The sequence below is a fragment of the Mizuhopecten yessoensis genome, unplaced genomic scaffold, assembly GCF_002113885.1.
Source record: "Mizuhopecten yessoensis strain PY_sf001 unplaced genomic scaffold, ASM211388v2 scaffold1539, whole genome shotgun sequence".
Lineage (NCBI taxonomy): Eukaryota > Metazoa > Mollusca > Bivalvia > Pectinida > Pectinidae > Mizuhopecten > Mizuhopecten yessoensis.
The window spans coordinates 1,038,225-1,173,639 of NW_018404097.1; the positions used below are offsets into that span (position 1 = coordinate 1,038,225).

The 135,415-nt window shown below is 35.6% G+C and overlaps 8 protein-coding genes across 8 annotated transcripts; 5 read left to right on the plus strand and 3 right to left on the minus strand.

The window, feature by feature from the left end:
- Window positions 1–2,450: 2,450 nt before the first annotated feature.
- On the plus strand, window positions 2,451–6,416 carry LOC110464258. Its single transcript, XM_021519372.1, has 3 exons — window positions 2,451–2,601; window positions 5,299–5,525; window positions 6,292–6,416. Exons 1-3 carry the CDS (start codon window positions 2,492–2,494, stop codon window positions 6,399–6,401), a joined length of 447 nt encoding a protein of 148 aa, XP_021375047.1. The 5' UTR covers window positions 2,451–2,491; the 3' UTR covers window positions 6,402–6,416.
- Window positions 6,417–13,214: 6,798 nt separating this feature from the next.
- LOC110464717 (MMS19 nucleotide excision repair protein homolog) lies at window positions 13,215–42,986 on the minus strand. The gene is made up of 26 exons (XM_021520085.1): window positions 42,848–42,986; window positions 40,992–41,040; window positions 38,812–38,915; window positions 38,266–38,351; window positions 37,341–37,485; window positions 35,407–35,532; window positions 34,608–34,669; window positions 33,776–33,937; window positions 32,628–32,705; window positions 31,757–31,837; window positions 31,460–31,517; window positions 30,580–30,734; window positions 26,258–26,333; window positions 25,857–26,064; window positions 23,626–23,723; window positions 22,632–22,769; window positions 21,966–22,206; window positions 21,598–21,697; window positions 21,354–21,425; window positions 20,814–20,940; window positions 20,084–20,250; window positions 19,244–19,430; window positions 18,901–18,983; window positions 17,967–18,134; window positions 14,421–14,581; window positions 13,215–13,991 (listed from the first exon to the last, which is right to left on the minus strand). Exons 1-26 carry the CDS (start codon window positions 42,927–42,929, stop codon window positions 13,967–13,969), a joined length of 3,039 nt encoding a protein of 1,012 aa, XP_021375760.1. The 5' UTR covers window positions 42,930–42,986; the 3' UTR covers window positions 13,215–13,966.
- A 399-nt stretch (window positions 42,987–43,385) lies between these two features.
- LOC110464738 (ubiquitin domain-containing protein 2-like) lies at window positions 43,386–49,839 on the plus strand. The gene is made up of 3 exons (XM_021520105.1): window positions 43,386–43,544; window positions 47,658–47,894; window positions 48,637–49,839. The coding sequence occupies exons 1-3, from the start codon at window positions 43,478–43,480 to the stop codon at window positions 49,026–49,028; spliced, it is 696 nt and encodes a 231-aa protein (XP_021375780.1). The 5' UTR covers window positions 43,386–43,477; the 3' UTR covers window positions 49,029–49,839.
- A 98-nt stretch (window positions 49,840–49,937) lies between these two features.
- On the plus strand, window positions 49,938–52,830 carry LOC110464728 (putative uncharacterized protein DDB_G0282133). The gene has a single exon (XM_021520095.1). The coding sequence runs from the start codon at window positions 50,389–50,391 to the stop codon at window positions 51,496–51,498; it is 1,110 nt and encodes a 369-aa protein (XP_021375770.1). The 5' UTR covers window positions 49,938–50,388; the 3' UTR covers window positions 51,499–52,830.
- Window positions 52,831–71,904: 19,074 nt separating this feature from the next.
- Window positions 71,905–73,020, minus strand: LOC110464155 (histone-lysine N-methyltransferase, H3 lysine-79 specific-like). Its single transcript, XM_021519231.1, has one exon. The coding sequence runs from the start codon at window positions 73,018–73,020 to the stop codon at window positions 71,905–71,907; it is 1,116 nt and encodes a 371-aa protein (XP_021374906.1).
- A 20,592-nt stretch (window positions 73,021–93,612) lies between these two features.
- Window positions 93,613–102,059, minus strand: LOC110464744 (programmed cell death protein 4-like). The gene is made up of 9 exons (XM_021520118.1): window positions 101,566–102,059; window positions 99,730–99,833; window positions 99,198–99,311; window positions 98,431–98,652; window positions 97,776–97,988; window positions 97,147–97,254; window positions 96,834–96,944; window positions 96,374–96,513; window positions 93,613–95,476 (listed from the first exon to the last, which is right to left on the minus strand). Exons 1-9 carry the CDS (start codon window positions 101,858–101,860, stop codon window positions 95,416–95,418), a joined length of 1,368 nt encoding a protein of 455 aa, XP_021375793.1. The 5' UTR covers window positions 101,861–102,059; the 3' UTR covers window positions 93,613–95,415.
- Window positions 102,060–111,063: 9,004 nt separating this feature from the next.
- LOC110464754 (solute carrier family 23 member 1-like) lies at window positions 111,064–127,958 on the plus strand. The gene is made up of 12 exons (XM_021520126.1): window positions 111,064–111,285; window positions 114,781–115,002; window positions 115,499–115,656; window positions 116,420–116,520; window positions 120,388–120,467; window positions 122,189–122,370; window positions 122,804–122,924; window positions 124,351–124,507; window positions 124,961–125,214; window positions 125,765–126,038; window positions 127,029–127,124; window positions 127,694–127,958. The coding sequence occupies exons 1-12, from the start codon at window positions 111,226–111,228 to the stop codon at window positions 127,936–127,938; spliced, it is 1,950 nt and encodes a 649-aa protein (XP_021375801.1). The 5' UTR covers window positions 111,064–111,225; the 3' UTR covers window positions 127,939–127,958.
- Window positions 127,959–130,343: 2,385 nt separating this feature from the next.
- Window positions 130,344–131,387, plus strand: LOC110464166 (transcription intermediary factor 1-beta-like). Its single transcript, XM_021519240.1, has one exon. It carries the CDS (start codon window positions 130,344–130,346, stop codon window positions 131,385–131,387), a length of 1,044 nt encoding a protein of 347 aa, XP_021374915.1.
- Window positions 131,388–135,415: the final 4,028 nt, after the last annotated feature.

The following is a 135,415-nucleotide window of genomic DNA, read 5'->3' on the forward strand; positions in this document are numbered from 1 at the left end:
ATCCTGTAATTCATCTCGCTAAATTGGTGTTCCAATATTTTGGTGTATATTCAAGAATCTGTAGAAAAACGAGGAAGGAAGCAGGGACCTATGTAAATACTTAGTCTGTCGATGCAGAAATTAAAAGCGTTCCTTTATAGACTCTTCTCAATACAGTTTATAACCATTATCATTATGCTCCATCATATATTTGTGAAGCTTTGTATCATATTTGTTTACTTTGTTCACTAGCCTGGAGTCTTTTACATGTCTAGTTACATACATTGGTTTTGTCCACTTTAGAATATCTCCCTTTTCTTTACTTTACATATGATTTCCTTTTCTGTATTTATTGATATTTATGTCCATATACATGTACATGTAACACTGTAATTTGGAGGAATAAAGAAATGAATGAATGAATCAGGTAAGAAACATAGTACATATTTGTAGAGCGGAACAACTTACACAAGGTTATAAAAACAATGCACAACATCATTTTTAGGATCAACACTGGCGGTGTCAATGATTAGCAAATGAAAACGTCCGATCATGCATCACGATCTAATCACAAGATTAATTAAAAATACAAATAAAAGGATTTCGAATATTTATCACTTTTTTTTTAAACATAAATCACGAATTTCCATATACAAATATGAAGGAAGTTTTCGAAAGTATGTTACAGGTTTCAAATATGAATAGCTTGGTTTTGAATACAAAACGTAACCTTAACAATATAAGTCACAAAAATTAAAGCATATATAACAAGATTTGGAAAATAATGACACACAAATTATACAAAACAAGTCGTCACTTATAAGAACACAAATCACAAAATGTTTGAAACATGCAACGCTTGATACTTTATAAACTTACAACTAGTTGCAGATTATTATGCTGGAACACTCGATAATAGAGATCAATGCGTGTTAACCTATTTACTGATCCAGATACCATCTAATATGTACGGGGATCCAGATACCAGCTAATATGTACGGGGATCCAGATACAAGCTAATATGTACGGGGATCAAGATACCAGCTAATATGTACGGGGATCAAGATACCAGCTAATATGTACGGGGACCAGATACCAGCTAATATGTACGGGGATCCAGATACCAGCTAATATGTACGGGGATCCAGATACCAGCTAATATGTACGGGAATCCAGATACCAGCTAATATGTACGGCGATCCAGATACCATCTAATATGTACGGGAATCCAGATACCAGCTAATATGTACGGGAATCCAGATACCAGCTAATATGTACGGGGATCCAGATACCAGCTAAAATATACGGGGAACAATTTGTCATTTCAAACAAGGTTATTTACTGGTAACAAATTCACTATAAACGAAGATACCTGGATAATCTAGTGTGATGAAAGGTTTCTGAATTACATAATAAAACAAATGTAGCTGAAGTCTCTGCTGTCAACAAAAGGGCATGGCTGGATTAACTACGGGGAATAAAGTATCTGGATTATAAAACATTTTCCTGAGGGCACTGGTGTTAAGCATCATCTCTAAGAAACAAAAGAGAATGGTTTATCTATTTGGAAAAAATGGTGGTTAAATTATCTACAGAGAACAAAAGTGGTATAGGTACTAGCGAAAATATACAGTTTGGTGGATTATATGCTGGTAATGAACCTTGATATATTATACACTAGGATGGATAGATTATCTACTGTGATCAAAAGTGGTTTGATAATCTGGATCTAAAGGTCTACCCAGAAAAAAACATGGCTGGATTATCTACTTGAAACGTAAGTGGCTGGATTATTAACCCATATCGCGGGGAACTTTATTCATAATATATGAACGAACGTGTCTGGATCATCTGTTGAATCATCCGCTGAGTATAAAGGTGCCAGCAGGATCTACCGTAGCTGAATAATCTACTCGGAACAAAGACGAATGAAGTATCACCTAGAAGACAAGGTTACTATATTAACGACGGCTGAATTACCTAGGTTGTACAAAGGTGGTGATATTTTCTGCTGGGACGATCGTGTCTGCCTTGTCTACTGTGAACCGAAACCGCTTGACTATCTATCGAGACATAAGGTGGCTACAATAGAAAATTAAGCTTATTGTCACTATTTTATCGATGTAGCATTATTTGCAATATAAAAAGTACACTGTCAATGAGGGGTTCCCGAATAAGGCCTCGTTTCGTTTTGTTTGATTTCAATAGCTTTTATTCAAATATGGTACTTGAATAGAGTTAACAACATGCTAGGTCTTTGTGATTAGGTCTTTAGATCCTACATTAGGCCATATTGCAATATTATAAAGATAAAAAGGATTCTGGTCAATTATATAATTCTTCGTTTAAATACCTAAGAAACTTGACATAAATGCATGGCCTACTATGAAGTTAACTGATAACTGCTGTCCACTTAGAATGTAGCTGACCTCTAAACTTCGGCGATTACCAGTCAACAATGTAGATAAGACCAAAGGAGTGTAACCGCTATACTGTTTGGACTAAAATCAAGATGGCCTTGTTCAGAGTAGTGTTTGCCTTTGTAGTTCTGGGCGGAGTGGTGTGTCTCCCTAGAAGATTCTTGTTTCAGGATCGCTGTACACAGGACCCAGAGACTGGACAGTAAGGATTTCGCTGTTATTAACCCTATTCAAGTTAAAGAACACCGTGTTAATAGGCTTTTAGATTGGTAAAATGCCAAATCTCCCATAAGGGCTAAAATGGTAAAAATCCCATTCCTTGTTTGCATGGCCTTTTGTATATGGACGGTGATATTGGTGATAAAGGGTGATAAATGTATTGATACAAGCTAGATGAATCCAAACTTGGCATTGACGAGAATGCAAAGCAATAATAACGGTCTTCCACTTTTATTTACATGTCTTTGCACTAAATTTAAGTACATATATTTCCTAACTGTTGCCACGTTAAATCAAACCATCAAAGTACAAATCAGGTAAGTTAGGTACCAACTTGGTTCACCCCTACGGGTGGGGATCGGGAAAAGAATTCACCTGCTGTTACCCACTGCATGTATCGTAGGAGGCGACTAATGTGGGAGCCCCATGTAGAATTTGGGATTTGCTTTGGTGTCTTCTATTTGGGGACACAAAAGCGACGAAAATAAATCTGCTGCGCCCATTGCAATATTTGGAATCTTTATCTTATTTTCTACTTCTAACGACCTTTTATTTCCTGGCGCCTTGCTTGGCAACACCTCAATTTTGGCTTGAAAGTTGAGCGTTTGCCCAGGTGAGGAAGGCAATGGGTTCTGTAACCAGGCCGGAACATACCAAAGTCTTTAAATTTTCAGGGGAATGGTAACAACTGGTTCACCCGTTGTCAGTATAATGTGACCATTTCAGTGAGATAGCACTATAAACTCGGCATCAGATACGTGCTATCAAAAGGAGGCAAGTACACCAACATACCCTGTCTCCTGCATTCACACACTCAAGCATGCATACACCACACACATGGAGGCACGTCCTCAAATAACCTTAGCTGTTATTAGGACGTTTAGGGTGGTAGGTTGGTGCAGTGGATAGCGCACTTGCCTTTCACTAAGGCGACCGGGGTTCGATTCCCCGATCGGACGTGAAAAGGTTGGAGTCACCTGCCTGACCATGTGAGTTTTTCTCCGGGTACTCCGGTTTCCTCCCACACTAAGACCCCCACGCGCTAACATCATAAAAAATGAATACAACAAAATAAAAAACACATGACATTACTTCACTGCTATATACTTGTTGAGACTAATAAGATTGATGTGTTTTGAGGATTTATTTTACTTTGAAGGTCCTAACTTCCTATTGACACCAATATGAATTTTACACTAACCACCGGTTAAAGTTAACCAACCTTTGAGCAACTGGGTCCACTTTGAATAATGATAACAAAGAATAAGCCTCATGTAACGATATTAGTAATACTTGATAGTACAACAATACTGGTGAACTCATTAACTGCTTATTGCTGAATTGCTGATGTGCCCTCGATGAGAGCTAGTTCAAGCTTGTGGTGATGCATCATTGTTATTTCGTTCACTCGCGACTTACTTTTTTCCGGTTGCGCACTTATTATTTCCTTAATCATAGTAGTGTAGCAATGTCTGTAGTAATAATGTGATTTTTTTTTTTAAACAAGTCCACTCTTATGTTCCCATACATGTAGATGAAAGGGTTTAGCCCTTCCGTTGTAAAGTTTGCATAAAAACTGTAAAACCCTATATGTTTTTAGTTGAGTCACTTGGTGTTAAGTATGGTATTGGATGGTAGATCCAATCTTAATACCAAAATGAGGGGTAAAATTTCCTCGGGTGATTTTTCCAGAACTTGTTTAGTCTTTCCTTGAAGCAGTTTAGGCTCGGTGCTGAGACCACTTGCTCAGGCAACGAGTTCCACGGTTTAATAATGCGATTACTAAAGAAGTTTCCCGTGATCAGCTTTTTGTAGGGCCTTTTGAACAGCTTCTTGGAGTGCCCCCTTGAAGATCTGCATTCACAGTGTTGGAATAGTTTATCCTTATCAAGTTTGTCGATGTTATTAAGGATTCTGTACCCTTTGACCATGTCTGCTCTCTCCCTCCTGTATTCCAGGGTTGGTAGACAGAGTATTCTTAAACGTTCAGCGTATGATTTGTTAGTTAATGTTAGTACTCTTTTCGTTGCTCTTCGCTGGACTTTTTCAATTGTAATTTTGTCCTTGGTATACAGGGGTGACCATATCGTTGAAGCGTATTCGAGGTGGGGCCGTATAAGAGCTTTGTAGACTGTTACTAGTATGGTTGGGCTCATATATGTAAAACTTCTGAATACTATTCCTGCAATATGTATTTCTTGATAGGGGCGTCCTGGCTACCAATACACACATAACCAGGTTACTCTGGAGGATGTCGTTAAACTTTAATATATACCGAAGAAATATCTGATATTTAATGGTTTCGCTCACAAAATGTTTTATCATATTGATAGAAGTAGTATCTTGCTTGTAAAAATGTTGTAATTTTTCACCGCCATTATCGATTAATCATGATCTTGTCGACTTCTTACTGGGATTTATTGCGTCTACCATGATTAATATAAAGTCTTGGAACGCTGAGACCTACTTACTTTCCTAGATACCAGAAGAGACATCAGGACGGGTATCGTATAAGTTGAAGAAAATGCTTTCCTTTCAAAACACAGGATTCCGACACTTACACTGTCGATAACTTAGGTTTTAAGCACCAACTCATTAAATTGAGGTGAGTTTCGATCTACCAAATTTACTTTCTCAAAAAGTAATTATTCACATGTGCATGTTTCTGGTTTTCACCTAGTTCCCATATCAATCACCCCGACAATGGCCCCACCGATTATGACGTAGATATGACCTGCAAAAACGGCACTATATACTGGAACTACCCCACGGGCACAATAGACCTGCACTTTAAGGGGGACCACGCCTTCACCGTCTGTTTCCTGGACGATCTAGGGGCAGACTACCTTCAGTTTACCGACATCACTAGACCTGGAGCTCCAAAGATGTTCCCTGCGTTTGAAAGAGGTATAATATACACATAATTCATGGCAAAAGGCTCAGCGTATTAATAACACAGTAGTCCAGAATTCTTTGATATTATAAATCACTTATCAACTTTATAGAAGAAATAATTTTCAATATTTCACTTCTAAAAATGAAATAAAACACGATTCCTGGTTGTACCTCATGTATACTGTATATATGTATAATCGGGTCGGCGAAAAAAATCTATTTTAAACTTCTTGCCTCAGTTGACTGTAATCTAACACTGAAATACATGCATAAGATAGTTCCTCGTATTTCCCTACAAAGTGAATATTAATAAATGGCTTCCGTACCTTACGCAATTTTATTGACTAACGATTTGGTCCGTTCGGTACATTGTTAAACGTATGAGTTCGGTTCATTATTAACGTATACATTCGGAGTATTTTACACATCATAACATAATAGATGAAATTGTTTTTATTTATTTTATAATAAAACTACGATTTTGGATTATTATTTATATTATTTAGCCACGAATTCTGCCTATTTGTGATATTTTTGACCTATGAATTTGGCCTATATTTGCTACATTATCTACCTAATTTGTCCTATTGTTACATTTTTAACTTTATGTTTGTTACATTGTTGACCTATAAATTCGAACTATTTGTTATATTTTTAACCTCCGAATTTAGTCTTTTCCCAACATAATCGACCTGTGAATTTGTTCTATTTGTTATGTCACTAACCTTATCATTTTTTTTTAAACAAATTGTGTACCAAAGTATTTGGTCTTTTGTAGATGATCCAGAAAAAGAATATTGCGTGACGTCAGTGAACAACATTTTGGTCGTAAAGATGCACGCTCCCCAGCAGACATATATGGCTTCTTTGTTCTATCATTTGCGATAATTAAAGGAAGTGTTGTTAAAACATTTTTTTTTTTTATATTTTTTATATAAAGTATTCTTCTAATTCCTCTCCTCCTAGTTGTTGAGATGAATCAGAGCGTAGCAGCACGAGATATTGTATGGTATGGACAACTGTTGTCTCTTGCATCAAAATTAGGAAAGGATATAGACGCTCCTGTCATTCAAGATTTTAAAAGAAAGGAAAGTGTTCACAATAATTTGTGTTCGCCTGTATCAATGAAACTCATATTTCTTACACAGTTTTCCAGAGCTTACCTGCAACACTTTTCATGTTTTCTGCATTTCTACCTTTGTTCGAACACAATTTCTTTTCAATCTTTTAACGGAAAGTACCCCTGATGAAACCTAGATGGCTAAAATGATGCAGCAATATTGTTTACTTTGTCTTTCTGCATAGACTTTCATTTTTTTAATTGGTGCTTACCTGCTTCGTATTTCTTGTGATTAGTAAATGTCAAGATCTCACTGATAATAAACATGGAAAAGCAGTTTCCGCACGTAAGGTTAGCTCCTTTTTGGAATTCAAGCAAAAAACTGAAGTCACCTTTAACCTTAGTATAGATTTTTTTCTATAAAGTACACGAGTTTCCTGGGTCAATCAACAAACGCCATACATATAAAATAACGTCCCGTCCTCACAGCATGGCTCCCGAAAACCCGTGCTATAAGACTGATTTAAGATCGAATCAACTGCGACATGTCGACACTGGAGATTGGACATGTAGGATGTTACTATCAAAAGTTGGGGGAAAATCGAGATCGTCAGTCACACCTACCATAAAGATGATATAGTTTTAAGCCGTCTAGGACGATTCTGTTGTTGATGAAGAAGAGTCTGCAGTGTCCTTGATTTCAAGTTTAGGTATAGGTATTGATCCCAAGTATACGTGGGAACGACGACGTGGTCAATACATTTCTTGTCATTTAGAGGCAAAACACACGGCCAATGTATCTTAAAAGGACATTAATGGAAATGGTTAGATCTGTGTTACCTTTCCGATAAATTCAGTCCCATATGGAAAATACGACATGGTATTCGGAGAGATTGTAACACAGAAGCATAAGCTAGTAGTCCGTCTTCCGAGAAAATGGAAAACATATAAGTATGGATTCCTTGGTCATCAGGTAGGCTTAGTTATATTCACAGGAAGGAAATGTAATAATGCATCAATGCAAACAAGTGTAATGCTATTAAATGCTATGTTTACCGACACGGCCACTTTTTTTTAATGCGGTTATGAACCTAAAAAACATGCATTATTATCTCGAAATTCACATTGCAATTGATGGCAGGAGTCGATACTCTGGGCTTTTAATAAAATGCTCTCTTTTATTTCATAAATCTTCTGCTCCTGCGTGATCTAGACAGAGAAATCTTAACCACGGAGTAAGATGTTTTAGTTAATCACGAGGCTTGTATTCTTTCATAATGGTCCATAGATGATTCTCTGATCACCAATTAAAACGTGCCTAGCTATAGGCCATAGTTGGAGGGACAAGCAGAACAGGAAATTGCTAAATGGAGAGCTTTTTAACACCATCTAATTTCAGCTGTTGTAACATTTGCATGTAGTTGAAACGTCTGGAAGCAATTGGTTTAGAACAACTATAAAATAATTGGGTAGTACAGTTGGTAGCTTGTTGTTGTATAGAATATAACCGATATCAATGACAGCTAACCCCTTTTTGGCAAATTAAACTTTCCTAAACTATCCGTAAAGACATTGAGTGAAGATTTACCTAAATCATCACTGATTTTATGATGTCTCAAAGCTGGATTCCAAAGGTCGCTAGGAAAACTTTTAGTTGTTCCCCTTGTAATGTTCCTAATACAAATATGGGCTGCAAATACAATGTAGTTCGAACATGGTAGACACCTAATGATTCTTCTAAAGTTCCCATAAGGTCTCCAAACATGATATTTCGGTTGGGCTGTTGTAATGTCTTTGACTTTGTCCATACCTATCTTCACGTCTCGTTTGAGGGGGGAACAAAGACATAACATGAGTAAGACTTTGTAGAATTACACAATCCACTTGCTTATTACATCCATATTGAGCAGTAGTGCAATAAGCCCAATGTACTGTTTCTCTTGTAAACCATGGTACGGGGTACTACGTGTAGGGTTATTGACAGGGTGATGAATACGGACCTTATTTCACCAAAAAATTGCCTCACTAATGCACAATTGGTATTGGGATTCAACGAGCAAAATTTTCTTATTTTCATCTTCGGGTCAATTCCCTGCATAAACAGTTAAGTGTCATTTTGTCAAATCTTCTTTTAAAGATTTATTCTTTCTGTGCCTTGCCATGCATCACCTTGATTTGAATTTTAGTTCATAAATGAGAAGATGAAAGACGAACGGTCCACGACACAGAAAACCCCACATAATAAACTAACCTACAGTGATAAAAGAACGATGACATATTTACAAATTGATTTATTGAACTGATTTACGTAAACATGTACATTATAACAGTTTGATCAACGTACAATATAGGGTCGCAAGTTTATATCAAATATCAGATTTAGCATACATATTGACAATTAGATTTATATTAATAAAAAAGTGCCTTTAATTATTGCTATTCAAATTAAAAGTATCTTCACATGCGATACAAGGTGGTTGAATCTACTATCACATTTTACAACGTGTTTGATGTTGACGACTTTGTATTTTCAAAATGTCCAATGTTAAAGGAAAGTCTACTCAAGGCAGCAAGAGATATGGGTTCTCAATAAAACTCTACCATAACAACTATAGTGTATAATTTTGGTTCAGAAAAAGTCCACCTAAATCAACACAGCGATACATTTTGGGTCTCTGAAAGTTCCATTTAAGCCAGAAATTATATTTTACCTGAACTGCCACAGCCTGAAATTCAAAGCCAGGAAAAAACCTTAATTCAAACCGCTTTAGTGAGAAATTTATTCTAACCAAACCACTATTAGCAAAATGAAAATTTATCCTAAACACTATTGTAAGGAACAAAATTCCACCTTAACTGCAGTAATTCAAAATTAAATTATATTTAAACCAATACATTTGTTAACTTTACTAAGTCCATCTACAGTCACTGGATATTCTAATTTTGTCTGTGGTATCTATATGTCTATAGTGATGGACTATGTATACCAACAGATACTGTCCATGTTAAGTCTATAACACCAGTAACAACTGGCCCCTATATACATATAGTACAAACATTGATATCAACACAATAGTTCTGGGTAAGTAAAAATAATTATCAGGTATGCTGAATTCGATTTATACATACCTAATAATAAATAATTATGAGGTCCTCCACCAATCACACTATGTCAGATACACTTGACAAGACCTAGCAATACCTAGCTGACTAGAGTACACACTTTAACAACTCAGTTACTGATCTCTAACTTACATACCAATTTTAATCTATTTTACTAAGTTTGCAAAAATTAAAAATAACACTGACAGTGACAGTAACAAGATGCATTCTAAAGTGATATTTACTTTTCTCTCTGGACATTTTGGTCATCTGATATCATTAAATCTATTGTTATACTAGATCAAATACATATTCTACCAGAGGGTGTAGAATTTAGTTCAGAATCAAAGCTTTGCTGTGGTTCTGACTCCAAATTCTATCCTTGAAAGTAGAATATCAGTATCCTATTGACTTACATGATTGACTTTTTCTCCAACTTTTTACACATTATTTGGATAAAAAAACATCATAGACATTGAAAATGCACCACTAAATAAAGCACAATTTTTAAATAACGTAGATATGAACAAAGGTCATATTTAGAGAAAAGCAAAAACAATATGGTATACCGAAGGTATCCCTCTTTAAAGATCCATGCAAGACCTTCAGGGCAAGCTTGTGTAAAACTCTTATGTTCATGAGCTCTGGTGTCACTTAAGCTTGTCAATGGCATTCAGACGATATTTTGACGGTCTTTCAATTGTGATGTAGTAATCGTCACGGAGCGCAGCAATGTGGGGTACATGTATCCTACCGGAGTATTCTGTATGGGACATGTGGGGTACATGTATCCTACCCGAGTAGTCTGTATGGGACATGTGGGGTACATGTATCCTACCCGAGTAGTCTGTATGGGACATGTGGGGTACATGTATCCTACCCGAGTAGTCTGTATGGGACATGTGGGGTACATGTATCCTACCCGAGTAGTCTGTATGGGACATGTGGGGTACATGTATCCTACCCGAGTAGTCTGTATGGGACATGTGGGGTACATGTATCCTACCCGAGTAGTCTGTATGGGACATGTGGGGTACATGTATCCTACCCGAGTAGTCTGTATGGGACATGTGGGGTACATGTATCCTACCCGAGTAGTCTGTATGGGACATGTGGGGTACATGTATCCTACCCGAGTAGTCTGTATGGGACATGTGGGGTACATGTATCCTACCCGAGTAGTCTGTATGGGACATGTGGGGTACATGTATCCTACCCGAGTAGTCTGTATGGGACATGTGGGGTACATGTATCCTACCCGAGTAGTCTGTATGGGACATGTGGGGTACATGTATCCTACCCGAGTAGTCTGTATGGGACATGTGGGGTACATGTATCCTACCCGAGTAGTCTGTATGGGACATGTGGGGTACATGTATCCTACCCGAGTAGTCTGTATGGGACATGTGGGGTACATGTATCCTACCCGAGTAGTCTGTATGGGACATGTGGGGTACATGTATCCTACCCGAGTAGTCTGTATGGGACATGTGGGGTACATGTATCCTACCCGAGTAGTCTGTATGGGACATGTGGGGTACATGTATCCTACCCGAGTAGTCTGTATGGGACATGTGGGGTACATGTATCCTACCCGAGTAGTCTGTATGGGACATGTGGGGTACATGTATCCTACCCGAGTAGTCTGTATGGGACATGTGGGGTACATGTATCCTACCCGAGTAGTCTGTATGGGACATGTGGGGTACATGTATCCTACCCGAGTAGTCTGTATGGGACATGTGGGGTACATGTATCCTACCCGAGTAGTCTGTATGGGACATGTGGGGTACATGTATCCTACCCGAGTAGTCTGTATGGGACATGTGGGGTACATGTATCCTACCCGAGTAGTCTGTATGGGACATGTGGGGTACATGTATCCTACCCGAGTAGTCTGTATGGGACATGTGGGGTACATGTATCCTACCCGAGTAGTCTGTATGGGACATGTGGGGTACATGTATCCTACCCGAGTAGTCTGTATGGGACATGTGGGGTACATGTATCCTACCCGAGTAGTCTGTATGGGACATGTGGGGTACATGTATCCTACCCGAGTAGTCTGTATGGGACATGTGGGGTACATGTATCCTACCCGAGTAGTCTGTATGGGACATGTGGGGTACATGTATCCTACCCGAGTAGTCTGTATGGGACATGTGGGGTACATGTATCCTACCCGAGTAGTCTGTATGGGACATGTGGGGTACATGTATCCTACCCGAGTAGTCTGTATGGGACATGTGGGGTACATGTATCCTACCCGAGTAGTCTGTATGGGACATGTGGGGTACATGTATCCTACCCGAGTAGTCTGTATGGGACATGTGGGGTACATGTATCCTACCCGAGTAGTCTGTATGGGACATGTGGGGTACATGTATCCTACCCGAGTAGTCTGTATGGGACATGTGGGGTACATGTATCCTACCCGAGTAGTCTGTATGGGACATGTGGGGTACATGTATCCTACCCGAGTAGTCTGTATGGGACATGTGGGGTACATGTATCCTACCCGAGTAGTCTGTATGGGACATGTGGGGTACATGTATCCTACCCGAGTAGTCTGTATGGGACATGTGGGGTACATGTATCCTACCCGAGTAGTCTGTATGGGACATGTGGGGTACATGTATCCTACCCGAGTAGTCTGTATGGGACATGTGGGGTACATGTATCCTACCCGAGTAGTCTGTATGGGACATGTGGGGTACATGTATCCTACCCGAGTAGTCTGTATGGGACATGTGGGGTACATGTATCCTACCCGAGTAGTCTGTATGGGACATGTGGGGTACATGTATCCTACCCGAGTAGTCTGTATGGGACATGTGGGGTACATGTATCCTACCCGAGTAGTCTGTATGGGACATGTGGGGTACATGTATCCTACCCGAGTAGTCTGTATGGGACATGTGAATTTTACATACATAGAAGTGGGGGAATACGTATATCACGTTAAAACATATTCAATCGTCCATTCCATTGGCTACACTATTGATAAATATCATGATGCCATCAGTACAATCAGCTCCATTTTTGAGGATCTATTTCATTAACATTCATTCTTAACACACAAACAGAAATGCACACATAGTATTAGTCTATTTACGTAGACCCTTTGCAAACTGGGTACATTTTGCGGGGTGATGACTAGAGTTGGTCTTGAGAACAATTAAATCAACTGCAAAGCAGTTCATGAATTTGTTTCAAAGACAACACCAATTAATGAGTTTTGTATGGCTGCAAGGTCAGCAGATTCCTTTTCACTCTTCTCTACTGATTCTCCATCAAGACCACCATAATTGGAATTTGTACACTTTGTCAGGACCATGAGTTGATCATTCTTGTCAAGTTTCAGTTAAATTGGCGCAGCAGAACTTGACTTTAGGTTTGAAATAGTTTTTCAAAATGGCCGCCGTCGCGGCCATATTGGATTTTTGATCGACCCGAAAAATAACAACACTTTGTCAGGACCATGAGTTGATCATTCCTACCAAGTTTCAGTTAAATCCGCCCAGTAAAACTTGACTTTAAGTTTGAAATAGTTTTTCGAAATGGCAGCCTTGGTGGCCATATTGGATTTCTGATTGACCCGAAAAATAACAACGCTTGATCAGGGAGTTGTTAGTAACATTCCCATCCTATTTCATTGTTGAACTTATAGTAAAAAAAAAAATCCAATTTGAATAGATATTGAAATATATACAGTGAAACCTGCCTAATCTGATACCCTGTAGGATACAACAAACTGTTGGAACAGACAGGGTATAAGAATACACAAGCTTAATTTGGTATGTTTTTTAAGAAATGGGATTATTTCTGTATGTCATTAGGACAAGGTGCACAGAAATTGGGTGCGACATGTTTTCACTTTACAATTACATATTATATCAGTAATATAACTTGTTCTGAGTATCAGAGTTATAATTTGACGTCACAGCAACAGTAGCAGACCGTGGAAGTCAACTTTGAGTTTGCTAATGTCTTTCCCTTGAGCCAGAGGGCAAGACATTCGAAAATATCATCCCAGGGGTTGGAGATTTCTCTGTCATACCCTCAAGGTAGGTGACGAGTCTATAAGTCCACAGGATACATTTTTGACCTAACATATCTTTGATACCAGCTGTAGTTTTACAGTGCTCAGGAAAATCTTGACCTATAGACTATCAACCTAATGACTGAATGTCTACTCTTGTGAAGAAAGCATCAGTTGATTATTACAGCTTTTCTGAGATTCTGTTTGCGTATGGACAAGGTGTGATCATTAACTGCTTCCTCTGAACCACTAACTTGGATCTCCAATCAAACACCTGAAATGAAAATCAATATGAGGAATGTTTAGAAAGCACAGAAGATAAACTCACTAAATTATATGAATAAAGATATATAAGTATTAAATAATGATAGTGAAGTTTATGTTATCCGAGAACACTACTATTTTCAGTATACAATTAATACACATGACATATGAACACAACAGGAATCCCTCACCACTCGGAGCGTGCTGTGACAGCCTCCCTCCTCCTGATAGTAAAGTTTATGTTATCCGAGAACACTACTATTTTCAGTATACAATTAATACACATGACATATGAACACTACAGGAATCCCTCACCACTCGGAGCGTGCTGTGACAGCCTCCCTCCTCCTGATAGTAAAGTTTATGTTATCTGAGAACACTACTATTTTCAGTATACAATTAATACACATGACACATAAACACTACAGGAATCCCTCACCACTCGGAGCGTGCTGTGACAGCCTCCCTCCTCACCAGGCGCTTCCTATCATCAAGGACCGGCTCTAGACTTCGCACCACTCTGGTTTTGTATGGCAACAGTAGGTGGACAGGCAGAACACACAGCGCACTTATACATCGCAAGGCCTTTATCCGGATTTTCTGAGTTTGTAAAGCAAAAGGAATTGTCTGTATCTATATCATAATGTGTTGTAAGTCCAAGGATTCCGCTCTCAATATGTACATACAAATCTCTTTGTGCACTTGAAGTATGTCATGACAAAATTAAAGGCACTAAATTAGTCATTTCCAGACTTCAAAATATTGTCCAATCACTAGGCTTATCTCTGTGCTTTGGTGATTACTTGGCGACTAGTCCTAAATAAAAGTAAGCCAGTTTTACAGTTGAGCTGTCGCATCGTTCCTTTTATCTGGTATCACAGAGATCAAGGTATGCAGGAATCTGTAAAAGTGTCCAGACTAATCAACTAGTATCACCTACAAGATGACATGTACTGTACCTTTGATTCTGTCACGACATAGTCCAAGGGTGTAGAGAACATATATATATACATCCAAGGGTGTAGAGAATATATCTATATACGTCCAAGGGTGTAGAGAATATATCTATATACGTCCAAGGGTGTAGAGAATATATATATATACGTCCAAGGGTGTAGAGAATATATATATATACGTCCAAGGGTGTAGAGAATATATATATATACGTCCAAGGGTGTAGAGAATATATATATATACGTCCAAGGGTGTAGAGAATATATATATATACGTCCAAGGGTGTAGAGAATATATATATATACGTCCAAGGGTGTAGAGAATATATATATATACGTCCAAGGGTGTAGAGAATATATATATATACGTCCAAGGGTGTAGAGAATATATATATATACGTCCAAGGGTGTAGAGAATATATATATATACGTCCAAGGGTGTAGAGAATATATATATATACGTCCAAGGGTGTAGAGAATATATATATATACGTCCAAGGGTGTAGAGAATATATATATATACGTCCAAGGGTGTAGAGAATATATATATATACGTCCAAGGGTGTAGAGAATATATATATATACGTCCAAGGGTGTAGAGAATATATATATATACGTCCAAGGGTGTAGAGAATATATATATATACGTCCAAGGGTGTAGAGAATATATATATATACGTCCAAGGGTGTAGAGAATATATATATATACGTCCAAGGGTGTAGAGAATATATATATATACGTCCAAGGGTGTAGAGAATATATATATATACGTCCAAGGGTGTAGAGAATATATATATATACGTCCAAGGGTGTAGAGAATATATATATATACGTCCAAGGGTGTAGAGAATATATATATATACGTCCAAGGGTGTAGAGAATATATATATATACGTCCAAGGGTGTAGAGAATATATATATATACGTCCAAGGGTGTAGAGAATATATATATATACGTCCAAGGGTGTAGAGAATATATATATATACGTCCAAGGGTGTAGAGAATATATATATATACGTCCAAGGGTGTAGAGAATATATATATATACGTCCAAGGGTGTAGAGAATATATATATATACGTCCAAGGGTGTAGAGAATATATATATATACGTCCAAGGGTGTAGAGAATATATATATATACGTCCAAGGGTGTAGAGAATATATATATATACGTCCAAGGGTGTAGAGAATATATATATATACGTCCAAGGGTGTAGAGAATATATATATATACGTCCAAGGGTGTAGAGAATATATATATATACGTCCAAGGGTGTAGAGAATATATATATATACGTCCAAGGGTGTAGAGAATATATATATATACGTCCAAGGGTGTAGAGAATATATATATATACGTCCAAGGGTGTAGAGAATATATATATATACGTCCAAGGGTGTAGAGAATATATATATATACGTCCAAGGGTGTAGAGAATATATATATATACGTCCAAGGGTGTAGAGAATATATATATATACGTCCAAGGGTGTAGAGAATATATATATATACGTCCAAGGGTGTAGAGAATATATATATATACGTCCAAGGGTGTAGAGAATATATATATATACGTCCAAGGGTGTAGAGAATATATATATATACGTCCAAGGGTGTAGAGAATATATATATATACGTCCAAGGGTGTAGAGAATATATATATATACGTCCAAGGGTGTAGAGAATATATATATATACGTCCAAGGGTGTAGAGAATATATATATATACGTCCAAGGGTGTAGAGAATATATATATATACGTCCAAGGGTGTAGAGAATATATATATATACGTCCAAGGGTGTAGAGAATATATATATATACGTCCAAGGGTGTAGAGAATATATATATATACGTCCAAGGGTGTAGAGAATATATATATATACGTCCAAGGGTGTAGAGAATATATATATATACGTCCAAGGGTGTAGAGAATATATATATATACGTCCAAGGGTGTAGAGAATATATATATATACGTCCAAGGGTGTAGAGAATATATATATATACGTCCAAGGGTGTAGAGAATATATATATATACGTCCAAGGGTGTAGAGAATATATATATATACGTCCAAGGGTGTAGAGAATATATATATATACGTCCAAGGGTGTAGAGAATATATATATATACGTCCAAGGGTGTAGAGAATATATATATATACGTCCAAGGGTGTAGAGAATATATATATATACGTCCAAGGGTGTAGAGAATATATATATATACGTCCAAGGGTGTAGAGAATATATATATATACGTCCAAGGGTGTAGAGAATATATATATATACGTCCAAGGGTGTAGAGAATATATATATATACGTCCAAGGGTGTAGAGAATATATATATATACGTCCAAGGGTGTAGAGAATATATATATATACGTCCAAGGGTGTAGAGAATATATATATATACGTCCAAGGGTGTAGAGAATATATATATATACGTCCAAGGGTGTAGAGAATATATATATATACGTCCAAAGGTGTAGAGAATATATATATATACATCCAAGGGTGTAGAGAATATATATATATACATCCAAGGGTGTAGAGAATATGTATATATAGTCCAAGGGTGTAGAGAATATATGTATTCTGAGAGCATAATCCCTGGGATTCTATGCTGGTTTAACCGTGACACAAATCATCAACAAAGGGTGTTTTTGTGGTTTTTCCTATATAGAGTAACCTCCCCTTAACTTCGTATATAATTCCTTTTGGATAACTTTAGCACCGTTAGACTAGGACACTTTCATTGACCAGGTACCCTAGCTCAATTGGTTAGAGCCATAGTGACACAATCTAGGATGAGATTCCTGGTCTAGCCCCTATGAATTTTTACACTCAAAACTTGTTGATTGTTATTTTTTTCTCAAAAAAGTCTCGCAAGCTATGGTTTTCTTTCTAGAAATGTTTTATCAAAATTATGGTCAATCCTGAAAAAGCAGTAACACTAAGTTACAGTTTATGTCAGTGGTACAGGGATCCTTAAGAACTTTTATTATTGAAACTTAGGACAACCGTGTCTTACCATTGAGGACGGATGTGTACACAGCTGGAGTAACTGTGGTACAAGAGTGTCTACATGCTTAGATATCACATCAGGTGCATCATGGGTAAGGTCACATAATATCGTCATGGTGGACAGTTGAAGGTCAAGGTCATCACACAACAAAGAGTGTACCATCAGGGGGAATAACTGCAACAGTAAATGAAAAGCGAAACATCAGGGGGAATAACTGCAACAGTAAATGAAAAGTGAACCATAAGAATAATTTGAGGTTCATATATACCGCTTTATCACAACCTTGTACTTAGGTTGTCTCAAAGCGGTTCACAAATTATTATTGTGGAAAAGGAAGAGTAACTGCACTGATTACAGTAACGGAAGACTTAGTTCCACCAACAGGTATTACATCATAATTCTAACAATCGTGTAATATAACAATACACAAATACGTTAAAGACTAGCTATTTGACAACTTCATTATACAGTAATAATTCGAACTTTATGGGACCATCGGAAAACAATTGAAACATGGAGACTTCGACTCGCGAATGTTGAGCTGTAAACATCTTTTTGAGGTTCTGTATATACTGCATAAAATCCAATGTGATTGTTAAGATATGGGACACAAGGCAAGAAATTTAATTTGAAATCTATCAATATTGGATTTAACATTATAAGAAAAATATTGTTTGCATGTTAAGGTGTTGATATGTCCCCTGGACATTCCAATATTTAGTTGTAATTTTCAATGTTTTCCTAACGATCTGACCTTGATTGTAGTTTGAAACAGCAAGAAATTTGACCTGTTAAAGTTAAGATTCATAGATGAAATATCAGTAGTTTGATATAAGGAAAACAAATCTGGACTTTGCAGAAAATTTAACACATCGAGAAATTTGTGAATCTTCCAAGTTTGATTTATCGAAATTTGACTGTATCGTGATTCCTAACTTACTGGTGGCAGTTCACTGAGCAGCACTTGTTTGGGGAGAATTTTCAGCATGTGTGATAAACAGATCAGGTAGTTCTTCTTTGTGGCTGGAGTGAAATAGCAAATTAAATGTTTACATCAATTAAGAAAATGTCAGTATATATGTAATTTTATTAACTCAAAATCAGACAGGGAAAGACAATAAAAAAACCAAATCGACTGATCACAGAAAGAGAAGTTAATATTGGTTTGTAACAAATTATTAACAGAAATATAATTAATAGCTTTTCTTTCTTATTTCAGTAATGCATTTTTCTCAGTTAAAGTACTGGAGGCAAATGGATTACCGTTCCTTAACCACACTCACCAGGAGGGGAGCTGGCGAACCCCTCTTTTAGTCTCCCGACATTTTCCACAAATATCCTCTGTTTGTACATTATCCGTATGTTAGCACCAAGAGGCTTGGAGAGTACATCAGGGAAATCCCCTAGAATGATCTCGAACCCAGTAGCAGCCAGTTCTCCAATGGACTGGTCATCCAATAGATTTGTGAGCTGTCACAACATATGTGTACATTAATAAAAAAAACAAAAAACAGGACCACTGAGGAAGCTACACTGATTAATCCGAACATAGAAAGAGGAGTAAACCTTATTCTGTAGCTATTACTGGTGGCAAGTTTGTATTACAGAACAAGTTTTACCTTTTACCTTCAAAGCACAGAGGTCTGATATTTTTACACAATCAATAATGCTTTTGAGAAATACCACATGAAATATAGCATGAAACATTTTTCAAGTTTCAACACTTTGCCATCCTACTCTTGTGGGGTACTTGCAAACAAAGTTTTGCTTCGGGCAGGTGAGCTAAAAACCCAGTTTTTATCTATCTATTGGAAGACGATGCGTATTTTGATATACTTCAAAATATACAATCCTAGGTGACAGAGTTTAGAAGTATAACCCAGACACAGTGATGGACCGACTGTCATACAGAGTGCTGACCTATTTCACTCTCTAGTAGTATCAATTGGGTACTAATAGAATGGCTTCAAACCGAACAAACTTTTCTATGTGATATCTGATAACACATGTTATCCTGTGAAACATGCCGATATTTTGAAATTCATCTGCACTGACTCTACATTAGCCGTAGTAAAACTTGACTGAAAGTTCAATTCAACATAAATCCAGATAAAAATAATCACCATTGAGATAAAATCCTTAGCTTTGCTATGGCCTCTCATGGCAAGAGCCTTTGTGAACCAGATCAGCTGATTCAGTGCAGCTCTTTTTCTACCTTCCACAGTGTCACTTCCCAGAACACTATTTATTGTGTCAATTGATGACTGTAAAAAATTCAGTAGACTTTCACCTGGAAAATGATAAACAAGACGATTAAGAAAAGAAATGACAAGGCAATGCTTTGCTAACAAATATTGAGATTAGAATAAAAAGATTTGGTGTATCAGTATTATCATGTGACGTTTGTGTTATGTAGTGAATCTTAGTATGATATTCTGTCACTTGTAATGAAATGTTACAGATGTGTTATAAAATGTGACCAGATTATTAATGGTTTAGATGTACAACAGCCAATGTCATAATAAGGGAGAAGGTGCAATATTTACAAAATGCTTAATAATGTATGTATAAAAGGCATCAAGACTTTCTTTTACTAGATCATATCGGATATGAAACACATTGACATCCTATAACACATAACATGATGCAGAACACATTGACACATTATAAATATGATAGCAGAAGCATCACTACCCCAAACTTATCGTACAAAAAATCTCAAAAAAAAGCACTGATGTAAAAATCTCCACTTTTACCCGTAAAACATTATGTGTAAGGTAAGATGTTATCAATATTATAAAACAGTATCGTTTTTATTGACTATCAACAATCTGTATCATATAAAATACTGACCAGTGGGCCACCTGTTGATGAGTCCAGCCAAACATTTAGCAGCAGTTCTCCTGGTTAGTTTATGGTCTGACTGGAGGGAAAGTGACCACAACTGCTGGCTGTAATCGGACAGACTGGACTCCAGAACCTGTTTGGGCAAAAGTAAAGCTATGAACAATGAAACTGTGTTCATTGAAAATCATCAATTCTGCCTTTTCTGATTCTTATATGCAGAAATTGAATTAAAATATCTCTACACATTGTGAAATTTCAATGGAGTTCAAATTTCATGGTGAGAAGACCGGAGCATATTTTCAGGTATTAAATTTCAAAGAACTCATTGGCAATTATCATTATCATATCATACTTGTTATAACATGGAAATAATTTTCATTGGGTATTAAATGTTATTACCATTACATTATTTTTCTAGAATTTCGAACTCCATGAACATATTAAATATGCAGTAATAATTAGATATAATAATCTTGACAATGTGTTATTTCATTCTGTCACCACTACCATCAGATCAACCATCATACACACTAGTGAAACTCTTACCTCAACAGGACAGGAACATATCACAGGGGATGCTAGGGTTATCAATTCTGTCTGTTGCCATGGTGATGAAGTCTGTGATGTAAAATAAAATGTAGGAAAAAAAATGTTTCTTATAAATGTGTATTGAATGCAGGTTAACTCTTTGCAAAGTTAATTCTAACTGAAAGTAATTATATCGCATGCATTTATATAAAGTGGTAGGAGATCTAGAGTCAATCACACCTGTATCCTTAGTTATGCCTACCTGTAGTGGATAGAAAGGTGTGGAGGGTGTACAGGAAAGGTATGCTGTCTCGTTGTGTAGATATAGCTGTGTCAGACACCTGCACAACTCTGTCAATCTCCTGTACAAAAAACAAGCTTACTTGGTACTGATGATGTATTATGCATACATTTATACAAAATGAATCACAGATATTTCTAATTACAATGTATTCAATTGTTTTAATTTTACTATATGTCTCATGTATTGGAAGTTGCCTTTGATTTATGTATGCTAGACATATGCAGCTCTTACATAACTTTTAAAATAATTCTACCGGCTGTTTTCTAATATGAAAAGACCACACACAAATAAGAACTTTAACAGACTGTGAGTTTTCCTGGACTTACTTTTCATTTAAATGTACAACAATCTGACGAACACAGGTGGTTAGATGCTGTAGGACATCTTCATTGTGCACACAGCTATTGTGATGGCTAGAATCTGTTGCCATGGATACAAGAAGACTGAAGAGTTCCGGCAGGGTGTGACTGTAAAGGACAGTCAGCATGTCTGGTCGTGATACAGCAGATGTAGTGATGACCGATAAACAGCTGGCCACAGACTGGACGTCTGGCTCCCCAGTGGACACTGTGTATCAACATCAAACATTAACTTCTTTTGTATGAGGGAAACACAGAGTATCCCCAAGGGAGGTCAATACACACTGAACATTTTATTTGTACAGCTTATAAAGTAACATTACATGATAAAATGAATATCTGTGAGAAAAGAATTTAACAAATTATTTGCTGCATTTAAACTTCTAAAACAGACAGATTTTAGAAGAAAACTGGGTAAACCCAGTAGCTAGAAACATAAGGTTTGCCTTCTACTAAGACAAAGCTGATCAGGATTATACAAATTAAAAAGATCTTTATAAAAGTATATTGTCTACTGTATTGAAACTATTGTAAGCTTCAGATAAGGATATAATCTATACAGCTAGAAACTTATTCACAGTTAAGATACAGGGTAGGTCCTAAGAACCCCATTGATTGTTTGGGTGAACTTACTCTGTGCCAGACAGGACAGGTAGCTGACAAGCTCCTTGACAACTAAGCTCAGGATCTCCGTGGTGACAGAAATGGCTGCCAGTGCGGTAAATACCATGTGATGTTGTTCAGGATCGGAGCCATCAACATCCATTGGTTCTGTGTGAAGAATTATAACAGTCAATTCAGCATATGATTAGTCCAATGTGTAGAAGAACATGTGAGGATATGGCGAGGGCCAGAAACAAGTATGGATACAAAAATGAAACATGTTTTAACAACCCAGGTGTGGTATAAAATGGTCTGGGGTGGATGTTGCGGTATCTGTGCTGTGGCATTCAAGTGAGGTGGCACTATATAAATGATACTGTTGGAAGTACGGTCCCACTACAAACAGAACACAATACATCTCCAGCACACACGCAGGCGTACACACATAGGGAGATATTATCCAGATGGTATAGGACTAGTAGTTAGTGCCTGATAAGGCAGTTCCTGGGAATTCCTCAAAATTGTATCGATTAATGTATATGCTAATTGTATTCATTGTATTAAATTGTATATCTATGTACTGTAAAGCGCTTTAGAGTGGTTTAAGTTAGCTAGATAGGGCGCTATATCAAATGTTGTATATTTATTTATTTTATGTATTTTTAAAAATTCTACAATAATTTTCTGTTATAGACAAAGACTGTTTCATTATCTAACCTCGCTGTCCCTACCTCATTACCTGGTACTTCCCTCACTCCCAACCTTCCTTAACTCACTCACCCCTGAAGACAGATTTTAACTCTTCAGATTCAAAGCTTGGAATAGTTCATTATGAAAGTTCAGGGGTGAATGAGTTAACCCACAACTAATTGTACCATAACCTTAAAAACTTACCCTCCCCTTTTCATATTGTATTTGTCCCATTAAATGAGGACTTTTTCTCATGCATCCTGTACCCAGTGGTCTTATCACTGGTTAATTGCGGTATGACAAGTTACATTATAAGGAATAAAATGTTACAAACTTGTTCTCAGTTTCTCCAGTAGACAAGGCAATACCACAGATTTCAGAGTTGCTGCATCAGTTTTAGCCATGGTGGAAAGGACACTACAGCAGCTGAAACTGAAAGGAAAAAAAACCCAATAACAAGAGGCACAATGGGCCTGAATCGCTCACATGGTATTAAATCTTACACTTGTAATCTTGAAAGTGGACTAAAATACAGCTACAGGCAAAGTTTCATTGTTTGATTAAAAAATCTATTAAAAGATTTAAACATATGACCCCTGTGACCTTGAAATGCGAACAAGGACATTAGTTTTAACATACTTTACAGCCTTTCATCACAGCTTGCTACTGGCCAAATATCATCATCCTAGGCCCTTTGAATATTGAAAAGAAGTTGTTTAAAGGTTTTAAAACATATTTGACTCCTGTGACCTTGAAGATAAGTCAAGATCATTCATTTTAACAATCTTTGTAGCCCTTCATCCCAGCATGCTACTGGCCATATATAATCATCCTAGGCCTTTTGGTTATTGTGAAGAAGTTGTAAAAAGGTTTTAAAAATATCTGACCCCTGTGACCTTGAATATAAGTCAAGGTCATTTATTTGAACAAACTTGTTAGCCTTTATCCCAGCATGTTACTGGCCAAATAGCATCACCCTAGGCCTCTTGGTTATTGAGAAGAAGTTGTTAAAAATATTTTTGTCATATTTGACCCCTGTGACCTTGAAAATGGGCGAAGGTCATTTATTTGAACAAACTTGGTAGCCCTTCATCCCAGCATGCTACTGGCCATATATAATCATCCTAGGCCTTTTGGTTATTGTGAAGAAGTTGTAAAAAGGTTTTAAAAATATCTGACCCCTGTGACCTTGAATATAAGTCAAGGTCATTTATTTGAACAAACTTGTTAGCCTTTATCCCAGCATGTTACTGGCCAAATAGCATCACCCTAGGCCTCTTGGTTATTGAGAAGAAGTTGTTAAAAATATTTTTGTCATATTTGACCCCTGTGACCTTGAAAATGGGCGAAGGTCATTTATTTGAACAAACTTGGTAGCCCTTCATCCCAGCATGCTACTGGCCATATATAATCATCCTAGGCCTTTTGGTTATTGTGAAGAAGTTGTAAAAAGGTTTTAAAAATATCTGACCCCTGTGACCTTGAATATAAGTCAAGGTCATTTATTTGAACAAACTTGTTAGCCTTTATCCCAGCATGTTACTGGCCAAATAGCATCACCCTAGGCCTCTTGGTTATTGAGAAGAAGTTGTTAAAAATATTTTTGTCATATTTGACCCCTGTGACCTTGAAAATGGGCGAAGGTCATTTATTTGAACAAACTTGGTAGCCCTTCATCACAGCATGCTACTGGCCATATATCATTATCCTAGGCCTTTTGGTTACTGAGAAGAAGTTGTTTAAAGTAAAAAGTTGACGACGAATGGATGACGGATGCCGCACCATGGCATAGGCAGGTGAGCTAAAAACCTAGTTTTTATCTCATCTATTAGAAGACGATGGGTATTTTCTGATATAGTTCAAAATATACAAATCAGGGAACCTCACTTTAGACAAGATGCTTATTTATAAAAGTCACACAATAGAATTAATTAAGAGATTACCTATCAATAATTTATACAGAGATCAATTAGAGTCAACAAATAAAGATTTTTTGTTTGTTTGTAAACAAACCGTTTTTCTAATAACATCTGGCCTCACAATTATGTATTTCTTAAGACTTCAATGAGTATCAGATCAAGAAATGCATTGGTCAGGAAATGTTAGGACATAGCTGTCAACCCTCCTTCATTAGGTGGGAGACTCCCTAATTATGACCAAAATTTACCAATTTCGAAACTCCCTCATTCAAGTCCAAACTCACACAAACTCAAAATCTACATCCTGTGATCAAATGATCTCCTAGTTACTGCAGGGTGTGTGTACTCATAACAGGTGTGTCTGAACCAAATGATCTCCTAGTTACTGCAGGGTGTGTGTACTCATAACAGGTGTGTCTGAACCAAATGAATGCCTTTTGATACATATACAGGAAAAGATAATTTCAGGAAAGCAGTTTCAGTCGCATTTCATGCGCTTTCTCCCTCATTTGAAATGTGGAATAAGGGAGATATCATTGGAGGTTTCAGTGGGGGACACCTATGTTAGGAATAAAATGTGAGCATTTCCCTGGTTTCATTGACAACCAATTAGAATGCTCTCCCTTAGAATCCATCTGTTACTAACCGGACATCTTTGTCCTCATCTGTGAATGCCCTGTCCACCAGTACTTTAGCCATTACAGGAGGGTCAGTTACAGCCAAGGTCAATGGTAGCTGTAGAAAGGTGTCCAGACACTGGACAGCGGCTACTCTCAACTGGACATTACTCTCAGATATGGCAGACATGACTACAGCATAAACTGAGTTCTGGAATTCACTTATAGACTTCTTTACTAGAATAGAAAAATGAAATGTCACGAATTAGACAATAGTAAATAAATTTATCTTTACATGCTGCTCATAAAATCATGTGAGTTTCGACCACAATGTAAAATCATATGCACTTTTAAAAGATCATTATTTTTTTAAAAGCATCAGCTGTGTTTTAACAACAGGGATATATTTGTTATTTTATTGGTTGTTTACCTTTTTCAGAGCGAATCTGTCTCGTGACTCGGAGAAAACTGTGTATTGACTCCATGACAGCTTTTCTGTCCGATGCCTGCAAATCCCAACAAATAATTAACAGAGAATAAGTTTAAAATGTTTATCAATAACAAGAGATCCCAAAGGGGTCTTGGCGCCCACCTTTGTACCCTCTTCATTAGTTCTTTGTCAGTTCGATCTTTTCTCTTCTTTCCTCTAACCTGTTTGCTCGAGTCATGCTAACATTAATGCACCTTGAGGTAACTTTTGATCTAAACTTAATACTGATGTGTATGAAAGCCAACTTTCAAAGTGAGTTTGCCATTTCACATATTTACTTGTACAGTACTTAATGTGAAAGAAATAGAATCGATCATTGCAATATGAGAAAGATCTGTTTAGTTCTTCTTTTAATCCATTTTGTTTTAATGATCAGTCTCAAAATATAACATGCACAACGAGAGATCAAGGGGAACCTACATATAAAATTTGAGAAAGATCCCTCTGGTACTTCCCGAGAAATAGCGATAACAAACTTTCACTATCAAAATCCAAGATGGCTGCCTGTCGGCCATGTTGTTTATCCGATCAGTCTCAAAAGTTGTCCTGCTCAACTAAGGACTAAGGGGAACATACATATAAAATTTGAGAAAGATCCCTCTGATACTTCTTGAGGAATAGTGATAACAAACTTTCAATATCAAAATCCAAGATGGCTGCCTGTCGGCCATGCTGTTTATCAGATCAGTCTCAAAAGTTGCCCTGCACAACTAAGGACCAAGAGGAACCTACATATAAAATTTGAGAAAGATCCCTATGGTACTTCTTGAGAAATAGTGATAACAAACTTTCAATATCAAAATCCAAGATGGCTGCCTGTCGGCCATGTTGTTAATCCGATCAGTCTCAAAAGTTGCCCTGCACAGCTTAGGACCAAGGAAAACCTACATATAAAATTTGAGAAAGATCCCTATGGTACTTCTTGAGAAATAGTGATAACAAACTTTCAATATCAAAATCCAAGTTGGCTGCCTGTCGGCCATGTTGTTTCTCCAATCAGTCTCAAAGGTTGCCCTGTACAACTAAGGACCAAGGGGAACCTACATATGAAATTTGAAAAAGATCCCTCTGGTACTTCTTGAGAAATAGCGAAAAACAAACTTTAAATATCAAATCCAAGATGGCTGCCTGTCGGCCATGTTGTTAATCCGATCAGTCTCAAAAGTTGCCCTGCACAGCTTAGGACCAAGGAAAACCTACATATAAAATTTGAGAAAGATCCCTATGGTACTTCTTGAGAAATAGTGATAACAAACTTTCAATATCAAAATCCAAGTTGGCTGCCTGTCGGCCATGTTGTTTCTCCAATCAGTCTCAAAGGTTGCCCTGTACAACTAAGGACCAAGGGGAACCTACATATGAAATTTGAAAAAGATCCCTCTGGTACTTCTTGAGAAATAGCGAAAAACAAACTTTAAATATCAAATCCAAGATGGCTGCCTGTCGGCCATGTTGTTAATCCGATCAGTCTCAAAAGTTGCCCTGCACAGCTTAGGACCAAGGAAAACCTACATATAAAATTTGAGAAAGATCCCTATGGTACTTCTTGAGAAATAGTGATAACAAACTTTCAATATCAAAATCCAAGTTGGCTGCCTGTCAGCCATGTTGTTTCTCCAATCAGTCTCAAAGGTTGCCCTGTACAACTAAGGACCAAGGGGAACCTACATATGAAATTTGAAAAAGATCCCTCTGGTACTTCTTGAGAAATAGCGAAAACAAACTTTAAATATCAAATCCAAGATGGCTGTCTGTCGGCCATGTTGTTTATCCGATCAGTCTCAAAAAATGCCCTGCACAGCTTAGGACCAAGGAAAACATACATAAAAAATTTGAGAAAGATCCATCTGGTACTTCTTGAGAAATAGCGATAACAAACGTTCAATATCAAAATCCAAGATGGCTGCCTGTCGGCCATGTTGTTTATTCGATCAGTCTCAAAAGTTGCCCTGCACAGCTAAGGACCAAGGGGAACCTACATATGAAATTTGAGAAAGATCCCTCAAGTACTTCTTGAGACCGGACGACGGACGGCGGACGACGGACCACGGACGCAGGGCGATTTGAATAGATGATGGTGGGCAAAAAATTCAGAAATCTCTTCCTGAATATTGATTTACAGTGTATGTTGTGGTAATGTTAATCCCAAATTTAACTCTTTCATGATCTCAAAACCATGAATTTACCACTGCAGACGTTCATTTTTTCTACATGATTGCGAAAAATACATGACATGAAACCAAAGCACTATACATTATGAGCATCTACCATTTGAGTTCTCTCCAAACTTTGGTTTTTGTTTGTGAAGTTCAGCAGTTACAGTCACCTACACATGTTAGAAGGCCATTACACTGAGGTGGTGTCAACAGCAGATCACAAAACTTTAGCACACTGATCACATGGACTGATCACATAGACTGATCACATAGACTGATCACATGGACTGATCATATAGACAGATCACATAGACTGACCACATAGAATGACCACATGGACTGATCACATAGACTGATCACATAGACTGATCACATAGATTAACCACATAGACTGATCACATAGACTGACCCCATAGACTGATCACATAGACTGATCACATAGATTGACCACATAGACTGATCACATAGACTGACCCCATAGACTGATCACATAGACTGATCACATAGACTGACCACATAGCCTGATCACATAGACTGACCACATAGAATGACCACATGGACTGATCACATAGACTGATCACATAGACTGATCACATGGACTGATCATATAGACAGATCACATAGACAGATCACATAGACTGACCACATAGACAGATCACATAGACGGACCACATAGACTGGCCAGATAGACTGACCACATAGACTGATCACATAGACTGACCACATAGCCTGATCACATAGACTGACCACATAGAATGACCACATGGACTGATCACATAGACTGATCACATAGACTGACCACATAGACTGAACACATAGACTGACCACATAGACTGACCACATAAACTGATCACGTAGACTGACCACATAGACTGATCACATGGACTGATCATATAGACAGATCACATAGACAGATCACATAGACTGACCACATAGCCTGACCACATAGACTGATCACATAGACTGACCACTTAGACTGACCACATAGACAGATCACATAGACTGACCCCATAGACTGATCACATAGACTGATCACATAGACTGATCATATAGACTGACCACATAGACTGACCAAATAGACTGATCACATAGACTGACCACATAGACTGAACACATAGACTGACCACATAGACTGACCACATAGACGGACCACATAGACTGACCACATAGACAGATCACCTAGACTGACCACATAGACTGACCACATAGACAGGTCACATAGACTGACCACATAGACTGACCACATAAACTGATCACGTAGACTGACCACATAGACTGATCACATGGACTGATCATATAGACTGACCACATAGACTGACCAAATAGACTGATCACATAGACTGACCACATAGAATGACCACATGGACTGATCACATAGACTGATCACATGGACTGATCATATAGACTGACCACATAGACTGACCACATAGACTGATCACGTAGACTGACCACATAGACTGATCACATGGACTGATCATATAGACCGATCACATAGACAGATCACATAGACTGACCACATAGCCTGACCACATAGACTGATCACATAGACTGACCCCATAGACTGATCACATAGACTGATCACATAGACTGATCACATAGACTGATCATATAGACTGATCACATAGACTGACCACATAGAATGACCACATGGACTGATCACATAGACTGATCACATGGACTGATCATATAGACAGATCACATAGACAGATCACATAGACTGACCACATAGCCTGACCACATAGACTGATCACATAGACTGATCACATAGATTAACCACATAGACTGATCACATAGACTGACCCCATAGACTGATCACATAGACTGATCACATAGACTGATCACATGGACTGATCATATAGACAGATCACATAGACAGATCACATAGACTGACCACATAGACTCATCACATAGACTGATCACATAGATTGACCACATAGACTGATCACATAGACTGACCACTTAGACTGACCACATAGACAGATCACATAGACGGACCACATAGACTGGCCAGATAGACTGACCACATAGACTGATCACATAGACTGGCCACATAGACTGACCACATAGACTGACCACATAGACAGACCACAGAACGAGTGTTAATACCTGTGGATGGCTGTAGAATATCTGGACTAGACGTGTCACCACCAGGGACAGAACTTTACAGCAAGTGACCTCTGATCCTGCTGCCACAGCACAGAGGAGACGACACGTGGGGACCATTAGGCGTAAATCATCATCGCCTAGGTAACGGCTACATTCTGAAATTGATAACAAATACAGGATGCCTTCATAAACTTCAGGCTTAATCCTTTGATATTTTTTTAATATTCCTGGAAATATATTTCACCTTCTACTTAAAAAAAAGTTGCCATCAAAATTACAATTTCTGAATATCAAATCTTATCATCGCTACACATAATTGAAGCTATTTTCTCCTTACAATTAGCAGTTCACCTTATTCCTTCACACACACATATTTCTATTGTTAGAATCTGTCATACCAGTTTATCCATGGGCAGAACATTGGACATAAAGCATTGTATGTATATTGTGAAACTGAAATCATCAAAACTTTGATTTAAAAGTAGTTGTTTTAATTCTGGACCATTCTTCTGAATTTACAATGAATGTTATGGAATTTATATTGAATGTAGCATTGAAACTGAACATGTCTTGACACTAACTGAAAATTTATCTTTTTGCAAAATATATTTGCATCCTTTGCTCATGGTACTTTTCCAATTTCCAACAGATTGGTAGCATGTATGTACTTATTGTTACACTCATATTTCCTCATATAGATGACAATTTTCAGGTGACATGCATCCTGATTGTGTGCTACAGGTATATATGTAAAGGCAAGACTATATATAGATTTCACACTTAATGTTTATCATGGCTAAGCTTTTCGAGCTAGTGTAAAAAAAGTGTTAAAATATCATACCACTAAGTACAATATTTGTAGTATATCAGGATACTTTACCATTCCAGATCTCTGACACAAATTCCTCAGCACATGTCTGACTGTCTGTGATGATAGTCTGTGAAAAAGATATCAACACAATTTATACAACAGATGATTATATCTTGTTATGAGGTCTTATCTTGAAAAAGAAAGTAAACGTAGGCACAGATCACAAAAGTAATTTACATGGTTGTCAAATTGGTAGTGTTCTTTCAAGTCAGTAACACATTGAAATATCAGAATTTTACAGATTTAGAATGCTATGCATATCATATTTTACACATGAAGTACATTAATATCTATAAACACACTTACTTCCTGTGAGAAGGTGGTTGTCATGGCAGTGAGAGCCAAAAGAGCTGCAGCCTCGAGCTCCTCATCTCCAGATCCAAACACCTTTAAAGTATAAACAGCATGTGACAGTGGTCCTGTAGGTTTACTCTGCATAGTTAATATTTCACAAACTTAATTATTTCACAAACTTAAAGTGGTATATTATTTCACAAGCTTAATGTACATTATTTCACAAGCTTAATGTACATTATTTCACAAGTTTAATGTATATTATTTCACAAGCTTAATGTATAATATTTCACATGCTTAATGTATATTATTTCACAAGCTTAATGCATATTATTTCACAAGCTTTATGCACATTATTTCACAAGCTTAATGTTATTATTTCACATGCTTAAAGTATATTATTTCCCAAGCTTAATGTATATTATTTCACAAGCTTAATGTATATTATTTCACAGGTTTAATGTATATTATTTCACAGGTTTAATGTATTTTATTTCACAAGCTTAATGTATATTATTTCTAAAGCTTAATGTATATTATTTCACAGGTTTAATGTATATTATTTCACAAGCTTAATGTATATTATTTCACAGGTTTAATGTATATTATTTCACAAGTTTAATGTATATTATTTCTAAAGCTTAATGTACATTATTTCACAAGTTTAATGTATATTATTTCACAACCTCAATGTATATTATTTAACAAACTTTATAATGTTTATTTTTACGGTACTGTGATAGGTTAAACAGTACAACTCATACACATACTATACTTAATTTACCCGGGCCAGTACTCACAATTAAGAGATTTATATAGTTTTTGGAATTTTAGGATAAGAAATTTAGCAGCAATGAAATCAAGTTGATGATATAAGACCTACCTCTCGTTTGATACAACCAAACAATGACGTCCTATACTCCAGCAAACATTTAGACCCATACACCTTAGCTGCTGCTTCCTGCAAGTGAAACAATAAGACTGGTTCAATTATAAACACTAGGACATTTCTTACTTACCTTTTACAAATAATGATTACCTGAATTAAATATAAATGAAGAACATCTTTAAATGTGGGAGGGGACATCTGATGTACCATCATTTTCTTTCTCTTATATTTTGACAATTCAGGCAGGAAAAATAATGGGAGCTTGACACATCTATACCATTTATAAAATTTTAAATTAAAATGAGTGAACCAACATAGGCTCTTGTACAATGCTGCCAACAATACCAGTTGCACAGGTTTCAAGCCTATCCAAAAGCTGCAGAGCTATTGATGTTTACAGATTAGACAAGTCCAATTCATCTGATTGATAACATGCAACATTCAAGTTTCACAAATTGCTTGAAATCCCAACTATAAACTTAGCGAGTACTCAAAGACGCTATAATATAAACTTAGCGAGTACTCAAAGACTCTATAATATAAACTTACCGAGTACTCAAAGACTCTATAATATAAACTTAAAGAGTACTCAAAGACTCTATAATATAAACTTAGCGAGAACTCAAAGACTCTATAATATAAACTTAACGAGTACTCCAAGACTCTATAATATAAACTTAGCGAGTACTCAGACTCTATAATATAAACTTAGCAAGCTCAAAGACTCTATAATATAAACTTAACGAGTACTCAGAGACTCTATAATATAAACTTAGCGAGTACTCAAAGACTCTATAATATAAACTTACCGAGTACTCAAAGACTCTATAATATAAACTTAAAGAGTACTCAAAGCCTCTATAATATAAACTTAGCGAGTACTCAAAGACTCTATAATATAAACTTAACGAGTACTCAAAGACTCTATAATATAAACTTAGCGAGTACTCAGACTCTATAATATAAACTTAGCAGGCTCAAAGACTCTATAATATAAACTTAACGAGTACTCAAAGACTCTATAATATAAACTTAACGAGTACTCAAAGACGCTATAATATAAACTTAACGAGTACTCAAAGACTCTATAATATAAATTAACGAGTACTCAAAGACTCTATAACATATACTGGGACACTTACCAAAGTCCTAAGTGAGTCCACTTTAGCACTGGTCACATCAGAAGACAGTTTTTCCAAAAGTAGTGGACAACAGTACTGACCAAACTGCCCGCTAGCGGCCAAACAGCCGCGCAGACCAAGGATGAGGTCTTCCTTAGTAACTCCATTGGGGTCACCAGGCGGCTGTACAGAACATGACAAATAATAGGTAAATCTGGCAGGAAATCTAAAGAGTACCACTATCTTCAAAGCATATCATTATCACTACATATAATAACAGCCTAACCCACTTAGTAATCGAGCAATTTGGTCTAAGCTGTACATATCTATTAAAAGTTGTCCAGTGATGAGCAGACTTACTGGAGTGAAGTCCACTGGAAAGGTGACCACCTATATCTATTAAAAGTTGGCCAGTGATGAGCAGCAGACTTACTGGAGTGAAGTCCACTTGAAAGGTGTACACCTATATCTATTAAAAGTTGGCCAGTGATGAGCAGACTTACTGGAGTGAAGTCCACTGGAAAGGTGTACACCTATATCTATTAAAAGTTGGCCAGTGATGAGCAGACTTACTGGAGTGAAGTCCACTGGAAAGGTGTACACCTATATCTATTAAAAGTTGGCCAGTGATGAGCAGACTTACTGGAGTGAAGTCCACTGGAAAGGTGTACACCTATATCTATCAAAAGTTGGCTAGTGATGAGCAGACTTACTGGAGTGAAGTCCACTTGAAAGGTGTACACCTATATCTATTAAAAGTTGGCCAGTGATGAGCAGACTTACTGGAGTGAAGTCCACTGGAAAGGTGTACACCTATATCTATTAAAAGTTGGCCAGTGATGAGCAGACTTACTGGAGTGAAGTCCACTGGAAAGTAACAGGATACCACTTCAAACATCTCCTCCACAAACACCCCTGTAAACAGTTCAAAGCTGCATCTTAATACTTCTTTTTCATTGGGGTCGAGGGGCCATAAATTAAAATTGGGTATAAAATAACAAATCTCAAGGGTATATTTCCACAGTTGGATATTCAATCACTTTGAACTGCAGCTTCCAACAACAAAAACAACAACAAAGTTTTTATTTGGGATCTGGACATTTTTACTTTGAAAATTATGAGAATTTGATTACATTAAATTTATAAGGGGAATAGGAAGGACTCAAAAGGGATGTCAATAAAACCCTGGTACTGTAAAACGTATAAGTTAATTATAGTAATATGTGAAGATATTCTAAAGACTTTGGCATAGGTGTTGTATTAGTTTGTTGATTGGAATGTAACACAACTTTTTTCTTCATAAGTCTTATTAAATCAGTGTTCTCCTGAAAATGTTACTAATCGCCAGGCCTGTCCCTCTTACATTGTTAGCTTAATAAACCTACAAAATGTAACACATTTCAAATATCACTGAAAAAGCACTATTGTTGTCAGGGAAACGTAAGTTAATGCAGGCTTAAATTTTCATTTTTATATTTTTGTTATTATAATAGGAGAAAAAGTAATCTGGAGTCATGCAAGAGATTTACACAAATCACAAGTAATGACATACCCAACCAAGTAATGACATACCCAACCAAGTAATGACATACCCAACCAAGTACTGACATACCCAACCAAGTAATGACATACCCAACCAAGTAATGACATACCCAACTGGAAGTTACGGATAATAGTAGTAGCACAGTGAAAGGCTATCACTAAGTTGCGTGGATCCTTTTCAGCATCCATGGCCTGTATATAGCCCAGAACGAAGTCACTGCCTATCTTCTGTAGCTCTGTAACGACAAGGACGGAAAGATAGCAGAATCTTTGTATAAATCTCACCACATACACAAAATCTCCAAAAGATTTCAAAAATGTATTAGGCTGTAAATGGTCTTAATTGAAAGAAATGTGCTTGTTACAAACTGAATACAAATTGCAGCAGCTTTAGTTTATCTGTACTAATTACAAGTTATTTCATTTCTATAACTGTGTTACGGTAAGGACCAGACAACATTGTGATAACATAATACAAGAGGCCCAAGAGGGCCTGTATCGCTCACCTGAATATTTAAGCAGTCATAGCAAAATATTCTCATTAAATATTATATTGCACTAAAAATATTTCCCTCGCAAACTTTGTTGGCTCCATCTGTTGAAACTACCAGCAAAATATTATTACAAGATTCTATGCTTTTAGATTCTTCACAAGTTGCTTGACATATTTTCCCCTGTGACCTTGTAAGTAAGTCAATGTCATTTTCCTTCTCAAATTGGTAAGCTCTATTCCAAAAGCTCCCAGCCAAATCTTATGAATCCATTCCTTTTAGTTCTTATGAACAAATCCATTAAAATGTTGACCTCTGTGGCCTTGAAAGTAGGTCAAGGTCACTTTCATTCGCAAACTTTGTTGGGCTCTTTCCCAGGAAATAACCAGCCGAATATTAAGGTTCTATAACTTCCAGTTCTTCAGAAGAAGTCATTTGAAGCTTTTGACACATTTGACCCCTGTGACCTTGAAAGTAGAACAAGGTCATTTTCATTCTCAAACTTTGTTGGGCTCCATCCAGGAACCAATCAGCCTAATATGAAGATTCTATACCTTAAAATTCTTCAGAAGAAGACGTTTGAAGTTTTTGACATATCTGACCCATGTGACCTTGAAAGTAGGTCAAACTAATTTTCTTCCTCAAACTTTGTTGGGCTCTATCCCAGGAAGCCACCAGCCAAATATAAAAATTCTATACCTTTCAGTTCTTCAGAAGAAGTCATTTGAAGCTTTTGACACATTTGACCCCTGTGACTTTGAAAGTAGGTCAAGGTAATTTTCATTCTCAAACTTTGTTGGGCTATATCCCAGGAACCAATCAGCCAAATATGAAGATTCTGTACTTTTTAGTTCTTCAGAAGTCATTTGAGGTGTTTGACACATTTGACCCCTGTGACCTTGAAAGTAGGTCAAGGTCATTTTCATTCTCAAACTTTGTTAAGCTCCATCCCAGGAAGCCATCAGCCAAATATGAAGATTCTATACCTTTTAGTTCTTCAGAAGAAGTTGTTTGAAGTTTTTGACATATTTGACCCCTGTGACCTTGAAAGTAGGTCAAACTAATTTTCATTCTCAAACTTTGTTGGCTTCTATTCCAGGAAGCCACCAAGCAAATATAAAGATTCTATACCTTTGAGTTTTTCAGAAGAAGTCGTTTGAAGTTTTTGACATATTTGACCCCTGTGACCTTTAAAGTAGGTCAAGGTCATTTTCGTTCTCAAACTTTGTAGGGTTCCTACCAACAAAGCTTTCAGACAAATATCATGACTCTAGGCCTGTCCATTCTTCAGAAGAAGTTGTTTAAAGGAAAAGTTGACGGACGAGGACGGACAGACGACGGACGCCGCACCACGACATAAAACATGGTTTGAGCATGAAGCTGATATCTTTAATAGAAAGAGTTGGCTTCAAAATATGCATTACTGTGTCAATGGTTTAATTTGTAGAAAACATACTTGTTACAACCTGTATACAAATTGCAGTGGTTTTAGTTCATCTGTAAGCAATAACTAGTATAAGTCCATTATAGGTAAAATAAGAAAATAAGTTTACCTGGAAGACTGGTGGTGAGGAGGACAGAGAAAATGTTATATGCTATTCGTCTGTCCCCCTGGGACAGTGTCTGTGTCTGAACCTCACTAAATATGGACCGGCAAATCTTCTCAGGACATCCTTCTGGTAAGTTCTTTGAATGGCACTGGAAAATGATTATTTATTAAGGAAAAAGACATAATGAGGATCACAGATTTTTCAATGAGAAGTAAATAGAAATATACACGTTACCTGTACAATATCTAAAGCACAATGGTGCAAACAAACGAAATATACTGCCCATATATATCACATTATACAATTTCAAATAAATTCATGGAAAATATATACATTTTTACCTGATAGAGCTCTGTCCAATTCCATACATAATACAACCCGGTAGTCACTGACAGTAACAATGTCCTTCATGTTTACAGTCAGACATAATGGAGTAGAACTGTAGTCATTTTTCTACCTCCATTCCACAGGGGCCTGTGCATTGTGACTTTGGGGAAATATCGCACACAAAAAAACTTGATTTTGGCAATTATTTTGGGAAAAATACAACAGAAAATATCTTGAAAGGGCTTTTATAAAGCCTCAAATTCACAGAATAATTCACTGGATATTGCCATGCTGCTGTAGTTACATACTGACAGAGCAGTACAGCTGGTGAAACACTGCTCGTTCACTGCTGCTAGAGCTATGCTGAATGTTCCAGAGAAATGTTGAGAAATACCATCTGTTTGATACTGAAATTAATGCAATTAGCCCTCCTCACTCTAGAACATGAGGTCAAATTTAGCACTGGGGTGAATGCTGTTAAATATACTTAGCAAATTTTAAAACAGAAGTAGTCAAATGTAAAACAGTGAAAATTTGCTATTGTATATTGTAGCAGAAAATGCTTAACTAATTCAGTATTAAATGATGAGAAAGAATTTACCAGTGCCAGCAGCCCATGCAGTGAGGGAGGCTGTATAGAATGGTGGTCCTTCAGTCTGTCACACAGGTAGGCTACCAGGAGCTCGTCTGTAAATAGGTCATTACAAGGATCATAACAACCAACAGATCAAAGGATTGTACGACTAACAGGTCACAGGACTGATTATTGCCATTTTTCAATTTTATTCTGGCAAGTGTTTTTTTGTAAATAGTGTCTAGAAGCTTTAAGGAAAGAAATGTCTATACATGTCTTCAATAAGATTCATCAGTTTAGAAATATGTAATGTCAAAGTTTTACTTTATACAAAAATAATGTACATATTAAACGTGTCACAACGATTCAAGACCAAATGGTGCCTTTGTCAAGCTATGACTGAGTCCACAATTCTACATGGATATTATGTAAATGTTAAGACTGGAATTAATAAGCCAATAAAAGTTTTATTGTCATCACTATTCCACCATAAGTACATGCAATATCTTCACAGATTTAAACATTGGAAAGTTACTGAACAAATTTATCAATTTGATACTATTGTGTACTCACTTTCTGTGGCGTTCAGTTTGTCTGTGGGAATGAGATGAAGGATTTCTGCCAGAAGTTTGACCACCCTGCCTCGCTCAGATGTCTCCTCACTGATTAAGTACTTCCTGTAAGGAATCAAAAATTAAAGCTATTCGCAATGTTCTATAACATGAACATATTATTATAGCACGGGTGAGCATTGTGGTATTATAGGGACACTAATAGCAGTATATCACTTCATGTCATGATATTACTTCAAATCAAATCACTTGCAAATAATTTAAGATTTGGTTCCTGGAATAAACAAGTACTTTGTTGTACATGTATAATGGCAGATGTCATTTAATAGGGATTTCATGTATAATGGCAGATGACATTTAATAGTGATTACAAAAGATGTTTAATCCTTTTGAAAATAAGTATTTCAGAGTTATGTAACCTGCTCTCCTCACAAATCAGTGAGAAAATACCTGAACATTGTATATCTTGCTAAATCAGAATTTGAAATATATCTGAATACATGTAAAAAAAATATACTGTTATTTAATACATTGTAATCAAATTATGTCATTTCACGAACATACACTGTCACTGGAGATCTAGATCTTATACAAGTGCTTGATGATATAAACATGTATGATCTTTGACAAACTATTTCATGTGGAAAACATTAAGTAAGCATTATAATTATTTTTTTTCAGTAAGAAGAGCATGAGAATACTATGCATACAGCTTTACTTTTTAATAAGCATTTTTTACATTGATGTGAGCGAATAAAAGTTTGTGTAACGTTGTCGTTTAGAGAATATGAGGCGTATTTACTGGAAATGTTTATTTGCTATTGTATTGAATTCGCAGATTTATCCTCCTGAAAACCCATGAAACTGATGATGCAGTTAAAAGTATAATGCATAAACTTTACTAATGCATATTACCCACACTCTAGCTCCTCTCCATGTAAATACATACAGTACATATTACCCACACTCTAGCTCCTTTCCATGTAAATACACACAGTAAATATTACCCACACTCTTAGCTCCTCTCCATGAATGTAAATACATACAGTACATATTACCCACACTCTAGCTCTTCTCCGTGAATGTAAATACATACAGTACATATTACCCACAATCTAGCTCCTTTCCATGTAAATACACACAGTAAATATTACCCACACTCTTAGCCCCTCTCCATGAATGTAAAAACATACAGTACATATTACCCACACTCTAGCTCTTCTCCACGAATGTAAATACACACAGTACATACTACCCACACTCTGGCTCCTCTCCATGTAAATACATGCAGTACATATTACCAACACTCTAGCTCCTCTCCATGAATGTAAATACATACAGTACATATTGCCCACACTCTAGCTCTTCTCCATGAATGTAAATACATACAGTACATATTACCCACACTCTAGTTCCTCTCCATGAATGTAAATACACACAGCACATACTACCCACACTCTAGCTCCTCTCTATGAATGTAAATACACACAGGACATATTACCCACACTCTAGCTCCTCTCCATGAATGAAAATACATAGAGTACATACTACCCACACTCTAGCTCCTCTCCATGTAAATACATACAGTAAATATTACCCACACTCTTAGCTCCTCTCCATGAATGTAAAAACATACAGTACATATTACCCACACTCTAGCTCTTCTCCATGAATGTAAATACACACAGTACATACTACCCACACTCTAGCTCCTCTCCATGTAAATACATGCAGTACATATTACCCACACTCTAGCTCCTCTCCATGAATGTAAATAGACACAGTACATATTACCCACACTCTAGCTCCTCTCCACGAATGTAAATACACACAGTACATATTACCCACACTCTAGCTCCTCTCCATGAATGTAAATACACACAGTACATACTACCCACACTCTAGCTCCTCTCCATGAATGTAGTAAATACATACAGTACATATTACCCACACTCTAGCTCCTCTCCATGAATGTAAATACACACAGTACATATTACCCACACTCTAGCTCCTCTCTATGAATGTAAATACACACAGTACATATTACCCACACTCTAGCTCCTCTCCATGTAAAATCATACAGTACATATTACCCACACTCTAGCTCCTCTCCATGAATGTAGTAAATACATACAGTACATGATGATAAGCTCTAATAAATAAATGGACTATTAGACTTACCCCAGCCCTTCTATCAGCTCCAGTAAAGATATAGTGTTATCTGTGAGCACTGGAATACACAACATTTAACAGTTAATACATAATTTTACCTTCTTTTTTTGGGGGAAGGGGTGGGGGTGAGAGGTGAAAAATACACAAAGTAACGAAAATAAGGTCTCAATCAAATGGATCAATATATATCAACGCTGGTTGGATAAATTGATAAGTCAGAACAGAAACACAGCACACCATATCAATTTACCTGTGATTAAAGTGACATTTCAAATCACCAACAGTATTATTTGCTCCAAAGTAAAATTTAGGGAAATTTGAAAGTAACTACTATGAGAGAATATCTATGCCTGAATCTATTCTTATGTAAAGTATATTCCTGTGTTTAAGTTGTATCCTAATTCTGTGTGGGTTATGGGTAAGAAGGTTATGCTGGTCATTGGTGTAAGAATTTCCTGTATTTGATGTGTTCTAGTTTTCAAGCAAATGGAGGTAAGAAACTCTAGTCTGTAGTCAAGCTGCTGCATCAGACTCCTCATCTTCCTTAGATAATAGGAACAACATACATCTGTCCCCTGCACATGAAACAGCTCCTTCATCATGTGATCAAAGGTAAACATCACTGATGAGGAGTTTGGTAATGATGATTTCAAGTTCTTTTAGAAGATGTGGCCTTATGTTGTCTGATTGGCTGCACTATGGGACTTCCAGTTCCTTAGCAATTTCTATTCATGGTGTGGACTGGATCTTATATTTGACGCATCTAGATGATGGTTTTATATGATATCAAGTGGGCAGTGGTTGGGGGTAATTTCTTTTGTAAAGAAACTTTTGTTGGTTTAAAATGATACCCCTGTCTGTAGTCTCAACTATTCCTTTAAGAGAAAGCTTAGATCACCTAGAGAGCCCTTCCAGTGGCTTCAAATGTATAACAAAACCCCCTTATGATGGCCTTTCATGACCTTACTGATGACATAGATGCAAGTCTATGCAGTGATGTTGACTGTCACCACTTGCGCTAGGCAGTTAATTTCACCATGCTGGTGGGAATTTGAAATCTGTTTCACAAAAGTCTGTGATTCTGTAGAGCATTGTCAGCTGATCCTTTTCCTCGTCTCATAGAGCACAGTCTGCTTGGCAACACCTATGGTTTTCTTATGAAGCAAATGGTCCAGTGATGATTGACCATCAAATTTACTAAAATACGGTACCAGGGTTTCTAGCTCACTCTACTAGCAAAGTGTTCTATATACTATTTCAACCACACATGGAACACACTGACTAACCGGAGTCATGAAGGCCTGAAAGTGGTGTTGGTTGTGAGGGGGGTATTGATAGTGTGAAAGAGAAATATCAGAATTTAGAAAAAGCAAAGTGGAGAAGTGTTTTAAATGCTGTAGTCGATACTCTTGACTTATATACCAAATTTTGTAGATACCACAGATATGTACATACAATGTGGTTATTCTCGTGTGAGTCTGAATTATTCTGACGTTTTATCATATCGGTCTGTCGTCGATTAAAAAAAGTCGATAAAACGTCAGAATAATTCGGACTATTCTCGCGTGTGTGCAGCAGAGTTTTCCCAAACCTGCTGATACCGCAACATCCACCCAAACCAATGTATACCCCATCTGGGTTGTTGGTATAATGGTATATCTATTGAATTATGCGAGGACCGGATGTTCACTCTACTGACAGTACATAAAATGAAACTGTAAAATTATGTAGGAAACAGTAATTTCATGTGTATGTGTGCCCACTGTTTAGGTCTCGCCTATTTCATATTAGGTGAGAAGGGGATATATATTTCCAATAAATTATGAAAATTAAAAAGTATCCCAGGAGGGAAAATGTTAGCCTACATTTAACAACATCGGGAGCCATGGAATCAATTTCAGTTTTGACATAATCGTCCAGCGCACTTTTCCACATGGGCGCAGCCATCTTTTATAATCATTTGCTGCGGTCACAGTTTTGTTGTTGATACCAATTTCTGCATGGGGACGCGTAAAATAAATCCGGAAGGAAATCATTGTCCACTCACGAAAGGTCATCATTAGCCGTTCTGTAATGCAAAAAATGTTAATGAAAAGGAAAACTTAATAACAAAATATTCAAAAATCAATTCAAAAACTTACGAAAAAAATTCAGTTGCTTGCCCCATTTTCCTTTCGTGGTAATGTCAAATTTCCGGAAACATGTTACCTATTCTTTTAAATTAGAATGTCCTTAAGACGGGACTACAATAATAGGAAATACATAATTATTAGAATGAAATATTGACACTATTTCCTATTAATATACCATTATTCGAATAAAATAGTCTGAGCTAAAACAATGAAGTAATTTAACCAAAACGACTTTTTTAGATAGAATATCAATAATTCTTTAGTGCGGAGATATTCCGAAAATAGACGTTATTGTGACAGTGACAGTGACAGTGCCATTCGCAAGTATTTGTTCAACGGGATCCCTCCCCCGTCCCTCTAGAGATGGGAGGGTGCATTGGATCTCAGAGAGACAACGGACCATCATCAGGCGAATCATCAGACGCTGCAGGTAACGTTAAATGTTCCGAACCGGTACCTTTCGGAAAAGCCGGATGCAGTTTTACCAATTCCAGTTTCATCACCATTCCTATCCTGTATCAAGTAGGCCTTATGACAATAGCAGAATGATTGGCCACTTCGTCGCCCACGAACTACTGGCTGTGTTGAAGGAGCTTTCGCTGTTGCCTGCTTTGTAATCATATGTTTCAGTTTAATTGTTTTGTCACTGATTGTTGTGGAAATACAAATTTCCTTGTTTGGTTTATTTCCTTGTTACAGCTGATCATATGATCCATGCCATACTTTCTCCCCAATACATATAATTTAAAGTGTATTAGACACGATCGTATCATCAGATATACATTTATAGATAACTTGATAGAACATATCATAATTAAAGAATATTTTAATAATTATACATATAGGGGCCTATATATTTATTTGATAGAAAAATGGATACTGGTCATCTTCATTGAAACAGATACTATATGGTTGATAACTTGATATTAGTATATGCGTCTTGCTAGCGACCAACCTGCAGTGAATTTATATTAGTTGACTCTGGACTGCATGGTCTTATAATGGTATATAGAGAGAGAACTGTTTTTTGTCAAGTATAATGTGTGAGCAACAAGACTGATATACTGCCACAAACCATCAATGTGTAAATAACGGACTTTTTATCATTTATGCGCAACTGGTTGGACACTATATATAAGTAAAGGAAATAGAATCAAGACATCTCCAAAAGCTAAAAAGCTTACAACGATGTATTATACAGCGAAAGATAAATTATTTTTCCATTGTGATGTGTCATCATTCATTGGGTTGGAGTGTGGACAATATTACCTGCCTTACTGGTAGAAGCTGTAGTATGTTGTAACCGCACGATTTCCCTTTCTATTTTTGACCATATAATTCCAAAGATAAGAAAATAATCAAATAGATTGCAGGCTAGTATTCTAAATTTGAGATCAGAACAACCCTGACAGATGAGTAATTCAGGGGATGTGTAGTTTCATATTTAGAAACTGGTTCAGGATGTTTGACCCAAAACCATTACTTCCGATCCCCTTATTACCCATAATACCCCTGCCATTTACCCTGTACCCCAAAAATCATATTGCAACATCAATTTGACCCCAAAAATCATTTCGCCCTATCCATTATTTTTCATCGCCTCATCCTCGATACTTCAGGGGTTACACTCATTTTCACTCTCTGCACCCCTGGAAATGTCACAGCAAAATTGAAGGCACGCAGCAAGCTATTTGATTGGTCTCGGGTAAAGAAACCAGACCAATCGCTAGGCTGATACCTGTCCTTTGAAGATTACAGGCGAGTGACACACGACTTAAAAACTTGTCTATTTTAGTTACGTGAGTGACAGATTCTTAAGATGTACATCAAAGGATCAAACTAGTCTTCTCATCTCATCCACAAGGTGATGCATGCACACTGAGCCTATAATTTTGCTATGACATATTCCAGGGGTGCAGTGAAAATGAAAGCGAGCATAGAGGATGATATCACTTCAAAAGACATATAATGCCCACATTTTGAGTGCTAAAAGGGTAAAGGGTTCGTTTTAGAGTCAGATTATATATGGTTTAGATTTAAAAAAAAATAAAAAAAATAGGGTCTTGTCATTGTTAAGGTTTAAAGTATAGATTAAGATTTAGTGTTAAGTTTTTAGTTAGCGGTAGTTGTCTATATTCTGATGGATATTTAATTTTTGGCAAACGGTTTTGGGGTGATAACATTAGTTCTCAATTCTTCGGATATAGTTGATTTTGAACAAACAGTTTTGGGACGAGTTAGGGGTGAAATTACCTTAAATTTGGGGAAAGATTAAAACAAAATAAGAGTTATTGTTAAAGACCTAGCTTACAGTTTTCATTTGGAGGCAAATCATCTGTACATTCCTAGTCTGCTGGCAGATTAAGAAAATATTGTATACTTGCTCCACCAACACTTTCATTATAAATATTGGACATCTTTACAAGCCCTGACATAAAATCTGTCATATTTATCTGATATTTGGAGGCACAGTAGTCTAGTGGTAGGATGCCAGGCTCATGACCGAAGGGTTGCAGGTTCGAGTTATGGCACGGCACTGTGTTGTATCTTTGAGCAAGATACTTACTCCGTTTGTTCCAGTCTACTCAGCTGTAAATGAGTACGCGGTTGGGCAGTGCTATAATTATTAAATGCTAGTTGTGAGTGCAGAAATGGCAGCACCAGCTGTATGCTCCCCAGGGAGTTGAGAAAGATACTGGCTGGTTTGCAAAGGCCCTATAACCACAGATAATAATTTGTTAACCGCTTCGAGACGACCTACAAACTAGGTTGTGATAAATAGAGAATAATACATGCCTTTTTCCTTATCACACCCAGTATCAACCCGAGACTGCAATATCAGCCCAAGGGCCGAAGGCCCGAGGGCTGATATTAGTCGAGGGTTGATACTGGGTGTGATATGGAAAAAGTCATGTTTTATTCTGTTTATTACATACTTACTAATAATTTAAGCTACTATCTTTTGATAAATTTTTCGTCTTTATTAGTAAGTATGTAATAAAGGGGTATACAATACCTCAAATTATTATTATTATGTCTGGTAATAAGTGCACGCATATCTATCTACTGCATTTCAGTAGAAATGCTGACAAGCATTATCCCATTGTTCTGGGACAGCTCCCTACTACTTTGAGTCAGATGTTATGTGTGAGACGGCCTGAGGCTTATCACAGGAGAAATATGGTACTGGGCTACAAGCCCAGGTTTTCTGTTGGTCGAATGATTCATATACACATGTATATATACACACACCTCCGGTAATTAAAGTTTACATACAAATGTGCTACAAATAAATGTCCTAAAATAAACATTTTAAAACCTGTCTACTTTTCATTTAAATGGACACCCTTCTTCTTTAAACATTTTTCAATTGTCCACAATGTGAGTTTGTGAGACCAAATGCAACCTCTAACAGGAATTAACTGGGAATCCTCAAGAATTCAAAGAAAGTTTTAAACAATAGGTTTAAATGTAGGAAGTTCTTACTTTTAATGTTCAAAATTTTCATTCACTGAATTCACCACATTTTGCCTTTTGCTTGTAATTAAATTTGAAGTTATTCTTTGTGTATGAATATAATACCTTGTTATAACTAAGTGTGGGCAATGTAAGTGTAAGTGGGTTTTTTAATAGATATTTTTTAATACTTTGATTCCTATGATAAAATTGTAAGAGTTGAAATTATATTATGAAAGTATCAAGTCTAACTTGATGCATATCTATAGGAGTCAGGTATTTCAAATGGTGGTGACATGAATGTGGTGATGGGAAAAACGGTTTATATGATAAGCATTAAAATATATAGTGTTATTTTTTGGAGACCTCTGAGATTAAGCTGGATCTATATAAATGATGCTATGCCCTGTCCCCATGGAGATAGAAAAACAGAGGAGGCAGTATATATGTAATATAATATTTTGCCCTGTCCAGCATTCTTCATCTCTACTTACAAGATGATCTGTCAGTGCCTGGTCATGTCTCATGTTTAATGAGCTGGAAAAGTGTAGGTATTGGAACACTGATAGGATGTGTTATTCAGAGGCATCTATATTCAATTGATCCTATAACCTAACACCATTGGACAAGATATGTATTTGTGACTATGGAAAATGTGCCAGTATAATATGTGTACATAAAATTTGGGTGGATAAAATACAAAAATGTAATACCAGTAAGTCTAGTTTGTGTGGACTACAAAAATAGACATTATAAATAAAGCAGATATATACAGTGTATGGATCAGTTTCTATGCTATCTTGTAACAAGTACTTGTAATATGTACTTGCTAAGTGTAGCTAGGTATCAGGGCTGTAGATTATGTTGCACTGCATTGGAGGGGTACTATTACAGTACAGGGCAGCAGATGGGTAACATTAATGTAAAGATAAAAAACCAACTGGTTGATTTTTGAGAACAACATTTTGTGATTAAGCAAAAGATAAGTACATATTCAGGACATACTTATAATTAGTTTAGTCGTGTATATAAGACATTACTTCAGGACCACTAATTGGATAATGATGATACATTTTGTTCAATTCAGTTGCTCTAGGACGAAATCAACCGCTTAAGCCAGAGAAACCAAAATGGAAGAGTGATGTCCCTTTGACTGAAGGTCAGCTGCGTAGCAAGAGAGATGAATTCTGGGACACCGCTCCTGCATTTGAAGGAAGAAAGGAGATTTGGGATGCCCTTAAAGGGGCTGCCTATGCGCTGGAGACAGGGGACCACACTTTAGCTCAGGCTATCGTAGACGGGGCCAACATTTCCCTACCCCATGGTTTGTATAACGCAAAGCTTTAGCGCTGCATTTTGTATTATCTCAGTAAATTGAATTGGTCATTTTATAGGTTAAGATCTAAAGCTTCATGCTTCATGTTCATATGTAGAAAATGCACATCTGTATAAAGAATACTGGGGTAGGTTGATGGGATGTCTATAGGAACATTGTTAAAATGTGGCATTTTGCTATCATTGGATTTCTTATGATTGTGTTAAGGTGTGGTATTTAAATTTAAATTCAAACTACATGAAATAACAGGATTATACAAATAAAATAGTCTAACACTAGTAACCCATTATAACTCTTACATTTCTTAAAAGCTGTTGTCAGTGTCATTTTCAAGATTCAAACTTTAATAGATTACTTCAGTTTCATATAGTTAACACTCTTCATTCTATCATTTGAATATTGTTTATTGCCTGATTAGATTCAAACAAAATCCTTCAGTCTCTTTCTCTAAGATACCCTTCCCTGATACAACATCACATAGGAGGACATATTTTAGAGACCTTTCACTGTAAAACGTTATATCTGTTTATTGTTACACCCTCAAATTCTATGTAATAAAATCTCATTTACATTATATCAGCATCCTGGTATTGACCGAAATGTTGCTGGTAGATACTTTGTTTTGTTGTGTCATAGAGAGGAGTGAAAGAATTGGTATTGAATGATAGGACTGTATTATGATAAATATAAAAAATAATCTTGTTAAAAATAGAATTGTTCACTAACCCAGGTACACTAATGGACTGCTATGATGAGTTGGGAAACCGTTATCAGTTACCTGTATATGTTTTGAGTGCCCCGACCAACCTGATAGAGGAAGCAAGTGAGGGAGACGTGGATCAGGACGCTGAGAATGCCTCCCCTGGACTGGAACTCCCCATCAAGTTCCGATTGTCCACCATCAATAAAGATCTAAAGCTGTACGTCCGCACCACAGATACTGTGCTTAAACTGAAAAACCGAATCTTTGAAGAGACTGAGGTAGAACCAGCAAGACAAAGATGGTTTTTTGCTGGACGTATGTTAAGTGATAAATTGCGCATTGAAGATATAAAAATTCCCAAAAGTTACGTGGTTCAAGTCATTGTATCCCCAGAAACAGTTTTATCCGAAGGAAGTTAATTTTAAAAGAAGGACATCCCAAATATACAAGGACTCTTCCTAAATCAATAGGATGTGTCCCAGGACGACGAGGTGTTGTTTCAAACTGACTCATTTACTTGAGGCTGTTCTGAGACGCTCTGAATGATATCTGGATTCCTGCAGGTATACGTCTGGAATCATCGGGATATATAGATACAGGATGTTAAAGGAGGGCATGCTGTGCTTGTGTCCTAAGTTAACAGGATATTGGACCAAAGTCACAGCTCTTTAGACTTATGTACAGTGACCTTGACAATATAGACATGTATTACAGCCACATCTATTCTATAAGAGTAAGTCAAATAGAGGTAGGACTTTTTTGTTACATGGATACACTTGTATACATGTAAAGTTCAATACTTCACTTTGGTTAATCAGCAAACAACACATCTCAATGTCCCTAACTATGTACACTGACACCTGTCTCATCCGAACACAATGGGAATAAATATTCCCTTTTGAATAGACAAGTATTTTGCATGATCAAAGGTGTGGTTTAATATTTATGTACAAAGTACTGTCTGATCTCGTTAAAGGATTTGTTTTATGTAGGTGTATTAAACTAGGTAGGTTGAACTGTATTAAACTTCAATAGCATAACAGGAAATTCAAATTTTAATTTTGTAAACATGGTTATCACTTTTTTTCAGTTGATGATCATTTCCTTATTCAGAATAAATATTTGCAAGATTTAACTTTTACCTTAGTTCCAATAGATTGATTGAACAAATTTAAATTTTTATAAAATTTTAAACAACCAACATTTTCAGTTGTTGTTTAAAAACTGATTTAACCAAAAAAAATAGAGAAGCAATAAAGAAAAAATATTTCCCAACTGACATAAAAAATTACAGAAGTACTTAAGATTTTTCAAAATTATAAAAAGACCCTGTTAAATCAAAACAAAATAACCAATACACCTTTTAATGTTCTCTCTTACTGGGACCCTGAAGTAAGTATGTTTTATCAAATAGCTGGATAATTTGGGAAAATTTCATATTTATTTGAAGCCAATTAATAAAAAATTGATGTTTCGGATTTTTTTTTTACTGGTTTAATGTCATGATCATGATACACTATTTTTCATACGAGTAACTGTAGCTTGAATACGAGTAACTGTAGCTCGAATACGAGAAACTGTAGCTCAAATACGAGTAACTGTAGCTCGAATACGAGAAACTGTAGCCCGAATACGAGTAACTGTAGCTCGAATACGAGGAACTGTAGCTCGAATACGAGAAACTGTAGCTCGAATACGATTAACTGTAGCTCGAATACGAGTAACTGTAGCTCGCATACGAGTAACTGTAGCTTGAATACGAGTAACTGTAGCTCGAATATGAGTAACTGTAGCTCGAATACGAGTAACTGTAGTTCGAGTAACTGTAGCTCGAATACGAGTAACTGTAGTTCGAGTAACTGTAGCTCGAATACGAGTAACTGTAGCTCGCATACGAGTAACTGTAGCTTGAATACGAGTAACTGTAGCTCGAATACGAGTAACCCTACCTCGAATGCGAGTAACTGTAGCTCGAATGCGAGTAACTGTAGCTCGAATGCGAGTAACTGTAGCTCGAATGCGAGTAACTTTAGCTCGAATGCGAGTAACTGTAGCTCGAATGCGAGTAACTGTAGCTCGAATGCGAGTAACTTTAGCTCGAATGCGAGTAACTGTAGCTCGAATGCGAGTAACTTTAGCTCGAATGCGAGTAACTGTAGCTCGAATGCGAGTAACTTTAGCTCGAATGCGAGTAACTGTAGCTCGAATGCGAGTAACTGTAGCTCGAATACGAGAAACTGTAGCTCGAATACGATTAACTGTAGCTCGAATACGAGAAACTGTAGCTCGAATACGATTAACTGTAGCTCGAATACGAGAAACTGTAGCTCGAAGACGAGTAACTGTAGCTCGAATGCGAGTAACTGTAGCTCGAATGCGAGTAACTTTAGCTCGAATGCGAGTAACTGTAGCTCGAATGCGAGTAACTTTAGCTCGAATGCGAGTAACTGTAGCTCGAATGCGAGTAACTGTAGCTCGAATGCGAGTAACTTTAGCTCGAATGCGAGTAACTGTAGCTCGAATGCGAGTAACTTTAGCTCGAATGCGAGTAACTGTAGCTCGAATGCGAGTAACTTTAGCTCGAATGCGAGTAACTGTAGCTCGAATGCGAGTAACTGTAGCTCGAATGCGAGTAACTTTAGCTCGAATGCGAGTAACTGTAGCTCGAATGCGAGTAACTTTAGCTCGAATGCGAGTAACTGTAGCTCGAATGCGAGTAACTGTAGCTCGAATACGAGAAACTGTAGCCCGAATACGAGTAACTGTAGCTCGAATACGAGGAACTGTAGCTCGAATACGAGAAACTGTAGCTCGAAGACGAGTAACTGTAGCTCGAATGCGAGTAACTGTAGCTCGAATACGAGTAACTGTGCTTATATAATTAATTAAAACATTTTGGTGCAGACTTTCACAAAGCATAAAAACAAAACGGGAGTCAAGGTTTATCATTTCTTACCCAGGTTTGATATTGAAAGTCGTATGATGACACATTTATCCACAGGCACTAGCCTCGTCTTTCAATAAACCCATAATATAATGGGTGAATAGACAGACGAGGCTTGTACCTGTGGTCTACCAGCTATTCATGTGGGATGATATTAAATTTTGAATAAATGGAAGCTGAGTTATCATGCTCTAGAGACAGAACATAGCCAGGGTTCCAATCTTCAACCCATTATACAATATTTAAGTCCTGTTTTGTCATTTTGCACTTTAACATATTATAAACCCAAGTTGCTAGGTATTACTAGGGCATCTCCTTCCTCCCTTAATGTCATGTCTAAAGTCAGTGCCATGCTGTGATAAGTTTAATAGGTCAAAGTTCACAATACTGACCAAAAATAAACAACACGTCTCTGCTCATTAACAGGTGTACCCCTTGTATATATAACGGGTCATGTCCAGTACTTTTATCCTGTAAACAAAGCAACATCTTAAAGATGTACATTTGTTAGACATACCACATATATATTCAATATTATTAGAAAACTAGTTTTCAGTGAAGTCAGTATAATAATTTCAATTGATAATCATGACTTTAACTTATCAATTTATGAAGCATATATATACAATTGTATGTCATCGACTTCAAAGAAATCACATGGCATGATAAAACATATGTGTATGTTTTTTTAGTTTTTTTTTACTAATGATGCAAATCTTGATCCAAGTGAAGAGCATGTCTTCAAGTCTGGTATTAGTGATCTAGTGAGGGGAAAGTGAAGGTTCATTAAATATTGCACACACAATATTCTTGGTGATCCTCCATGATGACCGTTGATTAATTGTAAACACAGATTTGTCCCAGGTTTACAGGAGCTTCAAGCATGGTCTCTGCTACTATATATATATATATGTAAAAGTGTCCATTACTGTATATATATTTCATGTATACAAATGTATAATAATGCTTTCATTTGTACTATATATAAATGGATATACAACTGTACACATTGGCTGATATACAACTGTACACATGTACAGTGGCAGATATACAACTGTAAACAGTGGAAGATATACAACTGTACACATGTACAGTGGCAGATATACAACTGTACAGTGGCAGATATACAACTGTACACAGTGGCTGATATACAACTGTACACAGTGGCAGATTTACAACTGTACACAGTGGCTGATATACAACTGTACACATGTACAGTGGCAGATATACAACTGTACACAGTGGCAGATATACAACTGTACACAGTGGCAGATATACAACTGTACACAGTGGCAGATATACAACTGTACACAGTGGCAGATATACAACTGTACACAGTGGCAGATATACAACTGTACACAGTGGCAGATATACAACTGTACACAGTGGCAGATATACAACTGTACACAGTGGCAGATATACAACTGTACACAGTGGCAGATATACAACTGTACACAGTGGCAGATATACAACTGTACACAGTGGCAGATATACAACTGTACACAGTGGCAGATATACAACTGTACACAGTGGCAGATATACAACTGTACACAGTGGCAGATATACAACTGTACACAGTGGCAGATATACAACTGTACACAGTGGCAGATATACAACTGTACACAGTGGCAGATATACAACTGTACACATGTACAGTGGCAGATATACAACTGTACACAGTGGCTGATATACAACTGTACACAGTGGCAGATATACAACTGTACACAGTGGCTGATATACAACTGTACACAGTGGCAGATTTACAACTGTACACAGTGGCAGATTTGTATGTTTTATTCACAGTGTTATACATTGTATTTTATATATACATGTATCTGGTGCTGTATCCAGTATTGTATATATACAAATGTTCACACAGTGTCCAGTGTTGTATATATATACAAATGTATAGTGTCCAGTGTTGTATATATACAAATGTTCACACAGTGTCCAGTGTTGAATATATATACAAATGTATACACAGTGTCCAGTGTTGTATATATACAAATGTATACACAGTGTCCAGTGTTGTATATATACAAATGTTCACACAGTGTCCGATGTTGTATATATACAAATGTTCACACAGTGTCAGATGTTGTATATATACAAATGTATACACAGTGTCCAGTGTTGTATATATACAAATATATACAAATGTATACACTGTGTCCAGTGTTTTGTATATATACAAATGATCGCACATTGACCAGTGTTGTATATATAAATGTATACAAATGTATACACAGTGACCAGTGTTATATATATACAAATGATCACACAGTGACCAGTGTTGTATATATACAAATGTATATACAGATATTGATTGCACAGTGTTATTTTCATGTTTTCATCAGGAAAAATATGTCCACATGAGTAATATCACTGTCTGCACATATAGCTGACTACCCAGGTATAACCTTATTTACACAAAACAAGTAAATGTCAGTGCAGTTCTGTCTTAATATAAGAATCCCAAGAATTTCACTGCTGTAAAATGTGTGTATGCAGTCTGTGATGAGATAAACCATAGCCAGGATAAACCTGATCTAATATTTATTGTAGCAGAGTGTCAACAAGTGTGTGTATGAATTTATTATATAAGTGAGTGTGTATTATTTCCAGTGTGTGTGAGGATTTCTTTTTTCATCTTTATAATATGTATGAATTCACAATGACTTGTACATTTTCCACAACAGTTTGTTTTGTATTGATCATGACCCAGGATGAAATTTAGTTGTTAATGTTTCCCCGTAGAGAAAGTAGGCTTTATTTCATTTTATGAATAGAATTTAACAGTTTTCAAGAAGAGAAAGGACTTTATAGTTATTGATTAAATTAGTGTCATTATTTATTACATTCAACAGAGTTGTCAGTTACAAGTGTACTAGATCACCATTAACTATATTTAAGTAAGGAGTACCATCAAGTTTAAGTATGTAGTATTTGCACTCTTGTGAACACTTTTTTCTCAGTTTTAACAGGTCGCTCTGTATAAAACACCTCTTGTAGTACATTTTTACAGGATTTCAGTTTTTTCATAGTTTAGTTTCCGGAAACAAAAACAGAAATGAACAAAGAAAAAAGAAAATTACAAGGCTGAACTCAGAACCTATCCACTGCCGATTATACATGTTAGTATTATTTTTACCCAGGTATTTTTTTAATAAACAGTATCAAAATAAATATATGAACGCCTCCCCAAGGGGAAAAGCTCCTAGCTATGAAAATTCCTCAACGTTGCTTTACCTTTTACATATAACCGTTAATAACTTATGCATTGGCACCTTTACATTAAATGTCAAATTAGAAATTAAATGAACTGACTGTAGTCTCCACAGCCAACCCTGTATATATATAAACTAAAACGTTCCCTGGCATTCCACATTAGTCTTTACTAAACAGAACAAATTAGAAAACAGTCTCCATGGCTACTGAGTTGTAACAGTATTAACATGAAAATTTCTTCAGATTTGCAACAGACAGGAAAAAGTTATGTAAAATTGAAGTAATATTTTACTGACTCGTGAGGTTTTGTTAAAATACGTTATCACCAATAAAACTGAATTCTAAATGTTTGGATGTCCTATATTAAAACAATATCCGTGATATCACTGTTCATAATCACGGTAACATTGATGGTATTGCTGTTTATTATTATGTTCTGAAATCATGATGTCCATAGTCTCTTGGTCATGCTTACTGTGGTAATATACACAAAATGTAATGTCTCTCCGTCAAACAAATGTTTATCCTTTTTGTGGCAATACACATTTTAAACAATCACTGAAACATGATCAAATGATGTTTATTACTTCAATACAGTCTCCTTTTGGACTCTGTATTTTTACTCATTGTTGTGTTTACAATCTACGATTAATATCATGTAATGGAAATTTGAGTTATATTCAACTTAACGCTTTATTGCTTATTCTTCATTAATATATGATCAGAGATAAAATTTGCAAATGAAATTGTGCCATGAAGAGAAACAAATTTATTGAAATGTGGGCTGATTCATACAAAAATAATTTTTGTGAAATTCTAGGGGAGACAACTTTTGTATCCAAAATAAATCAAAATCAATATACATATAGTATGCTTTGTACCAATGCAACAAATATATTTGCATCTCCACTAGGTGATCTGTTGATTGGTTTTTATTTTCCAGTTTACAGAGTGAAATTATGCATTTAATTTGGTTCAAGAATTTTTCATATTGAGGTTCAAGTACATATCAGTAGGTGAATTGATATTAGCTGTAAGTATGCCTTACCGTTTGGGCTAGTCTAACAAAACAATGTATTGTCTTTAAATAACAGTTAAAAATGATCCTTATCACAGTGAATCAAATAAAAACATCGATATCCATCACCTAATGTAACATATTTTTTTTTATCATTATTTGTTTTTTGTCTTCAAGTAACATATTGATTTAGTATGTTGGTCTGGATATCTTGAATTCATCATGTTCTCATACAGACAGCTGACTAAACTTAAATCTACATCAATGTTATTGTGATACATGTGATTCGGGTTTCTCCGATAGGTTGTGTCAGGTATACTGTATGTGACCGAGTTAACTATTCAGCATGTAGCATTGTAATGAAAATGGATCCATGTATTCAGTGTTCAAAGTTTTTTCGTTCAATTGTTTTTTGATTAAGTGACACATGGCCTATCTATTGTTTCTAAGTTGAGTTGACTTACATTTTTTCAAGTATAATATCATTTCTTAGCAATGTTGTAACTTCATTCTTAATTGAAAGTTAGGTATAGCTACATTAACTACGCACATAGAAATATGTTTTAAAACATGTTAACACTGTTCCCCCCAAAGATATGAATAGTATATCGATCACGTGAATACTTGTTACTTGGAACACTTTATAATAACGTAGTCTGGTATAATATGTTTTTCTAGGATAAGCTTTACAGGGAAGCTGTATTACCGTCCACAAAAAGAAGCCTGACTTTGTCAATTTTAATTTCAATTTGACACACTTATTGATGATAAATTTTAAATTTACGGATCAGGATCAATTGCATTTATTAAGTCCTGAATTATTAGAAATGCTAATGAATATTTTAAGGGGAATAACTCAAACACATATCAAAGATAGTAAGGATAATTTCACAAAATACTTGTGTGTTTTCAGGTAAGCGATCCAGACACTATCAAACATTGTTACATGTATGTTGTACATATTGATCCGATCACAAGACCATGTCATGACAGACAGAATGCAAAAGTGGAGTTAAGGTCCAAATAAAAAAGCAGGAACAAAGGTTAAACCCCAGTCATTAGTACTGGGATAGTCCAGTGTATGGTAGTTTAAAATCTTCGAGGCTACGTGATGAGCTGATTAGCTATATATGTAAAAGATGACAGGATAATGGAGATGTCAGATAAGTTTACGAATGAATTTTCGTAAAACATTGGAAAGAGGTCACGACAAAGAAAACAGGTGGAAGGACATATCAAACAAATTGATTAGACAGACAAAATCTTAGAAAACTTGCAAAAATACAATTGTACAAATAAATTTAGATTCTATACAAGGTAAATTTCATAGAAAAGTTATGGAAAACCAATAGTACTTAAATCAAGAAATCAAAAGTTGCAGGCCTGTGTGAATCGTTGGTTGTGTACACTATTTTAATCCTAACTGTTTAAAGGATGTCTTACTATTAAGTTTAGAATGACCAGTTTATGGTTGAAAGGTAACTAGATATTGTGATCACGTTTTCAAATTTGCCTAATATTCATTCTGAGAGCTACTATATGTACACCTACATTCAACATGTTATTTTCCGTTTTTCAATTACTTTTATCTTTGTGTATAAAGATTTCCCCCTTATGTATACCTCTTGAAACAAACGCCTTCTTTATAAAGAAATAAGCTAATTCTAAATTATTCTGGATTTACATGCTTAAAGTTTCCACGTCATTTCTTTGTATTTAGATTCATAGAAGCCTCAAAACTATGATTCAGTGCAAGTATTATGTAAAAAGCTTAGATTGAATGGATGTGCATGTTAATTTGATGATTTTCATTTTCAAATATATATATGTAAGTGTTCTAGTCCTGGGAAAGCCTGGCGGAATATAAGAATACAATACCACTGTTTATAATTTTGCTGTAAATGTCCTTAGTATGGTATAGTGCAGTAGTACTTAATTATTTAAAGTCCCAGATATATATATATAAGCTCACATAGTCATTGCAGTTGTATCAAGATGAACCTATTCTTTATATTTTTTCGGCACACATGGAAAATTAGCTGCACTGAAGTGCCAATATGTTTGGTGATATTAAATGCTTATGAATTGTTGTGTTAACAAGCGGTACAGACATATCACTATGTATTCACATTGATTTTTATTCACTTACCATTAGTTACTCTGTAGTGGTCTGACTGTTCTAGGAGATTAATCAACAACACAGGCACATAGCCTACTGTGGAATCAGAAATGTGTTACAGAATGTTATTTCTAATATGCAGATAGTACAATAAGATTGAAGATTGTGTTTAAAAACGATATTGTCATGATAAATATCTACTTTTGTTCAGTCCATCAAAGGCAGTTTAAGTTGGTAATTTTATGTGAAGAAATGGTGAGTATATAATACATATTGATGTTAAATGTGTGTCTGATATTTATATGGTAGGCGGTAATCACGTCCTAAAGGATGGTTGGTTACTAACATTTCTGTGACTACATTGATATTTTTACGTGCCCGTATTTAGTATGGTGATCCAATGACATTCCAGTCACAAGGATGACATTTCAGTTTACATGTGTGACTGCATACTCGCAAATTTGTATCCATACAGAGTACAACTTTGTATGTTAATCATGTAACATATATACATACATTGTACAACTTTGTATATATAACGTGTGTAACATGTACACATACATTGTACAACTTTGTATACATAGGGTATAAAATGTATACATACATTGTACAACTTTGTGTACATAGTGTATAAAATGTATACATACATTGTACATCTTTGTATACATAGTGTATAAAATGTATACATACTCTGTACAACTTTGTATACGTAGTGGGTAAAATGTATACTTACATTGTACAACTTTGTATACATAGTGTATAAAATGCATACATACTCTGTACAACTTTGTATACGTAGTGGGTAAAATGTATACTTACATTGTACAACTTTGTATACATAGTGTATAAAATGTATACATACTCTGTACAACTTTGTATACGTAGTGGGTAAAATGTATACTTACATTGTACAACTTTGTATACATAGTGTATAAAATGTATACATACATTGTACATCTTTGTATACATAGTGTATAAAATGTATACATACATTGTACATCTTTGTATACATAGTGTATAAAATGTATACATACATTGTACAGCTTTGTATACATAGTGTATAAAATGTATACATACATTGTACAACTTTGTATACATAGTGTATAAAATGTATACATACTCAGTACAACTTTGTATACATGTATGTTCATTATATGTGACATGAATATTCTGTCGGCATACAACGTTTGTTCATGTACCACATATTAAACATGCATGTTTATTTTGTACCAAATATAACAATTTTGAACACACATGTAGTTGCATGCATTTATTCACTCACAGAGAACCAAATTATGCATGTATGTAACATGCATACTTGTAGAGTACAACGTTTTACACATGTAAGGTGTAAGTATGACAACAATTGGTTTACAGTTTGTACTAAAACTTTATAGTACAACTCGTATGTAACTTCTATGTAATACAACTGATCGTGGTCAATAAAACATACATCATTGTCTGAAGATTTATTTGGTGTTAGTTGTTAGATTGTTAAATGTTTCTCCAGCTCGTATAAAGGAACCATTCTCATGCTTAGTCTCAAATTATGAACAATCTTTACAAACAATCTTTCTTGCTACTTGCATTTTCTTGTAATCGGATAAAAAAGTAAATACTGAATACCGGATGGCATTTGGCTGCAGATTTAGACGATGTACCTACAAAATATGAAATATGGTAAAAACATGAAAACATGAAAGAACTATGGCAGGTTGCTATGCCTATTTCCCCTAAGGTGAGACTGCTAGTGCGTGCGTGCCACCGTGTACTGTTATGACGGATGGATGGATGGATGACGGGTTTCGCGCCTACATGAATCCGCCCTTACGGGTTTCATCTCACTGACGGAATCTGTTATGACGCGATCTCAGGTATTTTATACAGGTTGCTCTATCGGAATCCTGTGTCTAAGAATAGATTTGTAGCGGAACTGGACTGGGTCGATCGTCGGCGACCAGATGCCCAATTGGGTGAGCGTCCGACTAAAGTTTGGAAGGTCCCGGTTTTGAACCCAAGTCTGGCCGCGCATTTTTCCTCTCCTTTTACATTTGGCGCCCAACGAAATATACCCACAGAAGGTGGTATATGGTCTCGTGTGTCTTCGGGCTCGAAGACTTTGTTAAAGGAGGGAGGAATGTAGTGGGACTGGACTGGGTCGATCGTCGGCTACCAGATGCCCAGTTGGTTGAGCGTCTGACTAGAGTTGGGAAGGTCCCGGGTTCGAACCCCGGTCTGGCCGTGCATTTATCCTCTCCTGTTACCGATTAATGTAAACAGCCGAATTCAAGGCCATGGCTATTGATGCATGCGTTTCACGATAACGACTCAACAAAATGCTTATTTCGCGTAATTTCTATGATTTAAAACAAATAATATGCTATATGTAACACTCGTACAATCATTACCAACAACTTTTGAAAGGATTTGATTTTCATTACTGCTGCCTGCGTCATGTCGTTACCTGGTTCTTACAAAACACACATCTTGATTTTGTTTTTCCTGCACCTATGAATGGCAAAACGATAAATATATTTTTTGAATAACGTGTCTTACGCATGTATTAGGATCCTTACTTTGTGCTGCAGTCATCCTGCATTTCAAACAAATGAAAATATTCTCAACGATGACTTTTCCCGTATTCACTTCATATTGTTTGTTTGGACTTCTTTTATTCTCACGCTACAATCCCACATCTTGTTTTTTTTGTATTTCAGCATCATTTGTTTGTGTTTAAATAATAAATAAAATTACTAGTGCCAATTCGAGGGTAAAACAATTCATAAATATCTTTTAAGATGATGTCCTATCGACTACAAAACGTAGCTGTACTGTACATTTCCTAGAAGATAAATCAATAGGTATGTAATCAAAATATAAATAAAATGTAACATTGATTTGAAAATTATTTATTAATAAATTCAGGGAAAAGATCACATGCCTAAATATTAAAACAAAATAAAACCAAAAAAACCTGAACGTGAATTCGAACTTGCACAGTTCACTCCGTCTGGTCATAAGTTAACTACGTTACACATTCGGCTACTACAAACTTTGTTAACCAATTAAACACCTGTCGCAGTTTAAGAAACTCGCTCATCCCTGTTTTTCATTTTTTTGAGCACTTTCCCAAAGGGGGACCACTTTTCTGGAATACGATTTGTTTTTGCATATTTCATCACGGAATAAAAAAGCTTATTTAAAAGTTGGTCCTCGGATGGGAAAGTGTTGAAAGTATTTTTTCATGTCTGGGAAACCCTGTCATTTTCATAGATATAGTGAATATGGCTATATTTGCAGTATCATATAATATCTCAGCAGTTCAAAAATTCATATTCAATTGGTTTTATATCTATTCTGTGCATTTTCGCTGCTAGAAATAATTTACTGATTAATATTTTTTTCCGTTTTCATAAATGCCGACTAAGAGAAATATGGGCAGTTTTCCGCCATAGCTCTTTCTTTCTTTCTTATCTGAATTCTGAATTAAAATTGATCAGTCTTAGCTTACACATGAGAACAGGTTTTTAATGCGGGCCCTGAACAAATCTTTCAACTGGATATCTTGGCTCAAATGATCTGTTTTGCTAAGGGTCATTAGGAACACATTCAATCCTTCACTATTACCCAACAGTTCAATTTCATATCCTACACTGGCATTTTTTACTATCACCAGAGTTCACATTCATACCAGTTCAAATTCAACCTACACTATAAAATATTTCTTACTCTCCGAAGAATTCATATCCAAACACCTAATCTAAGATATTCGTTATTAGAATGAACCGAGAGCCCACACATTTTACCTTTGGAACCTTTCTGACTTGCAGTTTTTCACGCAGTATGACTTAAATCTATAATTATTTCCTGCACTACTATAATATAAGGATTTCATCCACACGTTTGTTTTGATTACTGAGTGTGGAATTTGTGTTCATGTTTCCAAGGCCTTTCCTAATAGGCACACCTTTACACGTCTATTCCTTACCACCGTTTATTCAACACCTGTTAAATACAATACTATGGCGTGTGTAAAGCTGAGGTATGATATACATGTGTTCTATATGTCTGCTTCCCGTAAACCAATACTAAAGTACTTGGTGTACGAATTAACTTCCTCTTATCAAATCCCAACGTAAGAAATGCTTCTCAATCACGGATTTGGAGGTCCCACAGCCTGTACCGCATTGTAACGATAAATTGCATACTTATTCAGGAAGGCCTTGGGGTATGGTTCGATATAATTGTGTTCCCAGAGATCGTGTCATAATTTCCATTATTTACAAGGTAATTGATGCTGTCGTTGATACAGTTTGTCATCAGTGTTGTTACATCGGTGTTTATACCAATGCCATCAGTGTTTATATATATGGTTGTTGATGCTCTTAGTGCCATGTTGTATGTGTTTGTGTCATCAGTTTTGCTTATTGAAAGTTGGTACCCAATACGATATATACTCCAAAGATATTAATGCAATTGATGGAAACCATATTTATTACGTTGATTATGTTTAATGCAGTTTCACAGGCAGAAGATATTTTATTGTTGACAACCTTCCTTTGTTACCCAATATAATCTTTAAAAATGCAATTATTTCATTCATATGATTTGACTTAATATGTTAAGGCAATAAGTCACACAATCAAACATACAAATGTGGCAGTAAACCAATAACATGGCGCATTTTTTGTAAGTCGAGCAATATCGTCATTCCTGTAAATAGGTTTCAACAAGATTAATGACATATCACCAAGGATAGCTTAGCTAATGAAAGTCAGAATAGGTTCATATCTCGAATTACGTTTACTGTTTTAGCAGAAATGAATAGTATAAACTGACTACGTGTAAATGATTTGACACTTGACGTCACAAAATATATACAAAGTTCACAAGCAATGACTCGCTAACACAGACCTTACACAATCTGGATTTGATACGTTAGTTCATTCTCTGTTCCGATAAGTTATCCGGAATCTACTGATATATAAACGCAACACCTTCCTGAATCTACTGTCATGAAAGTTTGTGTGAGTGAAAACACTAACATAATAAAGTTGCTGAATCTACTTGAGGAGAGATCTATCAATAATATAGTGACACAATAAAGTTTGTATGTGGAGAGATCTAAATATAGTGACATAATAAAGTGTGTATGAGGAGAGATCTCCTAAATATACTGACATAATAAAATGTGTATGAGGAGAGATCTGCTAAATATAGTGACACAATAAAGTTTGTATGAGGAGAGATCTCCTAAATATTGTGACATAATAAAGTGTGTATGAGGAGAGATCTAAATATAGTGACATAATCAAGTGTGTATGAGGAGAGATCTTCTAAATATAGTGACATAATAAAGTGTGTATGAGGAGAGATCTGCTAAATATACTGTCATAATAAAGTGTGTATGAGGAGAGATCTGCTAAATATACTGACATAATAAAGTGTGTATGGGGAGACATGTAATCAATTTGGTATGAGTAGAACACTATGCGGAGTTAAGCATCATAAAAAATGCTTGCATAGTGGTCTTTTAGTGGTGGATTTTTCATGAGGCTGTCAACTGAGCTTTTATATTGTAAAAGATCATTACTGTCCAAGCAAATCAATATCATTATTATGAATATATACAAGATGTGGGGAGAAGTTTGTTCATTTTATTATGAGATATTAAGATTCGTTTTCGTCAAAAATATCCATGAAATTCGAATTCCTCACTGACCATCACATTGCCATTCCTTTCATTTCAAATGGAACGGTGCTAATTTGTGAATGAAAGGTAAATGACGTATCCCAAATCATTGTATAGATACATAGCACTTCAGCTATAGTTATATAACCTAGACCCAAGTTTGAAATCGAAAGCACATCTAAAACGCTACCTGCCCTAGTCATTAAGAACTAGCTCGTTTTAAAACGTCTGTGATGTTGGTTCATGGTGGTCGACGTCTTTGTAAGCATATTTCATTGCTTTTGTTGACGCTTCTTCATATTCATTCACTTATACAACTTTATATTATATATTAGTAGCATGATGGTAAAAACTTGATTAGATGTTTAACCCAATGCTTATTGAGTCTAGATTTAAAAACATTTAAGGTTGGGGAATCTACCACAATTATAGGGAGTTGATTCCAGATATTTACAATTCTATTTTTAAAAGCATGTCCCCTAATGTTGATCTTATACCGATTTTTTTTCATTTTTTTTATGTTGTTACTTCCTTGGTAAAAGATCCAGTACCAACATGAATGCTCCGACCGTAGCTATCAACACCACTCCAATGAAACCCACTGATCTGGCAGACGGTCGAGGGTCGTCTGCGCATGTCAGTTTACGAATTGATGATGTGAGACTTGTCTTATCTACTCTTGTGGCAGCAGTCAGATTGTTCAATTTGTTTTCAAATTCTTCTTCGGTGAAGGTCTTGCAAGCGCACCTGCACATTGGCATAGTGTTGTCATGTATCGGTAAGGTAGAGGTAGAAATGGCAGCGGAATGGGCTGTACCTGACGAAGGGTTAGTTGTCGAGGTGTTAGTTACAGGAGGGGTAGGGGTAGTAATGGTAGTAATAGGGGTTGTGGCTGAGGAAGGGGTAGTTGTCGAGGCTGTAGATGAGGAAGGGGTAATTGTCGAGGTTGTAGACGAGGAAGGGGTAGTTGTCGAGGTTGTAGACGAGGAAGGGGTAGTTGTCGAGGTTGTAGACAAAGAAGGGGTAGATGTAGTAATGGTAGTGGCAGGGGTTGTAGCTGCGGAAGAGGTAGTTGTTGAGGTGGTGCTTGCTGTTCCACTTATGGAGGTAGGCGTGGCACCCGTGGTAGTCGGCGCATTAGAAACAGTTGTTTCGGATTCAGGTGGAGTACATATCGCCCGTTTGTCTGGTACAGGATCTCCTGTAAACACGAATAGGATTAGAATCATGTGACAGCGGATGGGTGGCTTATGAGATATAGGGGAGAAGAATCGGAAAAAACCCCTATAAATCATTCAAAATATGTCGGAGAGATATAGAACAAACAGACAATTGATCACTTAAGCTTACTAGGATCAAAACAGACGATGAAATTATCATGTTAGGGAATAGCAATACCGACTGATTACGGATGACTTGCGGGATGTAGGGAAGGTAGAGCTAACAGACGATAGATAACTTACCAGTTTGGGAAAGGAATAGCCGGCTGATTATAGATCACTTACAAGATGTAGGGGAGGTAGACCAGAAGATGGATTACTTATGATCCGGAATATCAAGTGTTGGTCAGTAGAACTGACAGGTTACAGATCACTTACAAGAGATAGGGGAGGTAGAACAGAAGATGGATCACTTATGATACGGAATATCAGGTGTTGGTCAGTAGAACTGACAGGTTACAGATCACTTACAAGATGTTGGGGAGGTAGAACGGAAGATGTATTACTTATGATCCTGAATATTAGGTGTGGTTCAGTAGAACTGGCAAGCTACGGATCACTTACAAGAGGTAGGGGAGGTAGAACAGAAGATGGATCACTTATGATCCGGAATATCAGGTGTTGGTCAGTAGAACTGACAGGTTACATATCACTTAAAAGATGTAGCGGAGGTAGAACGGAAGATGTACTACTTATGATCCTGAATATCGGGTGTGGGTCAGTAGAACTGACAAGCTACAGATCACTTACAAGATGTAGGGGAGGTAGAACAGAAGATGGATCACTTATGATCCGGAATATCAAGTGTGGGTCAGTAGAACTGACAGACTACAGATCACTTACAAGATGTAGGGGAGGTAGAACAAAAGATGGATCACTTATGATGAATATCAAGTGTGGGTCAGTAGAACTGACAGGCTACGGATCACTTTCAAGATGTAGGGGAGGTAGAACAGAAGATGGATCTTATGATGAATATGAGGTGTGAGTCAGTAGAACTGACAGGCTACGGATCACTTTCAAGATGTAGGGGAGGTAGAACAGAAGTTGGATCACTTATGATCCGGAATATCATGTGTGGGTCAGTAGAACTGACAGGCTACGGATCACTCTCAAGCTGTAGGGAGGTAGAACAGAAGATGGATCACTTATGATGAATATCAGGTGTGGGTCAGTAGAACTGACAGGCTACGGATCACTTACAAGCTGTAGGGAGTTACAAAGAAAGACGTTGTAGAGGAAAACCAGACGAAATATCACACATCAGATAAGAGAGTGGTAGAACCGAAAGACTACGGATCAAATGAAATAATTTTTGGTCGGTTTTCTAAGAGCCAATGGATCACTTATTGGGAGTGGAGCAGTACATTTATAGGCTGTTGGGTATTAAGTGGGTATGTTAAAGTTTACGGCAGAAAACGACATTTACGCTAATTCAAGAATTTAGGTTCTGCGATTCCGTTAAATTAAGACTGTAGTAATAAGTCATAAATCTATATTTTCGCCAAGAACTGATTTGGCTAATCGAAGTATGCTAACAGTATATCGAGAGTAAAAGAGAAAACAAGAGGTCCATAGGGCCTGTATCGCTCACCTGGATATCGAAGCAATCATTGCAAAATATTCTCCAAATGAGATCCAAGGGAATATGCCAGACCCAAGGCCAATCCTTGTAGGTTATCTGTATTAGATATTTCAAGCCCAGCAATTTTATGTATGGTTATGGGGTGGGAATCTCAACTGTTTCCAAGCTGTGACTCAGAAACTAGGGCCCTAGGGTTGTGGCCAGACCCCAGGATCAATTATAATATTATGACTGCATTTGTCTCTTTTTGCCCAGCATTTGTATATATAGTTTTGGGGTAAGGATCTTAACCGTTTCATAGTTATGATCCAGGCGTTAAGTCTGCAAGGGTGGGGCAGACCCTGGGGTCAATTCTAATATATTGACTGCATTCGTCTCTTTTTGCCCAACAATTGTATAAATAGTTTTGGGGTAGGGATCTTAACCATTTCGAAGTTATGACCAAGGGGTTAAGTCTCCAATGGTGGGGCAGTCCTCAAGGCCATCCTGGAAGCATATGTGCATTCATCTCTTTATACTCAGCAATTGTATATATTGTTATAGGGTGGGGATCACAACTGTTTCCAAGCTGTGACTAAGAAACTAGGTCCCTAGGGGTTCGATCAGACCCCAGGGTCTATTTTTATATCATGACTGCATTCGTCTCTTTATGCCCAGCATTTGTATATATAGTTTTGGGGTGCGGATCTCAACCGTTTTAAAGTTATGGCGCAGGGACTACGTCTCCAAGGGTGGGGCCAGACCCTAGGGCAATCCTGGCAGCAAATATGCAATCTTCTCTTTATACTCAGCAACTGTATATATGGTTATGTGGTGGGGATCTCAACCATTTCCAAGTAATACACTTTTTTTTGGCCCCACCCCTTAGCCCGGGGGGTCAGTCCAACCATTTGTACAATTTTGAATCCCTGCCTCCCATGAATGCTTCTGACCAAATATGATTCATATCCATGGCATAGTCTACAAAAGGAGTCGTTTATAGCAATATAGCCAAATTGCCCCCTTTTGGCCCCACCCTCAGCCCCTTGGGGGGTCAGCCCAGCCATTTGTACAATTTTGAATCCCCACCACATAGGGATGCTTCCAATGAAATTTAGTTAAATTCCAATCAGTGGTTAGGAAGAAGAAGTCGTTTAAAGAAATTGTTGACGGGCGGACAACGAACGACGGGCGGACGACGGACGCCACGGTATGGCATAAGCTTCGGACCCGGTGAGCTAAAACTGAGATACTTTGATTAATTTCCGTGTGTTGAGCAGAAAGATCTAGGTACTTAATTGATAGACTGCAAATGTCTTTGACGACGTCCATGGAAGAGGAAATCAGAAAGACGACGGATAACAAAAGAATGTTGGAGAGATTGATCTGAAAGACGATGCACTTGTTACCTGTTGTTTGGGAGATTAGACCTGGACTACGACAGATCACTAACCTGGTTTGGGAAGAGAACACTGACAAAAAACCCGCTTGTATTGTATATCACTTACCGGATTAGGGGAGAGTACACTGACAAACAGCCCGCTTGTATTGTAGATCACTTACCGGGTGTGGGGAGAGTACACTGACAAACAGCCCGCTTGTATTGTAGATCACTTACCGGGTGTGGGGAGAGTACACTGACAAACAACCCGCTTGTATTGTAGATCATTTACCTGGTTTGGGGAGAGAACACTGACAAACAGCCCGCTTGTATTGTAGATCACTTACCGGGTTAGGGGACAGAGTACACTGGCAAACAACCCGCTTGTATTGTAGATCACTTACCGGGTGTGGGGAGAGTACACTGACAAACAACCTGCTTGTATCGTAGACACTCCACGTCATACCAGTAACTGTTTGCCGAGTTAGCAATGATCGCACAATCTTGGCCGGTAGATGAGTATGTTTTACTGTTGTCAGGTTGTCCTGAAATTGCATGTTTACACGATATGTTTGCTTATTACTAGACGAAATCCGTTCACATACCTGTCTTACATATCATTTATCTGCGATAAAAGTACACTCGCTTTGTAGTAAAAAGAATATATGGTATTTCATTAACATCTTATATGTGATCGCTGGGAGATTAAAATATATTCATTAAGTTTTCTTTATTACTGCTGTCTTAACCATGAAGTCAAATGTACGCCGGTATACTAGTAGCAGAATAGTGATCACAAAAATCATTGAAAGGAAACATATAGAATTTGTACATGCTGCCAAACCTGTTTTTTTAACTTTGAATGAAAGAAATGTAAAATAAAATTTTGCTGATATAGTACATCTTATTCTGCATTTTTAACATAAGTAATTTTAAATCAATACACATGAAATGATGACGTGTATCTAGCAGTTTAAGTAGACCCATTTAGAAAAACTGACAAACATTACAAAACGCTACTCCTACGTCCCGCAGGACCAGTTTATAACCTCCTGATTATTTGTGAACTATATTTAAATGCACTTCATCTCACCTTAATGATAGAATTGATCTATCTACCCAGACCTGGCAAGAAAAACCTATTTTATAGCAAGGGGTTTCAGCCAACCTTTACTTCATGACTTTTAACACTTATACCAATGTCTGAAATCAAGGAAACCCATGTCACCTTATACTTTATAACCGCTAGGAGTAACTGAGAAAACTTCCGATTTAGTCAGGCCAGCATTTATAAATGTATTAAGCCTGAATCATAATTTGTTTTCCGTAGCTGGAGGGACACACCTTCCAGACAAATGTGTCCATCACGAATCTAACATAATTTAAAGGTTTGTTAACCAACCTGTTGCCCAGAATGCTTGTTCCAGCGTGTGTCCGTCGTTCCACTTCCAGCTGCCTTCTAAATCAGCGTCTGTGAGACTAATCCACGTATTGAAGCTACCAGACCTACAAACAGACAGTTCCCAGAATATCAACAATATCAAACATGTTCGGTATATAAAACAAGATACGTTATTGCGCCCAATTACGTTGTTCACAATATGAACGGCCTATTCGTATGTTATCAAAATAAGACATCTTCCCTAAAATCTGGATAATAAACCGCGACTTGTTTTCATTTTATGTTAGGAATAACAGACTTATTTTAATTTTGAGTAAGGAATAGCATGCCTATTTTCATTTTTAGTAAGAATAACAGGCTTATTTTCATTTTTAGTAAGGAATACCAGGTAAATTTTCATTTTAAAGTAAGAGACAAAAAGCTTTTTTCCCCCCATTTTCAGTAAAGAATAAAGCCGATTTTCATTTTAATCAAGGAATAACAGGCATATTTTCATTTTCCGTAAGGAATCACAGGCTTATTTTCATTTTAAGTAAGGAATCACAGACTTATTTTAATTTTTCACAAGAACTCACAGCCTAATTTTCAATTTCAGTAAGGAATCACAGGCTTATTTTCATTTTTAGTAAGGAATCACAGGCTTATTTTCAATTTCAGTAAGGAATCACGGGCTTATTTTCATTTTATGTAAGGAATCACAGGCTTATTTTCAATTTCAGTAAGGAATCACAGGCTTATTTTCATTTTATGTAAGGAGTCACAGGCTTATTTTCATTTTAAGTAAGGAGTCACAGGCTTATTTTCATTTTAAGTAAGGAGTCACAGGCTTATTTTCATTTTTTGCAAGAACTCACAGGCTTATTTTTAATTTCAGTAAGGAATCATAGGCTTATTTTCATTTTAAGTAAGGAGTCACAGGCTTATTTTCATTTTAAGTAAGGAGTCACAGGCTTATTTTCATTTTTCGCAAGAACTCACAGGCGTATTTTCAATTACAGTAAGGAATCACAGGCTTATTTTCATTTTTAGTAGGAATCACAGGCTTATTTTCATTTTTGGTGAGGAATCACAGGCTTATTTTCAAAGAAGTATTGTTTTTGAGTCATTTAGACGGTAAGTATCCGGATACTTTCTCTTTCATGTGAATTATTAACTATATGTTAAAACGGTGGTTCCCACTCCATTAAAACTGTTTGTTATGTAGACAAATCTGTGCATACAATTAAACAAATATGTGTAATGAGAGAAAATGTTATTAAGAAAATTGCAGCGAACATGCCACAGTATATGAAGTCACGGTAGTCCAGTGGTAGGACGCCGGGCTCGTGACCGGAGGGTTGCGTGTTCGAGTCGTGCACGGCACGGCACTGTGTTGTATCTTTGAGCAAGATACTTGACTCCGCTTGTCCAGTCTACTCAGCTGTAAATGAGTACGTGGTTGGGCAGTGCTAGAATTGTCGAATGCTTGCTGTCAGTGCCGAAATGGCAGCTCCGGCTGTATGCTCCCCAGGGAGTTAAGAAAGGTATTTGCTGTTTGTGAAGGCCCTATAACCACGGATAATAATTTGTGAACCGCTTTGAGACAACCTACGAACTAGGTTATGATAAAGCGGTATATAAGAACCTCGAATTATTAATATTATTATCATTATTATTATTATATAGTTGTACTGCAACGTTTTCTACAAATTGTTCCGTAACATTTTCTGTCATCAGGTAATGCATACTCTACAGTTTAAACTGTTTCTGTTTGTGTCCTACAAAACAGTCGCGGTGCGTAGGGTTCTTACACAATACCTACTTACGGTCAAGGTGGCGGAGGAATATCGTGATAAATAAAATGATAAAACTTGTAGCCAACCAGAGGAGAACGGTTAAGCCTTGCTAAGCAAGAACTATAAAGACCTTAAAATTCTACTATCGCTGTTTATTACACGTTACCGTGGCTAGTACCGAGACACGTACAAATGTATCTCACCCATTTCCTTTATGTGGATGATGTCTCATCTCATCGGTTATGGCCCTGTTACTTAAACTCTGTCTGACACTTGTCATCTCTCTGTTTCTTAATATCTATCAGACACCTGTCATAATGTCTCTGTTTCCTAAACTCTATCAGACACCTGTCATAATGTTTGTTTCCTAAACTCTATCGGACATCTGTCATAATGTCTCTGTTTCCTGAAATATCAAAAGCCTATCATAATGTCTCTGTTTCCTAAACTCTACCAAACACCTGTCTTAATGTCTTTGTTTCCTGATATCTATCAACATCTGTCATAATGTCACTGTTTCTTAATATCTATCAGACACCTGTCATAATGTCTCTGTTTCCTAAACTCTATCAGACACCTGTCATAATGTCTGTTTCCTAAACTCTATCGGACATCTGTCATAATGTCTCTGTTTCCTGAAATATATCAGACACCTGTCATAATGTCTCTGTTTCTTAAACTCTACCAAACACCTGTCATAATGTCTTTGTTTCCTGATATCTATCAACATCTGTCATAATGTCTCTGTTTCGTGAAATCTACCAGATACCTGTCATAATGTCTCTGGTTCCTAATATCTACCAGACACCTGTGATAATGTCTCTGTTTCCTGAAATCTATCAGATACCTGTCATAATGTCTCTGGTTCCTAAACTCTAGCAGACACCTGTCATAATGTCTCTGTTTCCTAACTCCATCCGACAACTGTCGTAATGTCTTTGTTTCCTGAAATCTATCCGACACCTGCCATGTGACACTTGCCATGTCTCTGTTTTCTAAACCCTTTGACACACCTGCCATAATGTCTTTGCTTCCTTAACTCTATCCGACACTTAACAAGGCTCTGTTTGCTAAACGCTATCATACACTTACCATGTCTCTGTTTGCTAAACTCTATCAGACACTTACCATGTCTCTGTTTGTCAAACTCTATCTGACACTTACCATGTCCCTGATTCCTTAACTCTATCAGACACTTACCATGTCTCTGTTCGTCAAACTCTATCTGACACTTACCATGTCTCTGTTTGCTTAACTCTATCCGACACTTACCATGTCTCTGTTTTCTACGCTCTATCCGACACTTACTATGTCTCTGTTTTCTACACTCTATCCGACACTTACCATGTCTCTGTTTCCTAAACTCTATCCGACACTTACCATGTCTCTGTTTTCTACGCTCTATCCGACACTTACTATGTCTCTGTTTCCTAAACTCTATCCGACACTTACCATGTCTCTGTTTCCTAAACTCTATCCGACACTTACCATGTCTCTGTTTTCTACGCTCTATCCGACACTTACTATGTCTCTGTTTCCTAAACTCTATCCGACACTTACCATGTCTCTGTTTCCTAAACTCTATCCGACACTTACCATGTCTCTGTTTTCTACGCTCTATCCGACACTTACTATGTCTCTGTTTCCTAAACTCTATCCGACACTTACCATGTCTCTGTTTCCTAAACTCTATCCGACACTTACCATGTCTCTGTTTTCTACGCTCTATCCGACACTTACTATGTCTCTGTTTCCTAAACTCTATCCGACACTTACCATGTCTCTGTTTCCTAAACTCTATCCGACACTTACCATGTCTCTGTTTTCTACGCTCTATCCGACACTTACTATGTCTCTGTTTCCTAAACTCTATCCGACACTTACCATGTCTCTGTTTCCTAAACTCTATCCGACACTTACCATGTCTCTGTTTTCTACGCTCTATCCGACACTTACTATGTCTCTGTTTCCTAAACTCTATCCGACACTTAACATGTCTTTTCCTAAACTCTATCCGACACTTACTATGTCTATGTTTCCTAAACTCCATCCGACACCTGTCATGCATGTTTCTGTTTCCGAAACTCTATCAGACATTTAACAGATCTCTGTTTCCTAAACACTATCAGACATTTACCATGTTTCTGTTTTCTAAACTCTGTCTTACACTAACCGTGTCACTGTTTGCTAAACTCTATCAGACACATACCATGTCTCTGTTTCCTCAACACTATCCGACACTTACCATGTCTTTTCCTAAACTCTAACAGACACTTACCATTTCTCTGTTTGCTAAACTCTATCGCACACTTATCTAGTGTCTGTTTGCTAAACTCTATACGGCACTTACCAAGTGTCTGTTTGCTAAAGTCTACCAAACACTTCCAATGTCTCTGTTTGCTAAAGTATATCAGACACTTACCATGTCTCTGTTTGCTAAACTCAATCCGACACTTACCAAGACTCTGTTTGCTAAAGTCTATCAGACACCTGCCATGTTTCTGTTTCATAAAGTCTATCAGACACTTACCATGTCTATGTTTGCTAAACCCTATCAGACACTTACCATTTCTCTGTTGGCTAAACTCTATCAGACACTAACCACGTCTCTAATTCCTAAACTCCACATATTTATCTAAATACTTACATCCATGATACTAAGGCCACATTTTCCATCTTTGTCTTCGGGGTTAGTACTTCCCCTCCGTAGTACGCACAATACTTCAATGCATCTGTGTACTTAAAGTTCGCATTCAAGTTGTAAAAATAACACTCTCTGCTATTGTTGTGTCGATTCCAACCATCAGGACAGTCTAAAATCAAACGATTCATGGCATTGCGTTTAAAGTGAACATGTACAAGTATTATTTCTGAATAGCAAATTGAGGGAATAAGCAGGTTAAATGAAAAGTCGATTATTCGCCGTATATGTTCGTAAAGTACAGGTTCGCCCACCAATAAGAAAATTGTAATATCATTTCTTTCTCTTCCTTATAGCATTAAAATAGAAACTCTAATGTCTCGACTAACATACACAACGCAGACTTATCATACAACACCAGTTTTGGTTGACAAACTCACACACATTTCATACAACACTAGCTTTGGTTAACATACCTTCACACACATTCCATACAACACTAGTTTTGGTTGACATACTTTCACACCCATTTCATACAACACTAGCTTTGGTTGACATACCTTCACACACATTTCATACAACACTAGCTTTGGTTGACATTACTTCACACACATTTCATACAACACTAGCTTTGGTTGACATACCTTCACACACATTTCATACAACACTAGTTTTGGTTGACATACTTTCACACCCATTTCATACAACACTAGCTTTGGTTGACATACCTTCACACACATTTCATACAACACTAGTTTTGGTTGACAAACACTAGTTTTGGTTGACATACCTTCACAAACATTTCATACAACACCAGTTTTGGTTGACATACATTCACACACATTTCATACAACACTAGTTTTGGTTGACATACCTTCACACACATTTCATACAACACTAGTTTTGGTTGACATACCTTCACAAACATTTCATATAACATAAGTTTTGGTTGACATACCTTCACACACATTTCATACAACACCAGTTTTGGTTGACATACCTTCACACACATTTCATACAACACCAGTTTTGGTTGACATACCTTCACACACATTTCATACAACACTAGTTTTGGTTGACATACCTTCACACACATTTCATACAACACTAGCTTTGGTTGACATACCTTGACATACATTTTATACAACTCTAGTTTTGGTTGACATACCTTCACACCCATTTCCTACAACACCAGTTTTGGTTGACATACCTTCACAAACATTTCATATAACATAAGTTTTGGTTGGCATACCTTCACACACATTTCATACAACACCAGTTTTGGTTGACATACCTTCACACACATTTCATACAACACTAGTTTTGGTTGACATGTACAACGCAGACTTATCATACAACAATAGTGATTTGGTTGACATAAACATCGCTCACTGTACCGAAAAGACCAGTAGTCACTGACACAGTTTTCACACAACATAACTAATCAGAAATCTGAATGCTTCATACGTACCATACAACACTAGAACCAGCTGACACAGAATGCCCTTAGTATTGCTACAATCCTTTGAGTTCCACATCAAATCCGAATCGGTTCTAACACAGTCTTTATTCTCACGTGGGTGACCTTTTATGGCAGTGATTATAATATTCAATATTATTATTTTTATTTTATCGAATAACAATGTTTATAATGAGAATAAACAGAAATATTTGTACATCAATTATATCTAAGATTTTAGTTTATGACGGTATAATAGTAAAAAAGAATTGGTACCAGTTAAGGTCTTCTTGTGGCTATAAACGAGAAGTTTTATCTTTTTATAAATATACAGTTGGGATATACGTCATGATAAGACATGAAATTAAGGTAAGCCTGGAGACCATTCCGAGATATAAGGTGGTAATTCGGCGGTGCAAATTTATAAATGACAGAATTCTGGCAAAACTACTAGTTGTTTTAGAACCTTTCTTCATAGTGTCTATGTATTATGTAATGCTAAAATAATATTAAAAAACACTGACCCAATAGAATCTAAGACATTGCTGATAGCTAGGTCACAATGATCGTGTTCTATATCGGCTTAGTAGTATTCACGGTATATTCTATTCGGCCAAAAGACACATAAGGACCATACGGTACCCAAGCCAACTTTTCTTTAGGAAGAATCTTTATCTTATTCTTGAGAAATAAGGGGATGAAGTGCAATGTGTGTTTGTATACTTTTTGTTATACTTATCAAACAATGTGTTTGTATAAACTGTGGTTTTGGCACAAAAAACCATATCAAGATGCTATAAATGGCTAATAAGACATTACGAAGGAGCAGCTTCAGCAGCAGTAGTTCGTAATGAGCTAGTTTAAACATAAATGTTATACTTCTGTCTCGACGCCAACACGCTTAGGAACCGGACTAAATGAATACTTCCAGTTTTTGTTGAAATTTCTTTCTTTATCAATACACAATTATAAACACAACAAGCAGTGATGTGATAACATCGTGTCATTGATAACTGTTCACATTAAATTGCATTTATATTTTCATAAGTAACAGCTGAATATTCAGAGAAAGTGCATTTTATTTCTAGGAACTATACACATATGTAATTATATATCTGTGGCCTTCTTGTTTTGGACAACTTAAAAGAAGTTTTTAGTTCTTTTACTTACTCTAAAACAAAGAACATGTTCAGATAAACTTACAGAAAAGTGAGAAACAAACCCCTTATTTGTGATCCGTCCTCCTTCAACTTCACCCTCTTATTTCTCCATATAAGTGTAAGATGCTTCTAAACAAGGTGTTGATTGCCGTAATTATTCTTTTGTGAATTTAGGCACAAAATAAAGTATATCCTTCACACAAAATACCAATAATAAACAAGATCGCTGTGACTCACTTATTTAAAATGCTTTACTTGTTTCTGTCATATCTATGCAGCTTTAGTTTTAGAAAATAAATCAAAATTATTAAGAAATATTCCAATAATAACACATTGTTTTGTCAATAGTATGCCTTGTCTATTAGGAAGTCGAATACCCTGGCCAAGTTCAAGAGGGACATAAAAACTCATGTCTTCACGTCTGCATTTTAGAATCTTTGCAAAGACGTCATGTAAATACCACCCTTTTATTTGTTCAATTATGTGCACATTGCTTGTTAAATGTATGAAAGTGATTGCGCCTTTGTTGTTTGTTTCCACAATTATAACCATTACTATTATCCATATGTTGTAAAGCGCCTTAGAGTAATTTTACAAATTATATAGGGCGCTATATAAATGCTGTATATTATTATTATTATTTGTCTGAATTTCAACCTCCATTTTACCTTTCCATATCGCAGAGTGGTCACTTAGCTGACTTCAACTTCATGTAAAACATGCATATAACTTATCGGTGATAGCCACCTGAAGGCCCATATTGACACCTATCATTTGTTCCGAGATGAAGTTTATTTACGTTATCCTCATGACAATGTTCTAGTAATATGTTGCGTTACGTTGGTTATTTAAAAAATAATTTTAAAAAACCATTTAACAAACGATGATAAAATATTTGAGTTATTGTTCTATTAAATTGCACATGTTATATTTTATACAATATTGAGTGAATAATAATTGCAGATGTGAAACAAGTAGCCCAAAAAAGAACCCAAATTAAGTAAGACAAACAAAAAGCAATCAAACCTGAATCCCAGCGCTCGTAGCCAGTGTCGGTCGTTGTGGTGCCATCCTGCCAGGTCCAGACGCCATCAGCTGACCTTTGCAAGCCTATCCACACGTTGTCTATTTCTAATTGACTGCAAAAATACCATTCAATCGTAATTTGATTTATGTTTCTTGTTACATCCATGAAGAAAATCGTTCATCAATAATGTAGGACACTGAAGTAAAAATGGAAATAACACAGATTCTAATTAAGAATCCTAGAGACTTAAATCCAATTATTCGATATCAGGTCATGGTGTTAACTGTAAATTGTCTTCACTGAATCCTATAGAGTCGCCGATATAAACCTGATAACAATTAAATCGACCAATAGTATACAGTTTTCATCTGCGGCACATACACTTTTATATAAAAAAAAGACTTGTATGTGACTACTAAGTAAAGGAAAAATTAAAGCTCATGGAATTTAAATTCGTATATTTATTTTATTGTTTACTAGCTAAACTAAACGACATTTGTCGTACTGCGACGAAGGGTCTGAACATTTATTTTATCGAGTTATTCAGTTTAAAAATGGGTATAAAAAAACATAAATTTCTTTAATAGTTTTATCATCTGTTTTTGATATCAGATATGTCACACAATAATAAACACTAGAAATGGTCATACAAAACATGTTTTATGCTTCATCTCTATATATGAAATCACGTCAGGAAATATAATGATTTAAAATATTATATATTAGATATGAATGAATACGTTCAAAACCGAACTTAAATGTAATTTACGCACTGCCGTAAGGGCTTATTTACCTTGCTAGGAGGGTTTTTGCCTCCAGGTAATCGTCAGGGACCATTGGCATCCACAAAGTTCCCCCAAAATCGCTACAGAATTGAGCGGAATCTGTGTACGTCTTATCACGATTCCCGTTTCGAATGAAACACAGGTCACGGCTACTGGGTCCGACCCAGCCAGCCGGACAGGAGACTGTAACAACATCTATAAACGATAAGAAATATAGACTATTACAGACAACCGATACTACCATAGAAATGGGATAGCGACCTATACAAACATCTAATTGATAATTTTTGCATGCAATATTATTTACGGAAACCTATTGATAATAAATATAAAAAATCTATAGCCAGTATTAGATTGTCATCACACCAGTTAAAAATCGAAAATGGCCGCTATCACAACATTGATAGGAGACGCAGAATATGTGAATGTTGCCAAAGTTATGAAATTGAAGACGAGTTCCATTTTCTACTGCAATGTCCATTTTATATAGAAATTAGACAAAGGTATATTAAAAAGTATTATTATAAAATCACCTAGCGTTTTCAAACTCGTGCAACTGTTAAGCATAAATAATTTAAGGAACTAAACATTCTTGGAAAATATATTCATTTTGCCTTTAAGAAAAGAAAAACACGCTTTGGCTAAAAGTGAATATTATCGTTATATACCTCACATATGTATTTCAGGTATATTTCGAATTCAAAGAAAAGCATGTCATCGCTGAAAACGAATTATTGCTTTTACTTCTGCCTGTCTGTATAATATAAGTATTATTGCTGATGTTGTACAACACAAATTTATTATTAAACTTAATCAATAAGTGGTACATGAGTGGTAGATTATCGGTAATATCAGATCTGGCGACCGCGTATCGTCTTTGTCGTTAAATTTACTCTTAAAACCAATGGATTCAGGAAATGGAAACAAAGTAACAGTCAAACGACGCTATTGAAGCTTCCTCGCGACCAAGAATCCTACACTTATGTTTCCAGGACAGCAGTCAATATGATAATTTAGGATTATAGGAACTTATAACAACAAAAGATGATGTGTTAAAACAACCTGTTTAAATATGGGAGCTTAAACCTCTTCTTTTGGCAGGAAATTTTGTAGTGCAAATATTACACTAAAGACAATAAAAAAAACCCGGCACCTGTGGCTACAAATTATTGTGTCGAACGAAACAGGCCAACCACGGCTAGACAAGAGAACGGATATTGAACTGTGTTTCGGTACGGGTAACATTTGTATTGTTGACCAGAATGTCCAACAACCCAGGTGGAGTATAAGATGGTTTGGGGTGGATGTTGCGGTATCTGTGCTGTTGCATTCAAGTGTGGTGGCACTATAAATGATATCGTTGGAAGAACGGTCCCACTACAAACAGAGCACAATACATCTCCAGCACACACGCAGGCATACACACATAGGAAGGTATTAGCAAGGTGGCATCGGACTAGTAGTCAGCGCCTGATAAGGAAGCTCCTGAGAATTCCTCAGACTTATATAGATTAATGTATATGCTAATTGTATTGATTGTATAAATTGTATATTTATGACTATGTACTGTAAAGCGCTTTAGAGTGGCTTAGGTTAGCTAGATAGGGCGCTATATCAAATGTTGTATATTATTATTTTTTATTATTATTATTATTATGTCAACACAACCAAAATACTGCCGAAACAATTTGGATCGGAAAACTTTGAAATTTTCAAATTCAAATGATAATTACATTGGACAAGTTAATACAACATGTGTTTCAGCTCTTTATGTCAATAGGTAAAGATAAAAGAACTTGAGTCATTTGACTTTATTGAGTAGGAAGAGGAACCAAGTGCATTGATAAGTAAAGTCGTTCCCATATACCCGAGTTTAACGGATATAGCCGACTGTGATTTGATATGCGGATGATACGTGCAGGATGAAATATTGCAGAACCTGTACCGGATTAAGGTATTTATAAAGCTCGGCATACTAATAATTATGGTTGTCTCGCGGAGTAACGACGTTTCAAACAAACCAGGTCAGCTGTATCAATAGAACTGACAATAATGTTTAAAACTTCAGCAGTACAAGAAGAATACTTGTAGGGCCAAGAGGAGTGCTATTCAACAGAACCGGTTATTGCTCACAGATCTCTACTGTTGCCCCAGTTACTTCGCGAACTTGTCCTAATACTGGGTCACGAAAGTCACCAAGCTAGGCATGGTACGTATTGCTGAAACAGCAGATACCATCCAACCTCAAGCGGCCGAAAATAGACAGACAGAAAACGACAATGATTGTCTTGTAATGGGTGTCATTGATGACACAACCATCAAGCTTTAAAGACTTGGAAGCGGATTTTTGGGTTGCTTGTGTTGATATTACTTAAGATTGGTCGATACCACTATTATAAGGCCCTTTACAACTGACAAAGTCATCACGAGGCTTGAATCTGTGTTTTCAACACGTGCGTCAGTCAGGACGGACACAATGGAACTAACTCGATTAGATATACGAGAGGAATTGAAAAACCGTTTGGATGAGAATGGTAAATGTTAACCGCAGTTCTACGCTGTTATGTTATTACAGAGTGGAACTGCAAATATATTTGATAATGTAAAGGTCAACGATAGGAGCTTGTCCTGCCCATCTGCTATTTTGACGCAAAATCTGAACAGACATAAGTAGTGTGATTGGTTTAGTATTTTCCTTTCCTTAAGGTGAAAGAGATAAAGTCACACTTTAATAAAAGAGTGTAAATGTATGAATTCTCTAAAACTATTTTAATTTTAAGAAAGAGATGAAATGTGGTATCAGTACAGTATATTCTAAAATATCATTATTTAATAGTCAGGAGACAACGTGTCAATGCATACTGTTAAGGAATGTACAAGTTTGATAAATCTAAACGTATACATACTGTTATAATTATAAGCTATAAGTGATTAACAATCCACGTATATATTCAAGACGTGAAATTTACAAAAAACTCTTTTACTTTGTTAAAATATCCATACTTATGTATCTAAGAACTCATATTTGTTTTATCAATTATGATACGATAATTATGATATGCAATCAACAACACTAATAATTGTTTAAGAAACATGCATATTAATATAAATACGTCGCGTGGTATTATCATCAATCGAACCTAGGCGCAGACATGTTGGATATATTTCTTACGATGGGCGAGTTCTGATTTGGTAATGTGTCGACCTTCTATAAATGTAAGTCTTGTTCTCTACTTTACCATTTGTATTGTAAAATAATATATTGAATTGAAACAGCACATCAACTTACCTGTGTCCGCTGTGTAAGATGACGGGATCCTTGATAGTAGCAGTATGGCAACATACAACGCCATGGTATCATCAGATCACCATCTGAAATAGCATAACTAGGTAATGATTACGTATTTGATCATTAGTGCAGCAATTATAACCAAAAGGAAATTGGTTAAAAAATAAGGGGGGGGGGGGGGGGGGGGAAAGAGAAAAAATATAGATTTTTAAAGAATATCTGAAATCCTCAATTTAAACAATAAGCAACGTAATTGCTCGGTGAGCACGCAATACAGATTATATAAAAATATTAACTGTTTGTTTTGTTGAAGGCTTATTTCGTCGCAAACTATAGGTAACTTGACATCGAATATCAACAAAGGCAACGAGAGAACAGCAAAGATCCAAAGTATTACAAAGGAACATTACATGAAATATACTAAAATTTTATTTAACATATAAAAGAATGCAATGTAACTTGACATCGAATATCAACATCCACAGTTGTTGACTGTATTTTAGTATACTTAATGTAAATATATAAAATACTTATAATTAATATTTTAGTATACTTAATGTAAATATCTAAAATACTTATAATTAATATTTTGGTATATTTAATGCAAATATTTCACATAAGATACATATATGTAGTACATTATATTTTGTAAAAATCTAAATAATAACAATTGGCCAGTAGATAATATTATGGTAAATATCAGCATAAAAATTCGAAACATTAAATTAGTATTTAGACTCCTGTATTCTTGTATGAAGTACTTATGCCAATATCTGAAATATCAATGGGGCAGTAGAACATATTTTGGTTGATTTTATGTAGAAAAAACAGCAAATCAATCAACGAAAACTTGCATAGAATATAACATACCTGTCTGAAACTCATCCACCAGTCTTTGTACGGACAAAAAGAAACGCTCGTTGATGACAAGCACCACTTAACTACCAAGTATATCTGGCCGACAAGGCACAATGATGTACACCACTATACTACTTCGTTGTGTACCTTATTGACAGGGCACACACGCCACTATTCTACTGTAAAATTCAGTGCCTGAGCTATCACAACAACTTTTCCATTCATGTGTACCAGATAAGATCTATTGTATTCCTGAAATAAAGTAAATAATGTTAATTGATTAAAACATCGTCGTTTAATTTCAAAATGGACCTGATAAATGTCCATAAATTTGTACATTATATTATTGATACGATTATTGTCTAAATCATTTAAGCAGCTATTGTCCATACTGTTGGTGCGGCTATTGTCTGTCTTATCTACTTTGCTATTGTATGTAACATTTCAGATATAAAAAATCAATAGATAAATCACATCTCTTTAAAACACCTGATAGGTTTTTGTTTGAACACAAGTAGTATGTATATCAACCGACCTTCCTGAAAATTGTGACGCTTTTACCTTGGCCGAGGTTGGAACTGTAGTTCTTACATATCACTTTCTGATAGAATTCCATTACATTTTTTACATTGGATGATTCCTCTGCGATAATTTTGCACGTATATCTTAAGATGTAAATTTGATATTTATTTGTACCTGTCCACTTTACGTGTATGCATATATTAAGTTTTCAATTATTAATGTGAAATCTTTTTGTTGGGCCCAAACTTTGTGATTTCCCGCAAACACACCATTTCGTGGTTACATGAATTCGTGGGTTCCAAGTAACCACTCGAAGCATGTCTTTATGTCAAACTTGTAATTACTTGGTGGACCGTTTAATTCGTGAATGAAGTTTACTTACGAGGTCAACGAAATTTAAAAAAGCCACGAAAGTATTTGAACCTGATTCAACTTCAATCAGGTATTCCCTAAAATATGCCTTGTTAAAGTACGTTGACATATTTACATCTCTGCCTTCTTACTTACTTGACTACTTATACATGAACTGAAATTAAACAAGCGAGAAAGCAGTCCGATGATAGCCAATTGAGAGGCTCCTTCAAAATCTTGAACCATTGAACATATGTGGGTCCATTATGTCTAATTATAGAACAAATTGATGCCGACAAACTTCTTATTCATTGAATGCACATTAAAAGTTCAATAATCGTAAAGTAAACAATGGCAGCTTCGTTCTGGAACATTCGACCGCGTCACTTCCAGAACAGTGTGTCAATGCGCACACAAATAACTGTTACAAATTGATCAAATTGTTTGAAGGAGGGCTTCTTTGATTAATCATTTCAAAATTTAAAAGCTTTGAAAAGAAGAAAAACAGTGTTGACCATTGTGTATTTTCTAAATTTAATCATAGATCGATGTAGATACATGTACAATCATAGCAACCCGCTTCGACTGGTTTTTCGTCGTATAACAGTTGAACATGTTTTTATTTAAATATAAGGATTGATGCACACCATAGAATACGTTCGTTGCCAACTGCGTTCATACTACCGGATGCACCGTCAAAATTAAGGTGAATCCTTCTATTTCGGTTATATCGTATCACCGTATATTACATGACCCGATAAGAGAGAAGGAACATAACTTCAATAAATGATTTGTACATTTTTAACAACTTCCTTTGATCAATATTAAATATCCTCATCTGAAAAAGTTTCTTCTATCAAAACAATGACTGTTCGACTTTAACACTGCCATACCCTATACCAAACTGAAGGTACTACTTCGTTCTCTAATCATGAGAGCTTTCTTTGTCAGTAAGAGCTAATGGCAATGCAAACATATGGTTGCACATTAATTTGGAGTAAAAAGGTAAAACTGACATACTGATCATAACATTTTGAGCATGATTGAGTTCCAAGTTGACAATAACATTGGTGAGTTCGGTGACAAGATTTTCCAGCAGATTGTAGGCATTCCTATTGGGAAAACTGTGCTCCACTTTTGCCGACATGTTTTTGGTTTTATATGAAACTGAATTTATTGAAGAGTTAAGTTAATCAGGACTGGTAATAAACTCAAGCAAAGTCCTTCAAAATCATATTAATATATTTTGACGATGTGGTAAATTTAAATGACAAGCTATCTATTAACCTGCTCCTCAGCTTGGAATCAAGGTCACTGCAGAATCTTTACCTATATCGTGAGTTTTCCCTTTCTTGACAGTACTTCCCGGCGTCCCCTACTTAATGTGTTTACGTGTCACAGTTGATTCGGTATTCAAGCTTGCGCCGAGTACTCCAGATGTGACGGACAAACAAACAACACTGGGTTTTCGAAGATGCAGGTTGATGAAGATTATAGGATTTTGTTATTGTCGCAATCATAATCTCAGAGGGGCTATTTGCTATTTCTGTGAGAGAGATGAAGGTCGATGTTTTGATTATGCTCATTATAGAGCCTTGTGTCATTACCCGAGTTCTCAGTGTAAGGACGTGACATTACTTGGATTTGACCTAGATTTACATGAGTGGTGACTTTGATAGAGCAGAAGATGATTATCATTCATTCCATGTCAATCTTTCCATTGTTCATAATTTAAAATCAATTAATTTTAAATTTGTTTGTTTATTTTTGCTTTATTTTACTGTAAACACACTAATTTTAGCGGTGATCATATTATATTCTAATAGAAATATTTAAGAAAATATTCCGCGCGGAAGCAAAAAGTACAAAAACAAGGAAAAAACGTCAATAAACTGTTCCAAATCATGTAAAGAAAGAGAGCAACGTTGAAATTGATAAGTTCAGGCTACAACAGATTTAAACTAGTAGTCCATGTTAACCTATCGTCCCTACTTCAAAAACGTGTTGTTGTCCACTCGTAAATCAACCTCGTTGTCAAGTAAAATAATCGCAAGATATATGAAATATGAAGTGAAGAAATATCAACATAGAAATGCAGTAAGCAAGTGCAGATGCCAAAATGTTGAACCGTTAAACTACAATAGATAATGTGTAACTACAATAGATAATGTGTAACTACAATAGATAATGTGTAACTACAATAGATAATGTGTAACTACAATTGATAATGTGTAACTACAATAGATAATGTGTAACTACAATAGATAATGTGTTTTTATGCTAGCATTTTATGTTGATAAATCTATATAGCGGTCATCGTATTGTGCGCTGTATTTGCTAACTCTTAAGCCTTTATATATGAATATTTACATTTGCCCCCGCGCCGTCCCATTACAAGCTAGCGGGTTTTATGGGATTTGCCAGAAGCCACTTGTAATTATATCAACAATAATTACATCCAGACAACCAGTTATTGTTTAAATAATATATAATTACACTTGCCCTCTAACACTGTTGTAATGGGACGGCGCGGGGGCAAATGTAAATATATATGAATAACGTCAATAAGTTTATACATGAATGCTATCATACACAAAGGTGCAAAATAAATTTTGAAATAGTTGATAGCTGAACATTGGTCAGGTCATCCTCAGCTCCCAATTGGCCGTTTTATAAAATTGATTTTGATTTGAGAAAATGATTGAAAGAAAGATAGGTTAACTTATTATAAAATCAACAGGAACTATCCTTAAATGTACTTTATGCTAATACATGTACCTACATGAATACTAGATGTTTTAAGCAACGTTAAATGGAGACTTTGACCAGCGATTGCATTGAATCTTTTCCCTGTGTTATAGATGTATACTGTTGCGTGAACATTATATTTTTGTAGAATACCTTTGTGACAAGAGTATGTTCATGTTTGTATATATTTTCTTCAAAATTCCTTATATGTGAAGGTTAACAATACCGTCCAGTAAGCACTGACTCATAGCATTTAACACTAACATGAGGCAGGGAAAAACACTAGTCATTATCAAATAACTACCATCACCATCAACAAAATATTAGTTCATATTTAAACTAGGACAAAGTGAATATCCTGGTGAAATATTTTATCAATACATAGATTTAGCTCCGCTTAACAATGTGTTATGATCATTTTAAAAGTAGTACTTGGACAAATATTTCACAAAGTTTATAAAGCAATAAAATTCAGGAAATACCCGACAACTCCCTGACATACCTTACCATTAATCTATACATTTATCCGGAATAATATATGTTTATTCTACTAATGCACTATTGATCCCTCTTCGCCGTTACTAGCTATCTGTTGTTATCTGTTGTTACTTGTGTCTACTCTGGTTTGTTTGGGTTATTGAAAGGAACACTAATCTCGTTGGTTAGTTCAAGGGAACCTTATCTCGAATGTTTTTGTTTGTGTGATTCCTGTCAGTCTTTTGCTTTACAATAACTAAAGGAGTTGTAGTAGATAACTTATCAAACGTCATCCAAACGTGAAAGATGTTTAATTGTACGAAGACGGTTTGTTTGGCCACGATAATTCATTATCATTGCAATTTCTCTTCCTTCTTACACGTGAAATTTCACATTATATTCATTTGCTAACACGTGACATTTTTCAATGATTTCAATAGCTAAATCGAAATCTTTGTGCGAAAATTTGAAGTGGATAAATTCAAGTCTCGTTGAAAAAATAACCCTGCCATTATCAGGAATCCTGGTTTTGATTAAACAGAGCTAACAAAGCAGACATTAACATGCACTGATTTTAAGACAGTTATCGATAGAGCTGACAAAAACTGTTTAATTCTTTCATTACATACTGCGTAGTCTCGCAGGCAACAAGAGTCTGGTTGAACGAGACTACATACTACGGAGTTCTGCAGGACGGAAGTGTTTTTAAGCAATGACGCAAGGAAGTTACACTAAGATCCGCGATTTCGCAACCTCACTTCACAAATACCGGATAATACTCAAACAAGAGCACTGACACTTTCTTTTATAAATCAGTCAAGAATAATATATTCAAAAACACATCTTTCCATGACCTTACCGACTATCGATAGAAGTGAAATAGGACGATAATTACTAAGTAGTAAACGGTCTTCTTTCTTGTGAACAGGTATAACGTTTGCTTGATTCCATAACATTGGAAATAAACCATTAGAAATAGAAAGATTAAATATTTTTTCCAGTGGAACACTAAGAATTTCAGCTGCTTCTTTAAGTAAACGTGGGTTAACCAGGTCAGGACCAATAGCCTTGGAACAATCCAAAGTAGTGATGACATCAATAATATCTTGTATGGAAATTATAACATTAGAAAGATTAAAATCGTGATGTTTATTGGGTGGGGATAAGACTGCGTTTGAATCATCCACAGTCGATTTGGAACTAAAAAAAAAGTATTTAAAGGACCAGCTTTGTCAGCATCATCGGATAACACCAAGTTGCCCATAGCTAAGGGGGGATACAAGACTTCTGAGGAGAGTTCGACATCAAATTGTTTACTATTTTCCACCATTGTTTCGAACTGAGTTTATTTTTAACATTAAGATTTTTACAAAGTTTATCAAAATGATTGATTTTTGCACGCAGCACTGCATCAACACATTTATTCCGTATACGTTTAAAATTTGACCAATCAGTAAAAAGCGATGTTCGTTTGGCTATACGATATAACCTCTTCCTTTTCCTAATCAATTTTCGGATAGCATTTGACATCCACGGTGGGTCGTTAGATCTGACGGTTATTGTTTTATTTGGAATACATTGTTTAGCGATGTCAATTATAATCCGGTTGAAGTTTTCTACAGATTTGTCTAAATTAGGTATTTCGATAACATCATCCCAGTTAAGTTTTTCTCTGTATGAATCGTAATCCCCCAGGTCAAATAACCAGATACTTCTTCTAAATCTAGATTTTATTTGTTCCTCAACATTCAACGAACCATAGATAGGGCAGTGATATCTGACAGGCTGGTCAGGAAAGCTTTCACCCACGTAGCAATTTCCTATTAGATAGTCATTACTTGCACACACTATATCCAAGAGAGATGACATTGATTCTGTATAATACGTTGGTCAGTTAGAGATTAAGGTACGTAGGTGTGGACTAGTATGACTAGAACAAAGTAGGTTAGCATTAAAGGTATTGAATGCCAGATCAATAAAATGATTTATGTGATCCCATGTAGATACTGGAGAGTTTGGAGGTCTGTAGAATGTGCCGTATAGCACATTTGTATTTCCTATAACTACCTGGAGCCAAACACATTCAATTGTTGGCACTTCTAAATCAGTTCGACGTTTAGCGAAAATATTATTATTGACATAAACGGATACACCGCCACCTAGACGATCAGGTCTAAAATAGTTGAAAGGTTCAGAAAAGCCTGGAAAATTTAATTCGCACATAGCATTTCTAGCTATTTCTTCTTAGCCCACATCACAATCTAGGCTAATAAAGGCACCATGTGAAAGTAAGTCACTTGCAGACACTGTCACAATTTATAAGAGATACTTTGGCGTTACCCGTCACCCGAGGCTTGATTAGAGATACTGCTGCTATTGGCCCAAGCATATGTAACATGATCAACTAATAATGGCGCTTTTCTGCCCAGCCAAAACGGAAAAGGGAAAAAGAACCACGGAATTGCAAAATCAACTGACCTTTTGTACAGTTTCCTCGATATTGGCTGAAACGTTTAGTAAGATATTTTTGGAAAATTCTTTTTATCTCGAACATGGACAGGCCTCAAACACATTTTGCTTACAAATCATTGTACTTATATACTGGTAAAGTGTACCAAAAATGTTCATTCAGCAGCCAAATTTTAACAGATGCAGATTTCTTTACAAAGCTAGAAATAAAGACAAATACAAATACCATGGCATTTGGTTGGATGAACATCTTACATGGAAATTAACTGTACATGAATTAGCAAAATATGCGAGTCTTAAAATAAATTTATTACATGCCGCGGTATGTCATACAAAGTTTATACTAGACTTTTTCAGCCATTAGTACAACCGATTACGTTATACGGCGCTGGCAACTGAGGTATTGCTGAACAACAGTTAATGACTGGTAATAAAATACAAAGTCGGGCAAGGTGTACCATTGAGTAAACAAAGAGCTATGGCGGAAAACTGCCCGTATTTCCCTAAGTCGGCATTTTTTAAAACGGAAAAAAATGTTAACGAGTAAATCACTTAAAGTAGCGAAAATGCATGGAATATATATCAAACCAATTGATTATGAATTTTTGAACTGTTGATATATTCGGTATTATTTAATATAATACTGCAAATATAGCCATATTCACTATATCTATGAAAGTGACGGGGTTTCCCCGACTTAAAAAATTGCATTCAATACTTTCCCATCCGAGGACTAACTTTTGAGTAAATATTTTGATTCCGTGGTGTAATATCCTAAAACAAATAGTATGACGGAAAAGTGGTCCTCCTTTGGGAAAGTGCTCAAAATAATGAAAAAAAGGGTTGATCAATTTTTTCAAAACTGCGATAGATGTTTCTTGGGTTTAAACAGTTTATATATCAATATTCGTCTATATTCTATATGTCCTCTGTAGCCTAATGTGTAACGCAGTTAGATTAGGACCAGAAGGAGAAAACGCTGTAGGTTCGAAACCACGCACATCTACTTTTTATTTAATATTTAGGCATGTGATCATTTTCCTTAATTAAGGGATAAGTATTTTTCAAATCAATAAAGCATTTTATTGATATCTAAATAACATACATATTGGTTTATCTTCTATGGAATCATGTCAACAAATCCCTGTACGCGTGTACAGTACAGCTACGCTTTGTAGGTACATGTAAGACATCATTTAAATGATATTTATGAATTGTTTTACCCAGTATTTTAATCCATTATTTAAACACAAACAAATGATGCCGAAATAAAAAAAAAAAATAGGATTGTTTCGTCAGAATAAAAAAAAAGGCAAAGCAAAAAAACCACTGTTATTATCGCATAGATATTACTAAACATGCGGGAAAATTCATCGTCGAGGACAGTCTCATTTGTTTTAAAAGCAGGACTGAAGACTGCAGCACAAAGTAAGGAGCGCAATACACGTGTAAGATATGCTTTTTGAAAATTATATGTAATTTTAACATTCTAAGGTGCAGGACGAACAAAATCAAGATGTGTGTTTTTTAAGTAAGCGGGTAACGGCATGACTTTGGCAGTAGTATTGAAAATTAAATCCTTTCAAACTTGTTGGTATTGATTGTAAGATCTAGTGTTTACGCAAAATAAACATTTTGTTGAGTCTTTATCGTGAAACGCATGTGTTAATAGCCATGACCTTAAATTCGTCCGTTTAAAATAATCTATTCTTAGACATGGGATTCCGATAGACCTACCTGTAGACAAATACCTGAGGACGCGTCATAACAGTGCACGGCTGGACGCGCGCACTAGCGGGTCATAACTTTGGGGAAATAAGCATAGCAACCCGCCATAGCTCTTTACTTAAATATTGGAGTCCAAGGAGATTTTGGATGGAAATCTTGTCACACGAAACAACACAAAGAAGTGTTTAGAGAATAGGCCTTCTGTAGACTACACAATATGGATAATGATAGGGTGCTACACTATGTCTTGGTCATCGATGAGAGGAAAATCATGGCAATTCGGTAACAAGAAATCCCAGAGGGATCTTGGAGCCCACCATTGTACCATCTTCATTAGTTCTTCGTCAGTCCGATCTTTTCTCTCCTTTTCTCTAATCTGTTTGATAGAGTCATGTTAACTGTAAATGCACCTTGAGGTAACTTTTGATCTAAACTTAAAACTGCTGTGTATAAAAGACAACCTTCAAAGTGAGTTTTTCATTTCACATATTTACTAGTACAGTACTTAATGTAAAAGAAATAGAATCGATCATTGAAATATGAGTACAATTTTATGATCAGTCTCAAAATATAACATGCACAACGAGGGATCAAGGGGAACCTACATATCAAATTTGAGAAAGATCCCTCAAGTTATCGCTGAGAAATAGTACTAACAAACCTTTAATGTCAAAAATCGAAGATTGCTGTCGGTCGGCCTGATCAGTTTCATAAGTAAACATGAACAATAAAGGATAGTGGGGAACCTGCATATAGAATTTGAGAAAGAACCTTCCAGTACTTCCTGGGTAATAGCACTAACAAACCTTAAATGTCAAAATCAAAAATTTGTTTCATAAGAAAATATGCATAACTTCATACCAAGGGAACCCACATAAAACAATTAAGAAAGATATCTCCAGTACTTCCTGAGTAATAGCCATAACAAACCTTCACTGTCAAAATGGCTGCCTGTCGGTCATTTTGTTTATCTGATCAGGCTCAAAAGTAAATATGCACAACTAAAGACCTAGGGGAACCTACATATAAGATTTGAGAAAGATCTCTCCACTACTAATTGAGAAACAGCGATAACAAACATTCACTTTCAAAATCCAAGATGGCTGCCTGTCGGCCATTTTGTTTATCTGATCAATCTTAAAAGTTGACCTGCACATCTAGGGACCAACGGGAACCTACATCTAATATTTAAGAAAGATCCCTCCAGGACTTCCTGAGAAATAGCGATAACAAACCTTCAATATCAAAATAGAAGATGGCTGCCTGTCGACCATGTTGTTTATCTGAAACTACAGACCAAGGGGAGACTACATAACAAACTTAGGAAATATCCATTCAGTTCTTCCAGAGAAATAGTGATAATAAACCTTTACTGTCACAATCCAAGATGGAGGCCTATCGGCCATTTTGTTTATCTGATCAGGCATCAAGAGTCTGGTTGAGCGAGACTATCCAAAAAGTTGACCTGCACAATTATAGTCTCGTTCAACCAGATCTTTTTGCCTGCGCAAGCTACGCCGAACAGAGAGTCTGGTCGAACCCAGTACTTTCGTTTTGTGACAGCATAACGAGGCTTACCAGAATTCTAGTAAATGATTTCATTGGTCAAAGTTTGACACACCCTTTTCAACTTTTAAAGTCAGAATTTGAGTGGCGCAAAATTACATTGAATATTTCAATTCTTGAAAAAATTACCTGTACATGCATTCCTGAAGTATCCATGCTTTCACTATTAACGAGAAAAATGTTAGACCATGCTTCAAAAAGGATGATTTCGTGTAATTTCATTGGATATTTTACAATAATTCATGAAGCTAACAACTAAGGATATTGATACAAGTCAAGCCAGATTACCTGAGTGAGAACTTGTAGGTGTTTTGAATAGTGTACAGGTAAAATCTCACTTGCTTTGCATGCTTTTTCCAACTCAGTCAGTGTTGTTGGCTTTGTGCTCAGTTATGATTTATTCAGTGGAAATATATGGCAATATTCTGGAGATTTGACACATTTTCTTACATAGTTCTCGATAATAGTGAATACGCGGGTACTTCAGGAATGCATGTATAGTTAAGTTTTCTCATTAATTTCATTTTTCATTGAAATGTTTAATGGCGTTGACATAACGTCCAGAAACGAAAGTAAAAACACTGCCCTCTGGTGCTGGTAATTTTTAAGTACTGTACGTGTGTTTGACCAGACTCTTGAATTACAATTGATCAAGCGTCTGGTTGAACGAGACTAGCACAACTACAGACCAAGGGGGAACCTACATATACAATTTGAGAAAGATCCCTCTGGTACTTCCTGAGAAATAGCCATACCAACCCTTCACCGTCAAAATCCAAGATGGCTGCCTGTCGGCCATGTTGTTTATACGATCAGTCTCAAATGTTGCCCTGTACAACTAGGGACTAAGGGGAACCTACATATAAAATTTGAGAAAGATCCCTCTGGTACTTGTTGAGAAATAACAAGAATTGTTCAAAGACCGATGACAAAGGTTGGGCGAATTAAATAGCCTACCATCAGATGGCGGTGGGCTAATAAACATTGTGTATCGGCTCTTATTAACAGTGATCCCTCAGATAAGACTAAACTAGTGTTATCAATAAGAACGATGAGTCTACATGGTTCGCAAAACTATGGAAGGATAAACCTTACATATCACGACACTTATCCCGCGTCAATATCATCAGACTCGGTCGTCGTCCTTTGAGGATGGAAACTGGTCGTTTACATGTCCATTATGGGAAACTTTTAATGTTCCGATAGAATTTATTTTTAGGAGATGTTTCAGGATTAATCACTACATCTTTGGAACTGTTAAAATAAGAATTTCATGCTTTCCACTGCTGGACTATTGTGTAAAAATACGATTGTTATCCTACCTAACGATACTTTTGGTTAGCAAGACGTTTTGGTGTGGTTTGGTTGAGTATGGAGAGCTCAGCTAGTGACAATACTGTTTAATCATGCAAGGAATCTTGTGATGTTTTTGAACTCAATACAAACCTGTATTCTAAACTGACTTTAAAACAAGTTTAGTTCTCTTTCAAAGAGTATATATTTGCAATATTTGTCTGCCGACACAACATGTGATGAGACCTACGTTCCTTTTTGAGATTATAAAAAGTCCAACACATTTATTATTAAACTATAACCAGCATTTATTGGTCAATGTGAGCATGATTTCATGACAAAATACAATTGCACAGCAAAACGAAGAGCAACAGCCCTTCAGTTTGTCTAATTCTCAAGGTCAACGCCATCCCTTCTCTCCATTCACTCGTGTCCCCCGATTAATCCCACCACATGCTGTTGCATCATAATGGTCTATCAAAGATCCAGGAAAAGGACAGAGTTTTATGCTTTTTTTGTAACAAGGACAATGAAAAAATATTTTTTAAGATATAAATGGGTATTTATCTTCTTTTTTTTTAATGACTATTTTTAACTGTGTAATATTCAAATACAGATAATATATAATTGTATGACATAGGAGTTAACATACTTGTATGGTTCAATAACAAATGGTGTTGTCATGTTGTTTACATGCTTAATTACAAATCAGAATCAGGGATTTTTTGTAAATTATCTACAAAATACCTGTCAACAAAATGAACGAAACTTTATCAAAAAGGAACAAAATCAAATTCATAAATTATCAAATAATTGATCTCATAATTTTACGAGTGTGACCATAATTTTCAATAAATATGACAGACAAGTATTTTCCTTTGAAGTGTAGTCATTCAAAAAGAGTATTTATATCAGTAAATGTAATTTAAAAAAAATCTAGCTTTATTGCAATTCAATTTAAACTCTTTGGATTATAATTAAATTCATTGGGTTTTACATCTGGTTTTGATGATACGTACATCATGAAAACGATATGCACATTAGGTAAGGTTTTGTATAAAAAATCAGACTGACATTACATGTCGAAATAACACTATAGTACCAATCCCACTTGCACACAAGTATATCATGTACATGTTGACATATGCTTTAACAACTTCTTCAATTTCAAATGTTTTACCTTGTGACCAAAAATGAATTGACCTTCAAATAAACTCCCACAAGTATCAAAATGTTTTCTTCAAGAAGAGCTTTGGGCGAACTCACCCAAAATTGCATACTGTACCTTGTTGCATACACATTTAACACGGTAATATGGTATGTTTCTGAAGACTTATTCAGGCACTGAAAACTGTCCTCAATTCACTTATTTCTATTTAATACTGAATACATGATATATTGTGTGAAATTATAATTAAATATTTTTGTATAATGCATCAAATTAAGCCTATATACAAATATTAATGTGAGCTATTAGTTTAGTACTTTGTTTAATTTACAGAACATTATATTCTTCAAGTAAAGCAAGCTTTCATGACAAAAATCAATGCAGAGCATATAACATGCACCAAATCAAAAAATATTTAACCAAGAAGTTTAAAAACTAAAATTGTATATGAATGCCTGAAAACAGAAAACTGCAGATTTAAGGAAAATAAAGGAAAATAAAACAAGGATGTTTACTTTCACATCAATCAATATAAACACACATAAAGGTTTGGTGATTCCTAACATCACCCAACAAAGCGGCAGTGGTTGCAAGATCGATACAAAAGATTCCAATCAACAAGATAGACGCACATACAACCAGTGTGTAAATAAACATTACACCGTGACCTCAAGTATCACAGTACATATATACATCACACTTTAACTACGTACAATAAAGTCAAAGGTTTAAACACTTTTTTGTGTGAAAAAGAAATCTACATTGTCAATACTGTAGAATTGCTGCCAGCCAACACCCACTTTTATAGCACTTCGTCCCCATGACGTTTCCATGTGAACTGCCATAATGACTTTAAAATAGTCCATGGTAACCAATGTCATCAGGACGGCACACCATTGTCGGCCTCGGACCCATCACATGTCTACATGATCTGCTCCTTGAGTCGGCCACCATCTCCCTCAGACACAAAACGCTTACGTCCCCTGAAACACGACAGCATATTTAGTCAATATTAGTGCACAAATAACATATTAAATCCTCCACAGGCATTGCTTGCATTACTTTTTTTGTTCGTGTTATACCAATTTGTTCCGATACATGATTAATTGGAGACAACTCAACAATGACACAGTGACAAAGTAAATACTACATCCTTTAGGGCTGTCACAATATATCAGAAAACAGGTATATCACAATACACAGGTAACAGTATCGTAACACAATACAGAGATGACATATTGCTGCATCGCAATATTTTTCAAAAGCATATATTTTTATTTATCTGCTCAGTGTTTTAACTTTGCAAATTACTACAAATTCTAACAGATATAACAATTAAGCAAAAAGCAGGCTTTTAATAGTTCAAATGTTGTAATCGATGGTTTGTTTGACAAAAATCTTAAATCTATGTTATCCATATATTATTTAATAAAACACAAAGACTATAATCCACTAGTGCTTTCGCCCATCTTGGGATCCATATTATATATGATTAAGTTTAATAATATTCTTACAACTTATAAAATTGAGCACATCCTTCCTATGACGATATATATCGGGATATGTATCGCAATAAATCATTCTGTATTGCAATATATAGTGATACACTCTTCGAGTATTGTGACACACCTAACATTCTTCTATTGTTCCCATGTATGATTTGTTGCATGGAAGTTCCCCCAACATGTGCACTTTCCCAAATGTTCTTAATTGATATGCCCTATATTTCTCCTGACTGATTTTCAGCATGTACTGCTCAAGTCTGCATCCCTCGCCTAATTACTAATGTAAATCTTCGACCTATATACCAGGATATTTTCTTCCACATGCAACAGAAAATATATTTACTACCTATATACTAAAAGCACATGATGGCATACCTCTGAGGTAGTTCTTGAAAGAGATCACTAGATATCACCCCTCCCTTGTGGCACAAAGTGGCAAATCGCTCTAACAGGGTGTAAGCTGCCGGGACATCCAGAGTAATATCTGGCAGTGCATCATATACCCGCTTAAATCCCTGCAAAATATAGAGATCACATTGTATTAAAAACAAAATACTGTGTGGGATAAAAAAAGTGACAACAAACTATTCTATTTGTTTATGAACCCATAACATGTTTTGTTTTCTCTGCATGCTCCAGTTTCCGCCAACATTAAGACCCCTCTGTGCACTTCTATCTGGGCCATCAAGAGTAATTGATACAAGTAAGAAAACTTTTTTTGTAACCTTTGTAAAAAGAATAGTGTATATATCTATTAAAGACAGCAAGGTTAAATGACATCCTGCAATAAGTCTTTTGTACAAGTATCCTTTTGTAAAAGAGGAATGTTACAAACCTGACACATTTGTTCTGGCGTAAGAACCAGTGTATCACCCCATGATTTCAATAGGTTACACATCATATCAGCTGACCGCTCACTTCCATCCTCCAGCACTATAACGGTAGCCTGTAAAGAAATATTATACTTCAATTATATAACAGTACATCAGGTAAGTATTAAACTCTCCGATTCAAAAATTACCACTCAAAATTGCTTTAGTTTTAATTGACAACTAAAGCTTGGTTAACTGAAAAGAGAATTGATGATGGTAAAAAAGGATCATGTGATCACTTTCAAATTGTTAACTGAATTTCACGACATGACTCACCTCATAGACAACCTCGTGATGGAAGTGCGGAACTTCTAATTCCTGGAGACACTGTGTGGCCTCATGAATGTCTCCCGCAGCCAAGTATTCTTTCAGCAGCATAACCATCTACAGATAAGAAGGGGGACAACTTCTCTTTAATAGGGCATGTACAATGGAAGTTGAAGATATTAATGATCAATTGATGCTTAAATACTTAAGATGTCAGTCGCTACCAATAACAAACCACTACATACAGGCCTAGAACAGTTAACTTAAAATTTAATATCCACTTGTAGTTATTGTCTTTAAAATTAACTAGGCAAATTTTTATACAATCCATTATAGCGATATTGTAACTGTTGTAAAAAAATAAATATTATATAAGAATATACATTTCAATCCCACAGAGATGCATGTAACTCAATGTGCAAACAACATTAACACAAATTATTTTACATAGAATCCATGTAACCAGGATACTAAACCCAACTAAAATGGGGCCAATTTACTTTTCATTTTCCCTATCCAGTTAATGAAGTTTGAAATGCTGTCTCAACATAACCTTCGTAAACATATTTTGCAGAATCAAGACTTTTCTACTACCCAAATTTGAAGTGATTAAGACTTCAAAATAAAGAGAAACACACCTGTTTGACGAGATATTTGACTGGTCTGATGCCTCCTCCAGTGCCCCAGATGTTGTCGAGACGAACAATGCCATGTTTCTTGCTCAACAGAAGCTCTGCTTTCTCCAGAGCAGAAACAGTCTGAGAACACTCCACGTTACCTTTGTAACTCCGCATATATTTAGGAGGAAGACAGTCATCAGCAACAGCCCTGGCAATAAACTGACCAATCACCTGTTGAAGCAAATCATGTTTGAAAACTTTGAAAACAATGACAAAGATACACCTTATCTATCTACATTTCTCACGTCCCGTTTTCCTTTTTGGCGTTGATATGAATTTTACTAGATAATTTATCAGTAAATGTTCGAAATACAAGTTAAGATTTCAATACTTCAGATTTGGTTTTAATTTTTGAGATTTTCACTTTTTGGATTATTTCAAATACAGTCAGAAGAGATAAGAATCTTTGATGAAATATTACCCTTTTTACAACTTCTGGCCAAAAGATATTTCCTCACAAGTTATTAAATGCTGAGGAGGTTTCTGAATATTTTTACTAGTCATATACTCTTTTAAAAATTGATTAATTCTTTATTCGTATGCAATATTCACAATTTGACTTTACAAGCATGAAATTAAAGAATAACGAGAAAATGTTGGTTGGTAAATTTACCGTAGGAGCATCAGGTGTGTCGATAGTTAGGTCACTCAGGCTGCTGAGAACATCATCAAAGCCACTGGCAATATCATCAGAAGTTAGCACTTTTCCATACAGGTCAGAAATAAGGATTGAACTCATTTCACGATGTGTACACTTGTGGTCCAGTGCCATGCTCAAAATCATTTCTATCACTTTAGGTTTTAAGCTGCGTAACTTCAGTTCAATCAAGGTTTCCTAAAAAATTGATAAGTCAAACATTTGATATTAAAGACATCAACATATTTTTATTTTTTATATAGAAAGATACACTTCATCTTAATGTCTCTTCAACAATGTAAATGGTTATTAACATATTATCAAACATAATTAATGGTTATTAACATATTATCAAACATAATTTACTATATTATATAATACCAAAGTTTTACTTTCTACACAAACGATGTATGTATCAAATGTGTCACAAAGTTTCAAGACTGACTGGTCCCTTTGCCAAGCAATGACTTCAAAATTGAACATTTTGTATTTGATGCAGTGGCCATGGGTATACACTCCCTATCGATAGATGAAACGTCCCTGGTTAAGTGACATAAAAAAAATATAAAATTTCGTCACATTGTTGTACAGGTAAAAAATACAAATCGCTCACTCAGTCATAGCTTGACAAAGGGACCAGAAGGTCTTGAAGCGTTGCGATACGTACATTGTGTAGAAAGCAAAACTTCGATATCACATATTTCCAAACCGATTGATATAATTTACTATAGAAATATACTCGCCTGTACTTCAAAAGTATCACCATGGTTGAAGTATTCAGAAATCACAGGCTGCAGAACCTTTTTAAGTTCCTCTAGAGACACTTCAAGGTCAATTTTTTCAACAACATATTCATCCTGAAATAAAGATACACATGCACAATTACTAATATTAAAACGAAACCTGGGGTGAACTTTTCAATATTAGAACACTACTAATAATTTAAGCCCACAAGCAGATTCTTGAACTTTCCAAACAAGTCCCACAAGCAGATTCTTTAAAATTCTTCGAGTCCAATGGTTGAACGTCCTCACAACAGACAGGGTTATATGATGACTGAATCTATACTTTGTACTAAATTGCGAAAGTTTTCACAAGCCCCAACTTCAAATTTACTAGTGCTACATACGCATCAGGCTAGTAGGATTGTATTATGTACCTTTTAATTTGCAACCTTTGAAACAGACAACAAATTACTTTTAAACCTTGCATGTATAATCACTATCCAAACACATAAAGATAGAACATTAATTACTCATGGTCTTATTTATTTACCTCACTTTCAGAATCATAATTGGGGTCATTGGAGTCTTTGCACCTCTCTTCCACTAAGATCTCATCTCCTGGTGCTCCCCATGTTCCTTTACCTCCAGCACCACCTGGAACAATGTAAAAATCGTATATTGGTAAATTTAAGTTATTTAAAAAACAAATTTATCAAACTTGAAAGAAAAGATGCTGAGAATTCTACAGAAAATAAACAACTCAAATAAATGATTTTGATAGACTCTGATCGATGAGCAAAAACTTGAGATTGTATTACATCAAACTTTTTTTTCCCTAAATCTAAAATATAATTATAGGGCTCTAAATTGTAGCAAATTCATAGGAAATTAGATGGGAAATAGTCAATAGTCTTTACATTTTATGTTGAAAAATAAGTTTAAAAAATATAAATAATCCATTCTGAATATATCTTAAATTATCAAAATAAGCCCATTGGAAGAATATGTATAAATAAATGAAGAGAATTTTTGTTTACTGTTGTATATCGTCAACAACAAACAATCTGTAGAGAGTTTTTATTTCGACACCACTGAGGGAGTTTATGTTTTTGTTGTGGAGGAAAAATCCACGGGAGAAAACCATCCTGCCATCAGAGGGTAACAACTATAACCATATCAGACAGCACTCTCTTTTTTGTCACCGCTGGGGATCGAACATAAGTTCTTGGTAGAGGGAGTGGTCGAAAACTCGCACTTGTGTTTTCGTCTTGCAGAGTTCTCTTCTCTTGTGAGCAGGTATTGATTGTTTCGCATTGGTTTGTGAGAGAAATGTCATAAATTTTTGAGAAAACAATGTAATTTTCTCACACAAACCAATGACGTTACACTCAATACCTTCTCACAAGAGAAGATAACTCCGCAATACGCAAAGACGGAATATACCTATTGGAATCTGAAGGGGGGGGGGGTTACAGGGGAGTGAAATCTGGGGTGAAAAAGACTTTTTTTTTTTAAAGAAATTGAGCATTTATATAAACAAAATCACATATAGGTTTAAATATATTATTTATTCCAATTTTATGTATTGATTGGCTCATACTGTTCACTGATTTTTTTTAGTTTTCCTTCTACATTGTGCCCTATACGTCAGTGTGTTACTTTCTGCACATGATTAGCCTCATCTGTCAATACAACAAAGTGTCAAGTGATAATATTATGGCCAAATATGGGTGTATAATAATTAATTAATAACAACAGACGATAAGATAAAATGAATTTTATTTAAAGTCGGTGGGCATTTTAAAACAAATAGCATAAGCTCTTGAGCTTTTGACCGACCTGTGCTTTCTGTCATATTTATATGCAAAAATTGGCAATATTGATATTGCATCACCTATAATCATATGTACTGACTGGCATCGGAAAACTCTGTACAGCGATGATGCAACGTATCTGTACGTCACAAGATCTTCCGACATGTACGATAGGGGTGAATCACTGACCTTGCACAAAGAAAGCACAAGTGCGAACTATCTGAGCTCATTCCACAAAAATACGCATGCATTAACCCTATGGTTGCAAATATTTTTTTTCGGTTGTATTTTTTTCAAGAAATAATGCACTGTGCAAAGCAAGCCATTTTAAATCATTACACTGAAATATATATTCAGAACACAACCAGTGTTGTTTGTAAACATGGCTGACGGAACACGTGGTGTGGAATGAGATAAACAAACAACAGCAAATCCCTCCGCGGACTTGGAATGTAAAATAGTCATTTTATTTAGCAAATTAGATATGACAGTATTCTAATACTTATTTAAGTTATAAATTTAATCCATGCATGCTTTATGAACATTGTGAATAGTTGCAATATGCTACAAACCTTTCTTGGGCAGGCCTCGACCGCGGCCGTCCCTAGATTTACGGCTATTTTTGTTTACAGCAAGTGCTTGTTTTGCTTGAGTTGCATTCTTAGTTTCGCCATTTAAAACCAGTGCGTCAGGTCCTGAGTTCTGCCGATGGAATCTTTTAGCTTTCCTGATAATTCTTCCACCAGGAGATTGACTGTCAGTACCATTTAAGACCTCGGTAAACTCATTCCCGTTCACTTCTTCTGGTATTTCACTATCGCCATTTTGGAAAATTTCAACATTAGACACTTCGACTTCGGTGGTCATGACAGGCGTTTAAGGGACACAATTTACAAATACTAACTTACTCGGTTAATTAAGTGCAGAGTTTCCTACCCTGCACACAATGCACAAGCTACCTAATAGGCAAACTGTGCAACTGAAAAATATTTTTCTAAGCGACCAGCTGTGCAGCGCGAAATATCCTTTCCTTTAGTATGAAGTTATGACACGTGATCAAAACGGATCACTTTCATTGGTTTAGAAGAACACGTGGTAAACAATCCGTTCGCGATCTAATTTTATCGGATTGTTTACATCAATGGCAATGTGAAGGTTAAACAAACAAAGCAACGGTTATAAACAGTCGACATTGCCAAAAACCGCAAGTCAACATACTTTATATGTTTTATTGACAGACCGCGGTCGTCACCAACGGGGGCAGGACAAGGGTACTCTTACTATGACATCATTTTAGACCTGCTCAAGTCCGTCATTTTATTCGCTATGTTACGTGTACACTAACTGTTAGGGCACTGATCGACATAGAACTTTGTATTGCGAACATTTTTTTATTTTTCCAAAGTTTATAAAAATGCAAATTTATCATACATAAACATTATTACTCTCACACATTACCATCCATTCATTAAATATTCATTTAAGCAATAAACTGCATATATGGCAATGGTAGGCTCCTATAGTAGTTACCTCTCTATTATTTCCAGGTGTTATACACGTCTCTGGTATAATAAATAATTAGTTATGTTTATGTCAAATTAAATTACAGCTAAATTATGTCCGTTATATATAATCATTCATTGTTAAGAAGTGACAGAATAGAGGTTAGAGCAGGTCCTAGAGGTATAGAAGGGAAAGTAAGAATAAAGAGAGAGAGAGAGAGAGAAAATAAACAATGAGGGATGAGGGGGGATAGAGAAACAGAAGCTAATATAGATGTGTCAGAAAGTTCAAGAAGTTTTACATATATGTATTTAGAAGTACACGTTTATATAAGAAAATTATATAGTTATATGTTCATATATTTTGGCAAAGCCTCGTGTTTGGCAACATAAGAATCTTCCCCCTCGGGTTGAGATTCCCCTATCTCACCTCAAAGGGGGTGAATGATTCTATTAATCTACCCTACTACTGATACTATTTTTTATTTAATAAACTGAAAATGAAGGTTTCCTTGTTAAAACCAAATGGGATTAACAATACATCAAGAAGGAACTCCAAATTTTGTAGAAAGTCTTTTACTTTCTCACATTCCCATAGTGTGTGAATTATTGTCTCTATTTCAGTCTTACATTGAAAACAAAGAGCACTATCGGTAAGAGCTGCTTTAAATAGATAAGAGTTTGTTGTTAAAATGTATTGATTTATTCTGTATTGAAGATTGTAATGTAATTGTAATGTAATTGATTGTAATTTTGAATTTTCTAGTTACTGTTAAAGGAATCGTATATATCAATTTCCATTTGTTATCTTTTCTTAAAATAGTAACATGTGTAGGATAATAAACCGAAATGGCCCTGTTTACTATTCACCCGTTTCAACACCCGCGAATCCAAGATAGACTGTGTTATAAAAAACACATTTTTGCAACAAATGCTGACACGTTTTCCTGATCGTATATGAAAATAGGCATTTGGTCTCGAACGGAAATCATTCAAAACCAATGCATTCAAAAACAATATTTATTTCATTCTTTGAACTTCAAACTTTTGAACACTTTTCATGGGTTTATATTTTAGAATAGTATTTTTGCATCGACTAATGCATATCTACAGTACAAAACAATCGTTCTTCAGCAACACTCTAATACCTCGCCTGTATCTCTGTCTGGATGTTTTTTGATGTATGGAATTTAATTAAAAAGTGAGGGAGTACAAGTCACACTGGTGTGGTGCGAGAAGAAAAACAAGTATTCATGAATATATGTAATATAAATATATTTATATTTATTGATTAAATGCTGCTCCATCAGGTATCTGTCGGGCAGGCACAGGCTAAGGTATTTGTGTGTTTTGTTTATTATTGAAGATAAAGGGAGCTGTTCCCTGTTCATAGTATAGAACAGACTTAAACAGCATTGCAGCGTTAACTTATACTGCAAAAGGTTTGTCCGCTAGCGTTAATGTCACGTTTTCAATCGTTACTCCCATTAAAAACTTAAACAGATACGTTACCATTTCAACAGATACGTAACACATTATATTGGTCAAGTGTTATACGCTCATGATACTTAACATTATCACCAAAACAAACTTTAAATCGATGTAATGATCACTTGTGATAAAATATATGCATTTATCTCAAATGTTCACATAACCAAGACTATTTTATTTAGGAAAATAATGCACCAAAACAGAAACGTGACCAAAGGGAACATAAACGTTATGTATATTTTCCAAGTGATGTGATCCCTTTTCCTCACATATCAAACCCTTTTCTTTCATAGCTTGATGGTTGAGTGTTCGCTCGGGTGAGGAAGGCAATGGGTTCCCAGGCTGGGAATACCAAAGTCCTTAAAATGGTAGTTGATATTCCCTGCTTAACGTTCAGCATTTAAGGGAATGGCAACAACTGGTTAACCCGTTGTCAGTATAATGTGACCGGAGGACATGTTGTGCTGGGTGCCTTCGGCATGGTATTTCAGTGATATAGCACTATAAAGTCGGCATCAGATCCGTACTATCACAAGGAGGCAAGCACACCAACACACCCTGTCTCCTGCATACACTACACACATGGAGGCACGTCCTTAAATGACCTTAGCTGTTAATAGGACGTGAAACAAAATTAAACCAAACCAAACCAAACCGGTTATTGGCGTATGATAAGTGAGAATGGACGATATATACACGCTAAAACTAAGTTAGCATTTCCTTACAACTTTACTCAACTAGACAAATTGTCAATACAATGTTTTACAACTTTGATGATCTGGGGGTATGCGCCTCCTTCTCTTCAATGTTTTATCTGAATATTTGTATAGTTGGTAGTTAGTGGCCCTCGGAGCTCCAACTATAACTCTCACATTGTTCATTTGACATATTATACATGTCCTTACTTTATTTTAAAAATGTTAAACAAACCATCAAATCTGATAGACATACCTGGGGTTAGTTGAGCCACCGACCATGGGGCTAGTTGAGCCACCAACAACGTTAACGAGGCAATGAGCCATGGCGTCAAAAATAAAAACGTTGCTGAAAAAAATACGTTTTGATCCGTCTCTGCTAGTAGTCGTAAAGAGAAAAAATTTCATTTTGGTTTGTTTTGCAAGTGATCACCTAGGTCAATATCACTTTTCAGGATTATCGTTACATTTCTACCATCACAAATGTCCATTATTTAAAAATATACCACATTTATCGACAGTTTGGTCAAATGTTAATAAGTCAACGGATCATTAGAACTTCCACAGTTCCATCATCACAAAATGCTGAAAAAAAGATGGCCTTAAAATCTCGACTGACTAATCTTGTCATTTTCTTCTAAGTCATACAAAATGTGTTTCGCTACGATATTAAGCCGACAAATGCCACCGAGTGACATCTGATCAGATTATACGTGTCCTCTGTACTCCGAACCAGCATTCCGCGACAACATATTTTACTATTGCCGGCCTTGCATGTTATATATACACGAGATCCTTCCTAAGTTCGAATTGAATGTGTTCAATTCCAATGTTGTCGCTCATTTTATTGCCAGCAAAAATCAATATATCATGTTTAGGTGTACACGAATTACAGGATGGACAAGACAGTATGCTGGCGCGAAAGGTTCTTGGCCTGCAAGTCTCTGGAACTAGTAAGTGTTCATGATAACTACATCCAAAAAACCAATACCCGGTACCCCATTGTCACATCGCCGGTACAGTTCAGAATCAACTTTATTCATAAAATGGAGCAGGTGATGGAAGCACTTTCCACAAAGGACAGAATCCTTTCCAGAAATATATCCTTAAAGAATAAATATAAGACAATTCCAAACATTGGTGACCATGATATAGTTCTGATCGACTCCAAAACACATAGCTACACATCAAACCATCATGGGGTAACTTATATGACTCAAAACACAGAGAAATAATGGGCCATATATGCTACACTAATGCTAATGTCTAGATTTTACGTTCTACACCCTAAACGAGTACAGAGAATACAGGACTTTTGAGTTGAAGGGGCCTTACAAGAAAACGAAGGTATTGAAAATAGAGAGATACGTATACAAGGCAGAACCCCAACAATACCAAGGCCCACTGATCAACACGTGATGAACACCATCAGGTCTGAGGGAAAGCAAAACCCTAAAGGATTTCGGGGGTTTACCACTGAAGAGCCGGCGACACGAGTCGACTGGTTGTAAATCTGATGGCCAGTTATATAGTAATAATAAATAAAAGTTGAGATTTTCAGCTCTAGTGCCGGTCTTCTTTTATAAGAAGAACTCAACCGAACTAGTAGCACCTACAAGGTATTATTTCACCATCAATGCCAGATAAAACAATAACTAGGGATTAAATAAGGACGTATCTATTAAAAACTTAGAATATCGGTCCAGAACTACACCGATTTTAAGGTCTTGGTCATGTCATTTCATTGTTTCTGTGAAAAGTCGAGCTCAGTCGTTATTGTCTACTGAAACATTAAATGGGCATCCCTCCCCAAAAACCACAAGGCAAACATCGACACCCATACCGTCCATTTAAAACGGATATTTCTTTCCCAATGATACCATGATGGCAAACATACTCATAGTCTTTTTTTTTACCGTACAGTATCTCTCAATACATGTGCTGTAAGTTTGTCTATCATCAGTTGACAAATATTACGGGTATCGTGAATATTCAGTTGAAGCCTTGAATTCCAAATTAACTTCGACAAGAAACCGGAGGTAGGGAAGTGGGGATGCTAATTATTATCAAAAAATAATGCATAATAAAGGAATAAACTGCTTGTTAACACCGTCTGAAAAGGTTTTTAAACTTAAGTTTTGTTCACTGTCTTAGATCATTGGTTGATGTATCATGCAATGTGACGCATGTAGTACAAGAAACGGTAACATGTTGGAGCACAACAACCCTAGTAGGAGTAGCCTCCCCTTATACATGCTTTTTGTCAAGGTTTTTTTTTTTTACGGAAATTCTCTGGTTGCATAGGCCTATTTTGTGTCAGTTACATTTGATGCTCAAGTAAGGCATTAAATAGTTCGGAAACCCAGGGATCGAAAGCAATAGAACATTCTGTAAGAGCTGTACGTTTTCCATTTCGAAATGTTACTCTACGACTTACCAAAGTTTTTAATATGTAAATATACTTCAAAATAAAATGAAAAAGTACATGTGCGTCGAATGTGTTGTTAATGACACGGGCACAGAAACCACTCTAAGCATGCTACTGTGATAAAAGACTTGACATGAACACTGGAATCAAAGCAAATGTCTGCCCTAATAATCGTCAAGTTTACACACCAGTTAGAAATGTACTATACACATTAGGGTAATACTGTGTGGTATATCACTCCCATCATGTCAGCATACCACTAGTGTCTGATAGAGGTGACACCGCAGGTAAGTTACGTATATATACACTTAGTGGAAAGACATCATAGTGTGTATTATTAATTTGTGTGTATTTCTTTTTTGTCTCCATCGTTTACTAGATTTTATGTGTTGTCGTTTGAAAAATATAACCAACGGTTTCATTTTTTTTATTACTCTAATAGACTGAATTTGTGTTATATTTTTAACAATACAGTTATTAAGGGAAATGCATTATAGAAGGTTTCTTTTATTGTCAATACCAAGATTTTAGATACATGTATCAATTGGACCAATACGAGCTTTAAAGTCCTTTCCCGGCCATCCGGACCAAGGTAAATCAAGGTAAATCATGTATAACAAATATATAATAATAAGAAGAAGAAGAAGAAGAAGAAGGAGAAGGAGAGACGGTGTGTACCTTTGTGTAAAAGTGTGATTGGACGATCCTCACTGTGAAAATAAAATAAAAAAATATATGAAATGTGTTTATATGATTTTAAAGTTTTTAATATGATGATTTTTATGTTTTACTTAATATTTGCGCTGTTGTTCAGTTTAAGCTGATGTTGTTAGCCTTCCTATCTATTTTGACTTCTTATTTTATCGTTGCCGTTAATTCAGTGGCATATAAAATCATTTTTACATTTAGGAAAACGTCAATACAGAGGCCATTTATTGATAGGGAGAACACCAATGTCTTCACCAATACATGTGGAAAATACTCCATTATCAGTAGTACTGATCATACCTATCTTGACTAGGATGTATGAGTGGTGATCTGCGTGATTTTCTGGTCATACCTAAATAATCGTCCAATACATAAGGGTATAGCTCTGTGCTTGAGAAAGACGATTGTCTCATTTACAGCGACACTAAAACTGTTAAAGGTTTGGTTTGTTTTGTTTTGATTATCGGCCACTTAACATCAGAGGACATGTTAAGGTCGTGCGTGTTGTGCATTCGTGCTAGTACTAATATTAATACCTGCCTTCCTCTGCCCCGGCCAGTATATATAAGAAAAAATCGTTCGTCGTCAGAAAGCTACGTTATCGCAGCTATATTCGTGCATGTGTGCAATTTTTGCTGGATGCAGATTTTGTTGTGTAATTGCCTCAATGCGATAGCGTGGATCTGATGCCGACGTTTTAGTGCTATCTCACTGAAATACCATGCCGAAGGCACCCAGCACAGCATTCCATCTGGACACATTATACTGACAACGGGTGAACCAGTTGTTGTCATTACCCTAAACGCTGAATGTTGAACAGGGAATTACAACTACCATTTTCTAGGACTTTGGTATGTCCCAGCCTGGGAACAGAACCCATTGCCTTCCTCATCTGGGATGTCGCCAGGCAAGGCGCTAGGCAATAAAAGGTAGATAGAAATGGAAAGAGATGTAAAAACCAAAATATTACAATGGGTGCAGCAGAATTATTGTGGTCGGTTTTGTGTCCCCAAGTAGAGGACAAAAAAGCAAATCCCCAATTCTGCAGCGGTTACCACGTTAGTCGCCTCTATGACAAAAGATATATTATCAATAATCAATATAACATAAGTAAATCGTTTAATTTGTTTTTGTTTTTAAGAAATATTATTCCAATAAACAAAACATGCGCGTCTGCTCATGATATATATCTTTAACATATCACTTCGTACTAATGACGTATGTCTCACTTGTAATTTAACGTTGCTAATTACTACAAATTCTAACAGATATGCCAATAAGCATAAAACAGGCTTTTAATAGTGGTGGGAATTAGTTTAAATTTTGTAATTGGTAGTTTGATAACATTCTGACAACAAGTTATCATAAAATCGAGCACATCTTTCCTATGACAATATATCGGGATACGTATTGCAATATATTCATTCTGTATTGCGATATATCGTGATACACTCTTAGCGTATTGTGACACCCCTAGTGTGTGTTTCAAGATTCAAGAAGCTTTATTTAACGTCGCATATGCATGTAACATAATAGAATTAGCACTGTAGTGCTATTCATATGTATGTATGCTATGTATGTATGTATGTATGTATGTATGTATGTATGTATGTATGTATGTATGTATGTATGTATGTATGTATGTATGTATGTATGTATGTATGTATGTATGTATGTATGTATGTATGTATGTATGTATGTATGTATGTATGTATGTATGTATGTATGTATGTATGTATGTATGTATGTATGTATGTATGTATGTATGTATGTATGTATGTATGTATGTATGTATGTATGTATGTATGTATGTATGTATGTATGTATGTATGTATGTATGTATGTATGTATGTATGTATGTATGTATGTATGTATGTATGTATGTATGTATGTATGTATGTATGTATGTATGTATGTATGTATGTATGTATGTATGTATGTATGTATGTATGTATGTATGTATGTATGTATGTATGTATGTATGTATGTATGTATGTATGTATGTATGTATGTATGTATGTATGTATGTATGTATGTATGTATGTATGTATGTATGTATGTATGTATGTATGTATGTATGTATGTATGTATGTATGTATGTATGTATGTATGTATGTATGTATGTATGTATGTATGTATGTATGTATGTATGTATGTATGTATGTATGTATGTATGTATGTATGTATGTATGTATGTATGTATGTATGTATGTATGTATGTATGTATGTATGTATGTATGTATGTATGTATGTATGTATGTATGTATGTATGTATGTATGTATGTATGTATGTATGTATGTATGTATGTATGTATGTATGTATGTATGTATGTATGTATGTATGTATGTATGTATGTATGTATGTATGTATGTATGTATGTATGTACGTTTGTATGTTTGTATGTATGCTATGTATGTATGTATGTATGTATGCTATGTATATGTGTGTGTGTTTCTGCCTGAACAAAATATGTCTCACTTGTATTGATGGATGCATTAATAATTGGTGTTCTGTCTCACTTGTATTGATGGATACATTAATAATTGGTGTTCTGTCTCACTTGTAATGTAAAGCTATAATTAAATATTCTCTAATTAGTAATCAACAGGTATATGCAATTCGATATACCCCTCCCCATTTCATCATAGGTAGAATGCCAATATACGTTTTGAAATTGACTAATGTAAATGTTCAAGTACATTATGTCAGACATAGTATATATATCACGATGATGTTTAGAGAATGTAAATGACCATGTTACAAATGTTTTTTTTTATAAAGAATATAAGATGATAACGTAAAATGTTAATAAGGTATCCAATACACAGACAGAAATCTTACATCCTAGACAGACGCGCATGTTTTGTGCATTGGGATACAATTTCTTAGAAGTAAAACAAATAAAACGATTAACTTAACGTCATTCTAAAAAAGCAAAACTAAGCAAAAAACAAAACCAAAAACACGACAAAATGTCATGAGAAACTTAAACGATTGGTTTTGTCTCAGGTAATTGTTAACGTGCTGACGCATATACATCTGTATATGAAATATGTTAATTATTAAAATCGTCTTTTAATTACACCAACAGGCTACAGACGAAACAGACCGACAGAATTAATTGTCCGGGGCACAATACGTCAAACAATATAATTGCGTGAACGTAGGGCTCATCCTCAATTTGATAGTATAAACATAAGGTAACTACTACACAGATAGTTCATCACAGGTAAACAGGTAAGACATTGAGCATAAGGTGACATCACCTGGCGGTACGTGACTTGATTAAAAACGCGCTTAGGTATAAGGTACAGTGATTTTAAAATGTTCAATGCGTATCCGTAAGACAAATTGGTGTCTCAATCGGTTCATTTTCATCCAAAGCAGAAGTAGCATTTAACACTGCCATGGAGGGAAGCGTTATAAACGAGGGATTTGAGATGTCGGAACAAAAGGAAAATATTAAGGTGATTATAATGTATCTTACGGGTTCCGTTTCCTTATTATTATCAATTTAGCAATTTTAGTCTTCTCTCCCTGGTGCTCTTAGAAGACTTATGAAAAATTAGGTCTAATTATATTCGCCCCATTTCAAGAAATGGGTACCAGTCGAAAGTGTTTCTGACACCGATTGTATTTTTAAAGAACATGGGGGGAAAGCTGCAGGAATTTTACTTAATGTCGGAAATATTTCAGCTCGACTAGTACACTTTTCAAAATCTATGGATGAATGCCTGTGACCTTTCTGATTATATTAAAACAGTTGTTCCATACATAATCTTCACTGTGGCGTTCCTGGTGTTTTAAACAGCTAGGTATGATCTACATGAGCATCATCTTTAGAGAATTTTAATGTTCCAAATTTTTCAGAAATTTTTATACATTAATTTTTGCTCTGTGTTGTGGCATAGCATTCATTATACTGTTTTAAGGAGAAGTATTCTGTTAATCGTTTTATACATCAAGTGATTTTCTATTGCATCATAACATTTGTTTGTTTAATATGATGTACATATGTAATAGTAATGGGTATTATTGTAAATTTAACTTATGAATATATAATATAATACAAATATATGATAATAATTCATTTTTAGCACAAGTGTTTAAGCAATTGACAGTATTTTCATTAAGCTTATATAATTGTCAGTATATACAAATTGTCATTGTTTACATTCTTTTCGTTTAATTAATGTTCTGTTGCCTAGATAATCTGTTTCTGTATTGGTCATATTTCTATCAAACAGAAAACGTCAATTAAGAATAGATAAAAAGGATTTCATGTAATTAATACTTTGCTACATTTGTTTTCTTATTTTCTTGCAATAGAAGAATTTATCATGTTTTTAGAGGATACTTCTAAAATTGTTATTACATTTATTTAGTTATTTTGTTTGAGTTTTTTAGAACATATTTGCTGTTTTAATGCAAGTTCCGGTTCTTCATCATCTCAAGTGATTTTGATTGTTGTGATATAAATATTAAATAATTTTTTAACCTCCAACTCTATAACTTTTGATTAATCAATCCACACTTAATCTGACTTACCATAGCCATTCACATGGATTTTTGATTTTATTTTTGCTTGGTCTTTTTGATTGTGTATAATAATGAAAAAATGGTTAATTGAGATCTAAGTTAAGCTAAGTATTCATAAATGTTGCTTTTCAAATTGGAGTTTAAATGTCTTTACTTTATGAATTGGTCAAAGGTTTAAATTTCAATTATTTTTTATAGATAAAAAATAATCTGAGTTATCTATGTTAAGCAACATGCCTAATCAAGCAAATCTAGTACTGACCTAATAAGAGGATGTATACACTATAATACATATTACCTAGGTCTTGTAGATACTATGTTTAAGCCCTGGTATTCAAGCATTCAAACTAAAAACCAATAACGTTGAATCTGAATAATATAAAACAATGGAAACCATCTATAAATTCAGAGTAAGGAAACTCAGCAAATCGACACAGAAAGCCAAACAAAGCACCGTATTTCCGTTTCTTTTATTTATTACACATACGTGGTTATCAATGTCTAAAGCGTTCCGATATAAAATGTAAACCGGGAAACTGTCACCCAGTCAAAGGACTAGGGGCCTTATGGGTTATTTTTGACCTCATAAAAAGTAAAATTTCAACTGGAATTTATTTACCAATTTCTGTTATAAACATCACATTGGTTTATAAAGGCTTTCTTTCTTGATGCAGATATTTTCCAATGCGCATGCGAACATACCCTACCAAAGCAACAAAATTGCGTGCTATGCAGAAATAGCCAATCTATGGTGTTTTGGACAGTTATCCTGTAGAAATGAAAGCATTCGCATGTGACAAACAAAAAATTCTTTCTATGAATGAACACTGGTATGACAATGTTTAAGCATATCAAATATCTATTTGTTTTGCGCATGCGGAGGCTGTCAAAAATTGAAGTGTTTTGTTAATTTCTTCAAAATGGCAAATTTTCAACCAAATAGCACATAACAGACGATATTCACGCATTTTATTATGAAAATGCTTGTTTATGTCTCTCTTTATAATGCCATATCTCCTAAACGATTTGTCGAATGAATTTGAAATTTCATATTTGCGTACTTTATTGATTCCAGATTGCGAATATAACAACTAATTCTAAAACCTCGATGAGACCGGATATGGCCCTGAACGCCCTAAGTCTTTTTCTTCCTTCACTGTAAGAATCCATTTTTGCCCGGCGTTAATGTTATTACTATGTAGGGTATGATGTGTACCTGTTTTCAACGTCGTTGTAAATTTGCCCTTATTATGAAGGACGAAAAAGGCAAAGTTGAACTGTGGTGAAAATTTCCCGGATTACAGTATGTTGAGAATAGCAACAGGGGGAAACGTGCCTTTAAAACCCTTTATAACGTAACATAATATCCACTGTATACTGTGGTAATAATTAATGGTGTACATTTACTAAATGTACCATTCAGTACGTACAACTGAAGACCGAGCTATCAAAAGTAAACACGATTATATTACGTTTGGAATCCGGTACTAACATCCTCGGCATGTCACAAACATCATAATTGAATGTTACGAACACCACATATCTTGACACATAATTAATAATTTCTTTCCAATAGGAATGTCGTTCTGCATAGGTGATCTTGTGGCAGCTACAGATCAAGTTATAGCCGTAAACGATATCTGTATGATATAACCTAGAACGCTTTTGATGTGAACCTGGAAATGTAAACAACACACCATGTCAGTCACTCATCACTTGATAAGTACGTACGAAATGGTACAGTAATCACATCTATGCATATATTTTTTTTATAAAAAATGATCCAATTTTTGTCGAAATTTGAGAATATTTACAGATTACCATGCTATGTTTCGTGTGTATAGTTTTTTCATCCTAAGAACGTGGATAAGAGACAATATCGGAAGTTTTTTTTTACTTATGTCTAGCCAATTTATGGCATTTATGGTACATCGTAATCTTATTGCATCATATTAAGATTAAATGGTAGTAATGTTATTTGTTTTTATTTTTAACTCGTATTACTTTTTTGGCCTAGGTATCTTAAACACATCGAACCTCAGGCTAAATTACTTGAGCCGAGGCAAATATGCCTTATATTGCAGATACAAATCAATTCCTTCATCAACAATTTAGTATTGATGACACAAAGGACATATAATTAGTACACGTGACAAAACAGCCATGACCATTTATGGTAATAGATGCGTTATCAAGTATCGTTTGTAATGCATATAGGACATGTGTTGTCAGGTTAACAATTAATGATTGTATATACAATGTCTAAACGATTTGAATGTTCATTTACATGCGAATTTTTATTTCATTTCCATGGAAATCAGCATGGAATAATTTCTCATGGAGAGGCGTTATACAAGTGCACAGTTTTAAGTTATCCAACAGTATCAGCAATGAAAACTAGAATCGTTTTCCGTTCATTTCAGTACCTCGATGTCCCTGCTACTAATGGAACTTCACCTAGTGTAGAAAAGCGACAGGGTTTTAAGGGATCCACTGAGAAAAGTGATGACGGTCAGCGCGTGCTTCCCGCCATTTCTACAACCATTCAAAAAGAGGAAGCAGAAACTGAACAGACGACGACAGATCTGATCTATAAGATCAGTTCCTATGTTCCTCCACATCTCACTCTTATGTTTGCCTTCCAGGTATGATATTTCCGTGAGATCTATTTATAGCATGGTTAAGGAAATAACGTTGTATTCAATTGTATGTTGTTACAGTGTAAATATATAAACTACCAACAGTCGCTTTAATTGGAAATCTATCGTCAATAAATAATTTGAAGACGACATGCTGCGTCTTTCATCAGGAAAAAGAGAGATAGCGTTATGCAGCTGCATGTTTTTAGCGATGTTATGTAAAGTGTCGTTTTCAGTGCCAAAATAACACTACTTTACTTGGAAGTGAAAACAAACATGTAGGTTTACAGCAGAATGTTATCAAATTATTCAAAGGAGAAAAAGAAAAAAAATACGGATGAAAACAGAGTGTTTGTTGGAAGTGCAGGTCTACAATTTATGTCTAAAATATCACGATTTTTTGTAATCATAGCTAGGATGTTTCCAATACATTTGCGATGACAGTTGTTGATTTATTTCATTTATAATCAATTCACCGTTACTTGCTTTATTTGATCTCCAGCAAGCCCTGTTGTCTATATCGGGCTCCCTGGCTGTGTCCCTACTAGTGGCCGAGGTGGTATGTGCTGAGGACAACGATGAATTTAAAGCCAAACTTCTCAGTTCCACATTGTTTATGAATGGTCTTACCACCTTCTTGATGGTCACACTTGGTATACGGTCAGTCAGCAATGCTTGTTCGCTCCAACAGTTTATGATATTACTGCTAACCCTTTAAACATTTATTTTTTTAGAAATCCTATAATTTAAAATGATATGTATTGTTTGAAAATAAACTTAGGATTACATGCTGTTACTCATATTCACTCTGACGATTTATAATGTGTGCATTATATTGTTATATATTTATTATTGTTTTAGTTTGTACTTTATTTAAATCATGATTTCTTAATTGAGTATTTTAATGTAAATAAAAAAACTATACAGAAAAGGTAATGCATGGAAAGCAAAGTATGTGTAAGATACTGTTAAGGCCAACAGTGCTAACCTTACCACTCACTAGAAAACATGATTACTTTACACAAAACTATATAGGAGTTAGTAAATCAATTTATCCGAACGGAAGTTCAAGACCTGTTTTGCACGTTTAACAATTCTTCTCTTTATACACGTTTCTGAAATAATAATATAATAAAGAGGTCAGTACAGGCCCCTGTCTTATTTGTCTTCCATCTGTTTAGAAATCTATTTGACTTGTAACTCACACCTTTTTTGAGCTGCCTTGTTGTGGTCTTTAGCATGGTCGATATTAACTTATCAAAACATGAATCTGAACTAAATGCGTTTATTTGTGCCTAACTGTAACACAATGCGATCTATGTTTGTCGAGGAAATCAGCTATATATTGTTTATAAAAATTATTTGCCAGTATTCAGGATCAGGCAACCGGTTTTGTATGTTTTCTGTTTTGTCATTATAACAGATTACCGTTGTATCAGGGCGCTACCACTGATTACGTGGCACCACTACTCGCTATGTCACAGCTAGACACAGGCAGATGTAACGGTACCCGGCCAATCACTGGTAAGGTGAGACATATATTATATCACTGGTAAGGTAAGACATCTATACCATATCACTGGTAAGGTGAGACATATATTCTATATCACTGGTAAGGGTAGACATCTATACCATATCACTGGTAAGGTTAGACATCTATACTATATCACTGGTAAGGTAAGATATCTATACTATATCACTGGTAAGGTGAGACATATATTATATCACTGGTAAGGTAAGACATATATACTATATAACCGGTGATGATAGACATCTGTTATATATCACTGGTAAGGTGAGACATATATTATATCACTGGTAAGGTAAGACATCTATACCATATCACTGGTAAGGTAAGACATCTATACTATATCACTGGTAAGGTTAGACATCTATTATATATCACTGGAAAGGTTAGACATCTATACCATATCACTGGTAAGGTGATACATATATTATATCACTGGTAAGTTAAGACATCTATACCCTATCACTGGTAAGGTTAGGCATCTATTGTATATCACTGGTAAAGTTAGACATCTTTTATATATCACTGGTAAGGTAAGGCATCTATACTTTAATACTGGCAAGGTTAGACATCTATACTATATCAATGGTAAGGTGAGACATCTATACCATATCACTGGTAAGGTTAGACATCTATTATATATCACTGGTAAGGTTAGACATCTATTATATATCACTGGTAAGGTTAGACATCTATACCATATCACTGGTAAGGTGAGACATATATTATATCACTAATAAGGTAAGGTTCTATACTATATCACTGGTAAGATTAGACATCTTTTGTATATCACAGGTAAGGTTTAACATCTATACTATATCACTGGTAAGGTTAGACATCTATTGTTTATCACTGGTAAGGTTAGACATCTATTATATATCACTGGTAAGGTTAAACATCTATACTATAATCCTGGTAAGGTAAGACATCTATACTATAATACTGGTAAGGTTTAACATCTATACTATATCGCTGGTAAGGTTAGACATCTATTGTTTATAACTGGTAAGGTTAGACATCTATTATATATCCCTGGTAAGGTTAGACATCTATACTATATCAATGGTAAGGTTAGACATCTATTATATATCACTGGTAAGGTTAAACATCTATACTATAATACTGGTAAGGTTAAACATCTATACTATAATACTGGTAAGGTAAGACATCTATACTATATCACTGGTAAGGTAAGACATCTATTATATATCACTGGTAAGGTTAAACATCTATACTATAATACTGGTAAGGTTAGACATCTATACTATATCACTGGTAAGGTGAGACATCTATTATATATCACTGGTAAGGTTAAACATCTATACTATATCACTCGTAAGGTGAGACATCTATACTATAATACTGGTACGGTTAGACATCTATACCATATCACTGGTAAGGTAAGACATCTATACTATAATACTGGTACGGTTAGACATCTATACCATATCACTGGTAAGGTGAGACATATATTATATCACTGGTAAGGTAAGACATCTCTACTATAATACTGGAAAGGTTAGACATCTATACTATATCACTGGTAAGGGAAGACATCTATTATATATCACTGGTAAGGCAGGATATCTATACTTTATCACTGGTAAGGTTAGACATCTATACCATATCACTGGTAAGGTTAGACATCTATACCATATCACTGGTAAGGTTAAACATCTATACTATATCACTGGTAAGGTTAGACATCTATACTATAATACTGGTAAGGTAAGACATCTATTATATATCACTGGTAAGGTTAGACATCTATTATATATCACTGGTAAGGTTAGACATCTTTACTATATCACTGGTAAGGTTAGACATCTATACCATATCACTGGTAAGGTAAGACATCTATACCATATCACTGGTAAGGTTAGACATCTATTGTATATCACTGGTAAGGTAAGACATCTATACCATATCACTGGTAAGGTAAGACATCTATACCATATCACTGGTAAGGTTAGACATCTATACCATATCACTGGTAAGGTTAGACATCTATTGTATATCACTGGTAAGGTAAGACATCTATACCATATCACTGGTAAGGTAAGACATCTATACCATATCACTGGTAAGGTTAGACATCTATACCATATCACTGGTAAGGTTAGACCTCTATTGTATATCACTGGTAAGGTAAGACATCTACACCATATCACTGGTAAGGTAAGACATCTATACTATAATACTGGTAAGATTAGACATCTATACCGTAAGGTGAGACATATATTATATCACTGGTAAGGTAAGACATCTATACCATATCACTGGTAAGGTTAGACATCCATTGTATATCACTGGTAAGGTAAGACATCTATACCATATCACTGGTAAAGTAAGACATCTATACTATATCACTGGTGAGATAAGACATCTATTATATATCACTGGTAAGGCAGGACATCTATACTATGTCACTGGTAAAGTAAGACATCTATACTATATCACTGGTGAGATAAGACATCTATTATATATCACTGGTGATGTATGACATCTATACTATATCACTGGTAAGGTTAGACATCTATTCTATATCACTGATAAGGTTAGACATCTATTCTATATCACTGGTCACTGGTAAGGGTAGAAATCTATTCTGTATCACTGATATGGGAAGGCATCTATTTTAAATAACTGGCATGGGTAGACATCTATTTTATATCACTGGTAAGGGTATACATCCATTATATATCGCTTGAAGGGTAGACGTCTATTCTGTATCACTGATATGGGAAGACATCTTTTCCTTATCACTGGTAAGGGTCAACATCTGTTCTGTATCACTGGTAGTGGTAGACATCTATTGTATATCACTGGTAAGGGTAGACATCTATTGTATATCACTGGTAAGGGTAGACATCTATTGTATATCACTGGTAAGGGTAGACATCTATTCTATATCACTGGTAAGAGAAGACATCTATTTGATATCACTGGTAAGATAAGACATCTATTCTATATCACTGGTAAGATAAGACATCTATTTGATATCACTGGTAAGGTAAAACAGCTATCATTATGCCATTGGTAATCTTGATATATTGATTCACATTGATATAATTGATAAGGTTAGCATATTATATTATTGGTAAGACTAAGCATAATGACTATGCAATGTCTTAGATATCAGGATTTCTGGATAGATGTGTGTTGTTCACTATTAAACTGTATAGTCAGGGTTTTCCACAGGAAAAACCTCAATCTACGCTTAGTTATTCTCAAACTAAGATAATGTTTTGTCTACTGTGTTTAAATGCTTATTGATTTCGTCTTAAGCCTTTGATTGAATGGGAAGCATCATGACTGACACAGCATGTTGTGCAGTAAACACTTCCTGAAAAACAGGTTTCACCTCATTTTCATGAGCTTCTATGTTTAGTCTTGCGCTTTGATCTTTTGTCTTCTTCATTCTTATGGTTTACTTTGTCGTTGTGTGTTGACAATGTTTTATATTATGTCCTTTTGTATTTACGCTGTGATATATTTTTCCTTTTGTGTTGAATCTGGTTTTTTTTTAATTGTAACTTTTGAATATAGTTTTTATTTTACCAGTAACTGATTATCAAATGCTGATACAGTACATAACACTATAATTATATCATATAATGACGCTCTGATAAAATTTCTGCCTGAATTGTAGTTAATTTTGGAATACACTTCTATGTTTGTAATCTGATACAATTCATTTTGTAAGATATAATCTTTATACATACGTATTTGCATTAAAAATTCTTTGTCATATTTTCACATGAACATAACCTATATATTAACACTTATGTATACCGATGCTGCATTCGTATTCGCATTCCAGTATATTACACTGTTGTGAAACACATTATTATTGTTTGTAGTTTTCAACAACATTACAAACACAACGGAGACAAAATTCCCAGAGGGTTCCGACGAAATTATACTTCACTCAATACAAGCAGTAAGTTTATCGTACTTCACTCAATACAAGCAGTAAGTTTATCATTTATCACGCTTCACTCAATACAAGCAGTAAGTTTATCATACTTCACTCAATACATGCAGTAAGTTTATCGTTTATCATACTTCACTCAAGACAAGCAGTAAGTTTATCATTTATCATACTTCATTCAATACAAGCAGTAAATTTATCATACTTCACTCAATACAAGCAGTAAGTCTATCGTACTTCACTCAATACAAGCAGTAAGTTTATCGGACTTCACTCAATACAAGCAGTAAGTTTATCATTTATCATACTTCACTCAATACAAGCAGTAAATTTATCATTTATCATACTTCACTCAATACAAGCAGTAAATTTATCATACTTCACTCAATACAAGCAGTACGTTTATCATACTTCAATCAATACAAGCAGTAAGTTTATCATACTTCAATCAATACAAGCAGTAAATTTATCATTTATCATACTTCACTCAAGACAAGCAGTAAGTTTATCATTTATCATACTTCATTCAATACAAGCAGTAAATTTATCATACTTCACTCAATACAAGCAGTACGTTTATCATACTTCAATCAATACAAGCAGTAAGTTTATCATACTTCACTCAATACAAGCAGTAAATTTATCATTTATCATACTTCACTAAATACAAGCAGTAAGTTTATCATTTATCATACTTCACTCAATACAAGCAGTACGTTTATCATACTTCAATTAATACAAGCAGTAAGTTTATCATACTTCACTCAATACAAGCAGTAAGTTTATCATACTTCACTCAATATAAGCTGTATGTTTATCATACTTCACTAAATACAAGCTGTATGTTTATGGTATGTTACTCCATTCATTTATGCTTTATTATACAGTTAACGACATCCATGATTCACGTAAACATTCTGATGTTGATTATACCTGTACATGAATAGAATTAAAATAGAATTGACACCTTATACACCTTAATACTTTATAATAACCTATATTTTGAAATCCGAAGAAGATTTTTGCTCTTAATGTTGTCGGCTTTATTTGAAATATTTCAAGGCTAAATCTTGCTGCATTTGTAACAGCCAAAATTAAGTTTTTATTAAATGAGCAATTTATTGTAATATTGTGTAATTAATTACAATTTAATATAGTATATAACTTAATGGAAATGTGGTTTCCATATGTTACCTCAAAATATTTATTACCTTGAAACTTACGGCTGATAGTAAGTGTTACGTATGTATTACCTGACAAAACGAAAGGTTGCAGCCGACGACTTAAACTGTTTGAATAAAAAGGATTTTGTAAGATATAATTAAAAACCTCCCTTCATTATTGAAACATAGACATTATATTAATAATTATGCCGATTTAAATAATGTTATTTACGCTCTCTTAATTATTGAAACATGGAGAATAAAGAAATTTTGATTTACAGCTACTTACTATATTAAAAAACACTTAGACTCGATTCATAAATCTCATATTACATTTAAAAAATCATGTAAAACTCTATTTTTTCGCTGTATTTAGTGATGTAAATAACAGAAAAAAACCGATGATATAATTATGACGATAAAATAACCAAAAATGTACACATTTATGATAGTACTAGTAACCACAGATAATAAAGTTTGCAGATTGAGGATGTAAAAGATGGTATTTTACAGTAAGGTACAACCTTAAAAGACCAAAACTAAAATTGACACACCTATGTATTTCAGTTACAAGGCAGTTTATTGGCCGCTGGTGCTGTCCATTTTTTGTTAGGAGCGACTGGATTGGTTGGATTTTTGCTGCGATTTATTGGACCAATAACTATCGTCCCAACCATTCTTCTCATTGGTATATACATGACAAAAGCAGTAATAAAGTTTGCCCAAGTCAACTGGCCGCTGTCTTTGATGTACGTTGTATTTATTTACTAATATATGCACATACATGGTCAACTTGTATTTCTTTGTATAATTTGTTACGTATGGAACGTTATTTTCATTGATGCTTGATACATCACCATCAACTGATTGACGTTCACGGCTGTTTGAGTGAAATGTTAGAAAATAAATGTCAAACGCAATATTACCCGTTATTCTTAAAGCGACATGACACAAGTAATGTCAGCTGGAAACAAAAATTAAAGTAAGCCTAACTATTAATGTTTTATACCATATTTCTTATTTTTATTATGCTTAAACAGATTATTGCAATTAAATGGATAGCGAACGTTCCAAACTCGCTCAATGTGCTACAAATACAAACTTTTGTCTCTTACTTAAACCTTCCCATTAATACTCAGCCGAACGGAAGATAGTACTATCACAACATCATCTCTTTTTTAGGACATGTGCCATAGCCATTATACTCTCCTTGTACTTAGCTAAGATGAAAACTCCCTTACCGATGTGGTCAAGGAAGAAATCCTGGCATGTCATTCGCTACCCACTTCATCAGGTGTTCGCTGTAAGTATATCTCTGTGAATGGCGTTATATCGCAATGATACAACATTTCGGTTAACTACATGAGGTTCAGTCTTTGCCTACAAAATTATTATACTGTTGGCTGGTAACTTAAGCCTATACATTATGAAGGGCGAAAGTTTCCCAGCATACATTATTCGGTAATTTCAGTCTATACATTATTCAGTAATTTCAGTCTATACATTTCTCGGTAATTTCAGTCTATACATTATTCGGTAATTTCAGTCTATACATTATTCGGTAATTTCAGTCTATACATTTCTCGGTAATTTCAGTCTATACATTATTCGGTAATTTCAGTCTATACATTATTCGGTAATTTCAGTCTATACATTTCTCGGTAATTTCAGTCTATACATTATTCGGTAATTTCAGTCTATACATTATTCGGTAATTTCAGTCTATACATTTCTCGGTAATTTCAGTCTATACATTATTCGGTAATTTCAGTCTATACATTATTCGGTAATTTCAGTCTATACATTTCTCGGTAATTTCAGTCTATACATTATTCGGTAATTTCAGTCTATACATTATTCGGTAATTTCAGTCTATACATTATTCGGTAATTTCAGTCTATACATTATTCGGTAATTTCAGTCTATACATTATTCGGTAATTTCAGTCTATACATTATTCGGTAATTTCAGTCTATACATTATTCGGTAATTTCAGTCTATACATTATTCGGTAATTTCAGTCTATACATTATTCGGTAATTTCAGTCTATACATTATTCGGTAATTTCAGTCTATACATTTTTCGGTAATTTTAGTCTATACATTATTCGGTAATTTCAGTCTATACATTATTCGATAATTTCAGTCTATACATAAATCGGTAATTTCAGTCTATACATTATTCGGTAATTTCGGTCTATACATATTTCGGTAATTTCAGTCTATACATTATTCGGTAATTTCAGCCTATATATTATGAATTCGATATGGAATAGCCCGCCTTCTCTGATTTGATTTGCGCTCCGCGTCTCTGCAATAAAACAGTGTTTGTGACAGTTTAACCACTAAATACCTCCACAAATCTCAAAGTATCGTTAAGGTACCCCTAATTAGTAAACTATCATAAGACATACCTTTACATGGCGTTGTTTATATATCAGATTGCCGCCTTTCTCATTTAGATTAATTAATTAAACTTAAGAAGCTGAACTTGCTATCTCAGTGATGACAAGGTTTATGTCTCTGTTTAATGTATTGTTATTACTTCTTAAGACTCTAATGAAACGTACAACACATTTTCATAAAATATTTGTCAATGATGCATCTTTGAGTCCAAGGGTAACACATCGATAACATATCTTCTTTCAGAGAAAGTAACAGAGCACACCTGGAATTTCGAAAATAAATAAATATGTATGACTACACATATAGATGTTTATGTATGACAGATCCTGATAGCGTTGGTGGTAGGTTGGGTGATGTGTGCAGTCCTTACGACGGCCGGGATGTTCAGTATGGACAGGGATCATAAGGACTTCTACTCCCGAACAGATGCAAGGACGGACATTGTCCAAAGAGCTAGCTGGTTCCACTTTCCGTACCCCGGTAAGTTGCACTAAACAAAAAGCCATCTGACTCTAGTCGTTATAGATTAGTTAAACTATACATACCCTGGTTAGCAGAACCTAACAACTCGGTTCTAATTTCCATGATCTTATACGTGCCTAATCAAAAACAAACTGGTTCTTCTGTTCTTTTCCCATTACGTAGAACTAAAACAAATGGCTGGCTGATTCTACTTTTTACATATGAATGGTTTCAGCTCCATACGTTGTCACACAACACTAAGCAGAATTGTGGAACCATGATAATACGTCGTAGGGTATATTAGAAAATTTTGTGATATTAAGTTTAAGACAGAAACTGGTATATCCAAAATTGTCGAGTCCAAAACTGCGGAAGGCTCAAGTTTTTGCCACTCTTAGAATTACACATCAGCACACTTCCATATTTTCTAGTGTTGGAAATTGTCACAATTTGATCACTTCTTTTAATCAGGTCAGTTTGGACCAATGAGGTTTGACGTCTCAGTGTTTGTTGGCTTTATGGTGGCAACTATTGTTTCCATCCTTGATTCCATTGGCGATTACTACGCATGTGCCTCAATCTGCAAAGTCCCTCCTCCCCCTGCACACGGTGTTAACAGAGGTATCGCCATCGAGGGGTTCTGCTCCGCGTTATCTGGTGTTATCGGGTGTGGGCATGCCACCACCACTTACGGAGGTAACATCGGAGCTATCGGACTGACACGGGTAAGTGTTGGTTATGTCACGCTTAGGTTGCAATGTATTCAGTAAACAGTAGTCTATGAAGAGCGCCAAAACATGTTGGTCTTTCCGGACCACCAGCATTTTCTTTTCGATTTCCTTTTACAATAGTTCGTGATCTCCTTTCTTTTAGATTGCTTTTCATCCATTCCCCCGGGTATCGTTTTGTAACGACTCATAATATGATTTGATTTTGACCTGTTATATTTTGACATGTTATTATTTTTCTTGATGGAATAAGCTAAATGCAAATATTTTAACTTTTATGGGAATATAACCATACTATGTAATGCTTTATATTTAACGATGCAATGTCTAAATGTACCGTACCAAAATAGAGAAACTCGTCCTTTTCATTCTTTGTACAGAAATTATTAATCCCTTTTTCATTACTATTTCAAGATTCGGTACTTGAACAATATTTTTTAAATATACTGATCTACATTTTATTCCTATTATATGTTTAAGGTAGCTAGCCGTTATGTATTCATGGCAAATAAACTGAGCTACATTTTATTCCAATTCTATGTTTAAGGTAGCCAGCCGTTACGTATTCATGGCAGTTGCACTTATCTATATCATATTTGGTCTCATCGGGAAAGTATCCGCCGTTTTCATCACCATACCGTATCCGGTGCTAGGTGGCGTTCTCATGGTCATGTTTGGTGCCTTCAATGGAGTAGTTCTGTCCAATCTGCAGGCTGTCAGTCTATCATCCACTCGGAACCTCACCATCATAGGTACAGCCCTGTTCGTAGGCTTGATGGTACCTCAGTGGGTTAAAGACTACGACAAGCCTATCAACACAGGTACACATCTTCTATTGGAGGGAAATTATTTCGTCGCCATAATAACTTTCAGCAATTAAATTCCACTTTCTTCTATGATAAGACACTTGTTTAATATTTCTTTGATAGTTCCTGACCATCCGCCACAATTTCTTTGATTTTACTCGCGACACGGCTGTTGTCACTTGTGGTGATGGAAACAGAACTGGTTTTTATTCCTGTTTGTGTTTCTTTGGTTTTCTAGTTTCCATGGTTATTCCACGATTATTCATAATGTCCTATTTCCTATTATGATGTGAGGTATGGTCGGTTCCTGGTGTTGTCTTCCCTTCCGTTTTGGTTTCTCTCAGATAACGTGCCTTTCCTTCCCTTTTGAATTGGTGTCTCTGCGGTTCCTGGTATTGTCATTCCTTTCGTTTAAGTGTCTCCTCGTATCTTGTACTTGCCTTTTCATAATCATGATGTAAATGTCTTGCTTTAATTTGCTTAACTGTAAGGTGAATACACATTGTAGCACAATCTGTAAGCTTCTTATAAGCATATATGAATTAGATTTATGTTTGAGGATTTCATTTTCTTAACATATCCCTATACATTAGATACCATTAATACTTAGATATATTATGATGTTAAATACTCCTTAACCTAAGAGTATTGACTTGATTAAGAACACGGTATACCTGAAAATCAAACGCATTTATACACAAATAGAAAATTCAAAATATACGAAATTTAAGGTATCTTCAGTCAAGTATTGTAGTATGTTAAAATAATAAACAACACTCACTTAATTAAACTGAAATGTTTAACTGTATAAGTTCATTCGTGTTACGTAATATCTATATAAATATTTACAATTGTGTTCTGATATTCTCTGACATCATCTTTAGGAAACACTATAAAGGGGACTAACTCTGTCAGTTTTATTGTTCTGTTCGGTTCGGTTGAAATCAAGTGTCGATTGTGTTTGTGTAAAAGTATAATAAATGCATGTATGTACCATTCTCACAGGAAACAAAGACGCAGATGATGTGATTACGATGTTGCTAGGCAACCCAAACCTAACGGGAGGTGTACTTGCCTGCTTCCTTGATAATACAATACCTGGTAGGTACTTAATAAGATGGTGCCATAATAGATATTAACAATTATTTTTACAACGTTATAATCATTCGATTTCTTAACAGTTTTGTTTTATTTATGTTTTGTTTTGTTTTTGTCTGGTTAACAATATTAAAGATACTGTTTATATCTATGACAATATAAATACGAAACCTACTTGAAAGATGATGCATCGGTTGCAGTTATTAGGAGGCAGACATGAGTATTTAACACAGACCACACACTTAACAATAAAACGGAATATCGAGGTATTCCACCATGAAACGGACTAAAGTAAAGTAACACAGCAAACTCCGAGAACTGTAATATTGCCTACTTGTTTACAATTTTCCGTCTTTTGACTTTCTATAGCAAATTCGCCCTGCCAGTATACTAGCCTGTAGTGTAAACGTTTTTGTTTTGGTATGTTAACGTATTGTCCTCTCGTTCAAGATCAAAAATAGAATTGTAGCAGAACAATTATTTCCAATTCCATTTTAAAGAATAAACTCGCATGACACATAATCAAACATAATTTGCTATCTGAACTATTCCTATATAATGAAATGTTTCAGGTACGAGGGAAGAGCGGGGCCTTGCGGCCTGGGAAGCTCTAGAAGATAATCCATCGGCAAATTATTCGGAGGGTTACGAGGTATACAACCCTTTGTTCTTTGACAAAGTGAAGCACTTCAAGATACTCAAATTTCTGCCTTTCATGCCTGCTCCACAAGTCAAGGGCTTAAAAAGAAAGAGATTCTTGTCCCTAGATCTGGGAAACCACCATGGCATGACCGGCGCCTATACTACTACAAGATGAGGGCAACTGCTTTTCTATTACTTGGTGATATGTTGCTTTAAATTTCTAGTGATTGCCATTGGTGCGTGTATTTTTTCATAAAAAAACTGTAATTATAATGGAATAAACAGTTACGATACCAAAGCCAGTATACACATTGTATTAAATGGTATCTTTACAATAGCATAGATGTTTCTGATATTGAGTGAACGTTAATTGTAATAATGAAGTTATATTTTTCCATAATCGCTCTCATTTTTTAATTAATTTCTTAATGGTGTTACAACTATTGAAATGTGTATCGGATAACCTCTCAGGATTGACACCCGAAAAAAAGCCGATGAACTCGAGACAAAACCATCTCCGAATAGATGGTTACCATAAACTGTAGGCTAACCAATCACACATAGTTTATTTATGTGGTATAGAACCTGTCGACCTTAACATTAAAGGGTTGTCAGCTTGTACCTTGCCTCTACCTGCACGAACAATATAAATATAAGTAAGCATGAGCATTTCCATATTCACTACCAGAAGCTTGATATCTTAAGTTCACTGTTAAGCATATGAAAAGTGAACTTGACAGCGCTTTTGTTAACCGACAACTTCATTGCTTCTCTACTTTTATGTACATCTTTATTTTAACCAGACATTGCCAAATAACATAACATGTGTATGTATATGTCAATATTGATTCGTTTGAACAGCATGATGACGGTTTGACTAAATGTACCTACATAAAATGGGCCAAATTAGTACGAAGCATCGTAAATATCTTCAATCTCTTGTCTTTTCAATTGTCTTTCATTGGTGGTATTAGTCGAACGTTCATGTCCTTAAAAATAGCAATTACCGCTATATTTCCTTTACAGAGTAAAATATTACCAACCATAACCTGGGAACGATCTTTAACACTGTACGCTGTGCGTTTCATGTGTCTATATCAGAGAACGAACACATCAAAGAACAGCCTATTAATCGATATTGATTTACAACGAGCTACAAAAATCGATATGTCTAGAACGCAATACAACACCAACACCAACAGTTAAAGATTAAGGTCCATGCCTCGACTTGTTTGTCATGCTCAATTCATTGCATTACAATCGTCTAATGATTGTATAAAAACCTCGCCATAATCGGATATACTGCTTGTGTCACCGTTGGGAACAGAAGTATCTTAGCAACACGGATGTTGAGTACAGTGTTACAAAGGTGTATAGTAATGATTAAGGCTAATACTGTTCTGATGAGCCTGTCCAAAGAAATGACAATGATGTGAACAATTAAAATGATTTCTCAATTAAAACGATTTCTCTAAGGATTTATTTCATATAGTTTATTAAAAGATGTGCTAAATTATAAATACAAGTGAAATATTTGTAACAAATTTCGTTTGAATTCTTTGAAGAATTGGCCTTTATACATTTCCCCCTGAGAGTTAAGACGCCGATGTCAACGAGTAGAATATTACACGGAAGTGACAAGACGTAGAATGGAATAAACCCTTCTTCGAAACTTAGTGGAAGCCATCGATTCCTGTTCGGGATATGTGGGTAGTGATTTGTGGCCATGGTGACGGGTACAGAGGCCTGGGTAGGCCGGGTGGACATAGTCATTCATGGGTAAAATGATTGTCAACACTGATCGCGCTGTGCAGTGGTGTTCTGAGAGAATCTGATCGATCTGTGAGTTGGAACGCTAATACGGTTTATTGATTTTGCATGAATGAAGCAGACACCCACTTAGTCGGATACTTGTCTACATGTGTAGGCACGGGGACCTCCTGAGCACATTGGAACTCGTTCCTGTATGGAGATAACGTTACCTACATTGAGGATCGTAAAGTCTGAATACCATTAATGTGGTAAACTTGACATGTACAGATATATATGACTTATTCAGAGACAAATCATGCATCACAGATTATAGGTAATGTTTTGACTACCGTTGCATCACTACGATTCGGCTTAGTAAGACATCCACGTGTAAAGTATGCTTTATCGATGATCTAATAACTAGGCATGTGTGTGTGACAGTTAATGACTAGTGGATGAGGGAGTTCTAGAATATACTCGTTACATTGTCTACGTCAACACATTGGTTATTCCTTATTATATACGCAGGGAGGACGGATGTACATAAGTGTTCTACCTAATATGAAATGCTAATGTACCATGTACAGCGACACAAAATTGAAAATTTACATTCCGTACACCATAAAGGGAGAATGAGTATACTGTACTGATGCTGTTTCTGGTTTTGAAAAAACTAATCTAGTCTTATCACGTGTCATTTATTAGGCAGTTTTCGGTACCTCTTTGTAACTTAACCGGACCATTTTTGAAGTTCGCGTACTTAGTCTGGATTTAAAACTGCTTTGGAGTCTAGCAACTTTCTTCTGTACTGTCAGTGTTGTGGCAATAATGGCAGATGAAGTAATCAATGGTAATGAGCACGTGTCTATCTGTTTCCTGTGTCAAGACGACTTCCGGGACCCACGTCTACTTGAGTGCTACCACACGTTCTGCTTTAAATGCATCAAGACGTACCTCGACATCAACAGCCGCGGAGGTATGTACAAATGTCCTTTGTGTAAGGTCGAAATGAAGGTTCCTTTGCTTGGAGCCATGGGTCTGGAAAAGAACCATTACACCGAGTCAAAAAACTCAGATCTGCGTGCTGGCACAAACTGTGATATTTGCCAGCAGAGAACGCCAAAGATGACCCACTGCTACCAATGTGAACAGAATATGTGCGAGTCATGCGTCGCGTATCATGCCAGGGTGGAGTCCACTAAAGATCATAACACAGGGGAGATAACCGAACCCGACCGTCCGAGAGATCGACATATTGTACGCTGCTTCATACATAACGCCGAAATGCAATATTACTGTGAGGAATGTAAGGAACTGATTTGTCTCGACTGTAATATGACGTCGCATAAGCTTCACCCGTGCAAGGAAGTGGGTGAGGCTGCTGTGTCGTATCGGACGGAGCTCGCCGAAGAATTAAAGAAAGATGAGTATAAGAGTCACTTAAAAGAACTATCGAAGGGTAACAAGGAGGTACAAATAGACAAAGAGAAAGCAATAGCTCTTTTAGATAAACAAAAGACAGACATTCAAAAACATTTGGAAATTATACGGCTTGAGGTTATGCAGCAATTTATAGACGATGAAGATCAAGTATCCAAAAGTCCAAAAGGAGACGAGGATGAAGAAACGAAAGATGACAAGTTCAAGTCATTTGCAGATATATATTTCCTAACCTCTCAAATGTTAGACCAAGCAGACGATACAGTGATTGTGGAACACGGTGCCAAGTTGCTTGACAGTCTTCGAACGATGAAAACATCGGGCGAGAATTCCAAAGCTATGAGAAGAAAAAACATGTCATTTCAACCAGGAACCTTGAATAAGGAGCTTTTACGAAGGATGTTTGGTAAAATAACCTTTACTGAAAAATGAACAGTGAAATGGAACAGATATTAGTTTGTTTTAATGTGATGAACAAGGACGTTTACTAAAGGCGTATTGTGGTGTTAGCTGTATCATTGGCCTGCCTCACATAAGACCTGTGTGTACCAGCTTACCCCTGGTTAAACAGCATATTTATCAAATTTCACTGTTGCTTTGATGCTTATAGTGCATTACATGTCCATGTCGTTCACCTCGGCTAAATAGAACAATCTTGCGGAATAACTCAACATATATTTTTATTAGAATAACCAGCGTTTGATCAATATCTAAAGTATGTTTTCATACCACTGCTCATACAGAGTGTCCTCTAAAGGCTACTGTGTAGGTTCAGAAATCCACCATCACCGGAAAAACGGTTTACATGTTTTTTTAGAACTTTTCACGGCAATGATTCGTCCAATGAAGCTGCGAGATATTATCAAGTTTATGCTTAATGTGCTTCAAATCAATAATATCACATAAGGTCCGGGTTACATGTTTGTTTAATTAATTGTTTAGCAAACATTGTTAAGTGGACCTAGTTATTCAAAACTCCACGAACACGCAAGTATTTAAATGATTTCTCTGAAGAGAAAAATTTGTAAAAAATAATGAGACAATGAACAAACGGGCCAATGCCTAACTATATTTAGGTTTCTCTATATCCCTTTCATGAAGAGTGGCCTATTGCTGTGTAGTAATTATGAAATTGATCGCTGGATTTATTATAACGATACAGCTGATATACTACTAGTATATTGCGTGGAAACACTGTATGGATACAAAGCGAATGAATCAGAAAAAAAGCCGCTCGCTACATCAATGATTCGCCACATTATTATTTTTCTACAATTTCCTATTCTTTTGAATCCAGATAAGAATTTGCTTTTTCAAAACACACACTATTTTATTGGATGTAAACTAAATTAACCCCAGAAAATCCTCCCTTCCTCATTGTTACCGTCATTTGTTCATGAAAAATCAATATGGTCTCGGAGAGAAAGTGATTGTTATGATATCTTTCCTTTTAGATTGATACCAAGACGGATATCCGTTTTACCATTAACTTTGAGCATGTGGAATATTCTAGAAACCATGAGAGTATCGTCGTCCATTAGTGTTTCTAAGAAATTAATTATTCCTGGTATACCCTGATATCATCCTTTATGTTTCAGTATTGTTGAGGGAGGTAAAGATGGTCTCGGAGAGAAAGTGATTGTTCTGATATCCTACCTTTTAGATTGTCACCGACACGGATTCCTGTTTATTACATATATTGAGTATGTGGGATAATCTAGGAACCATGAGAGTAATGCCGTCCATTTATGTTTCTAAGAAATTAATTATGCATGATATACTCTGACATCCTCCCTTGTGTTTCAGTGTTTGTGAGGGCAGTTAAGATTAAGACCAAGCTTCTAAAAGCTATAGAAATGCATATGAATATATCGAGATATACATCAATCCGCCCGAAGAAGCCCTAGAAGGCAGAAAGGCCTAGCGGACGATCTGAAAGATTTTTTTTTTATTCGAAATATATATATCGAGCCAAAATTGTAATGGCATACGATAAACTTCATTAAAAATATTATTGCCATGAATTGACATAAATGTTTATGTTGTAATTATTTATCTGTATCATTATATGTAAAGGATAATCTTGCCGTAGACTTAAATTTATCATAGACAGAATTATTAAGACACGTAACGTGCAAAATGACAGAAACTCCGGTAAAACAGACGTTTTTCTAACTGTATTGAACTCGTAGGTATAGCATTACCATAAATATAATCAATCGATTGACTTTAATTATACATCGTGAGAGACGCGAAATATTTCGATTGCGATAGCCTTTATTAGTGACTTAACATGAGCAAACTAAAGGGGCATTAAAATACATAGCTAGATTTATAGTTCAGACCTAGAACAATCAATTTATTATTATAATTTGTGTATGAGAATGTTGCTATGATTATAAGAAATCAGGTTTGTAGTGTTTTGGATTTAAAAATAAAATGAAACTGAGGACAGTAACAAAAACAATAAAACAACAAAGACCACGTCATATGTTGTAGATCGTGAGTATAAATCAATCATATTTAAGTGTAAAAGACAGCATGAATGTTCACAAAAATATAGGACATCTTCGAAATAAAAAGAAACACCTTAAAATGACTCTTAAATGATATACCAGTTCGTCAATATATGTTCATCTAAATTGGTCTAAATCATTTCTTTTAAAAAAAACTTTTTTTCGTGTGTGGCTCTCCGTATTAAGAAACGGAAGTTTTAAATAGTTGCTTTCTATTTTTGTAATTCTAGTAATTTTGTATTACAGGCATAGATTCCAAATGGATAACATAGAATATCAGTATGCGTCTGTATTTCATTATCGTTGTGAGTAATTTGGTACGAATGTCAATTGTAAATTATGTATACCTCATAATACGTTAATGCATCATTTATCTTTCACGTATATGTAATCTATTTCGATTGGCAAGTACAATTAGTAAATAAGATTGACATCAATAATTCAAAGATGAACATGTTGTACGTGAGTAAACTCCGTCAGCTGTAAATTTTACATTTCAGCTGGTTGATTCAGATTAAAGGAGACTTTCTAATCTGTAATTTAATTGGGTAATTTATACAACCCCGATTCAGCGAGTATAACATAACAAGCAATACCAAACAAAGTCTCTCCATATAACCTGACGTTGGGACAAATTCTGATTGTACAGTCTATGAAAAATAGTAATGCAAATATGATTTGCATTTTGCGTTTTGTTTATGCTAATTAATTGTTTGTACTTAATCATCTGTGGTTACTGGATATGTGTGTCAGTGGTATCACGAGTAGAGTAAGAGAAAACTTTCTAACCAGCAAAATCAAGTTTTAAAACTTATCAATTATTCTAATCTTTGACCCAACATTTCAGATTTCATCTTCATTGAATTCAATGATTATTTGTGCGGTGAATAAGTATGTTTATAATTAAATTTATTCTGAATAGTTCTTTTGTATTTGTTCTCTATTCTATTGTTAATATCTAGATCGGAAGACTTTTTAAATGTTAACATTATTCAGAATTCAGGTCCAAACTGGACTGTTGTCCCTCTGATATTAGACTGATTGGAAAGGATATGTAAATGAATTAAAGAACGACGAGAGTGAAAATCATTTCAAACCATATTGAGATGGTATAATGACGTACAAGCTAAAAGGAGTAAACAATAGCAATGTTGGACAAAGGCAGGGTAGACTTTCAGAATGTGTCAATGTTGCTTGAACTTATGACTCAACTTGAAGACCAATAGCAAGGAACTGAAACAAAATAAGTAGGCATTCCCAGAACTTTTACTGAGAATGTTTGTTAAAAGTATCTTCGCTGTAAACACTGAAATGGAACATGGAACGGTCCTGTACTGTGTAAGGGGCATGCATGTTAAATGTGTTTTGAATACAAAAACCGAAACGGTCTCACTTTTCATACCGCTTAGATGTAGTGTGAGCTATATTACTGTCGTGCATCTATATATGGATGCAGAAATAGGGAGGAAAAAATCAATATCAAATAAAATAAGTGAACATTTGAAATATTTTCTCTTGTAAATGGTATGTTTTATCTTTATTATAGGGATTTAGTTCCAACAAATTCTTTTCGTTTGGTATACACTATGTTAATACCATATCACACCTCAATCACTGGCCATACTAAACATGATTTATACAAGTTGTCCTACCACGTTATACTATATCACACCTCAATCACTCGCCATACTAAACATGATTTATAAAAGTTGTCCTATCACGTTATACCATATCACACCTCAATCACTCGCCATACTAACATGATTTATACAAGTTGTCCTCCCACGTTATACCATATCACAGCTAAATCACTCGCCATAGTCTTACCACGTTATACAATATCACAGCTAAATCACTCGCCATACTAAACATGATTTATACAACAAATTGTCCTACCGTTATACCATATCACACCTCAATCACTCGCCATACTAGACATGATTT

Coding starts and splice junctions, on each gene's coding strand:
- LOC110464258 (XM_021519372.1), top strand. CDS start 2,492: ATGGCCTTGTTCAGAGTAGTGTTTGCCTTTGTAGTTCTGGGCGGAGTG. Junction 2,602..5,298: donor CAGGACCCAGAGACTGGACA/GTAAGGATTTCG, acceptor GTTTTCACCTAG/TTCCCATATCAATCACCCCG. Junction 5,526..6,291: donor GTTCCCTGCGTTTGAAAGAG/GTATAATATACA, acceptor GGTCTTTTGTAG/ATGATCCAGAAAAAGAATAT.
- LOC110464717 (XM_021520085.1), bottom strand. CDS start 42,929: ATGGCTGCGCCCATGTGGAAAAGTGCGCTGGACGATTATGTCAAAACT. Junction 37,486..38,265: donor TGCATGGGCTGCTGGCACTG/GTAAATTCTTTC, acceptor ATCATTTTCCAG/TGCCATTCAAAGAACTTACC. Junction 20,251..20,813: donor CATCAACAGGTGGCCCACTG/GTCAGTATTTTA, acceptor ATCATTTTCCAG/GTGAAAGTCTACTGAATTTT.
- LOC110464738 (XM_021520105.1), top strand. CDS start 43,478: ATGGGAGGGTGCATTGGATCTCAGAGAGACAACGGACCATCATCAGGC. Junction 43,545..47,657: donor CGAATCATCAGACGCTGCAG/GTAACGTTAAAT, acceptor TGTTCAATTCAG/TTGCTCTAGGACGAAATCAA. Junction 47,895..48,636: donor CAACATTTCCCTACCCCATG/GTTTGTATAACG, acceptor TCACTAACCCAG/GTACACTAATGGACTGCTAT.
- LOC110464728 (XM_021520095.1), top strand. CDS start 50,389: ATGAGTAACTGTAGCTCGAATACGAGTAACTGTAGTTCGAGTAACTGT.
- LOC110464155 (XM_021519231.1), bottom strand. CDS start 73,020: ATGCATGACAGGTGTCGGATGGAGTTTAGGAAACATAGACATAGTAAG.
- LOC110464744 (XM_021520118.1), bottom strand. CDS start 101,860: ATGACCACCGAAGTCGAAGTGTCTAATGTTGAAATTTTCCAAAATGGC. Junction 96,945..97,146: donor ATCACGAGGTTGTCTATGAG/GTGAGTCATGTC, acceptor ATTTCTTTACAG/GCTACCGTTATAGTGCTGGA. Junction 95,477..96,373: donor TTTCAAGAACTACCTCAGAG/GTATGCCATCAT, acceptor GTCGTGTTTCAG/GGGACGTAAGCGTTTTGTGT.
- LOC110464754 (XM_021520126.1), top strand. CDS start 111,226: ATGGAGGGAAGCGTTATAAACGAGGGATTTGAGATGTCGGAACAAAAG. Junction 120,468..122,188: donor TACTTCACTCAATACAAGCA/GTAAGTTTATCG, acceptor TATGTATTTCAG/TTACAAGGCAGTTTATTGGC. Junction 122,925..124,350: donor CACTTCATCAGGTGTTCGCT/GTAAGTATATCT, acceptor TATGTATGACAG/ATCCTGATAGCGTTGGTGGT.
- LOC110464166 (XM_021519240.1), top strand. CDS start 130,344: ATGGCAGATGAAGTAATCAATGGTAATGAGCACGTGTCTATCTGTTTC.